The 121,896-nt window shown below is 54.0% G+C and overlaps 6 protein-coding genes across 11 annotated transcripts; all 6 read left to right on the top strand.

Moving 5' to 3' along the window:
• The first annotated feature begins 30,535 nt into the window (after positions 1–30,535).
• Positions 30,536–69,074, top strand: LOC125330062 (nitric oxide synthase 1 adaptor protein). Of its 3 annotated transcripts, none has more exons than XM_048312841.1 (10): positions 30,536–30,697; positions 40,502–40,573; positions 59,813–59,905; positions 60,284–60,357; positions 60,957–61,065; positions 61,295–61,436; positions 62,669–62,808; positions 63,367–63,534; positions 65,392–65,557; positions 66,101–69,074. In XM_048312841.1, exons 1-10 carry the CDS (start codon positions 30,593–30,595, stop codon positions 66,502–66,504), a joined length of 1,473 nt encoding a protein of 490 aa, XP_048168798.1. In that variant the 5' UTR covers positions 30,536–30,592; the 3' UTR covers positions 66,505–69,074. The 3 variants fall into 3 exon arrangements, with proteins under 3 accessions (XP_048168798.1, XP_048168797.1, XP_048168796.1); XM_048312840.1 differs by having other exon boundaries at positions 60,299–60,357; XM_048312839.1 differs by lacking the exon at positions 30,536–30,697 and adding an exon at positions 34,225–34,398.
• A 1,027-nt stretch (positions 69,075–70,101) lies between these two features.
• On the top strand, positions 70,102–73,405 carry C9H1orf226 (chromosome 9 C1orf226 homolog). The gene is given in 4 exon segments (XM_048312930.1): positions 70,102–70,106; positions 70,431–70,778; positions 70,996–71,301; positions 71,396–73,405. Coding segments are annotated over 4 exon segments (1,152 nt in total). The 3' UTR covers positions 71,889–73,405.
• Positions 73,406–73,805: 400 nt separating this feature from the next.
• On the top strand, positions 73,806–88,662 carry UHMK1 (U2AF homology motif kinase 1). The gene is made up of 8 exons (XM_048312701.1): positions 73,806–74,122; positions 75,184–75,476; positions 78,217–78,408; positions 79,176–79,270; positions 80,194–80,270; positions 83,621–83,719; positions 84,594–84,682; positions 85,150–88,662. Exons 1-8 carry the CDS (start codon positions 73,831–73,833, stop codon positions 85,294–85,296), a joined length of 1,284 nt encoding a protein of 427 aa, XP_048168658.1. The 5' UTR covers positions 73,806–73,830; the 3' UTR covers positions 85,297–88,662.
• Positions 88,663–90,486: 1,824 nt separating this feature from the next.
• On the top strand, positions 90,487–98,087 carry UAP1 (UDP-N-acetylglucosamine pyrophosphorylase 1). 2 transcript variants are annotated; one of them, XM_048313279.1, is made up of 10 exons: positions 90,487–90,788; positions 90,865–91,069; positions 91,740–91,915; positions 92,192–92,364; positions 93,501–93,694; positions 94,082–94,225; positions 94,652–94,840; positions 95,270–95,317; positions 97,226–97,292; positions 97,522–98,087. In XM_048313279.1, the coding sequence occupies exons 1-10, from the start codon at positions 90,488–90,490 to the stop codon at positions 97,612–97,614; spliced, it is 1,590 nt and encodes a 529-aa protein (XP_048169236.1). In that variant the 5' UTR covers position 90,487; the 3' UTR covers positions 97,615–98,087. The 2 variants fall into 2 exon arrangements, with proteins under 2 accessions (XP_048169236.1, XP_048169237.1); XM_048313280.1 differs by lacking the exon at positions 95,270–95,317.
• A 1,943-nt stretch (positions 98,088–100,030) lies between these two features.
• DDR2 (discoidin domain receptor tyrosine kinase 2) lies at positions 100,031–113,080 on the top strand. Of its 3 annotated transcripts, XM_048313413.1 has the most exons (17): positions 100,068–100,148; positions 103,631–103,731; positions 105,570–105,672; positions 105,793–106,024; positions 106,108–106,255; positions 106,385–106,490; positions 106,864–107,047; positions 107,119–107,362; positions 107,481–107,543; positions 107,670–107,800; positions 108,308–108,518; positions 109,003–109,226; positions 109,342–109,478; positions 109,842–110,033; positions 110,238–110,466; positions 111,001–111,150; positions 111,617–113,080. In XM_048313413.1, exons 2-17 carry the CDS (start codon positions 103,641–103,643, stop codon positions 111,752–111,754), a joined length of 2,583 nt encoding a protein of 860 aa, XP_048169370.1. In that variant the 5' UTR covers positions 100,068–100,148; positions 103,631–103,640; the 3' UTR covers positions 111,755–113,080. The 3 variants fall into 3 exon arrangements, with proteins under 3 accessions (XP_048169373.1, XP_048169370.1, XP_048169372.1); XM_048313416.1 differs by lacking the exon at positions 103,631–103,731 and having other exon boundaries at positions 100,031–100,148; XM_048313415.1 differs by lacking the exons at positions 100,068–100,148; positions 103,631–103,731 and adding an exon at positions 104,450–104,644.
• A 1,100-nt stretch (positions 113,081–114,180) lies between these two features.
• HSD17B7 (hydroxysteroid 17-beta dehydrogenase 7) lies at positions 114,181–120,201 on the top strand. The gene is made up of 9 exons (XM_048313344.1): positions 114,181–114,254; positions 114,369–114,572; positions 114,677–114,769; positions 115,646–115,760; positions 116,206–116,400; positions 117,259–117,363; positions 118,391–118,447; positions 118,721–118,819; positions 119,228–120,201. Exons 1-9 carry the CDS (start codon positions 114,220–114,222, stop codon positions 119,321–119,323), a joined length of 999 nt encoding a protein of 332 aa, XP_048169301.1. The 5' UTR covers positions 114,181–114,219; the 3' UTR covers positions 119,324–120,201.
• Positions 120,202–121,896: the final 1,695 nt, after the last annotated feature.

Below are 121,896 nucleotides of genomic sequence, written 5' to 3' on the forward strand. Positions count from 1 at the left end.
CTCTGCTGCTCACAGGGCAGATGATGGGGGGGGGTGGCTCCAGCCCCCGTTCTCCCTCCTGCTGCTGCCCACCTCACCACCGGACATTTCAGGAGTGTGGCAGCTGCAAGAGCCAGAGAGTGCCTCCCCTGTCCTACTGCTCTCACTCCCCTTGGATAACTTTCAGGGAGTCTCTGTTTTTCACAGGCCCCAGAGGCTCATGGCAGCGGGATGACATCCTGCAGGCTGCACAGCTGGGGACAGGGGATTTGGCCTGGGGACTGCCCAGTATGGAGTAAATGCTGCTCTATCCCACACTCACATGCAGGCTGGGAGTGTGCTCCCTTTTCTCTCTGCTTTCCTTCTCTGCCACTCTTGGTTTTGCCCAGCCTGGATGCAGCAAGGGGGTTGATGACCAGCAAGACAGAAGAGTGGAGGGCAGCAGTGGGCCAAGAGATGGACACCAGTGCTGAAGAGCAGCCTTGACCAGGAAAGAGGGGATGAACACTTCCCAGTGGATGAGTCTCTGAGGGGAACCACTCCATGGTTCTTTGCAAAGCCAAGGACATCCTGGGGGTTTATCACCTCTCTCCTGACCTCCTTTTGATGCCTACAAGCCAGAGCTGAGGAGCTATGTGAAAAACACCGTTCCCATGGCAGCCAGCAGCAGCTTACCCAGACCAATAAAAGCCAAGATACGATCACACTCTATTAGTTTGATAATATCATTTATAGTTGACTTAGAGCTGCATCCCATCTAATTAAAAGGGAGCCGCTTGCGAAAAGCGCAAGAGCAGAAAAAGGCAGAGAGGATCCTTGCCCTGAGCTCCGTGCCTGCGCAGATGTCTTGTTGGTGAATGGCTTTTTATTTCCCGTTTCACATTGGAGCTAATTTCATCTATCACCAGAACCAATGTGACTCATGCCCCCAGCAAGAGACAGATGCAGTAAGTGAGCACGGAGAGGGAGGGGAAAGCACTGCTCTCTAGAGTCAGTGTCATCTGGAGCTCCTCTTTTCCTTAATTATGCTCCTCTGTCTCCTGGGTTTTTCAGGGGCTCGTGTTTCTGTGAAGCCACGGAAAAGCAAGCAGCAAAACCACAGAATCCAACCCAAAGCCTCCTCCTCTTCTTCACTGCAAGCAGGCAAGCGGAGGGAAGCAGGGATGGCACAGGGCTGGCTCAGCATTCTGCTTAAAAGTGTTCAGCTGGAGGCATAGGAGAGGGCATGGATTGCTCAGAGAGACACATCTTCTTGGCAAACTACCAATTTTTGTGGAAAACAAATGCTGCATTTTCTCTTACAGCCGTAATGTCAGAATTCCCCAGAATGCCCCCAAATTAGGAGAGGAAAAGGAGTGCTTGTGTACGCAAAGAAGTAAGGGCTGACTGTGCCCTATTTTCCACCTGTGGCCTGCATTTTTGAGACAGTTCTTAGCTGCTGGAGCAGTCTGAATGCTGTGTTTGCTCCCTGAACGATGATGAACAGAGACCAGATCAGTGTGTAGGCTGCTAATTAACCACCCACTCCCCCAGGCCGTGGTTGGTCTCCTCTGCTGGAGCTGGCAAGGAGCTAAAACACTGCTGGGAGCTGCCTGGAACTCACCTTAGCTGGGAAGACAGATGAGGGTCTCCTGAATTTTACAGCAGGGCTCTGCACAGCTTTCTCAGTGTGGAGCTGTCCAGCTGCCCTACTGCAAAAGTCATCCTGGGCACAGGCTTTGCTTCTTTCACAGGCAATAGATTGCCAGAGCTGGAGAGGCACTGGAAAACATTTGGAGGAGGATGTAGGTCACGCTGATGGAGGAAATGCAGAGAGAGAAGCCCCTGGCATTTCATGGCCCTATGGAGCTGCTGCAGCCGCAGTGGCCATGGCCTTGCCTTCCTCACAAGGGGAAGGAGGGACAGCAAGATCTGGAGCCTGCTCGGGTCCCACCACCTGTCACTGGTGCTGGGGGGTATTTGTAAGACTGGGGGCATCACAAACTCCTGAGATATTTAGGTGCTCTTGAAAGATTCGCCCTCTGTCCCTGGGCAAAGGCACTGAAAGAACTTCCATCCAGAAGGATCCGGAGCTGCCGCGGCTGGCTGAGATCCCTCTCACATCCTAAAGCATCCACAGGGAATTCCTGATGCTGTGCAGCACCAGCAAGGAGCTCCTGTCCATGTTCCCACCTGCCAGCCAAGGAAAACCCCTCTGGCCAGCAGTATTCACAGCACAAGCTGCTTTCCCAGCCTGCCCCTGCAGGTTGGCAAAGGACCTGGCAGTGCTAATCACAGCTATCCAACAATTCCAAGGGAATACGAGCTGTTGCTTTCCTTCAAGATGTGTTTGCTGGAGCACTTTCCAAGGAGAAAGCTGTGCAGAATGCTGAGGGCAGAGGGGAAGCTTGCACAGGGCTCAGGGACACACAGGAGAGAGGAGACAGCAAAAGCCCTCAAAGCCCTCATCTGGTGTCCGCCGTGTGCAGGGACCCACGCAGGCCACAGTCCCTGCAGACTGGGCACAAGCTCTTCCTTGTTCACCCCCGGAGAAGGAGGATTTCCTCTGAGCAGGGCTTCCCCCAGGTGAATTATGGAGTGCAGCATCCTGCCTGTCTGTCCTTCAAGGTGATCACCAGTGTCTCACAGCATCATCGCCCAGCTGCTCCTGCTGCACCTACCCTTACAGGTGAGATTTTCTGGGCCATCAAAGCATGCAGGGCTGGCCAGGAGTCCTCATTTGGAGAGCAGAGACCTGCTTGCCTTTCAGAGCGTGATAATAGAGCTGTGAAATTTCATCTGCTTTATTCCGCAGGCAGCACACTGGTGTTCCCACAGACTGCCAAGTTGTCTGTTCTCACACCACATTAGCTGTGCTCGTTGCAGGTTCTCACCTCTCCTTGCGAGCACCAGCATCTCCCTGATGGATGCAGGATCTGCTCCTCAAAACTCAAGCTGCAAGCCCGCAGTGCTCACACAAAATGCAGTTTTTCTAGGTGCTAAATCTTCATCTTGTGGGCTTTGCATCTGCCTGAAATTCAAGTCCCAGTTGGCCTTTCCCTGTCAGAAAGATGCTACTGGCAGCCTCTGGCTTGTCCCCCACTGAGGAGCTTGGGGACCAGCCCCCAGCAGATCTGCACAGCCCTTGGCTCAGGGACACTGCCATGGGACCCTTCCCCACTACCTGGGCTGCTGTTTCTCACCCTAAACTCGTAACTTCAATGTTGCACTAAAATTCTTCTTCATTTAACATTCCATCTTACCCATGGAGGATCTCTTATTGAGACCCAGGGCCACCTTTCCATTTCATCTGAGGCCATCACCAGACCTCATCTTACAGTTTGCAAAGGCAGCCATTTATTCCCTCTGTAAAACACCGCCTTCCTTGGCTTTCAGCATGGTGCTGCCACTGTCCTTCTGGGAAGCAGAGCCACATTGCCTCCCAGGAAAGCTGTCTCTGCCCAGCTCCTGGACTGGCTGTCACTCACACCTTGGACAGGCTGCAATTGGTGGGGGGGTTGCATTCTCCAAGCCTGCTGCTTTGTCACGACACCTCTGCTGGCTCCATCCTGACACTTTCAGGGGACACACCGAGATCCTGACTCATACCAGGGGACAAACCCTGTGAGTTATTTCAGCTCTGTCCCTACCAGTTGCTTTCCCTGGAGCCTGGTGGCAGCTCTGCTGACGGGGCAGAGCCACACGTGGGATTTTGCAGCTTGTGGCTGGTCTCTGCTACTACGTCCCCCTGTCAAACACTGACACGAGGAGCACGGACAATAATTGGAGCTGATGAACTGCTTAAAGCAGAGACGCTTACTCCATGTTAACACACACCACCAGGATGCAGGAAAATTAAGCAAACTCACGAAGCAGAAGCCAAATTATCTCCAAATGGGTTTTCTTTCCAGAGGTGTCAGTCACTTTTCAAATTATTTTCCCTAGCTGGGGATGATGAGGGAAGACGTCTGGGATAACGGTGCCTTCTGCTGCCGTCACGCAGAGCGGCTGTGTGACAGCCTCTCCACCTGACAGGCCTGAAGAATCAGATCATTTCTCTGTAAAATCAGCTTTCACAGTGATGTTCCTGGGAGCCAAGGATGACAGGCTGGGAAGAGCAAGTAGCCATGGCAGGATGAACACCAGCAATGGGCACAGCAGCTTGAAAAGCATGAAGGAGCATCCTGGCCAGCGGTCCATGTGCTTTAATGGAAAATGAATTCCAGTCCATACATTTAAACAAAAAATAAATCCTGTCAAACCCTGCATGTTGGGGTTTTTTCCACATAGTTACAAGGTTGATTGATAAAAGTGAATGTGTTGGCATTACACTTAGGCACCTGTCGTGGCATCACCCATCAGCCTGATTAATGCACAAGATATGGATGTGTGCAGCGTGAAAATTGGCTCACAGAGGGATACAAAGTACCTGGGGATGGAAAACCTTCACCCAGTGCTGGTAATTCTGTGGCACCCCGCAGACAGCAGTCTTCTGTTGCATTATTTTCTTATTGAGATGATTCAAAGTGAGCAGGAATGAGTTTCTTTAAATAATAAGCAGGCAGGGCTGGGAGATGCTCTGCAAAGATCCACATTTATTTCCCCCTCGAGCTGCTGCCTGCAGCATCCGTTGCTCAGCCAGCAGGGTGCTGCAGAAGGACAGAGAGCAGGTCAGGCTGCGCTGCAGGGCAATACTCTTTGCCTGAAGTCTCCCTCCAGCCTGGAGGGCTCTGATACAGCCTCTGAAGCGCAAATCAAAGCAGCAGCATCAAAGGAGACAACAGTGGGGGAGAAAGGAGCCTTCAAAGGCCGCTGGGCACGGGGCCAAAGAGAATCTATTTTTTATCACTTCCTCCTGCCCCTTGCACTGGGCTCTCCCTGCCCAGGGCATGAAGTGAGTGAGGGCAATGTCTGCTGCCACTGGAGCCAGCAGAGCAGGAGAGTGAGAGATGTTTCCCAGGGCCAGGGAATGGGAGGAGTTAAGTCCATAAAAATGGATCCCTGAACTTCCCTGGAGAGCGAAGGCATTGGGCAGCTGGAGCGCTCCTGCCTCCTCCAGCTGTACCTTGGGGCAGAGGCTCCTGCCGTGGTGGGACGATCCCTACAGCAGATGCCCAGAGCACCACCCAGCCCTTACAAAGCAGAGGCAGCAGAGACTTTCACCAGTCACATCAGGACACTTTCCCTTGGGAATTACTCCTGACAGGCAGCTTGCTGTTCTTCCTCCTGCCACCCTGGCTGTGGTCTGCACCTGTTCTGAATTTGCTCACATTTATGGGCTGCTTCTGAGATTGGTTACCCTCTGCAATAAAATTCCTCTGAAAATCCCACTCAGGACCAAACTCAGGTGGGAGACCAAAAGCATCCAAGCCAGAAGCCAAGATGCTCTTGAGCCAACCTGTCTCAAGGAGTCTTTACCCTCATTGAAAGGGGTGTATAAAATTGTATCTGCAAAACTATTGCGGAAGAACCCAGCAGCTCTGCCTTTTCAGTATTTATTACCCTTTTTATTTGTGAATGCTCAAAAATATCAGCTTATGCTCACATTGGGGGAAAGGAAATGCATCAGGTCTGTTTAAGAGCAGAAAATAAGGAAGGAATCTTCCTGCCATATGGAAAAGCTCCTTTTATTATCTGTGTAATAATTGCACAGACTTCCAGTCTGCAGATAATTTGCAGAGGACAAGGTGCTCTCAGTAAGGATAAAAACTCATCAAAAATAAACCTCTTTTGCCGGAAAAATATTTAATTTGGATTTGGGTCAGGGTTTCAAGCTCAAGCTAAGGGCCTTTGCAAGTCGCCCCCCCACGCACACGGTCCCACCTTTCTGATGAGCACAGTGAACGAGCTGGGAATGTATCTCCAGGGTTCAAAGGAACTCACAGTTTTCAACATCAAAACGTTTCCTGACAATTTTTCAGCTGAAACACACAGGTTCTTTGTAAAAGTTTGATCTCTTGGAGTGCAATGGCATTTTGCTAAGCCCCGTGATCTCTTTCTGGATGTCCACCATGCATCCATGGGCCCACACCTGGAAACACACCTGGGGATGATAATTGGCAGTGCATTTATGGAGAAGGCAGCTTCAAGTGCTCCAGAAGATGGAGACCATGCAGTCTGGCCATGTCCACCTTGGGCCAAAGGCAGCTGGAAGCCGATCTGTGTGCCAGGACCTTGCTGGGCCAGCCTGGACAATCCCATACCCACTGTCCTGCATGTGGACAGTGCTGGAGCGTGTGGTCCTCAAAAACCCTGGGCTGGCAGAAGGTCCCTTGGGTGCAGAGCTGGTGTCCCCTATCTCAGAGAGACAAGCCAATGGAAAAATCACCCCCGGAGCCAGGAAGGAGCTGCGCTGTGTCAGCTGGAATGCAAAAGCAGCATGCAGGGTCACTTCTTCACTGCTTTGTTTCATACACAGATTTTTTTAAGGAATAAGCAGGCATTCATACAGCATCCTGGCACCAGAGCATGCAGCATCCTGGCACCAGAGCATGTACCATGGTGAGCCTGGGCAGGGAAGGGGTGATGCTGTGGGCAGGCTGTTCCCCATGTGTGCTGCTGGCCTTGCATCCTCCACTGCTCAGCTTCCACCCACCAACACCATCCCTGATTTCCCCAAGGTCCCTACCAGCCAGCGGCTGTTTCCTTCCTCTTCTGCTCCCAAATCAGCGTGAAGCGGAAAGCAGCAGGAAAGATTTCCATTTGAATGCTTTGAGGCTGATTACACTGGAAAAGCAAATGGGAATAGGGCAAACGTAATTACAGGTAGCAGTATGATCATCATCAAATCAGGCACTGAAAAAGCAGCCTCTTCCAAAAAACTTCATTTCCTCTAATCCCTGCCTTTTGCCAGGCTGGTGAGGTATTTATAGCACCTTGTTTGGTATTAAAATCCCTGCTTGGTGCAAGCAGATGCTGTCCATGGAGCAGCACCCGGATTTGGCACCTGATTGCTCACAGATTAATGGCAACCTGTCACAGGTGTCACCCCTCCAGCCCTGACAGACAGGGCTCAGCCCTTGCTGCTCTGCAGAGGGACAGCACCTCAGAGCTTCTCCCCAGAGCTGTTAGGTTGTTTATGCGTTCTCAGCCATATGACAGGGGAGGGAAATTCTGGGGAGGCAAGAAGGTTTCAGGAGAACAAGGCAAAGACTTTCTTCATCATGGCAAGGAAAAGCCCTTACATACCGAAGTTGTCAAAAAGATGGCCTGAATTATTTAGGGAGAGCTCTGTGATGCCTTCACAGAGTGCAGCAAACTGCTGTATCTACAAGGTGTGTGGGAAGCAGCTGCTCTGGCATCTGACACTGAACATCAGGAGAGGGCCCAGGCTGGAAGTGGTGTTTTTACAGCATTAATTATGGATGCTGCTCCAAGCATCCCCTGGCAGGTACCCTCTGCTTGGAGCTTTGCTGCTCTGTGAGCTACACTAACACATCAGCTTGTTCCTGGGAAAGACAAACCCCAGGAGCAGGTGGAAGGGTGCAGGGGCAGCTTGAGGAGTCCTTCAATAAGGCTGGTGGACTCAGTAGTTACATGCATTTATTTTCCAGAGGTGTCCTTTTGCAGGGATCCACCAGCACGGCCAGGTTACGGGAATGCCTCTGCTCCTGGGTTTGGGTGGGTTCAGTTCACTTGAGTATTTCAGACCTTTCCTTTCTTTTCTAAATGTATGCTAAGCCCTCAGCAGATAGGATCTCTCCTACTTCAGCATTTTCATGTCAGCTTAATTCTTGATTTTACTAGAAACTGGTGTTCTCTCAGAGTTGCCATAGTTACTGATGCATGCATTTCTGATTTCACACGCTAATGACTGTCCCAACCTCTTGTTTGTGGAATAAACTATGTAACCCTGAAAGCAACATAAAATGAAATATTAAAGCACTTATGGTTCAGAAAGCAGACATCATGAATCAGCAATTGGAATGAATTGCATTATCAAGCCTGGATTAAAATAATCCAAGCCTCTAGGCCAACCAAGAGATCAGGACAGCCCCCAAACCAGATTTTTTGGGGATGTGCCAAGTCTGAGAGGCAGTGTGGTGTTGTGGGGAGTGTCACCCCGTCCCTGCACACCAAGATTATCCAGGCAGTGGTTCCAGCTTTGCTGCTCCATGAAATGATGGAGAGATTTGGCAGCCTGGCACCAGAAAGACAGGCTCAGAAGCCGTGCCCTGGAGCAGCCTATCCTCAAGAACAACATGTGAGGTACCACCCCTACCTCCAATGCTTTTTTCCTGCCCCAAGGAAAGAGGAGAAGTAGATGTTCTGGATAGCACTGGATGGCACCCAGAGTGGCATGGGGATGGGTGAAGCAATGGCCATGCAGCAAAGGCCAGCACTGCAGCCTGGCTCTCGGGTGTCCTGGTGGCTTCTGTAGCTCTGACTCCCGCCTGGAAGGCTGATGATGCCCTCCTACCACCCCAAAGCTGCTGACTCTGCCTGTTCCCACACCACAGCCATCCCCTGGGGACTGCCAGGAGTTCTCATACACCCCTGTGCTCGCCCTGCTAGCCCCAAGCCTGATAGTGGCTCTATCCTTAGAGAGGTCACAGGGCAGCAAGGTGCCCCTGCTAAGGGCACTTTCATCACCTGAAGACACATGGGATAGGTGAGCAGCCGGTGACCGGCAAGAACTGCCTTTCCTGATGCCAGTGCTGATACAACTCATTACACACTTGACTGGTTTGAGACTAAATTATAATAAATGTGTAATAAAATATTTAAATTTCCAGCAATGGGGCAGACATGCAGCATTGCTTCCCCTGCCAACGCCAAGCCCTGCTAACACCTGCCCTTTCCCCCTGGCACTGGGGGGCCCATTGCCTTGTCCTGCAGCACACCCATGTCCCCGGCAGCTCCCAGGGATCACATTCCCCCAGGCACAGCAGCTCACGCTGGGAACCCACTGTGGTGTGTTGACCTTGGCTGGCTGGCAATTAAAATAGATTTGGATAGTCAAAATTAAAACAAACACCAATTAAAGCTGAGGCAGGCTGGGGGAGCAGCAGCAGCAGTGTCCTACCCTTGACGCTCGTGCTGGGTCTCTTTGCACGTGCCACCCAGGGAGCTGGGCCAGCACTGCCTGCTCCTTTTGCTGGACAAGCACCCACATCCCATGACAGGACAGAGCCTGGCAGCCTTGGGACGAAATCTTGAGCCAGAGACCAAATTCAAGTAACCCTTCCAAAGCCTGGCCTGTCCTCTGGCACACCCTCCCACCACTCGGGAGCACAGCCATGCTTTGCCCGGGAGCAGTTTCCAGCCACAGTCCTATGGATGCAGGGTTATTTTTAACCCGCTCTCGGCTCTGGCAGACGCCAGCTTTGGCAGGAGATCTCTGCCATGTCACAATGCCAGGCTAAGCTGGGATACATCCCTCTGGGAGGGACTGCTGGAGAGTGGGATAACCAGCAGCGAGGCTCTCTCCGGCTGGAACTGCACGTGGGCTGTGTCAGGCGGGCGCAGGGTAGGGTCCCTCTGGGAGAGCCCCAGGTCTGAGCCAGGCCATTCCTCTCGCTACCTTGGCCACTGTGGGCTGGGCAGCACACAGGGAAAGCAGCTGGAAGGTTCCCTCCAAAGCCTTCCTCACACAGTGACAGGCTGGAGGCCAAAGGGAGATGACAGACACCAGACCATGGGGACTTCGGCGCACCAGGGCAAGGGAAGTGCCCTGTCCCCCATGGATGTGGTAGTCTGGAGCACCCAGTCCTGGTATTGGGCCAAGGCAGCAGGGAAACCAGGGGTCCTTCTGCTGGGGCTGGGACCCTGGTGGGTGCAATGAGGTGCAGTGGGGAGGAGGTTCATCCCGGAGCCATTCTCTGCTGCTCCTGCAGCGAGGAGTCCCCAGGGGAATGTGAGGAGGGTTCATCTTTCCGTCAAAGAGCTCCCTGTAGCCAGGCCAGCAGCTCGTCACGCTCCACTGTGTGCTCACCTCAGGCTAGCTGCCATCAATTTCCAATCCATGCCTCCCTCTGTGGGCTGTCACACTGTGGGGGCACACAATAAACCCATGGCTAACCAGTCACTGGGGCACAAGGGCCCCCCCATTACCCCTAGGGGCTTACAACGGCCAGGTCCCTGCACCCAGGAGGTTTCCAGCTTGCTTTTCCCTGGTACTGAGTCCCTCTGACAAATAGGATTGCAATAGGTTGAGATGAAGAGGAGAGGATAGGATGGGAATCACAGACAGACAGACAGACAGACAAGCAAGCAATAGACGCACAGTGCATTGAGTGCTGTTTTCCATAGGAAGCCAGGATAAAATCACTTCTGCCTAGCTGTGATCACCCTGCTCTGTGTCCCAAATCCTGACTCCAAGGTAATTAGCCCTTCAACTGCCTTTACACCAAAGAGTGACTTAAGGAGCTCAATCTGTTTAGCTTTAAAAGAGCTAGATAAAGAAGAAGCACATCCACAGTCTTTAAGCACCTGTCCATGGAGACAATACATGATATTAAACAGGTCCTTGAAGTAGATGATGAAGACAGTACAGCACCCAGCACTGAAAACACAGCAAATTTCAAGCAGAAAATGCAATGACTGCTTTGCTTGTAGGAGGAGCTGACTGTCCAGGAGATCACCAAGACTTTAAGGGCTCAGCACCACTCATAGTCAGGTCACCCACAAATTGTTGGCATCCTCTGGATGAGCCGGGAAATGCTCTCACTCAGACTTATGCAGGTGCCCAAATGAGAAAACTTACACAAATCCTGCTAGCCCCAAATCTGCATGTGAGCACAGAAGGGCTGCCCTGAGCAGGGAATGAGGGATGGACAGACCTTGGGAGAAAACAAGGACTGCATGGAGCAGGAGGACAACCTGTGAGTGAAGACAATAGATATAAGAACCAAAACTAGAGAAGGAAGCTGAGCAGGAGTCCTTTAGAAAAGGCCCAGGAGAGAGTGTATTCTGGGCAGGGTTTCACCGTGTGCTCTGTAGTGGGTGTATTCCTTACAAACACACTGAAATAATGGCTTTCCTCATCCCTGCTGTGGGCACTGGTGTATGCTTTGAGTTGTCCCATCATTCATTGTCACTTCCAGTTCTTCAGCTTCCCTCTGAATTGCAGCTTTACCTTATCTCTGTAAACACAATAGAGGAAAGAAATTGTGAAAGGAGGAAAGCAACTAATAATGTTAATTTTTTATTTGTTAAGTTGTTGAAAAGCCAAAACTGACACAATTCCTTAGCACAGCACTTGCTCAGAAAAGACACAGAGCAAGCATGTGGAAATATGTGATGGCCACATCACCCTCACATCATGGCATGGAGCTGGCCATGTCTCACAGCTCCTGGCTCCTATCTTTGTGGAGACGCAGAGATCCACAATAGCAAAGGACCCTGAAGGAGATGTAAAGCAGCATATAGAATCATAGAAAGGCTTGGCTTGGGAGGCACCTTAAAGATCATCTAGTTCAAACTCCCCTGCCCTGGGCAGGGACACCTTCCGCTATCCCAGGTTGCTCAGAGCCCCATCCAGCCTGGCCTTGAACACTTCCAGGGATGGGCAATCCACAGCTTCCTGAGCAACCTATGCCAGGGCCTCACCACCTCCACAGGGAAGAATTCCTTCCTAACATCTGATCTGAATCTCTCCTCTCTTGGAGGTGATGCATTTTGTGAGGCAGCCCAAGATGCACCAGGTACTCAGTGCTCCTGCCAGCCACAGCTGTGGGGCTTTGCTGATCATGGGGAGTTTGCAGGTCCCTGAGCTGGTCTCACAGGGCCCTGGGGATAGTGGTGAGCACCAAAAGCATTCAGACACCTTTTCTGCTCCAGACCCTGGGAGCCTGCACTCCTGGCTACCCGCCTGGAGCAGCAACTCAGTCCAGAGATTCCTCAGTAATTCTTGGAGGTGTTTACTTTACTGTTTCATATTATGTATTTGCATACATCCAATTTACAGTTCCCATCATCGAGCTGCCTCAGTAATTGGGCAGCTGGTCTCAGAAATGCTGATTTACTGCACTGCTGATGACATAATATGTGTTTGTGCTTGCAAGAGACAGCCACAAAATCCCTCTCTCCTGAGCTGAATCCCACTATTGATTTTTTCTATTGGATTAATATTACCATGACCTGCTGTTTTAGTCAGCACATTTAATACATTGGCAAGGATGTGCCCGTGCAGCTCTTCCTCCACAAACTGCATTTCCCTCATGGGGCACGTGCATCTCCCCTGTCTTGGCTCTCTTGCAAAGCAACAATAATCCCTGACCATTGGGAACAGGAACAAGACTGCAGAGAGTGCAAACAGTGAATGTCACCTTGAAATGTTTATGGTTGGGTTGGGTTTTGCTCTGCCAACACCTGCCTGGGCTGGGAACAAATTCCTGCTGCCTCTGCAAAATTCATGGAATGGTTTGGGTTGGAAGGGACCTTATAGATCATCTTGCTGCAACCCTCCTGCCATGGGCGGGGACACCTTCCACTAGGTCAGGTTTCCCAGAGCTCCATCCAGCCTGGCCTTGAACACTTGCAGGCATGGGTCATCTCCCCCTGCCCATCACCAGATCTGGCTGGGTAGCCAAGCAAAGGGTTTTGCATCCCTGCTGAGCTCTGTGCACCCAATGTCACCAGCAGCAGAGATGCCCGAGCTGCCCGTCCCACATCAGCATGGCTGACTCAAGGAGGACGATGTGCAGGACAAATGAAAATGGCAACAAAGTGTTCCCATCGCAGAGCAAGAGCGCTCCAAGCCAGCTTCCCACACGGCCAACTGTCTCCTGTGCTTTTTACGTTTGGTTCCTGTCCAACCTGAAATAAGAGCAGTCTCTGAAGGGAGGCATTTGTCACTGCCCAAAAGGACTTGCAAGCAAGGTCAGCCTGGACTGCTGCTGCAGCGCGGCTTGATGCTGCCTTGCTCTGGAGAAGGGCATGAACGCGCTGTCCCCAAACCTCCACCCACATTCCCCCTCAGCCTCCGGATGCACTGCAACTGAATCAGCTGCAGTAGAGACTCAACACAGAGAAAAAGATCAAGAAAGCAATTTTGCTTGTAGACATCCTCATTCTTACAGCCTGACTGACTATTTTTTTCCCATAGCTGGTAATTCCTGTATTTTCTTATTTGCTACAGGAAAGCTTTCTCTCCGAGAGCAGAAATGACAGGTGCTGGTGTTAGGTTCATGCAGTGCTTCAGAGGCTTGCACAGCCCCGTGCAGCCTGGCACAGAGGAGAGCTCCTACCTGGGGGACATGGTGTCACTTTGCATCACCCACTGGCTCAGGACATCCAGCAGCACAGGGCAAGGAGCTTTGAAAATGTCTGTGCAGTCCTTATGCACTGTGACTTACGAGACCCTCTTTTTCCAACAACACAATTGATTCATACATTCCCCTTCATGCGCGTTTTTGGGTAGCAGAAAACAGGCACCAGAAGGATAAATGCAAGTGAGCAAACAATGAGGAGGATGTCACAAAAATGAAAGGCACTGGAAGAAAATACTTGCAAACAGCAAGCTGAGGCTGCCTGGAGGGGACTGGGGAGCAGATCTCCACCTCTCTGATGGGAGCAGCCTCACGCCAATGAGTCCCAATCCCCAACTCCATGCAGCAGGTGGGCTTGAGCATATTAAAATGCCAGTCTCCCCACTTTGCCCATGCTAATTTTCTCCTGTCTCTTAGTAACTGGTTGGTACAGGTTATGTTAATATGGGTTTAAATTCTCCAAAGAGCAGAAAATTAAAGGAAATTATGAATCAATTTACATTTCATCTGATTCATAAACCTACACACTCTACAAAATGAGTTGATTTGAAATAATTAAGGTTAAGAATGTCCTCATCACCTCTTCAATACTCCTACTAGATGCACTGCATCTTCTCTGTCTGCTCTTGCTCTCTTTAGCATTTCAAATTACACATCCTCCTTTGTTTTTTTCCAAGAGATTTCAAATTTACCAGGCAATTAAATAGTGATATGTAATAATAATAACAACAGCAAAACCAATAACAATGGCTCTAGGCTGTGTTTGCATCAGGAGGAGTAGAATGCCGAAGGGAGGGAGATGAATGGGGAATTCCTGCTTAGATGTAGTCCTGGCAGAGCAACCCCAGCACACGCAGTTTGTCAAGCTGTGGGAATCACGTTATTTATTAGCCCTTTCACGTGTGAAAGCAGGGCGTAGCAGCAGGACTCCTTCTCTGCAGGTAGGCTCTGCCTGCAGCTTCAAACCCTCCCCAGTCAGCAGCCTCTGACTTCAGCAAACATCTTCCCCAGAGAGGTGGTGGAGGCCCCATCCTAGAAACATTCAAGACCAGGCTGGACAGAGCTCTCAGCAACCTGCTGTAGTTGAAGATGTCTCTTCTCGTTGCAAGGGGTTTGGACTAGATGGCTTTTAAAGGTCCCTTCCAACCCAAGCCACCCTAGGATTCTATGATCTGCCTTTCCCTAGCAGACCTCCATGCTCTGCTGTAAGAATTCCTTCTGCAGAGCTGTGAGGACAGCCGCCCCAACCCTTCTGAGGATTTCTCATTAAGGTAATTTTTTTCCCAGCAGGTTTTACTGTCAGGATGATACATTTAAATCAGCTCCACCACAGCTGACTCATATGTGAATAGCCCCCAGTGAGAAGCAGAACCCACTCACCACGCAGCGATTTTAATGGGAAATAGAGAAGGGACTTTTCCATCACCTCAGACCTGCCAGGCCATCTGTATGGTGACCCAGCTGAGTCTGAGGCCCCACAGAACAAATGTGTGGCAATTTTCTTTACTTATTGGAGGTAAAAGAGGGGGAATGGCAGCTCTTGTGGGTGCATTTTTCAGCAATGGGATGACTTGGTCCAGTACATGCTTGCTTCCATTGCTGCTTTTTATTGGCAATTATAGATTTGTCAGTGATTACAGTAATTCTCCTCATTGGGAAATAAACATCAGCTACATGCAGCTCTGTGGTGGCAGCAGTATGTCACTTCAACATATAAGTCCTTTCTGTCCAGATTGTTCCAGCCATAAAGCAGTAGGAAAATGTCATGCACCTCCAATACTGCTTCCAAAGGACTCCAGGGAGCAACGATGTGTCTTTCCCCACCTGACCTCAGAAAAGCATTATGGCAGGGATTTTCAGGCAGGAAATTCCACAGTTCCCTGCTCGGAGTCAGGATGCAGCAGGCAGAAGGGTTCCCAAGAAGCAGGGCCTGTTGCCACGAGGAGGCAGTGCCTGATGCCAGCTGAAGGGCTCTGCAGGCACTGATGTGTGACGTTAAATAGAAGTGAATCGTGTCTTTCCTTGGCTTGGCTTGCTGAGCCCTTCAGTGCTTTGCAAGGGGCAGGGTGCTTGATTTGATTGGAGTGATGCAGAAGCTCATCTTTCTCCTTTGTGCATTGATCCAGCCCTGTCCACTGCGAGCCAGAGCATTTGCTCCATGGTGGATGACCCTGTGGCTGGTGGCCAGCTCTCTGCCGTCTCCAGAAGGACATGGATTTGTGTCTTCCTCCTCAGAAACAGGCCCACGGGCATGCCGGTCTGCACACACATGGCAGGACAAGGCAGCCACATCCTGGCCTTCTTCAGGAGGAACAAGGCCGGGAGATGAAGGGGACTCCTCCCTCCTCTGCTTGGTGCTGTCAAGGCTGCATGAGAAACAGAGCCAGTTTGGATCCCTGCCCCCAGGTCAGGAGAGACCTGGAGAAACCAAAGGCAACTGAAATGGTCAGGGCCAGATCCAGTGCTGGTGATAGCCCTGTCCTGAGCCAGGGGCTGGACTAGGGACCAAACAGCCAGTGTCGGTGATTCTGGGGTTCAACATGCAAAGCCTTCCCTGTAAGGGAAGGACTGTGATGTCTATGGGGAGACAAGCACGTTGCTTCTTGTCATGCTGCAGAAACAAGCTGAAGATACCGACTCCCTGTGAGCAGGAGTCTGAATTTCAGCCCTGCCAAACAGACTCAGCTACATTTGAATGGCGAGACAAATGTCCAGGGGCGACGTCAGAGCCTGGGAAATGCAGAGCAATTACAGCAACCCTGCTGACGAGGCAAGCCTGGGGCTGGGGAGAGTGGCTACGCTTTTCCAGCCTTCCAGTTCATATTGTGCCTTGGGAACTATTCCTGATATTCCTACTCTTCCTCCCTGTGGTGTGGACCGGCAGCCTGGATCCCACTTGTTGACACAGCTGTAAATCACTCGTGACAAGTTTAACAATGACTCAAGGGCAGCAAAGAATCAGCAAAGAATGGATTTTGTTCCTGCCAAAAACGAGTGCGTGGCCAGCTGCTTCCCCCCACGGCCAGCTGGGCCCGCCTCCGTGGGGCTGGGAACACGTGCCCACTGCAGCCAGAAAGGTCACTCACCCCACTTAGAGATAAAATGCCAAATCACAGCTGACATTTAACTTTGACTCCTCTTACTGAGTGCGCTGCAACAGGCACTGGAGCTGTGCCGACCGAGGCACAGGGAACCCCCGGCATTTCTGCAGGTGGGCTCTCCTCCATGGATGCTGGAGGCTGGGAGTGCTGCCATTCCCAGGAGCTAATGGCCACAGGCAGCACAGCTCCTGGTTGAACCTCCTCTGCAAGCTGCAGCCCCTTCACAGTGAGAGATCATCCCCTGGCGGGGGCTTCTAAGCAGGCATCCTGCAGAACAGCCTGTCTCGCACTTCATGCTGCCAGCAAAGCAAGGGGCTGAGGTTTCTCCTGGCAAAGGGGCTGGAAGTGGAGCCACAGCTCACTGTGCCAGTAAGTAATTCCCTTGGGGGACAGCAGGTCACTTCTCTCCTAAATAAAGCCACGGGGCACCATCATGAGACCAGCTGCACAGCCCAGTAGCCAGGATGGCACATGCCTTTCTGCTCCCTGCTCCAGTCCTCACTGGCACATCCAGAGAGCACAGTGAGCACAGTGAGAACCCCAGAGTGGGTCCTGGGGACCTACAACCAGGAAGGTCTCTGGCATCCCCCTCCAGCAGCACCAAAGCTGGCACTTGTCTACCAGGATGCCTGGATCTTATTGCCGGTGCCCTGAAGCCCCTGTCCCCACTGGCCCCAGGGCAAGGATTTTCAGGCATTGCATGAGGTTGTGGAGGGTTCCTGTCACCAACATGGTCTGCCTTGATTTGCATGTTCTGCTCTGCAGACCCCTGGGGCTTGGGTGCTCTGTGTGCTCCCAGCAGGACTGCGTCAGCTAGAGAGGCAGGCAGGGCTGGGAGAGTCTGACGGGCTGTTTGCACTGATAGCAGGAGATATGATGGGAGTGAATATCAAGCTGTCATCTCCGTCATCTTGTGGCCAAGGTAACGGTGGGAAGTGGGTTCGCCTTGTTGAATCCCTCTTCAGATGAAAAATAGCGAGCATCAAGCTGCTCTTGTTCACAGATTCCTCCTGTTCGGTTTCTAATATAATGATCCAATTTGCTCAACACAGCTGCAGTTTTTGGGCACCTTCCAGCTTCCGTGTCTGATACAGAAATCCTGCCTGCTGCACAGAAACAAGCTGTCCATCTGCGCACTGGATCCGTCCCCTTCCCCTTGCTGTGCTCCCCCAACACACCGCCCCCCGTGCCCCAGGAAGTGTCACACACAGGAATCTTCCCTGTACTTCTAAGGATTTATTTATTGCCCATGGCAAAGAGTTTGAAGAGTACAGACCAGAGAGGGGATGCCCAAACTGACATTGTGCAGTCACATCATCCTCTTTTTTACCCACAGCTCTTTCCCAAAGCACTGGGACCTCTCTCTTTTAACAGAGGTAGTTTGCTCCCTGAATTCTTTTGCTGCAGGATCAAGGTGTGTGGCAAGGAAGCAGAGCTGTCCAAATGGTGTGGCTCTGGGACCTGCTTGCCCAGGTGCAGAGGCAGCAGAGACCCCTATTTCTCATCTGGATGGGGGAAGCAAACACTCCCTGGCCTGCTCCACTTCTCTGAATCACCCTAATCCTTCAGGAGAGGAGGCTAACAGGGAAGGGGATGCCCCCATCCTCCTTACAGGGCTCTGTGCAGATAGGTCAGAACTTATTCTTCTTAATTGTAGCTTATTCTTACCCTGAGCAGCAGGGTGGGTCAGCAGAGCCCCCTCCTCATGTCACACAGCCTGTGGGTAGGATTCCTTTTCCATCCCCTGGTTCTAGCCATAGTCTGACATGGCTTCCAGGGGGAAGCCAGCATGCCTGTGTATCCAACCATCTCCCCTCTGCTCCAACAACAACCCTCCTAAACACATCCTTGCCCTGGGCAATGGCTTGCCAAGCTTTCCAGGTGCTGCAGGAGCTGTGCAGCTGTGAAAGCCACGGGAGGGTTGCCAGACCCTCACCCTGCCCACGGGGCTCAGCACCCACAGCTGGGCACTTGCTGCATCAGCTCTGGGGGCTGCTCTGACAGACAGACCCCTCTGACTGTCCCTGTCCTGCTGAGCAGCCCAGGGACAGGATTTATCCTCCCTCAGCATCCTCCCACAGAAGGACAGCAACCTCTGCATCTTGTCCCGTCTGTGCCAGGCACCAGGAGCAGAGCTCAGGGAGCTCTGACCTGTGCAAAGGGGGCATGCAGGGGGCAAAGCAAACCCTGCATCTGTGCTGCCAGGGCCAGGCAGGCACAGGGCCCTGCCACTGCCCAGGGTGGTCAATGCCATCCAAGCATCATTCCTGCTGTGCTGGTGAGAGCAGAGCCGTGCAGGAGAGTGGGGCAGGAATCGGAGCAGGCACGGGCACAGCGCAGTGCTGGGCAGGCACTGTGCCCATGCAGCTCCAAGTCAGCTTCTTGAAAATGTTGTCCTACTTATTTAATCTTTGGGAAAGATGCCTGATGGGTTTCATAAAGAGTCTGAGTGCAGTTTATGCTCTTGGGTTGCAGGAAATTAAATGCCTTTCGGTTGTCTCCAAGGGTAGTAAAGAAAGAGTTCAGGAGCCTTATTAGACTTCATTTCCATTTCTCTCCATGTTGAAGGAATACTAAATAACTAGATCTTGGTGGATTTGATGTGTTTGTCATTTGCTTATCTGCAGGACAAGCCACATTATAGAGTATTACAAGTTCAAAAAGGAAAAATAATCTTACTCATTTTCTCATTTACTTTATTTTTCACTTTTTTTCCCCATACCTACCATCTTGCAATTGTAAACAGCTTGGGCAGCTGAACTACCGCTTCTCTCCAGTTTCACTGCCCTGAATCCAGTCCCTGAGACTCTCTGTAGAAATCCAGACATGAAATGGCTCCCACAAGTTCTTCTGCTATGCTCACATTTCTCAATTATAAGTCTCCAGGAAAAGGTGCATCATATTTAATCTTCATTCTCGGCTCAGAAGAGTTTTCCTCCCATGCGTTTTGGATCTTTTTCTCCGAACAGAGCAGCCTGAGGAGGGCCAAGCACAGAGCAAGTGCAGGATGAGGCCTCCCAGTAACCAAACCTGCCTTTAAATTGGCCCTTAACTCCTCCACGGAGCTGTTGCACCCAGGAAGGCTGCGAGCCCTCTGGACTCCAGGGATCGGACACAAAGGGCATAACCGACCTCCAGTGAGGAAAGGCAGCTTTCCCTTGGGTTGCTACCTGACTCTATACCCCTGCTTGTACCATGACTTCTCAGGGCTACTGAGCAGGTAGTAGGGGTTAGTGAGAGGTGGATGGAATTCAGGCCAGGGAACAATGCTCCTGGGAAGCAGGAGGGGCTGTTTCTCATTTTCCTAAAAACAGCACCAAAAGCCACTTGCTGGCTTGCTGCGAGAAATGGAATTGATGCTATTTTGACATTTTTGTTTCCATGGGACATTTCTCTTTTATATTCTGTGTATTAAAATATATTTTAAATGATTGTTATGTCACAGGGAAATGGCATGGCTATTTTAGTAATGATCTGATTTATAGATTCATAAGCTTTAGGGCCAGAAGGGACTATTATGATCTGCAGAGCTGTGGCCAGAGTCACTTGCCTGATGATTCCCTGCTTCAAGCCCAGCGTTTCTGGCCAAGTGACAATCCATCTTCACAGAGAGAAACCCTGTCAGGACCAGAAAGCACCAAATGCTGGAGAATTCACATCACCTGCAGACCCCTGTACCTGTGTGGCATGCTTGGGTGCTTGGCAGGTCTCCCCAGCTGTCCCCAAAGCTCTACTCTGGCCAGCTCCCAGCTCACTCTTCTTTAACACAGAGCTCTGTTCATACCAGGGAAAAAAATCCTGCTTCAACTGTTTCCTTGCAAATGTCTGGAGCAATTTCAGAGGCAGGCTGGGCCGAGGCTTGGCTGTGGCGCTGGCTCAGTTGGCTGCTGCCATCGGGGCAGGAGCACACACAGGCACCCCACTCCTCTCCCTGTCCATCACCTGCCTTGTCCCTGCAGGCCAGAGTCTGTCACATCCAGGGCAGCACAGCCAGGCATCACAGACTCTGACAGAGCCCCTGAGTATTTCATTTCTTTTCCTTTCCTCTGAGCAGAAATGCCTAGAGGTGGGACCCGGGGTCTTTGCAGCAGCTGCTGCTGCAGCCCCCGGGGTGTGAGGACCAGTGAATTGCTCTGATGTGAGGTGTCCATCTGTTACCTCCAATCCTCTGTGGAGTTTTACAAGTGAAGTGGGCAAAGTCTGACTCATTCTCCACATCCTGGGGCTGCAAGGGAGCCTCCAGCCCCAGCCCCAGGTCCCTTGGACTCGCTGTGAAGCAGCTGTGGGGCGTTGTGGCACCACGAGCTGTTTCACCTGCACGCACAGCAGGGGACTAGGAATTAAGTGGACTCCAATTTTATCGTCAGGGTTCATTAGGTTAATTAATACTGTGGACGCACTCTGTTAATCAGCTTTGCAATGGGAGAGTGGTTTCAGCAGGAGATGAGGAGCTGCTCAGAAGCTGCTCTGCTTATGGTGCTAAATCCAATTTCATGCAATGGCACAGCGCAGGGAGATGATTAATGAGTTTCATGTCTCCCCATCTGTGGGGACTGTCCCCAGCTCCCCTGAAGTCAGAGGGACTGGGTCATTGCTGGCTATCAGTGTGGCAGAGCCTGGCAAAGCCCCCTTTGCTCCTTGAAACAATTTCAGGACCTGGGCATGGGAGAGGAAAAGTTTTTCAGTGCTGATGTCAGCATCCCAATGCCAGGCAGGGCCATCCCAGCTGCTCAGGTGAGCCCACCCAGGCACCTGGCCAGGGGTGCCAGGCCCCCATTCCCACGGTGGTTCCAGCCAGCAGGGAGAGGCTGATTCTGACAGCAGAGAGCAGTCCAGAGCTGCACTGAGGCAGGGCAAGGGTTTCAGGGACTGATAACAAATTTGCCATACAAATTTATTGCTGGATTCAATGATCTAATGCGATTTGGAAAGGATTTGCATTTTCATATGTCTGAGAGGAAGATTAGAGACACCACCTTCAAAAAAGCTCTCATGGGCTATTCCTTCCTCTCTCCCCAGAACACAAAAAGTGACTTTGAAATATGAAACAGCATTGACTGCAAATAAGTTGAAATAAAAGTACTTGTTATGTGACCCGAAGGATTTCTTGGAGGGGAAAGCTATCACCTGAACAAGTAGGAGGATGTGAGTAGTGCTGGCGTGAAGTCTGGGCTGCCTGCAGAGCAGTGACACAGCTGTCCCTGTGACAAGGGATGGCCCCAGGCTGCTGAGCTCAAGCAGGAGGCAGGAGGGTGATGGGAAACAAGTATATTTTGCACACAGCATGAGAAGGAGGAGAGAAGAGGTAGGCATCAGTGCATGCTACAGCTAGGCAGGTTGATTGAAGGGCCATAAAGGCGCTGGTGAAGGGCTGGCGCTGGGGATAGCAACCCTCAAAACTTCACCCCAGCAAATAAGGGGCATGTTTACTGGGATTCAGTGGTTTTAGAGTGGGCGATAGGGAGAAAATTCATCCCCATCCTCTGACTTTTGCGGGGACTCTGTGCACATCAGATAATTCTGATTTTGCTCTTTGATGAGATTATGTCTTTGGCTGGTAAAGGTAACAGCACAGATACAGTGAAATGCTTTGGCTTTGCTGGCATTTCTGTTGGGACAGCCCAGCAGCCTGATTCTAAAAGTTATCAGGAAAAGACACATTATGTGAATTAAAATCTGGCTGACAGGCTCACCTTTAGAAGGCAGCTGAGCCAGAAGCCCTCAGCTGACAGTGTTGGTGGGGCCTGGGGGGTCAGAGCTTGGCATTTCTGGCAGTAACATCACTGCTGGCAGCATTTGTTCCTTGACCAGGACAGGCTGAGTGGACAGGGCTGAGTTTGCAGCCTGTTCCAAACACAGGGGCCAGAGCACAGAGGGTTTTTGGGTGCTCCCCTTCCCCAGGCTCAGCCAACATCGCTCTCATCTTCTCCATGTACAGCCTGTGCTCCTGGGCTGGCCAGCATGGTGGCATCAGTGGGGTCCCTCCAGGACGTTCCTGTCCTCATGCCAGCGAGTCCAAGCAGCTGCAAAGAGCCTTTTTACCCCCATCATCACAGAAACTCGGGCAATGCTGCTATTTTAGAGGCACAAACACATCCGTGTGCGCTTTTCTTACGGACGGTAATTTCAGCATCTGTTCGGGCTGCACAAGCACCTTGTAGCACTGGAATCTTGTGCTCCAGTATTTGTTAGAGTGCAGGATTATTTTCCATTGATTTCAGGCTAATCACACAAAGAAAAGCAACATCTGCTGAGTGAATGGGCTCCCAAGGAGAATTAACCGCTCTCACACACAAAAGAATGGGAAAGAGTTGAACCAGCAAGATTCTCTTTAGCAAGAAGAACATTTATTTTTAGCGCCTCGTGTGGCCCAATCCCTCCCTCTCTCCTTTCTGCCAGCACCAGTTGGAGGCAGAAAAATACCGCTGGAATTGGCTTTTCTCCTTCCTCCCCATCATCCCCATGCTCACATCTTGACCCCCTCACTGACTGAGCCACTCAGGAAAAAATGCAATTTCTAGCAGGCCATCCATCTGTGGTGCACATAAACTTACCTGCCAGTAAAATGAGTGCAACAGGGACAATCTGAATCCATGCCAGGGTTCCCCATAACACACAAGTCAGCTGCACAGAGGTGGAGTGGGGAGTCCGGGTAATAAGATGGAAGCAGTAGAGAAAAGTATCCTAACAAGAGTGTGGTAATTAGGACTGGGCTGTTTGTTTCCCTTCCCATGAAGAGGCAAGCCATAAATCAGGGAGGCATCTGCCGTGCAGGATCCAAGGGCTCTCAAAGCAGTAGGAAAAAGCCATCCATCACTGTTAGCAGGAGGAGGATTCGAGTTTAAATTACAGATACTCCAACTACACATTTGCAATTGTTTGGAAACAAAGTTTTCTTTAATTTCTCCCCTGACTCTGAGAGGGGGCTGAGCCAACTACAGCAGGGTTCAGCTGATGCCTAATCAGGCCCCAAAAGGAGCAGAAAGGGAAAATTAAGTGGGGACCCCAGGGCTCTGGGGTGTAGCTGCTGCCCTCCCCCTGAGCACCTGCACCCACTCTCTCACCCTCCTTGCCTTCTTCCCTTCGCGGGCATTTTTCCACAGTATGTTTCCAAAATAACCTGGTCCTTGAAACCGAGATAAGGCAAGAGAGGGACAACCTCAAGAGCTTTCTTCCTGCTGAACACTCCCACTGGCATGTGTCCCATCCCATTGACCTCTCCGTGCTTCCGCCAGCAGCGCAGCCGCCCGCAGGGAAGCAGTTCCTGCGTGCCCAAGGAATGCAGGCTCGTTCCCCCACACCGGGCTCAGTGAAACCCCAGGCACCTGCTCACAGCCCAGGGCAAATCTTTGGCCCCCTATTTTTGGACAGATGACATTCCCTGGGTGCTATCTTCAGCTAAGGCTGTGAAAATCGTTCCCATCGGATTCCAGCTCCCAGCTCCTCTTGCAAGGCTTGGTCATCCCCTTGTGCCCACCCCGCAGCTTGCTGCCACATCCCTGTTTCCCACTCTTACCCCATTGGCATGCCCAGCACATTTCTACATCTCTTCCCATACCTCCTTCCACCCATGTGTCCACCTGTCCTGGCAACAGCAAGCACCTGAGCCCCCAGGCACCTACCTGAGCTGCTCATCCCTCCTTTCCCCAGTGTCCAGACACAATGGAATTATGTAAATTCCATACTGATGGAAGCCAGGACTATTAACTGTGCTGCTTTAATTCTCCCCTGGTATTTACAGTCATTGGGATTTGGGAGCTGATATATATTATTGTTTCATCTGAATATATCTCCAGGCAAGAAAGTTGAGCTGCAAGCACAGAAATGTTCATTGCCCAGATATGAGAGGTCCCTTAGGAGAATATATCAGAGCTACAGCGTCAGCATGTAAAATATGTGGGAGTGAGAGTGAAATACTGCCTTTGCTGGCCAGCACCTATGAACAGGCTGTGGGGAGGGCTGTGGGAGAAAGGCAGAGCTGGGGGAGGTTTCCCAGGTGGGGGCAGGGATTGGCACATGTCCCCAAGGGAGCATGTGAGCGCCAAGGTAGGGGTTTGCTGTGAACTTTGCCCCAGCAGGGCTGGGCACGGGGAGTGCTCCTGGCAATGCTGCACCCATTGGCAGGCACCTGCCTGCACTGCACAGGCAGCGCTGTGTTTTCTGCCCCTGTGGGATTTTCAGGTCCCCTTGCCCTGGGAAAGGTGTGCAACCACTCCCACCGAGCCAAAGAGATCCTCCCCCAGCCTGGTGGGCTCAACAGGGGTGTCCCAGCCCTTGCCTCATCACCCTCATAAGTCACCACATGTCAGTCCCCAGACAAATGCAGGCTTGTGGCAGAATTAATCATTCTGGCAGTTTACAAGGCAATTAAAGGAAGGGGCCATGTGTCTGATTATCCAGCAAATAAGCCTTGGAGAATTACAAACGTATCAGAGGTAGTGGCAATTAACTGCAGTGATCCACGGGAGAGAGCACCCAGAATAACGCCTCCTCCTCCGGCTGCTGTCCTGCACTCGGGAACTGAGCAATAACACATGTGAAGATCATAAACTGCATTTCCACATGAAGAATGCCAAGTATTGTATTTATTTATCAGCCAAAAGTGGCGGATTGCTACCAGAAACCTGAACAGCTAGACACTGCAATTATAATATTATTTGAGTATGGCTACATGCTTGTCACACAAATGAAGAAGATGTTCTTCTTGCTCCTTGGTTTAGAAGCTGAGAAAAACCATATTCCTTCTTGTCTCTGCTGCAACACAAAAGCCATGGCCAACATTGCATTCTCTGGACTGGGATCCTAGAGACAAGGTTAGCCTGGAGTCCCTGGTGCCTTGAGCAGAGATGGGAGGTCTTGCTGTACAAATTCCCGTACAGAGGGACAAAAACAACCTCAAGACCTTTCTTTCTGCAGTGATTCCACCTTCAGAACTGAGAATGAATTTCAGATGATGTCGCGCTCCTGGAGTGGCTACATGAGGCTCCCTGCCAGCCTATGGGACCAGCCTCTCACTACAATGAGCATCTGTTAATACAGTTATTGATTAGTTCACTGACAATTAGTACAGCTGATCAAGCTGAGAACGGCCAAGAGTGATGTTTATGCAGAGTGTGTTTCTCGTAACACCATTTAGGGGTGTTTAATGGGCCAGTGAGATAAGAGGAAGAGAAATATTGTGTATTATATGGACAGCTCCCGTACGGCTGTGAGATGTTCAGGGGATGTGGACGTTGCTCCAGCCTGCTGCTGGAGTACTCCTGCTCCATATGTGGAGCTCTTTGAGAGATTCCCAGGGATGGACTCCCGCTGCCACCAGCTCTCTGCCATGGCAACGGGCCTCTGGGTGCCCCAAACCTTCCAGGTTCTCATGGCTGCCTTGCAGGCTGTGGTGGGGCTGGCTGAGGCTGGCAGGGAGCAATGTTAATTTTAGCTGGCACCTGCTCCGCTCCAGGGAGTGTATTTATTTCAGAAGCACCATGTGTTTGTTTTTCTGAAACAAAAATGTTTCAAGATTTGGGGTTTGTGGAGAACTTCCAAAACCTTGGGATAATTTCAAATTGAAAGGAAACCATGGTGCAAAGATTCAAAATGTCTATGAAGACAAAATCTGAGTTTTCAGGTGGTTTAATTAGCAGTCTGCCTGCACCCCACTAGATATCAAAGATGCGTCTGTGTTCTTAAAAACAGCTCTGAAGCTGTTTCCAGGCCCACCTCTAAAATAAATAAATGCATACATAAGTGTGTGCCTGATGAGAATGAGCTCTGCCAGCTCATCAGAATAAAATGTCAGCAAATGCCAGCAAGTTCCTGACCTTAATTCCAACAGACTTGGCCTTCCTTCCCTTTCTGAAGTTATTTGCTTCCTTCCCAGACCTTGCTATTTAGATGTTCATCACCAGGTTTTATTGGGCAGAAAAAGCATCTGCTGGCAGTGCTGACCTGCATGCCTTGCTTGGTGCTTCTGCCACCTGGGGCTGTGCAGGTGACTGGAGGGACAAGGTGACTCCCAGCCTGAGCCCACCATGGGCACCACAGGCAGCAAGCTTGGGGATGCCCTGATGCCACACAGGTGGCTCCAGCGTGCTCTCCAACTGCAGGGCCATGACCCTAAAAGAATTTGCTGGTATAGGATTTTGTGGAAGGACATCAAAGCAATGGGGAGCACCGACCTGTGAGCTGGATCCTACCTTTCCTGTGTGGATGCCCGCCTAAGGGCCAATTTGCTTTACAAATTATTGTGCAGAGCTGCAAAGGCGGCCATCTGCTCACTTCTTCTCACGGCCATGCCCTGTGATGTTTCCCATTCCCACCTGCATGCAGCACAGTAAAAAATACTTGCATTCCTGCCCAAAAGCCCTTTTATTGTTGCTCGGGGAGGTGGAGCCTCCTGAGCACAAGCAGTGCATGGGGTATTTTCCCCAAACCCACTGTGCTGTGCTGCATAAGCAGCGTGAGCAATGGCAGTACATTAAATCCCTTGTTTTGAGAGCACAGGCAGCAAGAGAAGGGGGGGTACCAGCCTCCTGGGGCTGGGGTGCGTGCTCACCATTGCCACCTTTGAGAGCAGCTGTCTCTCCTCCCACAATGCTGTGGCTCCGGAGTTGTGGGGAAAGTTTTGGGGAAGGTTGCAGCTTCGCCATGCTGGCACCAACAGTGTTTGAGGTACAAAGTACTCTGCAAACATTACATTTTCAGTTAGATAAAGGATTGAAGGTGGTTCCTGCTACAGACTGTGGATGTCTCAGTAACATACAGGACTTTCTGGTGGGAAAAGTGGCATTTTCACTGTGGTTTTTGTCAGAGTGAGACTAGGTGGTGCAGGCTGACACTCACAGGCCAGGTTGCATTTATAACGTATTTGCACAATACGATCTCTTTTGTAGCTCTGAAACCTGCCAAGACTTTGGGAGGCTTTTTGGGCAAACTTAAACCACCCTGATACTCTTTTGAGTCCTGTGCTGTTGGGGTATGCGGCTCACCGCAGACCAATGCACAGGCATGTTCCCAAGTGGGATGACAGTGATCTCTCCCCGCTGCACCCCATGACACCCCAGCTGCTGCTGCTGCTGCTGCTGGTGGGGGGGGGGGGCTCCACAGCTGGGGATGGCCCCCCCAGCGGGCACAATGACCAATCAATGACATGATTTTCACCTTCCTATCGCATAAGCACCGCTACAACATCCTCTCGACTTCACAGGATGCCAAAGGCAGTCTGTGAACGGCAGGTAGGGCTGGTTTCCCTGGGGCTCTGGTGCAGAGCAAGGGCAGAACAACCTACACACACACACACACCCCGAAAGCTGCGGAGAGGCTGAGGAAGGTGATCGCGGACCCTCCGTCCAGTTTGGCTTTTCCGTGCCGCATTTCTCGGCCTTCCCAGGAGATGGCAGGCCAGCCTTACAAATCCACATTCCGCAGATCCCGGGAGAGGCGGGACCGGGACCGGGACCGAGCCGCCGTCCCCGCCCGCTGCCCGCGGGGCTGCTCGGAGGGGACACGGGCGAGTCCTTCGGAATGCCCCAGCGGTGGCTCAGGGTCGCAGAGCCGTGTCCCCTGCCATCCGAAGCTCGGCCCTGGTGGGGTCCCCTCGGGCTCGGGGGACACCTCAGCACCCGAGGGCGAGCCCCGGTCCCGCCACCGGGTGGGGACGGACAGGGCTGCGACAACGAGCAAACCGGTTACACAACTTCGACGGGTTATTCCAGGGCTCCTAATTATTGATTTTGAATGGGAGGAGACAGGTTCTGCACTTGTAGGACAAACACGAGTGTGAGAGTTAATTTCCCTCCCTGTCCTTCCCGGATCTCCTGTACCTTGTGGTGCTGGTGAGCTTGGCTCGACACCCTGGGATCGGCAGCCCGGAAAGGCTCTCCCAGGAAGAGGCGGTGGTTTGGCAGGGAGCTGCAAGGGCAGGGAGCTGCAAGGGCAGGGAGGCGTAAGGTCATTGATCCCAGGGGAAAAAAAAAAAAAAAAAAAGACACCGCTGATTTTTGTAACACAACAGGAAGGTGGAATCATGTGAAGTGCCACAGGTATCCTAAGCTGCCTGTGTGAATGGCTGGAGCATGCCTGATGCAGTGAGTACCCCTCAGTCACACTCGGGGCGTCAGGCAGGTGGGTTTGGGACAAACCAGTTGCAGCAGAGCTGTACTGTCCCCCACACTGCTGTTTCCCGTGCCCGTGGTGCAAAAGACCCATGAGTAACTGCAGAGGGAGGCTTGTCCCTTAGTTCAACCCCAATATTTTACAAGCTGGCTCCAGGCTGGCTCCAGGCACTGCAGCAGACAGTGAGAACAGCCACTGCACCGAGGAAGAAGCCAGATGAACAGGCTATGGACTGCCCAGGACATCTGTTAGGAACCCCAGTGCTGCCAGGCAAACCCACCGGGACTGCCTGGAAGGAGCTGGTTTGTTCCCCAGGGTCTGAAGGCTTTCCATCAAACACCCGTGCCTGCACCTGGGGGAGCACCTCCCCGAGGGTACCATTCACTGGAGAGATGCTTGCAAGCCCTCCCACATGGGATTCAGTTCCTCCCCAAATCCACGGGGCTTTGCTGGCTGTGGAAATTCTGCAGTCTGCAAGAATGTGTGTCTTCAATCAAATTTAGCACAGGAACAGGGCTCCAGAGAGGCTGTGGGATCTCTGTCCCTGGGGATACTTGCAAAATGCCTAGAAACAGCCCTGAGCTGCTGCTCTTGTCTCAAAGCTGAAACTTACCCTGCTTGCAGCAGGTGTTGGTTGACAGACTCTCAGGGGACTTCTCCAGTGCCTGTATCATTCCCACCACCTGGGACTTCCATGCTGTCAGCCAAACTTTGCTAGACATAAACAGAAACCTTCAGCAAGAACCATGGAGCAGATCCAGGCTCAAGACTGTCCCACCGCCAGCTTCGGCCTGTCCCAGGCTGAAGTGGGTTCGAGCAGGTGTTCAGTTCTCTGCACCATTCTCCCCAGAGATCTCTGCAGGTGCAGTCACAACTGCAACACACAGCACTGATCCTCTGCACTCTCCCAAAACCAGGAGTGAAAGTTTTCAAGAGCCATGGGCTTGCTGGTGTCTTGCCTTCAGTGGGAAATCATCCCACTCTCGATTCACTTGTCCCGGTGCTGACAGCTCTGTGAAATCCCACCCTGGGCCTGGCACGGGGAAACTGGCAGCACAACAGCTGTTCCCACACACCTCTCATGGGCACAACGGAGCACAGGGATTTCTCAGCTTGTCATGTAATTGTCTGTGCCCAGACTGTTAGCTGTGCCTCTGGGGATGGTGGGAAGCCCGCTCTGTTTTGAGTGGAACAGTACATTTTTCAGATGTGGCTGAAGTGCTGTGGCTGGCACTGAACTGTGTAACAAACTCAAAGGAAGTTTCACCACATTGATTCAGGCTGAAAAATCAATGGCCCTGGATCTGTTCTGCCCAGGGAAGGATCAACAGTCAGTGCTGCTCTTTGCACTGCAGTCATCTGGAACCCTGAGGGAAGAGGGCTCTGGCTGTAGGAACATGCAAGCAAAGCAAAGCAAGGGTTTTGGGAATTGTGGGTCTCCTGTGGAGAGGGGAGCCTCTGAGGCCGGTGTTGGCTCTTCAGGCATGCTGCAGGGAGATGAGCTCTACAACTGTGGATATCCAAACACAGGATGGAGCCCTACCTGAGGGTGCACTGCGCATGTGGGGGTAAGGGATGCAACAGCCTAGACTTGAGGTCAGATCTATGTGAGTGGCTCCATGAACACTTGGAAAGCAGCTCTGGGCTACTCTCAGGGGGTGGGAAGCACATCCGCAGCTTTCGGGACTTTTGTAAGGTAGGGCCGGGGGTCTGGTCGCAAGAGCTGGCCTTTCTTTAAGAGCAAGATGGAGATTCTCCACTTGCCGCTTGCTTGGTTCCCACCGTGTCCGGTGTTGGGACAAAGATTTGCGTGCAGAGTTCCTTGGCCCGGCTCCCCAGCCCGGAGAGATGCGGGTCCCGCTCCCAGCAGTGCCTTGCCCTGTGCTCCCCGGGTGGACGGCCGGCGCTGCCCACCCTCCCCCAAGCCGTTCCCGAGGCATTGTTTTCCACTTATCCCTTTTTCGGTTGGGTTTTTTTTTGAAGTTTGGCGGCGGGGCGCAAGCCCGGCCCCTCGCAGTCGGTGCCAGCGCTGCCCGCCCCGCGGTGCTGCCGGGGCCGGAGCTCGCCGGGGGAGGGGGCGCGCAGCCCCCCGGCCGCCTCCCGCCCCCCTCGCTCCGCGCGGGCGCGTCCCCGCCCCGGGGCCGGGCGGGGCGGGGGCTCGGCGGCGGCAGGGCCGGGCGCGCTGCAGGGCTGCCCGGCCGCCGCGGGGCCGCCATGCCCGCCAAGTCCAAGTACAACCTGGTGGACGACCGGCACGACCTCCGCATTCCCCTGCACAACGAGGACGCCTTCCAGCACGGCATCTGCTTCGAGGCCAAGGTGGGCGGCGGGCGCGGGGGTGCCGCGGGTTCGCCGCCCGGCGCTGCGCCCCGACGCTCCGGGATGCACAGTTTTCCAGCTCTCTTTTCGCATAGCTGTGGGGGTTTTGTGCTTTCCCCGGAGCCCTTCCCCTTGGCGTTGCCTGGTCTCCCCCAAACTCAGCTGCAGAGTTGGGCGAGGCTTCCCACCTATCCCGTAGGGATGCCCAGACCGGTGAGAAGGGTCAGGCTGGAGTGGGATCACCCTCGCGCTTCACCCCAGCATCCCTCCCTGGCCCTGCATCCCTCCAGGGCTCTGCGTGGTGTTGCTTGGGGACGCTGTCCCCAAGAGCGGGGTCTGTGTGCATCTTCCCGGGAAAGAGCGGAGGGCTCGGGCTTTGCTCTGCGGCTCCAGCGCTGTGGGTAGTGCCGGGGCGCCGCTGGGATGGGAGACGGGTGGTTGGGGTCTGCAGGGTGCCTTGAACCCTGGCGCTCCTCTAGCGTGAGCAGCCGGATGAGCTGTGTGCCATTTGCGGTGCAAGCGGTCAGGGACACGCACCCGAAATAAAAGCTTGCTATTTCTCTTTACGTTTATATCCTTGCTAGTGGATTTGGCACCAAGTGCTCTTTTCTTTTTATCTTTTCCGTTGGGACTTTTCTTTCTCTTGCTCCACGACGGCTGTGGCTTCCCGCAGGCTGGCGCTTGCCATCTCGCAGCAGACTGGGAAAAGCCAAGCTACCGAGCAAGGAACGCTGGCCAGCAGTAAATTGGGAAGGAGCTGGCCAGAAGACTTGGAAAGGGGAAACATAAAATCCTGCCCCGTTTTCTTCTCCTGGGGGACATGGTTATCATGCTGATGGAGATACTCAAGTGAGGTTGACTTAGGAGAAAAGCCTGGTGTAAAACCGTTCTGAGCGGCAGGAAGGCAGGCGTCTGTCACACATTGTTGTCTTCGGAGAACACGTGCTGTCAGGGGAATAAAATTTGGCATCTAATTGTGTGCAATGCCCTCGGGGCAAGGCTGCGGCTCATCGGAGGGTGTCAAAGTGTTATTTTCCCCCTTTTCTCGGGGCCGGGAGGGTTCCTCTGCAGAGGCCGTCACCTGCCCGATGGCAGGCACTGTGCTGCAGAGAGCAAAACAGTTGTTTATGGAGCAAACTTAAACCTGCTTTGCAACTATTTGCTGGGAAAAGCTGTTCAAGCTCAACTTTGCAGCCTTTCGCTCCTGGGTAATTGGAGCCGATTGCTGTTTTACTGCCAGCACCTGCTCACCCCTCACCTGCGGAGAGGCTGCAAAGCACCTCGCCTTCTATCCCACGTGCCTCTTCCATGCCAGGTTTGGGTGACCCGGCTTGGGGGCTGAGGAGTGGGATAGGGCGTCAGCAGCCCCTGGGTCTGCTCAGGCTTATCTCTGCTCCACGCTGCCGGTCTGGCTGCATTAACGCAGTGCTGCATATTAGCCTTTGTTAGCTCCTCTTTTTCTTATTTGGTATCCGGTGGCACGCGCTAATGCCAAGCACAATCCGTACGAAACCCAGCTTCTGAATTCGTGGGTTTCTCCAGCAGCCCTCGATGCCAGATACAGAATGCAGATGGCTGAGGCAATTACTCCATCCTTTTATTAGATTGCTGGAGATTAATTAAATGCTTACACTCCTTTACTTCCTTTTATCCCCAAGAATCCCAAGCACTTACACCCGCACGGCTCTTGTTGCAGCCAGGCACCTAGCGCGAGTCACAAAAATGCAGAACTCTGATTTAGAGCAGAACTTTGGGGAAGATTAAACCAGAAAAATGCTCGTCTGGGGTGTCAGGACTCACATGGCTGTCTCCTAAAATCCTCCTGGGATAGCTGATAGTGCGGGCAGCGGGGATCCCGATGTTACAGCTCAGCAGCTGGATCAGTGCTCTTTGCTCCAGCAGCCTGAGATTCCTGACGAGCTTGCCTGGGGCTCACTGCAGGGGGGTGATGTGGGCCTGAGTTAGTATGTGCTGATTTATTGCTTTAATTTTTAATTGTATTTTTACACTCAGACCTGCTGCTGTCTTTAAGTGGCACGTGTGGTGGGTGCAGTGCATGTTTTGGTCCATCACTAGCAGCTGGCATCCGTGCTCTTGTTCCCCTTGTCTCTCTCCTGAGGGAGTCTTGGCATCCTGGGTGACTGGGTGGCCACTGGCAGTCAGAATTTGAACCTTTGTCAAGCAGAGGGTGATGGACTTGATGTGAGGCAAGCGGTGCTGTCACTTGAGATGCGATGCCATCAGGAGCTTGTGCCTCTTGTCCCCACTGGAGCCACTTGCAGCCATATGTGCTGGCACAGGGTCACCGAGTCAGAGCAAAGTGTGCCCCAAGGATTATGTTAATCCATTTTCTGGAGATAAATCCAAGAGTTGGAAAATCCCACTCCATCTTCTTAGGAACAGTAATACATTTCACACTTTTGGATCTGTTTTCATTGGCCACTTCTCTTGGCACCAAACCCTGCTGTATCCCAGAGATGCCTTGGTCAGGCTGCAGGGGATCAGAGGAGCTGGCTCCGAGGGGAGGCAGAATGCTTGTTTTCTTCTGCGTCTTGCAGTCTGAATTGTTGAGTAAAATCAAAAGCCTGGTCTCTTGGGTTAGCTGAAACGTTTGGATGAAAGCACTGAGAGCTGCAGCATGGTGCAGGGGAGTGGACAGAAATTCCCACTGGTTTTCTGGTTAAATAAATGGGGATGTAGAGAGGAAAGACACCTCCTGCTCTCATCCACTTCCATGAAGAGAGGGATGTGAGCTTACTCCTTATCTTCCCAAAGCCTTGGTGCTGCAGGACAAAATCCAGGGGCCACCTTTTGCAACACCAGCAGTTCTGTGCATTCAGGAATTATGACTCAGGCTGTTCCAACGCCTCCAGAGAGAGCAGCAGGCAGAGGGAATGGAGTGGGGTGGTAGAGCCTGGCACTGGATTGCCAGACCCTCATCTGTGGAAGTGCAGGGGAGCTGGGTGCTGCTGGGTTTGCTCAGGGACATCATTACTGTCCGTGTCCTGGGCTGGGCTGGTGCTTCCTCCTGCCCGAGAGGTCTTGTGGTCCAGAGCAAGGTCCCACCTGCCAAATGCCCATTATTTGGAAACAGCTGTTAATCCTTCAGTCCCGTTAATCCCTTCACAGCACCTTAATGTACGTGGTTCCCAAAGAGGGGGCAGATAGGTGTGAGGACCCTCTCTGCTGCTGCTCCCCCGTGTGCAGGCAAGGGGAGAGGAAGCTGCCCAAACACACCTCAATCCTTGGTGGACCCAGTGCCTGTGGTCTGGGACTGCCATGGGCCTGGGCATCACATGCTGAAACCTGCTGTTCCTGATACCAGACCTGCTTGCAGGTAAATGTGGGACTCAAGGTTCGGGAGGGTTGCTGTTCTTCTGTGCAGCAGGTGGGGTTTTTGGGTTTGGCTGGTGGGGTTTTTTTTTCCCTTAAGTGGTCTTGGCAACCAGGCACTTTCTCTCATTTTTCTCAGTGCTTTTCTCTGCTTCTGTGCGTGGGAAACTGAAGTTGAACTGAGCATCTGCTGCTGTCTATGTTTGGAGATGGGACATGGAGGAGACTTAAGTCTGATCCATTCTGTCCCTTCCTCTGAACCTCTCCAGTCCACCTGCCTGCCACCCTCCAGAGGATGTGAGCACTGGCAGGCACTGCCAGTTGCTCCAAAGAGAAATCCTTCATCAGGAAAACAATTATGGCCTCAGGTGAACACTAAGCAGGGAGTACATGTGTGTTTCCACTCCCGTGTATATTTTTATGTACTTAGGGGCTGCAAATATAAGCGTTGGAAGTGAGTTGAATTGCAGGCAGCCCTGATCGAGGTGTTCAGTTCCCCTCCACTGCTTCAGGCACCCTTCCCAGCAAGGGCCCTTTTCCTGGAGGGCTGGGAAGCAGGAGACAGGTTGTGTGAAGCTCTGCACCAATTTGGCTGCCTGCGAGAGAGTTGGCAGCTCTGTTTGGGGGCTGTTTGTACTGGCAGCTCTGGTGTGCTCTGTTGGGGCTGCTCAGCCCAGAGCAAAGCTGCAGTGTGCCTGAGCCCGGATTGCTCGCTCCAGGCTATAAATAACCTTCCCAAGTCTACGAAGGTTCTTGTCTGAAACAGTGGCATATTTCTGCCATACTTGTTAAGTCAGTTCATAGGCTGCTTAGTGAAGCTCTTAGCAAAGAAAACTCAGTCTGGATTTGGCAAAGCCGTGTGTGCCCAGACTGGGTCCCAGACGGGCGGCGCGTGGGCTCTGCAGATGCCAGAAGGTCCCGAGGGAGCAGCAGCGGGGGTGGGATGCTCCCAGCCCTGCTTTCTGCAGTGCTCTGCTCTTGCACATCCCTGCCGAGGCCGTAGCTGGGTGTAGGTGCAGGAAGCACAGGCCCTGCGTGGGGGCAGCTGTGGGCGGTGTGCCTGGGTGGGGAACGGAAGCACGGCGAGTGGACAGTCCTGCTCCACTGGCATGGAAAAGCTTCATCCCTCCTCGGCACCTGCTGGCTCTGTGCCCTGCTGTCCCCGCTGCACAGCCACCTGCAGCAAAGGTGTTTCCCCTTTTCACGTGAGCCCTGCTTTGGCTGGTGGGAGGGGACGGTGGGTGTGGTGCTCACGGCTCTGGTGAGTGTCTTGGAGTCCCCAGAGCTCTGTGTTTTTGGCAATTGAGCCCTGCTGCAGCTCCTAAGCAGAGCAAGTGCTGCTGGGACCAGCAGACACATAAGCCTGATGTCCTTAAGGGTTATCCCTGGCCGGTGCTGCCTGGTGTGAGGGTCCCTGGTGTGTTAATGCCCAGTGTCCAGGTGCACAGCTCTGGATGGGTCTGATCCCCTGCCTCAGACCACCTGGCTGCCAGGGCTGGATGTGCTGTCCTCAGGGTGCAGAGCCCTGCTAAGGGAGGAACTGGGCAAGGCTGAGGTGCCCAGCTCAGCAGAGCACCCGTCTGCTGGACTCAGAATAGAAAGCCGGGGCCTTTTTCCGTTCAAGTCGGCTGGCATCGTGAACTTTCCATCCCTTTTGGCCTCTCAGCCTGCACCACCACAGTCTGAGTAAACTTCCCTCTTTCCATGCAGCAAGGCTGGGTGTTCCTGAGGTGCAGGGCAGAGCTGGGGCCATGCCAGCCCAGACCCTTGGCTCCCCGGGCTGAGGCCATGCATGGGCGACTGGAGAGCAGGAAGAGTGGGACAGCAAAAGTCCTGGGAATGGATTTCTCCTTGCTTTCCCTGACAGCAGCGGCCTGGGGAGAAATCCTTATCAGCCAGACTGCAGACAGACAGGGTGTTCCCCGGGTGCTGGGGAAATGAAGAGGTTTCAGACTGGTGCCTGAGCACTTTGTCCCTCACTTCGTGGCACAGCCATGTGTGGCAGGGCCAATGTCCCAGTACCAGGTGTAGCCTCACACCGTCCTGGACTCTGTAGAAATCTGGGGACCCTTGTGCCCCGTATGGGATGGCCCCCATCGGGCTGCTGGTACCTCTGGTAACCCCTCCCTAACCCGGGGGCAGGATCCCCTGTTCAGACAGTGCTCTCCTGGCCCTGAAGACAGCCTGGGGCTGGTGCCAGCATGTCCCCCCGCCCTGCTGCCTGCCTGCAGCTCCCATAGAGAAGCCGTGGCTCCTCATCTGTGGCAGGGTCTCTGGCTCGGGGTGGCTCTGGAAGCTGGAAACCGGCAGCCAGCCAGTCCAGGCTCCCCTGTAAGCTGGGGATGATTCAGCCCTGACCTTTGCACGCGGTATTGGGCTGTCAGAGCAGCAGGAAGGCGGCAGCTCCTCCCCAGGAAGGCTTTGGCTGCCCACCTCTGCCCACCACCGATCTCATCAACACCCCTTCCAAGGTGTCCCCTGGCAGTGATGCGATTGGCCTTCAGTTTTCTGAAAATATCTGCCACCTGCTGTCACAGAAAAAGCAACTTCTCAAGAAAATTCATTTCTGACAGAGCAGAAAACGAGCAGTATTAAACAGCCTCGAGGAAAAATGAGAAACTGAGTGACTTGTGCAAACAGTCCCTTGGCAAAGTGCTCCCCTTTGTTTTCTGTTCAAAAAACAAATTTATTTTTTTTCCCTGGCATTTCCCAGAACTGGGCAGATCTTTGGTAAGCCATGGGCAGAGGGTGAGTGGTGTAGGCTGTGTGCAGAGGCCCCTTCCCACTGTGCCTGGGACAGAGAGGAGAGCCTGTTTGCATGGGGAGGGGACAGCAAGCAGAGTCCCTTTGGGTGCTGAGAAGGCCGGTGGGTGATGGCCACCTGTGCCATGGCAGGGGGAGGGACTGCCCTTTCTGGGGAGCCTGGAAGGATGGATGGAAGGCTGGATCCCACACATGGGGATCAGGAGCGGCAGGGCATACGAAGGACCGAAAGCACCCTACAAAAGAGGTGCTTTGTGCTGGTATCACAGCCTTGAGCAGCTCTGGCTGTTGGCAGTGTGAGGGCTGCCTTTGTGGGACTGCCAGGGCTCCTGCTGCATGAGGGACCCCCTTGGCTGCCCATTCACCGTGCGGGTGGCCTTTCTTCTCCTAATTGGGCTGGGGAGGAGGAGGCTGCCCAGGATTGCCCTCCCCACCTTCAGAGCTCGGGTATCGGTGACCCCCTAATCCCATTTGGCTCTTGGGTGCGGGTGGGAGGCTCCAGTTCTGTCCCCCCATCCCTTGGCAGGGTGGTGAGGCCGTGGATCTGGAGGTGATTATTTGGAAAAGCCTGCATATGTACATATGTTCTCCCCCTTGGTTCGCGGGGGCTTGGGGAGGGTGAGCTCTTTCATGGGTTTATTTTCTTTGTCAGCTCTTTTGCACAGCTTTATTTTCTTCCCTTTTGTCTCGGGCACCTTCCTTTCTCCTTCCTGCCTCCCTTTCCCAGGGGGTCAGCTGGCTGGCACGGATGCTGGCCCGAGCCCTGGGAGCCAGGACAATGGCCCTTGCAGGGACTGGGACCACCGCCGTGTGCCTGGCACCTCGCTGGGGGCACGTGTGTGTTAAAAGGAAGGCAAAAATCTGTGCCTGGGAGTCCCCATGTTTGGGGGGTTGTGGGGGGGGGGGGGTCTCTGAAGCTCCTGCCCTGGGAGAGAGGGAGCTCAGCGGTGGGTTGGAGTGAGAGGGAAGTATTGCACTGTGGAGGCTCTGGCTGCTTTACTTATCCTCATCTTTACTTCACCTGCTTGTTCCCACACCTATTCCCATAATTAAAATTGGTGCTGTGAGTAGGAGGGCTGGAGGAGAGGGGAGCAGGAGCAGCCCTTGGTGTGCTCATTGCCTGCAAATCACTACTAAATAGGGATGGCTTCTCAGACCATCCCCCCATCTCGCCTGGGAAGTGGTTTAGCTGAAAGACCAACCCCCAGGTCCCCATTTTTGGGGGATACTCACCACATTGTGAGGGGTTACTCTTCTGCAGTGCACTTGTCACATGTGATTTCTGCCCTGAAGGAGAAATCTGTGGAGACTTTGTCCATCTGCTGAGTTGTGTGAAATGTGTAAAAAATACCTGCCTCCAGAGTGGAGGGAGGGGAGGGTGTTTTTGGAGCTGTGAGCGCAGTAATTGTGCGAAGTGAGCCCACACTGGGACTGGATGTGCCGTGGGCTCTGGTGTGAGCACCCACAGGCTGTGGCATACAGCAGGATGCCCTGGAGACCAGGTTTGGAGCAGAGGTGAATCCTGCAGGGTTTGTGACCTGTGCCCCCCTTGGTTTGGGTACGTGTGAACATGAGCTGGAGAGGGGCACAGATAGGACAGCATCCAGACATCCCTACTGCTGGTGCTGTTTCTCAGGAGGCCTATCCAAGGAGGTGGTGCCTGGCCCAAGGGGGTGTCTGGTTTCTTCTCCATTACATGCTTACAGGGCACCCCAGCCCTGCTGGGCTCACACATGCAGTTGTGGCCATGAGGTTGTGGTGGGCAGCCAGGAACTTGGTGTTGCTGGAATCCATGTGGCCGTGGGAGCCAGCAGTGGATGCAGCTGTGTCCTACCCAGCTGGCACTGCTTGCCCTGTCCTTGGGCATGGCTGTGTTCTGCACCTGCCTGGGCAAGGAAAGCACAGGGGAAGGAAAGTGATTACCAGGCACTGACCTCATGCAGCTGGGAATAGCTGAAAGAAGATCGGCTTCCTCTGGCTGCAAAAGTCTGTGCTTCTTGTCATGTGAGATAAGAATCCTGCTTCTCCAGGTGGTCCCTGGCGGAAAAGTGATGTGGGAAGGCTTGGTGGGGAAGTACAACAGGGATGTTTGCCTGGCAGAGCAGGATGGGGAAAGGCTTCTTCCTCAGGTCCTCATGGTGACTGCAAGTTCAAGGCTCCGGCTGCCTCTGTCCTTCTCCTCAGCTCCTGCTTTTTACTGATGGTGCCCGGAGTTTACATTAGAAACGGGGCTGTATTGATGTCCAAGATGCCTCTCTCGGATGACGTGCCCCTTTGAAGGGATGGCAGACTGTGTGTAGGGGATGTGACAGGGAGTTCACCCAGAGCTGTGCGCTCTCAGCAGGGCAGTGAGGGGCTGGGGCTGGGCAGCTGGTGCCGCGTGTGCCGCGCGTCGTGGGCTGTAATTCCCGGTTACGTAAGGCTGCCCTGCACCGCGGCAGCCTGCACGGCACGTGACGCACACGCCAGCTGTTTGGGGGTATTTTTATATCCTCTCTCTTCCCATCTCCCCTCGGCACCGATGGCCCGGTGCTGGTCACTGGACACCTGCCTCTGTGTCCCCCCAGGCAGGAGCTGCACATCTGGGGATGGCCTTGCCGAGCTGCTGGGCTTCTTGGGTTGGGGCGTGGGGCCTTAGCAAGGAGGGTTCTCAGAAATGCAGGGCTCTCTGAGTTTCAGCTCATACACAAAGCCCAGGCGTGGTCATGCATCCCCTGCACCGTGCCTTCTCTCCTTAGAGGTGGCAATCCCAGTGGAGAGGAGCTGGGAGTCCCACAGCAACGCTGGGAGAGAAATAACTCCTCTCAGCAGCCTCTGCCTGCGCGGTGACGCCTGAACATGTGTTGAGACACTTAGGCACCCATGTCAGTGCTGCTGCTGGAAACCAGTGACCTGGGCTTTCATGGTGTCAGCAGAAGTTATGGCCATATTCACGGGAACACGTAGCCCTGCTGGGTTTAGTGCCCGTGCTGTGCTGCCGAGGGTTACGTCAGCCCCTGTGTCGAGATGAAGCGTGGGAGCACAGAAGGCCAGTAAATAGGCTCAAAATGCTTTTCTTCTAACCACACGTTTTTAGTGCTCAGCATTGACTCTTCATCGCTTGTCTGTTTTCTGATCCTTCTTCAGAATCTGCCCTCTTCCATTTTATTTTTAAAAAGGTTTTTGTTCGGCGTCTCTCCGTGCTGGGTCGCAGTGGCGCTGCCTTTGGTCCCCTTTGAATAGCAAAGCGGCTCCTTTATTCTGGAGGCTAGGCCTGGAGGCTCAGCATCCCTGCAAAAACAGCCACGGTTTTGGCAGGGCTGTAATTGAATAATGCAGGGCCTGTCACAGGACAGGTTGGTCCAGCTATTTTAGGGATATTCCAATATCCAGGTCTGTAATAGATGACTCACTGCAGCCGAAGGGATATTTGTTTATACCTGTGTGCTTTGATCATGGCCTAGATGAGTGAGTCCTGCTGGCCTGCTGGCTGAAGCTATTTTATTACTAGAAAAAGGGTTTTTGACTACTTGCAATGTTGCGGTGAGGGAACAGCTTCATGATGGGAGGCGTGCAAGGATTCAGGTGCAGCAGGCAAAATGCTGCTCGTTCCCCAGAAGTGACCCTGGGTTCCCTCTGTGGATAGAGTGGATACCACTGAGGCCGTGGTGGGACCATAGGGTTTCCAGTGCTGTAGGAACTTGACTAATCTCCTTTCTTTCCCTACAGTACATCGGGAGCCTGGATGTGCCACGGCCGAACAGCCGGGTGGAGATCGTGACGGCCATGAGGCGCATCAGGGTGAGTGTGGCCAGGGTGCTCCTTCCCCTTCTGCGTCAGGGTGCCTGGAGTTCTCCTCCATCTGCCCGTGCAGCTTTGTCTTGTGTAAATCCTGTCCTCCAGTGTACTCATAACTCTGTGTTTTTCACTGTCCCTCTCTCTGCTGACATCTCCATGTCACCCGGGCACGGTGCCTGCAGGCTCTGTGTGGCATAGTCCTGTTTGCAGCATGGCTGTCCCCGCGGTACCTGGGCATCCTGTGCAGTAGCAGGGCTCTGTCAGTGCTCCCAGTGCTGCATCCCGTGCTGTGGAGGCAGGAATGGGGTGAAAGGTGGATGTGGGATGTCAGGCTGCTGGCCCCGGGTGGTAACTGTAGCATGTCCAGGATTCGGAGGATTTCCTCATTTTTCGGTCCCAATAACAAAGTAACAACAAGCTACTTGTGCAAGAGGTAGTTTAGGGTTTTACTGCTCGTGTAAGAATTTCAGCAACATGAAAATTCAGGCGCTGCCTGGATATGGCAGCAGCTTAGTGCTAAATGGCAATGTGCAAATTAAGGTGCAGAGTAACGAGCTCTGGGGCTGGCCAGCAGTGAGCTTGTTTAATGGTGAGTAGGTCAGGGGGTGTCTGTCATCTGGTAATGAAGTCATCTGGCTTCCCAAAATACTTACAGCCAGGATATGGGACACTCCTGCCGTATAATGCTTGGCCAATAGCCAGGAGAGGAGCTTTTCTTCTGCTCCCCAGCCTCTCACCAGCACAACTGGAAGGTGTTCAGAGGGGGCTGGCAGGGGAGCAACCCATGTACCCCATAACTTGCTGCCCCCAGGCTTAAAACAGCAGGAGCTTGACTGCTCTTCAACAAGGGACAGCCCTTTGGGCTGGACCTCAGTGTGCTGTCTGTGGCCTTGTGGCCGCAGGTGTGGGTAATTTGGTCTGTCCTTGGGCCACAGCAAGGAGTCTACCCTGTCCTCCCGGGATGGCTCTCCCCTGGGAATAGCACTCTTCACTGGAAGGACCCGAAGGCACTTGCAGGGACATTGGGTAATGGATAAGCTGTCTTTCTGCTGGTCTCATGGGATCCCATAAGCACCAAAGCTGCTCCTGTCACTGAGCAGCTGTACCAGAGCTCTGCTCCTCTCAGCCCTCCGTGCAGACTCTTGGTATAATCTCATTTTCTCTTTCACCAGAGGAGGAGAGGAGTATCATATCCCAAGGTAAGGAGTATCACATCCCAAGGACACAGATTTCAAGGCTCTTCTGTTTCAAACTTTGAGGGTGTAAATAGTTTGTGGGCTTTCCTCAACAGCTTTCCTATCTTCTGTCTTGTCCTCTCCGTGGAGGTTGATGTTGTAACTGGTGCACAAACTGGGAAGTCCTTTATGGCATGAGTTTTTTGTCCAGACGAGGTTTGGGACAGAACAACTGTTATGCCATTGAGAGCTCTTATAAACAGCGGTTTCCTTCACTGCCTTTCAAGACTTTTGAAAGAATGCAGCTCCAGCCCCAAAAATCACAGAGCTCCACCTCAGTATGGGAGGATTGGAACAAATCTGAGGGCTTAAGTAAACCCTGGGGGAAAAAGAAGAGCACCAGAATGTCCTTGTTGACCAATACAAATAAACTCAAGCACAGTCTAGAAAATTCATAGGTACAGCTCTGAATGGCGAGGAAAGGACACAGAGCAGGGTAAAATAATGGTTTCTCATGGTGAATGATGTATTTGAAGCGTGTGCTCAGGCTTTCCTCACCTGTGTAAGACAGAAGAGATGCAAGTCATTGAAAGGCTGTGACTTTGCAGATCAGATCTGCCAGAGAGACTTTGAATGTGTGTTTATTTGTTGGGGCTGCTGTTTGTGAGGAGGGTGCCAGGATGGTTGGTTTGATGGCTGTTTACGTGCAAAGCCCCCCCGGTTTCCTGTGCTTTGCCCTGGCTGTGTGCCTGGCAGCAGGACACAGCATTGCTGAGGGCATTTCTGGCTGGGCTGGGTGCCGGGGGCTCGTTTCAGTTTGGCTGGAGCTGAAGGAATGCATGTCCTCCTTAAAGAGCACAGCTACCCTTGTGCTTTACGGAATAAAATAATCTCATAATATTGGCATGGGGAAACCAGAGGAAGAAAAAGTTTATTTAGGCACAGAAAGCAAGCAATGAGAGATCATCAAGTGCAAGCAACAGCAGTTCTGTGTGTAGGGTGTGAAGCAGCTGCTGACCCTGAGGTTTGTGTGGTTTTTAATGCAGTCCCTGGTTTAGGGGGAAAAGTGCTCTGTCTCAGTTTGTTCCAAGTTAGTCAGTGCTGGTGAAGGAGGGGAACCCTCACCATCCCCTCTGCTGCTTCAACTCCCCTTTCTCAGTGCTGCCTTCACCATAGCTGCTTTCTGGGCTTTGCCTCTAAATGCTTAAAAAAATGATTCTGCAAAGAAGTGAGGATGCTCTCTGCCCCAGAGTGAGGATCCCAGTGGGGAGGATGCCCTGGAAGCTCCCCATGACTGCCTGTGCTGGGCTGGGAGCAGGGAGGGACTGGGACAGCAGCAGCAGCACCTCCTGTAGCGCTGCCTCCCTTCTACTCCCCCGCACTCGGGGCCTGGCAGATCCTGGCTTCCTGTTTAGATGGAGACCTGACCCTTTGGGGGCACAGAGGAGGACACTGCATAGCTGACATTGCTGGGATGCCTGCTGCAGGCAGGCTCGCTGCTGCTGCTGCCACGCTGCACTCTGCAGAGCAGAGCAATGGCCGTGGGCAGGACGGCTCCACCTGAGCCGTGTAGGCTGAGCCCAGATCTGGTCCCTTTTGTGGATCAGGGGTGAGAGGGACTTTAAACAGGGGGTTGGTGTTGCAGGCCACGGATGCCATCCACTTCCTCGGCACTGCTGAAGGATTGGTGATGCCATGGCCATCCTCGTGGCCCTGGCCAGAGGGAGTTTCTGCCCAGAAGCAGGAGAATGTAGAGAACTCCCGGGATTCTTGCAGCTTGGGGTGAGGAGGGAAGGGGAGGTGCTCAGCTGACTGTCTCTGCTTTTCCTTCCTGCATGGACTGGGCTTGCTGGGGATACAGCCCTCACTGCACTGCCCCTGGTGCAAATCCCTGGCCCTGAAATGACTCAGTGGAATGGGACATTAGCCATGCTAGAGATCCACTTGGAGGGCATTTTGTGAGCATTTGCTGCAGCTTTCCTCCGAAACCCACATCTCTCCTGCAGACCACTGATGGCCACATATGTAATAAATACAACAGACCAGGGCTTGTTTTCTGGGCAAGCAGCAGGGCTTGTGTGAGTACAGCTGGCTCCGTTCCCCTCCTCATCCCAGAACAGGGTGACCCAGTCCCTGTTGCTTCATGCTCTGAACTGCTGGAGTAGGTTGGCTTTCAAAATGCTCCTTGGCTCCTCTGGAGGCAAGCTGTAAGGAACAGAGCCGTACGTCCAGGAAGTTACCTGTGGGCACCTGAACATCAAAAAGCCCCAAATTAAGAGTGGTGTATCTTCCCAACCCTAAGGATTATGAGCTGTTGAAGATTTCAGTTGAAAGTGCCTGGGGAGGTGGCAAGATATCTTTTTCCTTCCCCTCCCTTCCCGGTGAGCTCCTGGGCCCTAAGTGACAATGACAACTGTATATTTTTTAAGTTGTCATGATGTAAATACATGCAGAGGCTTTCCTCTCTGTGCCCCTGGCATGTCTCCAGTGCAGCCAGTGCTGCCTGGCTGGGGCTTGGTGCCGTGGTTCTAGAGAATTTGGAATTGGCCCTTTTGGATTGCTGAGTGCAGCTTTAATCCAGGTTTTCTTTGGAGCCAGAAAGGATGAAATCCTATATAGGCGCTTCTTAAAAGCTGCCTCTGTGAAAGTCTTCTGCAAGGCTGTTTCTGGGAAGTGTCCAGCTGAGTTTTGCAGGCTCAAAACAGGGAGGCATTCCAAGCACTTGAAAATCTTGCTTCTCTACACCTCCTACTCTATCAGGTACATCTGATTTTGTGGGACTTCGGCTGCTTTGCATAGCTGAGCTCAGTTTTAGCAAATTGGCAAAACTGCTGAATTTCAACAAGCTTGTGTAAAGCAAGATTTTGCATCCTCTGCAGGCCACAGGTGCAGTTGGACTGGTGTGAAAATTGATGTGTGTGGCCAGTTATTTGTGTGGAGCTCCTGGTGTAACTTGGAGCTTATTTAATTAGAATATTTCTCAGATATCCCTGCTCCTGCCAATGGTGAATTTTTAAAAGCATGAGGCCATTTACAGCGATGCCTTCCTTTTTTTTTCTTCTTTTCTCTCACCGTGCATGGCTGTCCCTGCTGTAGAATGGAGCAGGATTTGGGAGCAAGCTGGCCCTGGTTGCCTGGGACAGCCCACCCCTGTCTGTCTGTGAGGACCAGCACAGTGGGAAGTGGGCTGGCCAGGAGATGCTCAGGCTTTGGCCACCTGAAGAGAGCACAGCCTGCTCCGTGCCAAGTCACGGTGCTTGGTGCAAGGTGAATTATTGACGAGCTAATGACTCGATGTGGTTATCCAAGATGAACAAGATTATGTCGTATTAGATCTGGGAGGAACTGAAAGGATGTCTGTAATAATTTCAATTGCTCTTTCAGTGCTCTGACAGTCACAGTAAAGGGGTGAAGCCTTCTGGGCAAGCTCATATTTCTCCTGGCATCACTGGTGCCACTTAATGTCATGATAAAATAATGGCTAGTCTGGTATTGCTAAGCATGAAATATGCCAGGATCTCATCCTGTGGTTAGCGTTTAATCAATAAACTGGTTAAATTAGTACCCAGATTGATTGGAGCAGCCTTTTGTCCAAGACTGCCCACAGGGGAGGGATGGTTTCCAGGAGAGCTGGCCAAAGTGTGGTGACCCTGGCTTTATTGTCTGCCTTAATATCATGGCCAGGTTGGGATGAGTGTTTTGCAGTGGAGCTGTGGGCTCCAGTGGAGTGCTTTCCAGTGGAGCAGTGAGTAACGTGAGTTATAATGCACATATAGTAAAATGAGTTTAGGGAGGTAAATGACTCCATGTGGCAGAAGACAGGCATCTGGACTGTTGAAGAGGTGTGAAGTGTGAGCCATTAATACTGGAAAGCAAAGTCTGAGCCCTGGAGGAAGGCAGTGAGGAAAGGGCTTTGGGCACTGCTTGCCAGAGAGACTTTGGGAAGGCTCTGAGAGCCCTGAGACGCGAGCAAGTACTGCCTGTGCCGGCTGTCTCCTGAGCGTGCTGGGTCACGCAGTGGCAGGAATGACTGGGCTCAGCCAGACGTCTGACCTGGTGGGTGCTGAGGAGATGAGGAACAGGCACGCTCCTTCGTCCCCTGGGAGCTGGCTTGCTAAATAAGTCATGATAAGCACATTGCCTTTCAGCTTCCAGGAATGCCTAATCTAAGAGTTCTCTGCCAAACTTGGGACAGCAGTGTGTCTCTCGTGGCCAGGCTCCAAAACATGGTGGGGTAGACAGGAAAGAGCAGGGAGTTCCCAGCTGGATGGAGAGCTTAGGGTGTGGAGCCAGTGAGGATGAAGGAAACTATAACCCAGGTGGGGGAGCGTGGTTTGGGAAAGCTCCTGAGCCAGGAGGTGCATGCCATGTGTGGTCTTCCCCATACCTCCTGTGTCCCTGAGGAGCTCAGCACTTCTGCTCTGGGCAAGTGTCCCGCGGGCAGGCGACGCTCAGGGCTCTGGCCAGAACACATCGAGTGGCGCTGGGCACGCCAGCACAGGCAGCAGTGTTCCTGGTGGGTGATGCTGGCCTGCAGCCAGCCCAGTGCCTTTGAGAGGGCTGGGAGCCAAGCAGGCACCAAGCCCAGGGCAGGACTGGAGCTGCTGGCAAAAAGCTGGGAGGCAGCAGTGCCTTCTGTCCTCTCCAGCCCCATCATACATCCTTGCCCTCCGTTTGCTTGGGTTGGACTTCCCTGGGTTGGACTCAGTTCCTTCTCTGGGAGCCTACGGTGTCTCCCTGTGATTCATCTCCCTCCCTGGCTGGGGGCTTTCCCCGTCATGCTCACACTGAGTCACTTTACTGCCTTGTCAGTGCCACTGTCTGAGCCATCAGCAAATATCTGCGGGGAGCTCAAGGGAGAGGATGGGGAGTAATGTCTGTCAGGCTCCCTGAATGTGGGGGGAGGGCAGGCCTTCTCTATCACTCCCTCCCAGCCAGGGGATGCTCTGCTGGCTCCCACCCCCTCTCTAAGTTCACGGCCAGCGTGTAAAGTCATTTCACAAATGTCCATCCTGCATGCCCTTGTGCTTCCTCCTCTTCCTCCTGCTTCCCACTTGTTCTTCCTCAGAAATGGTTCTTCCAGCATGTTTAAGGATTGCACTGGTGGGTTGCACTATCTGTGGGGCACAGCATGCTGCACAGGTGACTCTGGCTTTCCCTGCCTCCTTCCTATGAGGCTCCTATGTTGCACAGATGGTTTTGGTAGGGCAGCAGGCTCAGTCCAGTGCCAGGGCTCAGCTGCACCAGCAGCAGGGAAATGTGGTGCTGCAAACCTTGCTCTCTGCAGGAGCACAGACACGTGTGGAGTCTGTGGGACTGCAGATGCCACAGGAGCTGCTGGAGCTGCCGACGGGGCTCTCGGCTCTGGCTTTCCCTCCTGCCTAGAAAGGAGTGATTTGTTGCACACTCTGCCTCCCAGGCATGAATGGATTTAGCCTGGCTGTCAAGGCGAGGAGGTCTGCAGCTTGTTCTGGGAGATTTGGGGTTGTGTTAGCGCTAGTGATTGCTGTTTGTGAGGGTTTGAAGAGTTCCTACAGAAGCCATCATCCTTTGATAGCACTCTGATTCTTCTGCAAGGTGACAGAGCTGCCTTTGATGGCCTGAGCCTCAGACTTGCATAAACCTCTGCAGAAGGCATTGTTATTGAGGTAAAGGCTGTGCTCGCTGTCACCAGCTGTAACGCACCCAGCTCAGTGCACACCAGCCCCACCACTGTCACCAAGAGGGGACAGTCTCTTCTCCTGCTAGAAGATTGCTAGTGAAGATACCCATCAGCACTTGCCTTTGCATTTTAGAGTAAATTTCTAACTGTGCCTAAGAATAAGCTCCTGGCTGCCTGACAGGTTGTTGATAAGAAAAAATAGGTTTGAGAGAGGTGTGATGAGGTTTGGCTGATTTCAGGCTCTGTAACTCATCCTGGCACCTCTCAGCAGTATCTGGTCAGTGCAGTGGACAACTGGACCTTCTCCCTGAGTTTGTGTTTCTTCACACCCATGGCATTGCTTTTATTTGGAGATTTTCTCCCTTCTTATTTACTGCAACATGGAATTTTCACATTTTTTTTTAACAAATCAGTGCTTTCATCAGTTTTCTGCCATCATGGCAACATTTTACTCTTGGGATGGAGTGGGACCAAATGCTCCCTGGTGCTGTCTGCTGATGCTGCATGGGCCTGAGCAGGAGAGATGCAGGCAGCCTTATTCTGGGCAGCCACATCTTCCTGCCAGGCTTGAGTGTGTCCAGAGACAATACCTGACTCTTGCTCCGTGGTTAAAGGGAGAAATAACCTAGGAAAAGGAGACCAAAGAGTTAATAAAACTCACAAGCAGGGGTCAAGCAATATTTAGTATCCACTTTATGGGTGAGAAACCAAGACACAGGGAGACTGTGACTTGTCAGACTCCTTTTGAGGGAGACATCCCTGTGCAGGGAACTGGGCTGAATTAAAGTCAAACCAAACTGAAGTCAACTTTAAATGCTACTCTTATATATGATCCTTTCTGCTCTTGTGCTTCCCTGCTGGCCCTCAAAGGCCAAGGACCCTTTAATTTAATCTGTTGTGGTGTTCTCTGCTGCATCACCTCGGAAGAGAGACAAAAGTCTGGGGCTGCAGCCTTCTGAAAAAAATGCCACGTGCCCCAGTTTCTTCCCTGCTAAAATTAATTCTTGGTGGTTTTGGCTTGGTGCTGCTGGAAGATGTTCCAAGGGATGCTGTGCACGAGTAGCCGCCAGGGAGGCACAGAGTCAGAGCCGGCCTCGCCGCCTGCAGCAAGGTGAGAGGGATTTTGGTGCGCGGCTCTGTGGCTGCGAGGGCTCCGAGGATGTTACGGCGTGTTCCTGCCTTGTGCGGGAGCAGAAGAAAGGAGCACATCTGTTTAAAATGAGAGGTTGCAAAATCTATTGTGTGAGCTGGTCTGTGGAATGGGAGTTTAATTAGGGAGTGGGAGGAAAGGATGTATCTGTTGTAGGGTGGCAGAAGGAGCACTGCCCAGAACAAGGGAAAGGAGCCAGGCACTCTCCCCATCCCAGCAGAGGAGGCTGTAGCCTGAAGAGCATGCTGAAAGCCCTGGAGGTTCCCTGCCTCCTCCTGCCTGACAAGGTTGTCACCTCACAGGGAGGCTGCTGGGGCCACACAGGGCTGCTGCTTCTCCACGTGGCACTGTGGCCATGGATGTGGCTCCTGGCTGCTCCAGTATCCCTGTAGATGGTAGTTGGTGGGCAAAGTGATCTCCTTCAACTGGGATTTTTGGAAGGCATGGACTTTCCCATCTGAAGTAAAGTCTACCCAGGGCAAAGACTCTAGACAAAGAATTCTCAGAGAAGACAATGTTTCCTTCTCAGGCCAGGCTTCCCTGACTGAGGAAGAGGATCCCAGTGATTCTTAATCTGTTGCTTGGTTTTCAGCAGTGGGAGTGTAACATGATATGGAAAAATCCCCAACCAAACCCAGTTCCCCATGTCATGGGTTTGCTTATGGAAACTGCTGATTTGTTCCAGCAGAAGCTGCAAAAACCAGCCTGAAGTGTGTATCTGCCACAGGAAACTTCAGCAGAGATGGTTAAATTCCAGCTTAATTCTTTAACAGGAAACAGCCCAACCTGTGATGTTTTACAGTGCTGTTGTTGGATTGCAGTAGTGATACGCGTCAGAGAGACCATCTCTTTCTTTTTCTCTCCAAGGCCTCCGGTTTTGTTTTAGCATTTTGCTCCAATGGCATTTTCTTATTCCCTCTTAACATGATGGATGGGACTGGTCTGGACTCCTTCAAACACTCCCTGATCCTTGGGAACTTGGGGGATGTGTGTGTATCTCCAGCACAAAGAGCACATCTGTGCTGACCTTACATGCTAAGAAATCCACATTATCTAAAAGGAGCAAAATCCAGAATGATTGGCCAAAGCTGTTGGTCACTGTGACTCGGGGTGCAGCTCCCCTTGAGCTTTCTGTGAAAAAAGACCTGTCTTTCTGTGGTTTGAATGGATCCAACTTCAACTCCCAGCTAGCTGATTTTGTGCATTTGCCTAAAGTCAGAGCCTTTGATGTGAGGAAGCTCTTCCCAAGTCCCTGAGCTGTGGACAAGTGCCCACCAAGCCTGCTCTTTGGATAAGCTAAATACAGAGAGTTTGTTTTAACCTCTGGGATGTAGGAGTCTGGGGAAACTGCCTCATGTTCTTGTTCATTTTTTTCTGAACTGTTTTCTGTTTCTTCTTTGAAGTGTATGATAAAGCAGGACATGTTCTGTAGGAATGGGTTGTGTTGGTGATGATTTCAGTAGTGCTGTGGTTTGAGGTAGTGTCACCTTTCTGTTTTGCTGCACATTGCCCGGGACCACACTGTCTTCACAGTGTCCTTTGAACTGGGATGACACCTTGCAATGCCTCCAGGGTCTTTTTAGGATACATTTCTGCCTCCTGGCAGATGCAGTTTCTGTTCCTTTTTCCTGTGAGAGGCTGCTTGGCCAATGCCATATAAAATCATCCTGAAATGAGTAGATGCCAGATTCCTGTACACTTGGCCTGGATAGCAAATACTATTTTTTTTTTTTTCCAGCCCTGCATAAAAATGAGCACTGCTGTGCTTCCCTTGCTGGGGTTTCCTGGAAGCACAGTGGCTTTCTGTCATCTGTCTCTCATTGCTTCATCTCAGGCTCTGCTGCTGAGGTGGATTTCAACCCCTCTTTTCTAACTCCACCTAAAATCTTGGTACTTTTTATTACTTGGAAATTTTTTCTATAATTCTGTCTAAATCTCTCCAAAGGACATTATTCTTGTTGCCTTTAACGTGTAGAATTTAGTGAATGGGTTTTAATACCTGCATTAGTTATTGTTGAAATAGGAACTGTGAATCAAGAGTGATATGAATAATTACCTCTTTTCTCCAGTTACAACCCAGAAACATTGTTGAGCACTGCCAGCATCTAATGAGCCCCACAGGGCTGGCTTGTTTCTGATGCACCAACCATTTAATGCTGCTGCTCATTCATTCTTTATTAATTGTCTGAATTTCATAATTGCTGATTTAGTTACAGTATTACCAGCCTGCCTTCCTTGGTGTGTCACTGCTTCTCTGCCTGGCTATTCTCATTTGCCTTCTCAACTGGTCTTACTCAAGCTTTTATGCAACAGTGAGAGAGCAGCTTTGTGGTGAACAGTAAAAAAAATACCAAAATAAATCCTGTATTTCACAACTTGGGGCGTAAATATCACCATGCTGTGATTTGGCTCACTTTGCTGAGCTGACACCTTTCTGAAGTGCTGTGTGGGTATCTTCTTAGGGTGCCCCTTGCTTTGTCACCTGCCCTCAGGGTGGAATTGGAGTGATTTTGTGCTCTTCTGCCCTGCCTTCAACCCATCCATGTGGGCAGGGATTACCTCAGCTTCCTCGAGGCAGGGTCTATCTTTGAAAGGATGCATTTGGGGGAGAGAGCTAATCTTGAACACAGAAATTTTGTTTTCCTTCTCAGGTGGAGGAGGGTGCTGGGCTGGACATTGCCTGCACTGCTCAGTCCTGGGGTCCCCCGGGGCATCGGGACTTGCTGGTGCCAGAAAGGGTCAGGAGTTTATTAGGGATCACTTTGTAAAGGGGCGTGACTGAACTGCTGCAAATGGCAATGCTGCCCTTCAAGCCAAGCTTGTTCTAGCACATGGGCTCAAACCCGCTCTGGGCGGGATGAACAGAGGCCATTTCCAGGCTCTTGCAGTTCCTTACCTTCCTCAAAGGGCGGTTGCACCAAGCAGCTTGTGCTGCCTCAGCCTGCATAGGTCAAACCAATGCATGTCTAATTAAAAATACCACAAATTCCAGTCAGATGTGGGCTTTCCAAGGAATGCACTTCTGCTTATTCTAGCAACAGGTGGTAAATATTAAAACATGTACAGCTCATTTCTGGTGTTCTCCCTCCCGGACTGTGAAAAGCAGTGCGAGAGCGGTGCCTGCAGATGCACACAGAGCCCGTCCTTGTTTTCCTTAGCTGAAGGAAGCAGCTCCAAGCCCGGCTGTTATTTTTATAACCAGTTTGACCAGTATCCCACACGCACCCACGCACCGGTTCATTCGCACCCTGGCTTGGTCACCGGCGATGGCAGCATGTGAAGGCAGGGGGGAGCTTGCCACCTCCCACACGGGTCCAGTCCATGCTGTTATCACTTCCTTGGCTTTCTGAAAGGAGTTTGGAGATGTTTTCAAGGCTGGGGGATAGCGTGTTGCATGGTGTCCACTGACCTTCATGCCTGGCTGAGAAGTGCCACTTTTCCCAGCCCATGAGCACCGTACTCACTGCATGTGCCCAGTCTGGAGGAGAAATTATATGGCTGGGGTGGGATGGGATCCCCAGCTTTCTTTCATAAGCTTGGTATTAGTGAAGGCCTCGTGGAGTGAACAGTAACACTTGCACAAGGACCTTGATGGCTTTGGTGAGATGCTGGTAGAACTGAGGGGTGTAGCTGGGAAGCATGCTGCTGCTCCAGCACCTGCATCCCTCATGGCACAGTGCTGCTGCATCCCTCATGGGCACACAGCAAGCTGCTGATGTGCCTCAGGCCTCCTTTGAACCTCTGATTTAAAGGTGTTAAAAAAAAAAAACCCAACACAGAGAGGTATGAAATGCCTGAGGATTTCTTGTAAGGGAGATAAATCATCTTGCAAATGGAAGTCTTCAAAAGAGGGGGTTAGCATAAGCTGTTGCCTGTTAACTTTCTCCATTTAACCCTGTGACTGATACTGATTTAATTCTTACCAGTTCTGATTTCTCTGAGCTTCCTGTGAAACTGCTTCTGCTGCAGATGGCTCGTGAGTGTGTCCCAGTTTGCCACCTCAACTTGTGAAACTCGGAGGTAGTGAGGGGAGGTTGGAGGAAGCGGATGGAGGCAGCTCTCTGGGAGGAAATAGCAAACCGAGCAGAAGGCATTTATTGTGAAGTAGTCAATGTTATTGGAAAACATATTTTGTGTGATAGATGGGTATGCTGCAATCCTGGGATGGTTTTGAAGCAGCAACCTTAACTTTGCTCTGCTGCTCTCACAACATGGGTAATTTTAGCCTGATTCCCATTTATACCCATCGGTACTCACAACCATCACAGACGGTTACCAAAATTAAAACTGAAGTTGGATGGGAAAATAGGCACTGACCTTGTCAGTGCAAACCAAAATCATATCTATTTCAGACAAACACATGTACCTCAGAGCCACATTTCCCATATGTGCAAATGCAAACTCCAAGGAACTGTGGAAGAGTTTTAAAAAGCATCATCATTAAGCCCAAGAACAAGCATCCAGTACTTCATTATTCCTCGTCTCTTCCAAATTACTGTGCCTTTAAATTTAAGTCCAGTTCATGCTAAAACCACCAGCCATGGGGTGTAGGCAGGAGGACAGGGCAAATTTAATGCTGGTGAGTAGTTTAAACCCAAACTGTCAGGATGGCAGAGGTGTCTGGCATCTTTGGCCATGCCATGCTGGCAGTCTGCTGATGGAGCTGGTGGGAGCCTTCATCCTGGCCTCAGATATCTCCATGTTTCTGTGTCGCACAATGGGATCCATCCCTGCTGCAAGTGTGAGTGCCGCAGGCTGGTTTTGTCCTCAGTTTTGGTGGCAGGAGCGGGGAGCCCAAGCAAAATGACCACACTGAGGAGATCCCCAAATTTCCCTGCTTTTCTTGTCTTTTTGTATCCTAGTTCCTGGAGGGAGCAGGAAGGTGCTGCTGGCATCCCATGGCAAGTGTCCTGCTCATGTGTGGAGCATTGGCATGGTAATGGCCAGATTTACAGATGCACAGAGGAACTGGGGTGCAGTGGGATCCCATGGCCCCAGTGAAGGATATGGGGAGTCCTCAGCCACAGGCAGCAGCACAGCACTTCGGTAGGGTGGCTTAAAGCAGCCTTTTAAAAATGGGTTTTAGTCCATTTATTGCTGATCACATTAGTAGGCTAAGCAGGTATTTCAGTGTGCTCCCCTCCAGCAAGCCTGATTCCCCTGAGGGCATAAAGTGCAGCCCAGAGCAGTGGACTGTCAGATATTGTGAAGCCTTGTTCAGAAATGCCTTTCAGATGAAGCTGTCTGCCCTCCTGGGAGGTGCCCTGCTTTCCAGCCACTTCATCCCCTAACATCTGCTGCTGCTGCCCCAGTAGGGCCGGAGGAGACATGAAGCAGGGTAGGCTGGCAGGTGCCTTTCTGTTTTGGGGGCAGCAGCCTTCAGCAGAAGGGAGTGATGGCTGCTCCGTAGCTGGGGACCCTGCTGGCAGGAGCCTGGCTCTCTGCTGCCCTACCCTTCTGACTGTGGGGAGAGGCAGTGCTGCCTCTGCTCCCTGCCCAGCTGTCTGCTGGACACCACACAATATCATGGCTTGGATGGTTGCAGACTCTTCTGAACTGCAAGGCTGCTTCTGGCCAGGTTCTATCTGTTTGCTACTGGGCCAAAGCTGTATTTTAAATCATTCCCTTCTCTCCAGTGCTCTTTCCTTTCAGGCTCAAAGGTACACTTTTCCTCCAATTAACCAGGAAGAAAAAAGAAGGCATGGGGTGTTCTGGCTGCAGTCTGCTCCTGGTGCTTTGGCAGAACCCCGGCACTGAGCTCTCGGTGTTGGTTACCCCACAAAGGGCTAGCAGGAAGCCAGTGCTGCCTTCCTGCTCCTCCTGCTCTCCATGCCCATCCCCAGGGTGGCTTGGCACACCTGGCAGGGAAAAAAGGGCCTTTCCCTCACAGGTTCCTGTTCCCCCACAGCCCGCAGGTGGCTTCTGAGTCATTCCAGGGCACTGGGGTTGGTGCCATTTCTTTGTGTGGTTCAGTAAAGCAAAATCCTCGTGCCCTGTGTTTGCTATTCCTCCCAGTTACAGCTATTAGGATCCCAGCAAGGTTTCTCAGCCTTCCCTCGTGGGAAGCTCCTGGACATTTCTGGGGTTTGCTGCCATTCCCCATGTTTTCAGCAGTAGGAATTGTGAGGTATGTGCTTCCCCCCAGTTGTTAATTCTGGCGCTGTGGAGCCTGTGCCGATTGAACTCAATCCCGGCTGTCATTTTGTAATAAGTTAATTCTTCATCAAGAGCACTGCAGTGCTCCTCCCCCCAAGTGCTGGGAAAGCTGGCGCTGGTCTGGCACGTCTGTCATTAGCCCGGGCTGACCTGGGGTTAAAGTCTAACTCTGGAGGTATTTTATGAGCTGCTGTGGCAGCCAGCTGTGAGGAGGAGCTGCCGTGGGAGCTGCGGGGGCATCGCCACGGGCAGAGCAGCTCAGAGCTGAGGGTGCTCCCAGCAGGGTCCTGCCCAGCCACCCCTCTGCATTCAACACAGGTGGCTCTGGGGCACCCAGCTTTGCTCACAGTTTCATGTCTTTTCTGGATAAACACGTAGAAATACAGCTTGCTGGCAAAAACTACATCCTCTTCTACGCTTTTTCTTACTGCAGATTTTCATCTCCTGCCTCCCAAGCTAGCAGAGCAGCAGTGAGTTCTGTAGGAATTGCTTTTTCCTTGTTAATTGAATTCTCAGAGCACTGCTCTTTCCCCAATACAAGGTACAAGCTTGTAACCTTTTTTCCCTTTTTAAATTTTTTTTTTTTTTTTTTGAGGAGGGGGATAGAGGGTGGAAGGGGACAGGGGCAGCTCAATGCATTTAGAGCAACTTCCTTTAAAAAATATTCTCTTTATTTGTATTCTGCTGGCACAATGTGACCATAAAGCATTCCTGGTACTTTCCCTTACTTATGGACAGTGCTAGTGGGCAGACTTAAATCTGTACCTGAGGCAGTTTAGATGGGCTGGAATGAAATGAGGGCATTTTTATTCAGGTTAACATTTTTCAGATGCTTGTGAATGTGGGGGGGATGATGGATCTAGAAAGACATCATCTCTCCTCCTCAGTGTCTGATCTGCCTGACCTTGTGTGCAGCGCGTGGTTACAAGTTTCCTCACACTTCTGCTGTGCGGAAACATGCCGACAGAGATGGATACCATCTTTCTAGGGATGCTGAGTTTTCCCTGCTTTTCACACTTACCCATCTCTCTTGGATTCATACATAATTTTACTCCAAGCTGACAAGGTTACATGCGCTCTCTATTAAGCAACATATGTTACTCCGTTCTCCAGAAAGGGCAATTTTAATACTCTGCCAGTAGGAATGCGTTGCGCAATGATGCATACACCAGCTGGCTTCTTTTCCTTCCAAAGTTCTTTAAATACTGAACTCTGCACAAAAGACAGATGTTGAAAATAGACTCCCACTAACCTGAGGTCGACAGTCAGGCTCCTGTGCTCTGATGGAGTGGATGTTTCTTTTCCATTTGAAAAGATAAGTATGTTTTTTTGTGGGCAGGGTAAAATTAAAGGACAGTCTATTCACTTAGCTGGTTGGATTTTATGAGTGATCTTATATTTCTTTTGCGTTACTGAGACCACCTTTGCCTTTCTTCTTGAATAGTCGTGGGGCTTTTCAACTGATGTATCTCAGATGTCCATTTTCAGTCTTTGGTCAAAAATTTTAATGCAGCTCTTATAGCTTCAGTTGGAGACCAACTGTGGAGCTGTGCAAGTCCAGGAATGGACAATTTTGCTGTGTCCTTTCTCTGTGTATTTCTCTGAAATTAATTCTTCTCTTTCTTCTGGCATTTTCACATTGCTATAAACAAGAATTAATATAATTAACCCAAGCCTGCAGTATTATTACAGATATTTAAAGATCCAGAAACATGCCCAAGATGAGCAAAATGGGTAGAAGGCTAAGAAAGCGCTTCTGTTACGGCTTTTAATTGGTTATAAGTAGTACAGTGAAATGCTACATGATGTGAAACCAAAGGGGATCATGGGAATGCTGTGCAAATCCTCTTTCCTTTCTTGATTTCAAGCTGGATAATTATTTCTGTATCAGTTCTTTATTAAGCTGTAGGCTAGGATTCAGCTCTCCAACTGGAGCCATGGGTAGCTGAGCTTATCATGTGTGAAATGTGTTTTTTCTCCTGAAGCAGTCGCCAAATGACAATGCAGTGCCCAGCGAGTGTGGGGGTAAATTGCTGTCACCCAGCATACAGAGACACTCCTATTGCACATCTTTGGAAAATGCAGGATATATTCCCAGCAAGGATTGGGTGGCAGTGGCCCAGTGTCTCTGGAAACGTGGGTTTTCTTTTCCTGTGGGTCAGCCACTTGTTGTGGATACAGCAGCTGCGGCTGTGGCTGTGCAGACCATCTCAGCGCCCCTGCGGTAGCATTTCCAACCCTGCCATCATCACCTCTGCTCTCTTCCCAGCAGCAGGAAAAGCTAAAATCCTAATGCTTTGCAACCCTCTTAAGCTTTCTCTCTTTGTTTTGCAGCAGAAGGAGGAATGTTGACGAACATGGGCAGACACAGCAGATCTCTGTGCCTGGGCAGTTGTCATCAAGAATAACTCCAAGCCAGGGAGGTCCTGATCAGTTGTACAGAGATGTTCTTCCATGGCCCCATTAAGTAAAGGGTTTTGGTCTCATCCCTTACAGTCTCTGTGGCTCAGATCTCTCTTAGAGGAACTGCACAAAGCTGACACTCCCTTAGACCAAATTAGGCAGCCCCTCAAAATCAGCAATGGCATCTCCTAGCCTGTGGGACCCGGGATGCTTTCCCTGCACGGCCCCGGGATGTGAGAGGCAGCGCGGCTGAATTGCTGTCTTATTGAATCCTCTTCCTTGCTAATTTGTTATTAAATGACGGTTAGTGTTTCATTAGAGCCCCAGTGGGCGCCAGTTCATTAGTGTTTTATTGGCTGGAGCTGCGCTTCGGAGCATGGGAAGCGTGTCCCGGAGAGCCGCTGGGCTCCTTGGACTGATTGCTCTAATGAGCTCTGGGTGGGGTGGGACGGGCAACAGCTCTCTGAGCACATGGCTCAGGCTTGCAAAGGAGCTTGGCTCTCCAGTCAGTGTCAGGATAAAGGCCTGGATTTATGGAAGGGCTTAACAAATCTGTCTGCTCGGTCCTTCCGAGAATTTGACTTCTTTGCTTCCGTTGGTTTTTGCTGGAGTTTTGCCATGACCCATCAGCACCGGGGGGCTTTGGCTTCAGCGTGGCAGAGGCACAGCAGCTCTTCCCACAGCATTCCCCCCTGCCAGGCTCAGGGCGAGCCTGGGCAGATTCCTTTGCCTGCAGCCAGGGATTGTGGAAGCCTCCCCGAGGAGCTCTGTGTGATTCTGTCCCTGAAATGTGCCAGAGCTGGGTAGCATCTTTGCTGAAACCTCCTGGCCTGTCTGCATTGCTGTCCTGGGGCTGTTACTCACCCAAAAAACCAGGCTAAAAATAGTCTGTCTCACCGTGAGATATTTTTCACTCTTCCAAGACCACATTAGTTAGCACTTGGGGTAGCCTGGAATAGAAACCCCACAGCACCAGGAGCTCGGAAATGCAACTGGATGTGTATAATCAGTGATCGTTAGGACCAATAAATCAGGCAGCAGCACCCAAGGTGCCACGCAGTCACCCTGGATGCTGCAGAGAGCATGGAGCTCAGCCTGCAGCTCCTGGAAAATCACATGCAGAGCCTCAGAAAGGACTGGGTTAATTACTCCAAGGTGTAGTCAGGCTCACCTTTTTAGGGCCAAATCAAGACATTTCTTCAGTGTTAGGTACCAGGCACCGGTCTAGTGTTCTGACAAGACACAAAGAATGGGCTCTTGAATGCAGTTTCATCTCTGCCGGTAACGATGGGTTTGGGCCTTGGAAACCCACACTGGTGGGTTCTGTGGTGAAGGACTCTGGTGAGACCCTTCTCCATGAGGAATAAGCCATGCAAGCAGCATGTTGGGGATGTGCTGGGGGCTTTGAGGCTGACCAAAGCCATGGTGGGAGCCTGAGCTCTGCTTTCTGCACCCCATCACCATGGCTTCAGCCCTAGTGTGGATGGGCTTGCCTGCTCTGTGCTCGGGGGAGGGCAGAGCTGTGTTCCCCGCACTCTTTTCCAAGCTTTCTGAATCTCCCATCCCCTTCGGCGACTTTAAAATGGCTTTGAGGAATTGTGCTTTCAGGTCTTTTATCATTTGATCACAGGTCAGGGCCAGCAGCTTTTCCTGCCTGCTGGCTCTGGCTGCCAGAGTTAATAGATCACGCGGTGCTGGAAATGTCACAGCGGAGCTGGCGCGGGCCGGAGGCAGGGCACTGCTCCCTCTGCAGAGACACTGCTGAAATAATGAGAGGATAAATCAAATCCATCTTCTTCAGGCAGGCGAGGTGCAGGATGCAGGGCTTTTTCTGGGCACAGAGGGTCTGTCCCCATGGCTGTGCACAGCTCCTTGCAAGTGGGACCAGCACATCGGGTGCCTGATGTGGCTGCACCTGTGGCAAACCAGTTATGGGACTCCTCGAAAGTCCCACAGCAGGATCAGCCCAAATGGCTTATTTAGCTATTCCTCTGCCAGCCTTCTCCCCGCTTGTAAGACTCTAAATGCCAAAGTGGGTGGATTTGGGGGGAATCTCATTCTCTCCCCAGGCCAGACCAGAGCTTTGTGTTTAGTCACTGATCTTTGGAAATTCCTGTTGGGATTTTTTCCTGTCCAGTGACTTCTAATTGAAGTGGGTAATTGCATTATCCCATCTCCCCTGGAGAGGTTCACAGAGTCCTCAGCAATCATCTTCAGTTTTATACTGAGCCCAAAAATACCCAACTCAAAATGCCATTTCACTTTTCAGAGCTCAGCAATGGCCACAAGCCAGCGGGGCAAATGCAGCCAGGCTGCAGATCCCTGGGGGCTGGCCGGGCTGGGGGGGTGGTGGTCCCTCTGTGGGGAGGCACAGCCCTTCAGAGGGGCAGAACAAATGCATTTGAAACACAAGCTACCATTCCCAGCAGCACTCTGAACTGGGCAAAGTGCTATCCACATCCAGGGGCTGGATTGCTTCGGTGTGTGCTCCTCCAGATGCTGGGCTCGGGGACACTGCAGGGCAGAAAGACCCCTTGTCCTGTCCTAGCATGGATGCTAGGTTGATGTGGGCATGTGGGATCAGGAAAACCTGTCCCTGTCCCTCTTGCCACTTCCTATTGGAGCCTCTTCAGCCCTCCCTGGGGCTGTGCTGGCACAGGAAGGCTAATTCAGGTGTTTTCTTCCATCTCCTGCAGTATGAGTTCAAAGCCAAGAATATCAAGAAGAAGAAAGTGAATCTCATTGTGTCGGTGGATGGCGTGAAGGTCATTCTGAAGAAGAAGAAGAAGGTAGGCAGCACTGGCCACTGGAGCAGCAGTGCCTCAGCAGCAGAACCCCTCCCCTCCTGGTGCAGGGACCTGCAGCATCCTTGAATTTCTGGGAAAATCTGGTGGGCTGGGAGAGGGAGCAATGGGCTGGGGTCAACCTCATGTGAGTCATGTTCCTGCAGGGTGGCTGAGCCAGTCCTGGAGCAGTGTAGAAGGGGCCCAGGGAGTCCTGTGGGAGGTGATGCGGGATGTGACTGGTCCCCAACAGGACCTGACCCTTGGCAAAGGGTTTCAGGGGAGCAGCAGCAGAGCTGTGACAAGAGCTTCCCAAGTCTGTCCCTGGACTGTCTCTGCCCTGTCCTTGTTCTCAAGGACAGCATCTGACGTACTCATTTTCAGCTTCTTTCATTGCAGAAAAAAGAATGGGCCTGGGATGAGAACAAAATGCTCGTCATGCACGATCCCATCTACAGGTGAGGCTGCTGGGTGAGGGGACGGAGACTTGTGTGGCTCTGCCATGCCACTTACCCACACCACACCAGCACTGTGCTGGGGACTGGAGAGCTGCCACCATCCTGTGGAGGGCAGCTCATGGTGCTTTCCAAAGTCCCTGGCTCTCCTCCTCCATCTTGTTCCCAAAAGCCAATAGCAGGGGGTGTCTGTCCCAGGGAGGCCAAATTGGAGTGAGAGAGGCCCTCAGCTGTGCTGGGGAGGGGGTGGCAGGCACTGGGCAAGGCGGCCAGCTCTGTGAGCAGGCCGGGGGTGAGGTTTGCTTTTCTCCATCCCCAGAGGGCTCCTGGGCCACTGACTCTGTCCCTGGGGGCTGAGCAGAGAAATCCAATGCTGCCTTTGCAAAATGTTTGCTGCTGCTGAATCAGCAGGCAGATTTTCCCAACTGAGGTAAAACCACTGCCAAAAAAATTTCTGATGGGCTTTAGCAGGGATGTGCTGCAGTGGTTGGGCATGTGCCAGCACCCCGTGCCACGGGAAGCATTGGTTGTGGCCTTGGCCGTCTCCTGGGCATGTGGGTAATGTGTATGCTTATATCGTCCCTTCCATTCTGTCCTTGCAGGATATTCTATGTATCTCATGACTCCCAGGACCTAAAGATCTTCAGCTACATTGCCAGGGATGGGTCTAGCAATGTCTTCAGGTGCAACGTCTTCAAGTCCAAGAAGAAGGTAAAGATGTCGGGATGCAGATCTCATCCTGGTGTGCTCTCGGTGGAGCAGCTGGGGCAGGACTCCATGGCAATGCACTGGAGCTGGCAGCCGGGGCACCCTGGTGATCTGAGACCCTGTGGCAGCACAGAGACCCCTGAGAGCTGTGCCAGGCTGGGGGGTCACCGTGCAGAGGCAGCCCAGCTGAGGTTACATTCCCCCTCTCCTCTCCTGTCCTTGCCTGCCGCAGAGCCAAGCCATGCGCATCGTGCGGACGGTGGGGCAGGCGTTCGAGGTGTGCCACAAGCTGAGCCTGCAGCACACCCAGCAGAACGCGGACGGGCAGGAAGACGGAGACAGCGAGAGGAACGGAGATGACCTGGACGTCCCAGGTATTCCGCAAAGGCGGAGCTGTGGGGTGGCGTGGGGCTTCCGGAGCCTGGCAGATGGGGTTTGCTGAGGCACTGTCTTCTCGTACTGCTCCTTGCTGGCTGGCACCTCTGGGCAATGGATTTGCACAGCAATCTGGCTTGCTGTGCTTCAGGCTCAAGCTGCAGTCTTGCCCAGCAAGGAACCTTCTCTAGGTGTTAGCCATGATCCTCTCAGACATCCCCCTTGCTGGGAGCCCATTAGCAGTGCCTGGGACTCTGCTCTGTGCTTGGCTGCACACACTGCAAACATTCCCTCGCTACTTCGGCACAAGAGGCCCCAAGCCCAGATCTTGCTCTTGTCCTGAGGCACGCCTGGGTCTGGGGCCAGCTCTCTGCAGTTCCCTGAATGGACATAGCCACGTTCGTGGTCTCCCATCAAGCTGTCAGGGCTGCAGGCAGGCTGCAGACCCCGCTTCTTCACAGCCCTGTGGGTAGAGGGTGCAGGGATGCCTGGCTGGGGGGCTGCTGGTCCAGCCCCATCACCCTGAGCTCTGCAGGGTCCCGGGGAGCAGCCCCGCTCCTTGGTGCCGGTGCCTGTGCTGGAGGGGAGGCAGATGTTTTACGAGAGGTTAGTCAAACCCTTCCCTTGCCAGGTGGGACACTGGCAGGTCCTGCTGCCTGTCTGTGTGTGGACTGCCTGCCCTGCCCTGCCCTGCCATGCCATGCTGTGGGCTGGATCCCCCCCATCCCAACAGGAGCAACCTGGGCTGAGCTGCGGTTTCCTGCTTGCCTCTGTGACCAGTGCTGCTGTGATGACCTAATCACTGGGCTGCCCTGGACCGGTCATTGTTTGGTTTTCCTCTGCACAATGTCCCAGCCACGATATGCAGCTCCCTGGGGATCCCAGAGCATCTGGTTTTTGTTTTTCTTTCCCGTAATCTCTTGTTTACCTTTCTTCAGCTTTATCTGTGTTTTCTGTTCTTGATGGCCCGTTTGTCCCGCATCAGGGCTTTTGGCTGCCGTTCCCCAGGTTTGGTGTGCTGGGGCTGGGTGTGTTTTTGGCTGCAAGCCTCCTCCTGAGCAGCAGCAGGATGACACAGCCGTGTTTCTCTGTACCTGCTTTCCCCCGGGCTGGAGGGTGGGTGGCATGGGGGCGGGGGGGACCGACTGTGGCACTGTTCACAGCCGTGGGTGAACAGTAGTGAGCTGCAGGTGCAGGCAGGCCGTGCCCTGCCCTGACCCTGCTCCCACAGCCTGTCGCCTCTCCGGTGTGGAGAGAGCGGCCGCTTCGGCTGAGGAGACCGACATTGATGCCGTGGAGCTGCCACTGCCCGGAGCTGACATCCTGGACTTCAGCCGCGGCGTGACCGACCTCGATGCCGTGGGCAAGGAGGTGGGTGGCCACACCGAGCCCAGGGTCCCTGCCCTCTGCTCTCAGGGGGTGGCACGGCCCCAGCCCCGTGACTCTGGTGTGCATCCCGAGGGCTGGGGGGTCGGGAGGGATTGTGCAGCATTCCCCAGCTCCCAGATCAAAGCCATCTGCCGCTGCAGGGCTGCCCTTTGGCTCGGGGCCCAGGGCACTCCTGGAGAGCGCTGTGCCGAGGCTCAGCTATGTGCAGCCACACGGAAAGCGTTTGGGGCAGAGCTGATAGGGATTTTTTTCCACTAAAAACACAAAAATAAAAGACTTCTTGATACAGTGGAAATTCCAATGGGAAGCGTCAGCCTTTTCAGGAATTTTCTACAAAACTATTTGGGTTGTTGTTGAAACTGAAAAGGTACTTTTTGCAAAGGTTGTCAGCACCGTTAGCAAAGTATGCTTTAGCTTTTGATGCAGCTGCTTCTTTTCTGGGTATTTTGGGGGGCTGCTCTGTGCAAAAGCTCGTGTGTGCCCAGTGGCTCTCTGAGGTGAGTGCCAGGGGATCACACTTTTGACATTGGTGTTTTGCAGAGCTGCCTCCACCCTGAAGATATCCTGACAGCGTCACCCAAGATGCTGCTGCCCTCATCTGCCCAGCTGCCCGACCTGGGAACACCCCTCTCTGCCCACCACCAGATGCAGCTTCTCCAGCAGCTCCTGCAGCAGCAGCAGCAGCAGACACAAGTAGCCGTGGCGCAGGTTCTCCCCTCTATTCTTTCCCAGGGGCAGTGGCAGGGCTGGGGCACACTACTGAGCCCCTTGGTGCTGCTGGAGTATCCTGCCTGGGGGCAGTGATGAAGGCAGGCAGCTCCATGGGGAGGGGGCTCCATGAGGTGCTTAGGTCTGCTTCCCACCAGGTGTCTTGGGCCTTTGGCTGCTGTGTGCTCGCCAGTGGCCTGCCCCAGTGACTGGTGTGCCTGGGCTGTGCAGCTGGCAGCTCACTCTCCATGCAGCTATTTCTCATTTAAGCAGCCCTGGCTGCTTTATCCAACTCATTACCTGAGCTTTACTTGTTCCCTGACCCCTCACAGAACTCTCTGCAATTCATCAACTTTCTTCCTGGCCTGTGTGATGGGCTCCAGCAGCCTTTCTGTGCTGCCCCGGGGCTTTGCTCCGCTCGCATCAGTAAATCAGTATTTGTTGATCAGTTCCGGCTGAGCTGCTGCCTCCAGAGCCCACGTGCCTTTTGGGGTCACAGGTTGCCAAGTTGCTTTCCCCTCTGGAAGAAGGACCTGCATCCTCGGGGAATCTTTTATGTCTGTCCAAGTATAGTGTTGCTCACAATCCAAAAGGCTCCATGGTGCCTGCTCAGAGTGTAAAGTATTGCACCCCTTGCTCTTGGTCTGGCTTCACAGAAAGCTGTAAATTCCAGTCCTTGCCTGGCCTCCTGTCACTCCCAGGCTTGCTGTGCTTCAGCTCAGCTCTGCCCAGGGCCACTTTGCTGGCCACGTTTGGGCAGCACCTGCCTGCCAGCATACCTGGCACTGCCTCCTGGTACCCATCTGTGGGGGCAGGTGGCCCCCAGCTGGGCAGCTTTGGGGTCCCTGCAGCTGCAGCAGCAGCTCACAGTTTGTCAGGTACAGAGAGCTTCCTCTTCTTCCTCGAAGTCAGCTTCTAGTCCAAGGTAAAATAGCCTTTTGTGTTTGGTGGGGATATTTTTGTTTTCGGGTTATTTTTGTTTTGGGTTTTTTTTGTTTAGTTGTAAATCTGTGCTTTCCTGGTTCCAGTCCTTGCTGGAGAGAGGAGCAGTTATAGGAGCCATGGGTGGGTGCCAGGAAGGGGTGCTGAGCCAATGTGGCCCCCAGGTCACTGCTATCCCCTTGTGCAGTGTACATTTCCAAGGTTCTCCTTGCTTGAGTGCGGATCAGAGAGCTGCCCTGGGCAGGAGCTCCTGGCTGTCTGCCCTCAGGGGCATGGTGCTGGGGACATAGATGTTTGCATATAGGAAGGTAGTTGTGCTGAAATCAATGGTGGTCTTGCCTGTAGGCTCCCTGCAGGCATTGCTTCCCAGAGCCAGGCTGAGCAGCCAGCTTGCACCCCCAGAGCCACCACCCCTCAGCAGCACTCTGCCATCTGTGGTACTCCAGCCCCTCCTTGCGACAGGGGCTGCTGGCTGGGCCCTCTTTCTGGGAAACCTGCCCAAAAAGACAGCTTTTCCAAGGCCAGCTCTGCTGCACGGCTGCGCCCTCGTGCACCTGCAGCACCATCCAGTCGGTCGAGCGTGTCTCCTCTGCTGCATCCATCTGGCTTCCTCCTGGGCTGCCCTTCCCACGCACATCCGCAGCTCATGTGCACAACTGTCAGTTCGGTCAGTGCTGCGCGCCTTGGCCTCGAGCTTTTCCATCAGGGAGGCCAGGGGACAATGTGCTGAGCCCTGGTGTGACACGGCCCACATTCTCCCCATCACATCTGCAGTACCCACAGGGAATGGCTGCTTCATCACTTCATGGGGTAGGACACTGGTGAGCCCTGGGAGATGAGTAGGGATGGCCAGAGTCAAAGCCCTCCACCCTTGAGCGGCATCTCCCTGTGCTCACCTGCTGTCTTCTGTCCCAGGTCCACCTGCTGAAGGACCAGCTTGCAGCAGAAGCAGCGGCACGGCTGGAGGCCCAGGCTCGTGTGCACCAGCTCTTGCTCCAGAACAAGGACTTGCTGCAGCACATCTCACTCCTGGTCAAACAGGTGCAAGAGCTGGAGCTGAAGCTGGCGGGGAACACAACCAGTAAGCGCTGCCGCCCCTTCCTCTCCCCTCGCAGCTAGCCAGGGCTGTGGGGGACGTGCATGTGGGTGTTTTTCTTGGGATTTTTCATGCATTTCCAGTCATTTTGTTCAGAGGGATATTTGTGCCCTTCTGGCCTGGCTTGTGTGTGTGCAGCAGGGTGCTTGCATGCAGCATGGGAAGGGGCTTGGGGAGGGCTGTATGGACAGGTAGTCGCCTACCTCCATCAGCTATACGTCTGCTTTCCCCAGTGGCTGCATGCTCCAGGCCAGCTCCATACCTGCCCAAGAGCCCCTACTTGACCTTCCTCTCCAGCAGATGTGGCCATCAGCTCCATGCAGGAGCTGGGCTGGAAGACAGTTAACTTTTTGTCCTGCAGAACTGGCCCTTTGTTGGCCAGCAGCAGCTCCTGGCATTAGTGACACCGAATAAGCCCCTCAAAACAGTGACCCCAGACTGTCCTCCTCCGGCCAGTGTGCAGCCAGCCGTGGTGGCCAGGGGATGCCCAGGCAAGCTGGGCCTCTTAGCCGTGCCCTTCTCTTGCAGCAGGCTCCCAGGACAGTCTGCTGGAGATCACCTTCCGCTCCAACGTCCTTCCTGTCCTCTGCGACCCGACCACCCCGCAGCCCGAGGACACCCACCCGCCGCCGCTGGGCCCCAGCTCGGCTTTCCCCAGCACCATGGGCAGCCCCATAGGTAGGAACGACTGTCTGGTGAAGCTGGAGTGCTACCGCTTTCTGCCGGACTCGGGGCCGCCTGCCCCAGAGCCAGCACTGGGCAGCCTGGAGCTCATCAAGTTCCGCGAGTCGGGCATCGCCTCCGAGTACGAGTCCAACACGGACGAGAGCGAGGAGCGCGACTCCTGGTCCCAGGAGGAACCGCCGCGCCTGCTCCACGTCCAGCCCAGGCAGGACCTGGGCGACAGCCTGGAGGACGAGATCGCGGTGTAGGGGTCAGCAGGAGGTGGTGCACAGCAGCCAGGACCTGCTGGAGCTGGGAAGGACCCTGGCCGCAGCCCCATGGCCCTGGCAGGGACAGGACAGCCCGGAGGGAGGGGGGGCAGAGGAGGGAGCAGGAGGATTCCAGCACCCAGTTGGGAGTGTGTGGAGGTGAGGATGGAGCGGTGCCGAGGGCGTGTGCCAGGCGTGCTGTGCTCCAGCATGCGTGGGCTTGTGTGCTGAGCATCCCTGCTTTGCAGCAGACACTGAGGTGACAGCTCCTTGTGCTCCCCCTGGCCCCTATCTCCCTTCAAACTGTGTGTCAAAGGTCAGGCAGAGGCAAGGCACTTCCTGCTGGATTAGCCCCTTCTGGGGCTGGAGAAGCAGTAAAGCAGAGGAAGGGTTTTACTGGGAGGATGGGAGAGCAGGTCTAGGGCAGTGAGCAGGGACAAAAGGGATAGAGGGGGCAGCGCCGGGGTGGTGAGCAAGGACAGAGCAGCTGGTCTGGCTCTCTGCATGGTGGGCAGGGTGGGGGACAAGTACAGGGCCATGCTAGGTGAGGGTTGGTGACGGTGCACTGTCAGAGTGGGTCTGTGAGTGAGAAGTGAGGCATTAATGGACAGTGGGGATGAGCCTGGAAAGGAGTTTAAGGGGTGAGATGAGGTTGCACAGGCTGGCTGTGTGCAGGGAGTTGCTGGCAGGGTGATGTGGCACTTCCAGGACAGGGTTTATCCCTGCCGAGGCAGGTGGAGGGCGTGTGGGTAGATCCTGCTTCTCTCCCAGGTGGTGGAGCAGAGAGGAAGGCACAGCTCAGTGTGGAGCAGGCAGCACAAAGCTGTAGAGCATCCTCCCCCTCAGCATCTGATCCTTTGGCTCCTTGGCACAGCTGCCAGGTTTCAAAGCCTTTTTGGTGCTCTGAAGTCACATTTTCAAGCACTTCCCATCACCGCAAACTCCCTGCTTTGCTTTATAGACAAACCCTCCCAATTTCCAAGCAGTTGTTTTGCCCCAGACCAAGGCTGGCATCTTCAGGGATGAGCACACTTTCAGCCCTCAATGGGGAGTGAACTGCTGGTGTCTGCAGGGGTGCTTCATCACACCTCTGGTTTGCACCCTCTGGAAAAGTGAATCCAAGATCTCGGGATCCCCCACCAGCCCTCGAGAAGCTCATGGCTTAGAGCCTTCTGTGGGGGCCTCCAAGGGATCCAGAGCTTGTTTCTTTTCTGCAAACACTTTTATCACCTGCCTGGTGCTGAGCCTCTAGGAGGCCATGATTGAAGGGGTATGAACCAGAGTCCTGATGTCTGCCCTGCTTCATGTGAAAGCACTCGATGAGGTGGGGAATTGGCACAGTTGTCTTCTTCCCTGTCCTCCCTCCTATCCTGCTTCTGCTTTGCTTTGTTGCTTCCTTGCTGCTCTCACCTTTGTCAGCTCTGTCTCTGCTCAATCTGCCTGCAGCTAAACCCCTGGCTGACGCCAGCTCTTGCTCTCCTCCAGGACTTGGCCTGGCTGCTGAGGAAGGTCCATCACTTCTCTCTGCCCTGGTCCCTTTGGGACTGAGGGCTGCTGAGGAGTGATGTGTGGATGAGACCCTGGGGTCAGTACGAGCTGTGCTATGCACCCTCCCCCACAAGACAGGACTGGATGGGCTTGAGGAGCTAGTGGGAAGGAAAGAAGGGCATGTTTCAGTGTCCCCAGCAGTGCCCTGATGTCCAGGGGAGCTCCTGCACCAGCCACAGGGCAGGCAGAGGGGGAGAGGGTGCTCCTGTCCTCTGGCCACCACTACCTCCATATGCCCTGTCCCACAGAGCTGTAGGCACAGCTGTGTGCCAGCCCCTCTGCTGGGGACCCGACATCCCACTGCCAGCTTGCAGCAGGTGAAGGTGAAAGCAAGGGGTGGGAGGCTGCTCCAGCTAGGGAGAAGAAGTGGGCATGACAGCACGCACCAGCATGGCACTTACAGGGTAGGGATAGTTGGGCTTGGACAGGGATTTCCATGTGGGCAGACAGATTGTTCAGGAGAGGGGACAGCAGGAGCTCAGCTGTACACACAGGGCAGATGCAGGGAGAGCCTGGGAGGAGCAACAGCCGGCCAGAGGTCTCTTCCAGGCTGGGCTGCCTCAGGAAGCAGGTGGGGGGAGCCATCTCCTGAGCCACCGCTCTGGTCCATCCCTGCTGCACACACAGAGCTCAGGCCATGTCCTGTGAGCACTGGGCTGTCAGGACCAGCTGTGGCCTCGGGCTCCTGCCCCCCACTCTGCCCACAGGGGACAGTGGCAGGTGCCCCACAGGCCGAGGGGGTGCTGCCAGCATCATGCTGCACCATGGGTGTACACATGTAAATGACCCCTCCTAAGTCAGCGCTGCCTCCAAGACTCCTCTCTAGCCTCTCACTTTTGTTATGGACCTTGACAGGGGTTTTATAGCTATATTTTTTGTCCTTTCTTTTCCTACAACTGTCGTATTACTAACTGTTGACTCAATCTATCTGGGAAGCCAATCTGTCGATGTAAGTGCACTTAACCCTTGGGTGTTGTCATTAGTCAACTGGCTTTTGCTAAATAAATCTTTCTATTTCTCAAGGCTTTCTGTTGTCTCTTTCTTCTCACTGACTCTCTCTGTACTTCCTTCCCTCTCCACACTGGGTGCCAGCAGTGGCATCCTCTGGCCTTGCAGAGACCCCCTCCAACCTAAGTCTCCTCTCCTGTGAGACCCCTGCTTGTGGTGCCAGCCACAGGCTGCCCATGAGAGCAAGGTGCCCAGAATATTGCTGTGAGTAGAGGGGTTTCAGTCTTCCCCTTCAGCCACTGCACAGCACAGGTTTGTCTCAGGGTCGACCCAACAGCTTGAGGGTGCCTGGGGGCTCCTGGCACCTGCAGAGCTCCCCACGGAGATGCAGAGATGCTAATCAGCACTTCCAGGGGCCCGGGAAATTTTTGGCTGCCGGAGAAGGAAAAGTAGGGAAGAGCCTCTCTTAAAGGATGACAGAAGCGTTGGGTAGGCAAAAGGAGAGCACAGGCAGGGCTGACTGCTGCTGAAGCAGTTCATTCTGCCGCTGGCAGGAGTGATGGAGCAGTGCCCTCCCGTGGCAGCTGCCTGGCTGCTGGGACTGCATGGACACCATGGGGGCTGCAGCCTCCCGTGCCTTGAGCTCCTGCTCCCCCAGGGCTTTGGACCTGCGGTAGAACCCTTTGCAGCTGTAGCCCTCCTGGCAGCTGTGCTGGATCTGGGTCTTGACCAACCGTGGTGTGGGGAAGATGTGGCAGCACAACTGGTGGCCATGCTGGAGCACAGGCTGGCACTGGGTAACAGTGAGTTTGTCCTGGACAATGATGCTGGCTCTGCTGCTGGCCAGCCTGTCCCTCTCAGGGGTTGGGAGGAGCCAGAAGAGAGCTCTTCAAGAGGTTGTCAGGCTGCTGACACTCCCGAGAGGTGATGTCCAGGCTGGAGGAGAGGCTGCCCGGGCACTGCTGGGTGGCTCTCTTGGTGCAGATGAAGTAGCTGTAGGATGAACCCTAGGGCTGGTAGATGCTGCAGGTCGCTGTTGAGCAGGACTGTGGGACCACAGAACACAGAGGAAAGGGGGTCCCTGTAAGAGTCCAGCCCACCATGAGGTTGGAAGCAGTGCTGGGAACCCTTTCTCTCTGTCCCATGGGATGTGGAAGTGGTTGTCTCTGTCTCAGTATGTGCCCCTGGGATGCAGAGGTAGAGTTGGGCAGAGGATGCTGATGGGCAGCGAGGCCCCAGAACAGCACCAGGCTCATCCAGGAACTGGCTGGAGCCATCATACAGACCCACACTGGCATGGAGGCAGCCACAGGGGGTTTGAGCTGGCACTCCTGGGGGCAGCCCCCACAGCTTGGAGGGCTCTTGCTGGGAAGACACCCCATCTCAGTGTAGCTCAGAGATGGGGTGTGACTGCAGAGCCCTTTCCCCAGCAAGCACCCGCTGCCACCCACTACACAGACACAGCCTGGGCTGGGCTGAGGGAGCCATGGTGGGGTGGGCAGTGCAGAGCCCAGACTATGGGTGCCCCCAGAGAAGGGCCTGTGGCTTTACCAGGGTGTGGCTGACAAGGGACCCCCATGTGAGTCCCATCTCTTCAGGCAGCGTGACAGGTCTGAGCAGGGGCTTGGCAGCACAGCTCACCTGGCAATGTGGAAGGGACAGGCCTCTTCCCTTGCCATTCCCCTGGTAAATGCTCGCTTGCACACACTCTCTCTCTCTCTCTCTCTCGCTCTCGCTCTCCCTTTCCACAACCTGCTTCCCAAGTCGCTTGGTGTCAGGTAAGAAAAGCTCTTGGTGTGTTGGCAGTGCCAACGTGGAGCCCTGGGCTCACTGCTACCCTGTCTTGCCCTGTGCTGGTCCCCCATGCATGCACTGCAGCCCTGGCATGGCCTGGCTGCCCACAGCCTCTGTGGGGCTGTAGGAACATCCTCCCAGTTCCCAAGATTGTGTTCCCACTCTGCTGGTGGGCTGGCCGTGCTGGGGTCCCCCCTCCAGCCTGGCTTACATCCTGTCTGTTCCCTTTCCCCCTCCAGTGGACCAGAGCATGTTTGAGAACGCCAGCGCCAGCACGGCACCCACGCCACAGGCACAGCACATCCCTGCCACGGTGGGCACCCTGCCCCAGCCCAGCCGGCCCACTGGCAGCCAGCACCTCCGCAGCCTGGGCAAGGCCATGGGTGCAAAGGTGAACGACCTCCTGCGCCGCAAGGAGCCGGCCGGCCTGCTCGGCGTGGGAGCCATGGAAGTGAATGCCAGCGCAGGTGCTGTGCTGGGCACAGGACAGCTGGCTGCTGAGGAGGGGTGAGTGTCCCCGCAGTGTGCACCCCGGGGCCCTCGGGACAGGCTGCAGGGACCCAGCACAGGGCTGTATGCAACTGTCCCTCTGTGCTTGCAGGGCTCTGGGGCTGGATGCCTTTCCCCGGCTGGAACCCCCGCCTCCCATCACCAAGAAGCGGACGCCGCGCGCCCTGAAGACTCCCCAGGACATGCTCATCGCTCCGCAGCCAGAGGGGACCAGCACGAGGAGCGGCACAGAGGAGCCTCCCGAACCACCCACAGCCCACCCTGACCTCACAGAGGAGCAGCTGGGAATGGGGGACCCATCTCCTCCAGAATGCCCTGGGGTCCCCAGCATGACAGCCACCCTAGAGCCCAGTGGGGACCAGCCTACCAGTGCCTTACCTGTGCCTGACCTCATCCATAAGGGCAGCTGGGAGAGCCAGTGGCAAGTGGGTGAGAGGGCCACCGAGATGTCACCCACCACAGAAAAGCCCTCCCGGAGACCGGGGCTGGAGCATGAGCCACCAGGGAGCACAGGGCGGCTGGAGCCACATACCTCTGGCTGGGAGGTGGAGGGGACCCATCCTGACCTACTGTCCTTTGAGTAGCAGTGGGCAGCTGTGACAGGGGCACTGTGGGGGCTGGCTCTCCCAAACATGTCTCTCGCTGCCACTTGCCTTTTTTGGGGTGATTATTTTGGAGAGGGGGAAGCCTCGGGGTGGAAGGAGCCATTGCTGCCCAGTGTGGGCTCTGGGGAGCCATGACAACCTGCTTCTCCCCAAATTCCCAGGAGGGGCACAGCCTGTCCTGCCATGGCTTCTGCAGCCCCATCCTGAGCCTATTCACCCTGGTCAGGGCCAAGTTCCTGTCCTGCCATGGTGCCACTGCCACCCTGTCTGCAGCCAGGGGCCTTGATGAGCTGGGGACCAAAGGGGGTGTGTGGGGGTAGAAGTGCCAGCCTGCCCCTAACCCCATTAGCTCTGCTGGAGTGAGTGGCCAGTGAGTGTCCCACAAGCACCACACGCTGTTCCCTGTGTCTGCACTGGATGCCTTGGAATGGAGGATTTCACAGCTTATGCCGTGTGCTTGCCAAGATACCCCTTCCTGGGGCACCATCAGGCTCACCCAGTCCTAATGCCTCGTGCCAGGAAGGTGCCAGGGAGCCGGGACAGCAGATGAGCCCAAGACCTTCTCCAGGTGCTGACCTCGTGGCGTTATTCTGCCCAGTGCCACCTCTTTGCAGTGGAGCCCCAGATGCAGGAGACCTGGGCTCTGTCAGGGCGCAGGGCTGGACACCTGGGACTGCACAGCTGCTGGCCACTGGGCTCTGGCGAGGAGCTGAGCCCTTCCAGCTGCCGTTTGTTTCCTGGTCTCATCCCAGCCACCACAGACAAGACCAAACTGTCTGGACATGCAGCTCTCTCCATGTGGGCCAGTGTCACTGCTCCCCTTTATTTTCTGGGGCAGTGGTCTCTTTGCGAGACTGGGACGCAGGAAGCCACATGGTTCTCTGATACTGCTGTATGAGTGTTTCCCCATGCATTACAGGAGGGGTTAGCCGGCCTGGGGGCACCTGTGCCGATGCAAGGAAGCAGCTGTGAGATGGATCTTTTTGCTTAGAGCTTTTATGTACACCCTCACCACAAAAGTAGTTTTGAGAAGGAAAGCTCCAAAGCCCCGATTTGGGTTGGAGGAACCCAGGAGCTCATGGGTGGGCCTGCTCACAGCTTCTTCTGGGCCACGCAGGTGGCTGGGCTGAAGAAATGTCTTCCACCACCCAAAGCCATGCTGTCCCACTGAAGGAAGGAAGCTGAGGTGTAACACGCACAGTGGCAATGTGATCACGCTGTGCATGGCCAACCCCAACCCCAGACACCGGTGTGTGTGTGTGTGTCTGCTGCCCAGGTCTACACTGCACTGTAGGTGTTGATGGAAACCAGGGCTTGTAGCCCCTCTCTGAAGAACCGGCATCTTCCATCGCTGTGATCCCAAGGGAACCTTCCCCTTAAGGGAGGGTCCTCACTCACGGCCGGTCCAGTCCCTTTATTTATGGTGTCGGGGTGTGTGTGCGGTTTGGGACAAGAGATGCAGATTGCACAATAAATTTTTTTTTCTTTTTTACCCACTGATGTGTGGCAGTGCCTTGATGGGAGAGGACACCCTGCACCACCCTTGCACCATCCTGGTGGGGAGCCAGGAGGCGGAGGGGGCGTTTGGTGCTGTCCAGGTGGGGGTGGGGGACGTGGCTGCCCTGCTGCGCTTGGCACTGAGGGGACGGGAGCCCTGGCTGGTGGCGCCCCTGAGGGCGTGCGACCCCCGGGAGTGCTGAAGGTGCTGGAGCCCGACTGTACCGGGCAGAGGGCGCCGGACCCCGGGGTACCGAGGGGCCGGGCCCCGCTCCGCCTCACCCCTCCGCGGGCGGAGCCGCCGGCGGCACCGCCCCGTTTCCGGTGTCATGGCGGCCGGAGCGCGGCGGCGGCCGGGGCCGGGGCGCACCGCGGGGCAGCGGCGGGGCAGCGGCGGTACGGCGATGTGAGGGGGGACGGCGCCATGTCGGGGTGCGCGTGGGGCGCGGCGCCGCCGCTGCTGGAGGCGCTGGGCCGGCTGTGGGAGGTGCAGGCGCCGCTGGGCAGCGGCTCCTCGGCCTCGGTGTACCGGGTGCGCTGCTGCGGGGACCCCCGGGCCCCCCCCGGCGCCGTCAAGGAGTTCGTGCCGCCCCCGGGGCCGCGGCCCGGCCCCGCCCGCCGCCCCGGCGCCCGCCCGCCCGCCGCTGACTGCGCCGAGTACGGGTTCCGCAAGGAGCGCGCTGCGCTCGAGCAGCTCCGCGGGCACCGCAACATAGGTAACTGCACCCCCGCACCCCACCCTGCACCCCACCCTGCAGCCCGGGCACCCCGTGCTTCCCCCGACCCCTGAACACCCCTTCTCGGGGACCCTCGTAGGCACCCTAGAGCTCCCCCCAAGAGTAGTCTCCCCCTGGCCAATCTGGTGTCTCCAAACCACCCTCCCAGCCAGGGAGGGGAACTCCCAACTCCTTTGGGAATACAGGCAGCCTCGCTCCCAAACCCATCCCCAGGCCAATGTGCCCCTCGGATTGGCACCCCTGGGTGGGCAGGTTTGAGGGCCCTACCCTGGACACCCCAAAGCAGCCTCCCTGCAGTGGGTGCTCCCTGGTATCCCCTTGCGGCAGGCTCTTGAGTGCCCCACCGCTTCCCTGGGTGGGGGATCTGCAGGCGACATCCCCAGGGTGGGCAGGAGAGATGGGGAGAGCGAGTCACTGCAGGCCGGGCACCCTTGAGTCCTCCTTTGGGCAGGGTGCCAGAACCCCAGCAAGGACTGGGATAGCAGTGGGACAGTGTGTTCCTTCTGGGCTGCACCTCTTGGGTTGCCTTCATGGGTGGGAATGAGCTTGGGAAGGGAGGAAGCCTGTGTGTCAGAGGCGGTTGCTGGAAGTGCCAAAGTTCACTCGCTACTGATATTTTTTGTCGGTGTGAAATGCTTTTTAATGCCACAGTGTGCCTGGGCACCCAGACAGCAGTCAGGTTCCCGCTCTGCAAAGTTTGTCACAGGATGAGATTGACATGTCTCTAAAGAGCGGCACTGTGTCCAGTTTGCCCACTGGGATGTGCTTATCCACGTCCCAGAGATTGTCCTTCTGAGCAGGAGCACTTGGCCCTGTCACTTTAGCAGAGCCTGGGGGCTGTTGTGAGACCAGCCTGTCCTCTGAAGCCCACAGGGGTGGCATGGCTGGTTTTCCCTTGCTTCTTCCTCTCTGGTTCTCTGTCTCTCTGAACATCATCCGCTACAAAACATCTGAGCTGCTTTCCGCAGCTTTTGTGGTCTGGGGCGGTGGAAGGTGCTGGCTGTGTGCTCGTTACCAATGCCTGTCCCCGTGTCTCGTAGTGACACTGTATGGCGTGTTCACCAACCACTACTCTGCCAATGGCCCGTCCCGCTGCCTGCTGCTGGAGCTGCTGGACATCAGCGTGTCCGAGCTGCTGCTGCACTCCAGCAACCAGGGCTGCTCCATGTGGATGATCCAGCACTGCGCCCGAGATGTTCTGGAAGCCCTGGCTTTCCTGCACCACAAAGGCTACGTGCACGCGGACCTCAAGCCACGAAACATCCTGTGGAGCGCAGAGGAGGAGTGCTTTAAGCTCATTGACTTTGGACTTAGCTTCAAAGAGGGGAATCAGGTTTGGAATGCGCTGCTCTTGAGGCAGATGGCTCTGTGTTGAGTTGTGTGGCTCTTTGATGTTTTTGACGTGACCTAATCAGAGTAGGAGCTGAGCTAGTGCTGAAGGTTTACTGGGAAAAGCTAAAAATGTTGTCTGGCCCCAGAAACAGAGCTCATGTTCCCATTCTCCTTGCATGTCTCTGGTTTCTGTTGATGTCTTAGCCTTTCTGCTATAAATTCCAATGTTAATGATGCACTGAGGAAAGTGGTGTCTCAGCTTCCTGGGAAGTTTGCTAGTTTTTATGTGGTCAGATGAGTAGGAGCACCCAGAAATGTAGAATTCCCTTTTATCATCCCTTATCATGTGTAGTAGTAATGCAAGCTTTGCCATCAGCCTCCCCAGTCAAGTGTGTTATCTCTGGCAGTGTCCTTGTGCTTGTCTTTACTTTCACCCTATCTTCAGCAGCCTTCCTTCCTCAGGAAGTCTGGATGTTTCCTTCCCACGTGTATCAAAAGCCCATAGTCTGGTCCTGGGTGGGCAGTGTCTGTTCTTTACTGACACAGACAGTCTCTGCCTGTTCTGCTCTGCTTTTCCCGTTGCTGGGCTCTTGCTGCATCTTCTTGCTGTCACTTTTGTTTCAGTGATACTGAGTTGTTCGTTGGTCCTTGCCCATTTTATTCTCTTCCATGGCTTCTGATGGAAGCAGAGAGCCTCAGGAGGTTGTGCTGTTGGCTTGATAGAGCTTCCATTCATCCCTCCCTCTCTCAGTAGTGGCCTGTGAGGAGTCTCAATAAAGCTTTTCCATCAGGTAACCTTGTAGCACACTTGCCTTTAATCACTGGGTGATGAATGGTAATTTTTTCTGTGTCTTCCTACATTGTCGTGGTTTGTCCCTATTCCACGCACTTTACTTGCTTAGCAGTTTTAAATTTATATAGTTTTTTACTGGTTTACCTGGTATTGACAGTACAGCCCACTGATTGTGAATATCAGAGGGTTGTGTGGGTGACCTATCTCTGAATTCTTGGGTACAGGAGTTGTTTTTCATGTTTGGACTTCTTAACTCCTCCATGTTGTCTTCAGTTCTCCCACATTCTTGGCTGAGTTTCTGGTGGTAATCTGTTGCTGTCTATCAGCAAAATACACACTCCTGGTGTCCTGTGTCTAATGCAAATATTTTTATTTAATTCAGGTCTGTGTTTTGCTGCTTGCTGTGTGAGTTGCCTCATAATAGTTGATTGGGTTTTATTTGTTTCCATGGTTTCTTCCAATCTGCTTTCTTTGGGCTGAGTTTCCTTTGCCCTTTCTCAGAAACACACTGGTTATGTGGGTGAACCTTCTGACCTTGCTTTGAATATGCACCAGGTACAGGTGTCCCATCCCCACCCCTGCCTTGGGCTGCAGCCTACATCCATCATTTCCTTGTCTGAGTCAAAGACCATGCTACTTTTATTTATGGCAGCCCTGCCAAGCTTATCCTTACACAATTTTTCCTGCCATTACTGTTTAACAGGGAATGGTTATACACAGAGCAAGGTCTCAGCCACTTACAGCTCTGAAAATGCTTTAGGTGGTAGGAGTGAAATTCCATCTTGCTCTTTTTGCTGGTGCCATTCACCACAGTGTTTTCTCTATCTCTAAATGTTGTTTGGGGGGCTGCCAAGTTACTGCTATTGCCATGCTGGAGGTTCTGCTCCCTGCTGATAGGAGGAGGGACACGGATGAGCAGTTTGTGTATCATTTTTAAGTTCATAAACCACTTTTGAGCGCTGTTGCCCGAAGATGTCTTCTGTAAACTTTATTTTCAGTGAGAGAACCACGTAATCTTGGTCTGGATATATTCTTGTGGTAAGAATTCCTAATCCTGTGCCTTACCCAGGAGGAAGTAGGCTTGCATATTCTTCTGTCATTCCTTGAGTTGCATCAGTGTGTCTAAAATGAGCCTGCACGTGTTAAAAAGACATAGCGTGCAATTTGTCTGTGGACACTTAGAAGACTTGGCTGGACAAAGCCACAGCTGACTGACCAGGTACTGCCTGGGAGCAGCAGGCTGGACTGGAGCCTTCAGAGCAGCCCCTCCAGACAGTACTTGTGTGATTCTGTAATTCCCTATTTTCTTAGGACCAGGCAGCATGTGGGCATGTTCTCTCACTGTGCCAACCACAGCAGCTGGGCAGGTATTGATTGCTGCAGCACTTGAGGCTTCAAGGGGAGATGGAAGAGGTGCATGGGAAGTGCCTTTGATGATTTCCTTGTCTGAGCATTTTAGCTGCCTGCTTCATTCTTTTAACATTTTGTTCCAGAGAACATCAGCACTTAAATAATGGCAGCAGCTCCTGATCCTCAGTGCTCAGACAGAGCTGTTTGTGCTCTCAGGCAACCGACGTGGGAGCATATTGTGGGTGTTCAACCCTTATCCCAAAATTTCTAGTATCTTCTGCATGTAGGAGAGGTTAAAGGGCCAGTCCACAGGGACATCCAGCCCCTTCCTCCCAGCAGTGCTGTCTTTCAGAGGTCAGATGTTAGTGCTGTTTTGCTGGGAGATGTTTTTCTTCCAGACAGTCCTGTTTGTTCCTCAGCACAGCAGTATAGGGAGTTGAACTGCCTGCCTCGCACAACTGGCTGTACAATGCTTTCTGTCAATTTAGCAATAGTATTTTGGGGACCCATTTGGAAGGACGTCAGAACTGATTTAAGGGTAGAGTGGAGGACCTGAGTGTGGACAATCAACTTTTTCTGTGTGTTTGGTCTCCTGTAGGATGTGAAATATATTCAAACAGACGGGTATCGGGCTCCAGAGGCAGAACTGCAGAACTGCCTGGCGCAGGCAGGGCTCCAGAGTGAGACGGAATGTACCTCTGCTGTGGATCTGTGGAGTCTGGGAATCGTTTTACTGGAAATGTTCTCAGGAATGAAACTGAAACATACAGTCCAATCTCAGGAATGGAAGGTGAGACAGTTCTTGCTTGCACCAAATCAATCCTCCTGCTTCTTGTTCATAATCTGGATTTGTGAGGTAGCACCTGGCAACTAGGTAGTGTTTCCAGGATGTTTATCTAATCCTATTGCCTTGAGAATTAAGGTTCCAGAGTCTTAAAGACCCACCTGCCCTGTGGGACTGGCATGTCTGAATGCCGCCTGTGTTCAGGTTACTGAAATAGGAGTGTTCCAGGAGTCTCTGTTTAGAGCCTGTGTCTTGCCTGGATTTGGTAGGCAAGCTGTGCTGGCTGTAGGTGTGGCACAGGAAGAAAATCAGTGGATGATGTCTGTCAGCTAGTCCAGCAGCACAATGACAGAGAAATTATTTGCTGGGTTTAGTTTAATGTTATCTGTAATTTGGAGATCTTCTTGTAAGTGTGTATCCTGAGAAAACTAAAGGAAAGCTCTGTATTGTGAGCCTGACTGTCCTCTGTTCCATGTGAAATAACTTTTTGTGTTTCCCTTCCCAGAAAGAGTGTCCTTTCAGCATCACAATCTCCACAGTAACAGAAAATTTTTCTGCATGTGGAAATTTCCAGCTTTTGCACAGGCAAATGGGAAATATTTCATTTAATGTGAGCCTGCTAGTTTGACATGTGAGGCTTGGCATTGGGGATCTCTCACAAAACCCCAGAGCACCACAGCCTTCTGCATCCAGTCTGGAAAATGGTGGGGTATTGCAAGCTTTGCACAGTCTGGGTTTTTACCTCCCTAATGGCTGTTTCTTTTTCTTTCCAGACAAACAGTTCTGCCATTGTTGATCGCATATTTGCCAGTGAGGGGGTGGTTAATTCAGCCATTCCAGCTTATCACCTCAGAGACCTTATCAAAAGGTACTGTAGCATATTTGATAACTATTGCTTAAAGATGTGCTCTGTAAAGTCAAGCCTTGCTCTCAGCAACTTAGAGCCCACACCTCACACTTTCTTTTTCTTTTTTTTTTTTTTTCCAAATCTCCCACTGTGCTGGTAACAAGTGCAAGCATTAGCAGAGATGTCTCAGTTCCTCTGATTTTGGCACAATTTGGAGTAAGCACATAGAGAATATCAGTCATGACGTTGATCATTTGCTGTTTCAGTGCTTTGCACTTTCAGCCAAGAGATTGTATTTGGAGAAAACTGGAGACTTTGCTGCTTTTGGGGATTGTTATCATAAAAATTAAGGAGGGGGCAGAAAGTGCTGCTCTCCACTGCTGTCAAGATTGAAGGGCAACTCTTCTGAGGAGTCTGCCAAGGGGATTGTTTTCACTGTCCTGTGACCGTGCTCTGAGGCTACAGAGGGAATGAGGACACAACTTGGCAGAAATAGTATTGGGAGCCTCTGGTAAAGCCAAGGTAGGGATATTCTCAGGCAGGCTCTGGGTTATTAGCTGCTTTGAATCCCATGTGTGAAAAGATGTGGGAGCACCTTGGAGTGTGATCACTCTCATGAGACTGCATGTGTGCCTGAGATGTGGGATGAATAGCCTGTGGAGCTGGAGCATGCTATGTTCTTGTAGACTTGTAGGTGAGCAATTCCCATTACTTGGTGCTGAGAGACATTGAGAAGGAGAGCCTGCTCTACCATCTACCCAAAATGCTTTCAGGGGATCCTGGTGTGCTACAGCTGCAAATTGCAAGATATGCTTTCTGCTCTTCTCCTTGTACCATAACCACCCCAAAGACAGGGTGTTCCTCCATGCTGGCTTCCAGCCTGAGTGGAATTTGTCAGTGCAGGAATGTCACATGCATGAACATAAAGGTGTCTTCTCTTGCAGCATGCTTCATTGTGACCAAGGAAAACGAGCCTCTGCTGAGAAGGCTTTATGCAGCCCGTTCTTCAGCATTCCCTTTGGTAAGCTGTGCCTGTGGCCCCTGCTCAGGGCTCTCTCAGCATGTGCTGGAAGCAGCACAGAGGGCAATTAACTGTTGTTTCTGGGTCTGTTCTCATCGCTGCTCCTCTGTGGCACTTGCCAACTCTCCATGGCACCACAGGAGGGAGGTCAGAGTGATGCCTGTGCTCTCAGTGCTGCCTGGCCATCCAGCCCCACGGGCTGTTGCTTTTTCTTAGCTGGACTCTGATGAAATTCTGTCCCCAAGAGTGTATTGGCAGCAGCATTCATCTGAGGGCACAGAAATAACCAGGATATTTAACCTAACATTCTGACTGTTGAGGTGCTTTTGAAGAGTGCAGTGCTATATATGGTGAGTGGATGGGTTTTCTTATGCCAAGTGTTTCCCAGTTCAGAAATCACCAGGAATATGAGCACCTTGGGCAGTGGCTGGTGGTGGCATCTGCTGCTGCCTTTGCACAGGTCAGATAGGTGCAGTGTGTTTGTGTGGTGTGAGCCTGTTTCTGCAGTGATTGGTCTGCAGTGACCTGTGTGGCAGGTCATGGACAGATGTCAGTGTCGCTTTCATCTGGTGCTGTCCCTTGATTTAATAAAATAGTGATGTTTCCTCAAGACCTCCCTGTGTGGATTGCAAGCAGTCAGGAAAAGGTGGGCTGAGACTTCCCTGTTTAGCCTTGTGTCCCTCCCTGTTTTCTGTTCCAAATGCAAAATGGAAGCATTCTCCAGAGCTTGTCTGCTTTCAAGAACACCAGTGATGAGCTGTGCATCCAGCTTTTCTGCAGAATAAGTTAATGCTTCGGCTGGGCTAGTATTCTGCCTTGAATCTTAGCCCTGCTTTTCTTAAGCTCCTTGGTGTACCTTGCAGAGAAGGGTATTGAGTATTGCTTCTTGTAGATACTGATATTTCTGTATGTTAGGCAAAGGTAACAAACTTATTCCTGTTTTCAAACTTCACTTATGTGTGAGAAACTGGGACTGTTATAATCAAAGCTGCCTTCCATGGCTGAACCTTGCAGCCAGTACTGCTTTAGAGCAGACGGAATTGTATATTGGCAGTGCTTTCTGGCCTGGTTTTAAACACACAGACCTCTAATTGTACTGAGGAAGGTGCTTCTGTGGTTAGTGCTAGGAGTTTATATAACAGCTTCCATTTTTCTTAGTTCTCTTTGCTGCTTCTTTTCTTTGCCAAACTTGCACATACGCTTGTCTGCACAAAGAAGCATTTACTGCTCCTTTCCCAGCAAGTCAGAAAATGATCTGTCATTGCCTTTCACTTGGACACGGCTTTTCTGTTTAGAGCAAAGACAGCTGAGAATGGCTTTCCTTGTCATATACAGCCAAGTCTTGACTTTCCAGTTCATCAAGTTCTTTCCCGTGTTGTCAGTGTGGTTGGTGTCACCTGGCATTTGAAGAGGAGCATAGGAGCTGGGCAGAAGGTACCTCCTAGGGCAGAGGGGTATTGCAAGAAATATATTTGTCACTTGGGTACAAGAAGACCAGGTGTCTCTGAGTTCTAGAGGTTGGTTTGTCTCCCTCTCTGAGAAAAAGACATATGAAATGAAGGACAGGTTTACTTTAGTGTCTTTTCTCCCAGGTAGCAAGTGACAGGACAAGAGGAAACAGCCTCAGGTTGCACCAGAGGAGGTTTAGATCAGTTATAAGGAAAAATTTCTTCAGCAAAAGGGTTGTCAAACATTGGAACAGGCTGCCCAGGGAAGTGGTGGAGTCACTATGCCCATTAAAAGATGTGTGGATGTGGCTCCTGGGGACATTGTTAGTGGTGTGCTTGGAGTTCATGATTTAAAAGGTCTTTTCCAACCTAAACGATTCTATGATTCTGTGAATAAAAGGGGCAGCATATAAACACCATGATGACATTTAAATGTTCCTTCAGTCTTCATTCATCTGATGTGTCTTGGTTGCAAATACTCCTGTGGAAGAATAGTCTTAGAGGTTTGCTCGGAGCTGGAACATGGCTGGTTGTCTGAAGGCAGCACCTTTCTTCAAAGGGCTGCCCCTGAGAGCTGTTGGGGCATCATCTGTACTGATAAGGCCTTTCATACTCTGAGCTTTTCCTAAGGGCTCTTCCTTGACAGGAGGAGATTTACAGCATCTGTGCTTGCCTTGCATCTCTTCTTGCAGTGAGATCCACTTCTTCTGACTGTGCCTGGTGGAGATGTCAGCTCCCTCACAAGCATTATGTGCTTAGCTTGGAAAAGTATTTCCTAGGAAACAATAGTTCACTTTGCACACATGGTCAGAAGGCTCAGACTGGAGAAATGAAGCCATTTCCCTTTTCTTTCCCCTCTGACTGTCAAGTGGCAGAGCTGTGAGGTCCTGCTGTTGTGTTCAGCTGCTGTAGCTGCCAAAACAAATAAGCACATTAACACTCTCCAAGTACTGCAAGTTGGGTGCCTAGTTCTTAAATTCATTAATGGCCTGTCACTAGTGTACAGGAACATGAAATCAAGCCTTTTTCCTGGAGAAGTGGCACTGTCCCTGTGGCTTTGAGTTTCGAGAGGACTGGTTATCCTCAGGATGTGACTCTCATAGTTTGTCATTAGCCTTTCCTCCTTGACTGTTTCCCTCTCCCACAGTAGCATCTATGCTACCCTGTTCTGGGCCATCCTGGAGCTGCTTATTTTCTGGAGCCAAGTGCCCTGTGTCCAGCACCCAAAGGGTTTTATTTCTGCTCCTGTGAAGTCCTTCACAGGATCACTGCTCACCCACCTTGTGGGCATGCCTGATTCTACAGCACTGCATTGTTTAAGTAGCTTAAGTGTGGTGGTCTTCAAAACAGTAGATTGCAGTTGGATTTTGGGGGGAGGAGGGTTTATATGGTGTTCAGGGAAGAACTAAGAGATATTCTAAGGAGATCTGAGGCCTTTGCCTTAGTACAGCTGAAGAATTGGAATTAGAGAAGATGGCCAGCCTGTTTTCAGCTTGTCTGGGAGCAGGGACAGGAAAGGCAAGTTGCAGAGTACTTCTTTCATCTTCTCACATCTCCATATATATGGGGTAGTTTGTTCAACTAGCATAGTTCTTGAGCTCACATCAGTTTCTGAGACTGGGCTAAGTAGACACAATTCTAGCCTTAATTTAAAAAGCAATTTCAGATGCTGGCCTCAGAATAATTGCAGTGCACTGAACCCTTTGGAAGAGTCAGTGCACAGGTAAAGATAAGATGGAAATGGAGAATTCAGACTAAATGCAGTTAATAGTGGAGAGAAGCAAAACTGTACTGCAAAGAGCAGCAGGTGCTTGAGTATAATAATGCATATTGAGTCAACTTGCTGTTTGCTTGCTCCTTTGACATTGACTTCGTTTCTTTAATTCTGTGGGTGTCAAACAGCTCCCCATATTGAAGATTTGGTGATGCTCCCCACACCTGTGCTGAGGCTGCTAAATGTTCTAAGTGATGCTTCTCTGCAGTGTGAAGAAGAATATGAAGGTTGGTGCAATTCCCATATAGCAATGTTGCTTTACAGACTCTGTTTTGTTTGGCTCTGGGGATGTGAGACCAAGCAGGTGAGCAATTAATAGGCACAAGAACAGCAAACAAAGAGCTGCTCAGCTGAGATTTGGTAACAATTTGGGTCAACTGCACCAACAGACAATAGATTGAGATTGAGAGAGAAAGCAGAGCTTGTAGGGAATTCTTGAAGGATCCCAGATTTAAAAAGAAAAAAAAAAAGTTTATTTTCTTCTTTGGTTAGATGCCCACTGAATTCATAATGTGTTTGTGGCCCTGAGCTTTTGGATATGTACAAGACTCTGAAGCCCAGTAGCACCGATCCTTAAAAATTTGCTAATGAACTATTCCAGGATCTCAGCAGAAAACTAAAATATCTCACTGGAGTTCTTAAAGTGTGGTAGATGGCAGGCATGTTGGTGGGATTTGCATTTTTGCTTGCTGTCAAATCCACGTGAGCAGCACAGGCGAGAGAGCTCTGGGGACATGAGTTTAAAGGCCGAGTTCTGCTCACACAAAGAAGGGTTTGTGACAGCTACTTTAGTTCCCTTCCTCCAAGTGCTATAGCAGGCACTTGTAAATCCCCAGTGTTTTAGCTACTGGAACCTGCTGCTGGAGCTTCACTGCCTGCAGGTCTCTGTTCCTGAGCCTCAGTTCAGACACTTCCATCTCATTACGAGGCCATTAAGCAGTGTCAGCTTCTGCTGTGTCACCTCGTGCTTGTTTATTTTAAATTGAGAGGAAAGGAATATTTGTTGTCTGGGTGTTCTTGATGTGTTCATCTCGCCTTCACTTGTTTCTTGGCTCACCTTGGTTTGCAAAGTGAAGGACAACCAGCTCTTGCCTTTCCCAGATATCCTAGAAGACATAAGGGAGGAGTGTCAGAAATATGGACCGGTGGTTTCCTTGCTTATTCCAAAGGAGAATCCTGGTAAAGGCCAAGTAAGTGAATGGAAGGAAGAGGCTCTGTGTTCCCACATACACTCCATGTGCTACAGGACTGCTGCTCAGTGCCTGGAAATCTAGCTGATGGCAGTGCTAAAAATAGATGGCTATTTTGAAGGACAGCACAGGTTCCTTCCTGGTTATATAAGGTTACCTAACCTGAGAGGTGCCCAAACAGCTTTAGTATGGATGGAAGGAATGAAGGGGAGAACCCAATGGGTAGGAAAGGAATTGCTGAGGATATAGACCACCAGCATACTTTCTCCCACCTTACCAAATGGAGGAGCAGGAGATGAAATCCCAATTTACAGATTCAGCTCTTTCCTTTATAGCTCCAGAGCTCTCTGCTCAACCAAGGATGGAGGGGGAAAATTATTTTAGGAACGGTTGCCCCCATTGCAGGGGTGGGAAGGGCCAAGTGGCACAGTGCACTGGAAGTCCTATTTCTCCTCTCTCTCTTTCAGGTCTTTGTTGAATATGCAAATGCTGGTGATTCCAAAGCTGCCCAAAAAATGCTGACTGGAAAGATTTTTGATGGCAAGTTTGTTGTGGCTACGTTTTACCCACTGAGTGCCTATAAGAGAGGATATCTGTACCAAAACTTGCTGTAGGCAGTAGCAACAATCAGGAGAGTTGTCTTGCTCCTCTTCCTCACATGTTTTACAGTTGAATGTGCAAAAGAGCTTCCTAGCCCTGCTTCCGAGTCACCTGTGAAGGAGAGATGCAAAGGACTTGAATGGGCTTTGAAACTTTACTGCTGCTTTGTGATGTGCCGAGGAGGCCGGGATGGCTTTCAGCGTGTGCTTGTGTGTGTGTTGTGCTTGCTCATTTACAGGGGTGTGGCTCTGCCCCCTCGGGGGGGCAGGAGTGGTGACAGTGGCAGCCCAAGAGGCTGAGAGATCTTGGCAAGGGCTTTTCAGTGATTTGAAGTGAGACCAAAGTCTTGGCCTTAGCGCTGGGCTTAGCTCCAGGGAGAGGATTTCTTTGTCAAGCTTTCCGATAATGCAAGTACTCCTCTCCAGAGGGGGGAAGAAGGAAGAGGAGGAGGAAGGCTTGCCTGCTTTTTGTTGATACCTGTTATAAATAAAGAAGCAGAAACACCATCCTCTCTAAACCAGAGCAGGAGGACTTCTGAGGCTTCTCATGTAGAGCAGAGGGAGGCAGTGAGATTGGATCTGCTGAGCCTATGGGGTTGCCCTGTTGCCGTGACCTGAGCAGAGCCGTGCGTCTGATGCTGGGCTGGGGCAGTGAGGTGTGGATGATGCTGCCTGTGGGGAGCTGAGCTTGCTTGTATGCCTGGGGTGGGCCAGGACTGATGGTGGAGACCTGGTCAGAGCAGTGCCAGCCTCAGTCCCAACACAACCTGTAAGCACTTTGTAGCCTGAGTAGATGTGAAAACCCTGCCGTGTGGATTCATCTTTCTAGCACATACCCTGTGCTGGCACTGATGCTCCCTAGCTCTGATGCCAAATCATCTGTGATATGTAAGTGTCTCTTGGTGATATTTTTGGAAAGGAGTGCTACAGCACACAGTATTCTTTGTGTCACAGCAGGACTCCCCCTGGGAGTCTTATAAGAACAAATATTTGTCCGTTGTAGGTCCCACGCTTGGCTTTTCTGTGTTGCACGTTTTGGTTTTGCATTAACCCATTAAGACTTGTAGATTAGGAGCACTGACACTTTTGGTCCTTCATAGGTTACAAAAAGGGCTTGAGGCAATCTGAGATCCTGTATGGAAAGGGCTTAATCAGTCATCAGACTTGACTGGCCAGGAGAAGGTCTTTCACAGTGTCAGGGACAACAGCCACATGCCTTTGGGGAAGACACTGTGGTGAGCAGCATCACTTCCCCTCCAGAGCACGCTCTGCTCCCGTGGCTTCAGTCAGCTGCTGGCATGGCGTAGGCAGAGGCTATTTCCTGGGATTTCCAAACCTGTGCACCCAGTGGAGCCTCTCCTGCCAGGGTGGGCACTCTGCTCCTGATGGGCACAGTGTGAAACAGCCCTGTTTAGAGTCACCAGCGCATTCTGGCTTGTGGTCTTGCTACCAGTTTTAGTGAGGAAGAAAGCCCTCCTGAATTCTTTTCTTCAGCTGAAATACTTGCAAACAGCTGCCTGAACCATCCCTGACCTTCCCTGGAATAATACCTGAATTACCTTGTAATTACTAGTTTACTGTTTGCATCTTGCTGATGCTGGACTTGCTGGAATCCTGCACTTAAAAAGTTCCTCTTGATTTTTTGCCCTGTGTGCGGTGTGTCAGGAGATCCAATGTCTGTAGCATTTCATGAGTCTGAGTTCCTCTCTGTGCTGGTGTATAGTCCTGTCTACTGTGGCCCTTCCCAAACTCCCCCAGAAAGGACCAATCTCTGAATTCTTCTGTTGCCTTTGAGATGGTGGGCTTGCCAGGGGAAAAAAAAATAAAATCCCACAATGAGTTTTAAGGTGTGATTTGCTGATCAGATTTTTCTGGGAATGATGCTACTTTGGTGTACATAGCTGTCAAGCAGCCTTTGCATAGATGGGGTGTGTGATTCATTGCTTTTAATTTAACTGTCCTTTTAGTGAAGCACCTTTTAGTGTCTGGGAGGAATTGAATGATTAACTGGGTGAGGGTTTTTCCTATGTGGAGAGCAGTGTTTAAAGTATGGTTGGGTCTTGGCTGACCTCCTCAGCTGTGTGTTACTGCTGTCCCTGCAGGTTGAGCCAAGGGTCAAAGCACTTTGGTCCAGACGTGCACATGTTGAATGCCACCATGTCAGCAGCACTGAGCTGGCAGGGGCAGACCCCAGAGCTCCTGCCCTGCTGAGTGCCAGCCCAGGTGGGGCCACAGGGAGCTCCCCTGGGTGCAGGGTATGAGGTCTATCACCCACAGCAGTACTGGGACGGGGAGATGCTGGGATGCAGGTATGGAACTTAAATGTGTTTTGCGTTCTCACATGCATTTGTCTAGGACTGTGAGCTGCTCTGTCATCTTTCAAACCTGACTTTTTCAGTCAGAATTATACTTTGGATTTTCAGCTAAAGATAGAGCTGTGCCAGGATTGATCTTCAGAGAGGAACTACAGCCTGTTCCTGCAGCACGGCAGGTCTTCCACCAGAGTTTGGCTGGGGTTTTGTTCAGCTTCTTTAACAGGGGCTAAATAAATCCTCAAGATGCAAACTCCTGCTACCAGATATTTTTCTCCAGATGTTCACTGACCAGGTTTGAGCACTGAGCTGGGTAAAAACCCCAAAGCTGCTTTTCTTTATATTCCTCCTGGCAAGAGTTGAAGATGTTGATCTCTGTCCTGTCACTGGATCCACCCTTCTGCAGGCTGTGGGGTACAGGAAGGTTTAGAAGCATTGTATTGCTGTTCCTTACCCTCTTCCTTCAAAGACTTTTTCTGTCAAGATGAAGCTCACTCTGGTGTCTCAGTGACCTGGTGTCTCGGCGTAAGTTTTAGCCCTGCTAAAACCTATGAGTTCCTTAACTCTAGATTATATCTGAAGTGTGTGTGGTGATTCCATCCAAGGCGTCTGTCGTGGTGTGTCTGGGATGGGCCTGGCTTTCCTCATCTCCAGATGACTGCCTGCTTGAGGTGCAGAAGTGTTGAGGCTTGCCACTCAGATGCTCACTGGGTTTCCTGGTCTGTGCTGCTCCCTCCCAACAACCCTCAGTGTAGCACTGACCTACACAGTTCTACCCTAGTCGTAGGGTCACTGGTGTTTCAATCACTGGCCAAAGCACAAGTCAGCTCCAATCTTAGCTGTATTCCTAATTTTATTCTTACTGGTCTTCAGCCTCAAAACAACATAGCCTGAGCACCGTGTTGCACCCGGGTTCTTTCCAGAGGGTTCAGTACACTTCCTCCTACTGTGCCGGATCCTGTAACCACGTGCCTCCCTTCAGATGTCAACTGTTGTATCCCGTCATGCACCGTTGCTGAGCAGATGTGTGCTTGATACAGGTGATTAATAAATGATGCTTCAGTACAAAGTGGTTGTCCAGCATGCCCTTCTTGTGGGACACTGAAATGTCACATAGCTGAGCAAGTGCTCGGTCTGGGGGGACGGGACTGTGACCCAGCCATGGCAGCGTTGGTATTTATACTCAGCATCTGTGGCTGTAAGAACTCCTTTGCCCCTCTTCTAATTCCCAATAAAGCATTCAGTGTGCATGGAGTATGATTCTTACCCCATAGGCATCCCGATGGGGGAGAACACAGGTCCAGCCCCTCAACTCATTCCAGCAGTTATGATGGAGTCTTCCCTAGCTTTCCCCCCATTCTCAACTTACTTTCATACTATTTCTTTGTGTTAAGGTGGAGCTTGAGTGACTCTAGTCATACATGCCTTTGTTACTGATTGGTGTAAAATTCTCTCGCTTCACTTTCAAAGATACAATCAAAGAGAATACAGAGTGCCTGCCCAAGGAGGGGTGGTTGTAGCTTGGAGGTGGGGAACTGGGGGATGGAGGGGCCTGTTAATATTACTGTTAGGCTTTAACGAAGCAACTTCATCTAAGGAGAGGGATTTCACCACAGCTGTTGGCTCAGTAGCAAGGCATCTTCCCCTATCTCCTGTGCTTTACAGGGGATATGCAAAGTACCCCTGCCAAGTATCACCTGCAAACCACCATCGAGTTCCCCCTCCCTGGGAGAATTCCCAGAGCCTAGCTGTGGTGTCTCCACTCTGCTTCCCCACTCTATTCCATCCCCCTTAGCAGATGTGTGTGTATCTGGAGTCATCGTGGAATAGGTTTCCACGCATTCCATCCACGGAGCAGTAGCTGTGATTTACCCTATAATTTCCGTACTGTTACAACTCCTGTTAAGATACTAATATAACTACTCTGTTTCCTCCGGTTGAACTCCCAGTTACCTGTCCACAGCGTCCCCCGGCATTCTCCCCCAGCCCCACACGCCGGTGTGGCTGCAAACCGCGGTGGGTGCGCCGGGGTGACCTCTGCCTGGCCAGAGCCCACCATGTCCCCTCCCGGTCACTCGGGGCGCGGCTTCCTGCGGCAGCTCCGCTTGCTCACGGCCCACAGGGGCGCGTTCCTCGCTGGCACTGGCGTAAGGGTATCCGGAATGATGATATCCACAGGCAAAGCGCCTGGTGACGCAGGAACCTTCCCGGGAGATGCTGCGGGTTGCACAAGGTCCCGCGGCCGCTGTCGGGAGGGGACGCGGGGGCCGAGGCGGCGGCGGGTGAGCAGTTTTTTGGCTGCAGCCCACTCTGGCACTACCCCAGGGCAGCCGTCACGGCACCGAGCCTGGCAGAGCTCGAGAGGCGTTTGGGCTCATGGTGTGGCGCTCGGGGGTGTCCTGTGCAGGGCCGGGAGTTGGACTCGGTGATCCTGAGGGTCCCTTCCAACTCAGCATATTCTGTCATTCTGGGATACCACGCGACCCCTGATAACGGCACGAGGGGTGTCTGTCTCATCGCTGCTGACGCCACAAGGCTCCCGGGCCCGGCTGGGCTGTTCGGTGCGGGACTCCTCCTCCGCAGGGACCTCGCCTGCGCTTTTTGGGGTGGATTTGGGCTTTTTCCCCCTCCCCTCTCACGGCCCCGAGCCCGCCGGGGCCGCGCGCTGACGTGGCGAGCGTTGCCATGGCAGCCACCGGCGCGCGCGCCCCCGCCGGCGCCGCAGCGGCCGCTCCGATTGGCGGCGGCTCCGCGAGGGGGGCGGGCGGTTTCGTCCCCTCCCCCGGCGCCCATTGGGCGGGCGGCGCGCACCACGTGGCGCGGGGCGCGGCCATTGGCTGGCGGAGGGCTATAAAGCGGCGGCGGGGGGCGGTGGCCCGGCAGCGGCGGGCGGGATGGAGGCGGCCGTGGCTTTGGGGGAAGCGGCGGTGGCCGAGCTCCGGGAGCGGCTGGCGGCGGGCGGGCAGGACCATGTGCTGCGCTTCTGGCCCGAGCTGGACGGCGCGGCCCGCCGGGCGCTGGCGGCCGAGCTGTGCCACATGGACGTGGCCGAGATCAACCGCTTCTTCCGCCGCGCCCGCGGAGACGGCGGCGGGGCGGCGGCGGGGCTGGATGCGCGCATGGAGCCGGTGCCGCGGGACGTGCTGGGCAGCGCGTCTCGCGACCGCGGGCTGGTGCCGCGCTGGGAGAGCCGCGGTAGGTGCGGGGGGCGGCGGGGCTCGGCGCGGCGCGGAGCCGGCGCGGCGGGCCCCACGCGTGTCTGCTCTCCCAGGGCTGGCGGAGATCGCGGGGAGCCGCGTGGCCGCGCTGCTGCTGGCCGGCGGGCAGGGCACCCGCCTCGGCGTCCCCTACCCCAAGGGCATGTGCGACGTGGGGCTGCCCTCCCGCAAGACCCTCTTCCACCTGCAGGCCCAGCGCCTGCGGCGGCTGCAGCAGCTGGCGGAGGAGCAGCACGGCACTCCCTGCCACATCCCCTGGTGAGCCCCGGCCTCGGGGGGACAGGGCTGGTGGGGTGGTGTCGGCAGGGTCCGGCTAGCACTGCTGGGTCAAGGGCCGGTAGATTGGCATAGCCCTCTGGGTGTCAGCAGCCCGCAATCCTCTGGGTTGGTGCAGTTCCCTTTGGCAGCCCAAGGTTACCCTGGCTTGGTGCAGTTCCCCTTAGTAGCCCCTGGACTGATGCAGAGCCCCTTGGCAGCCCAAGGACCGTGGGCTGGCATAGATCCTATTGATGCCAGCGATTTTCTAGCCCCTTAGAGTGAGTGGCTCAAGGCTCAGGGTGGCACTGGCAGGTCCCACGTTGTCGGACTCAGTCCCTCGGCCCTTGGGATAGGCTTTCATGTCCCCATGTGTGACAGCAGCCATGCAAGATGGGAGATGAGGGGCTGAGATGCTTTGTTGACAAAACAAGAACTGGTCACTGCAGCTGGGTGTCCCCTGCAGGGTGTTGTATAGTTTTGGAGATACCTCTTGCAAGGAAGGGTGAAACCCTTCACTGGCTTGTCAAAGTGGTGGGACCACAGCAGGTCAGATCCTCCTAAGTGTGGAGGGGAGGAAAAGAGTGTCCTGGGTATTCCCCATATTTGGGATGAGGAGTGTGAGACCCAGCCTCTCTTTCCTGCTCATTGGATGTCTTCTACTCTGCAACAGGTACATCATGACAAGTGGCCGCACTATGGAGTCCACCAAGGAGTTCTTCCAGAAACATCGGTATTTTGGCTTGAAGAAGGAGAATGTCATCTTCTTCCAGCAGGGCATGCTGCCTGCCCTGGGATTCGATGGGAAAATCCTGCTGGAGGAGAAGGGCAAGATTGCTATGGCACCAGGTTGGTGGCCAGCAGCTGACAGGAGAGGTGGCGAGGGGTGAGACATGGTGCTGAGGACCAGATTTGGAGCTGCAGCCTGCCCAAGGCAGTCTTCAGTGTGACCTGGCCCATGGCTGACTCAGGCTGGGAGGTGTCTGTCTTGGCAGGGAGGACCAGGGTGGGGTGCAGCTGGGCTGATGATCCTCCACGTCAGCCCATGGGGAAGGAAGATGAGCATGGGTGGCTGACGGGGCAGTGGGGCATTGCTGCAGCCCCCATGGTGTGTTCCCTCTGCAGATGGCAACGGGGGCCTGTACCGGGCCCTGGGCTCACACGGCATCATGGACGACATGGAGCGGCGGGGGGTGCAGAGTGTCCATGTCTACTGCGTGGACAACATCCTGGTGAAGGTGGCTGACCCCAGGTTCATCGGGTTCTGCTTGGAGAAGGGAGCGGACTGTGGGGCCAAGGTATGGTTTTAGGAGTAGGCAGGCACTGTTTCTACAGAGCTGAGTGGGATCTGTCCTGCTCCTTGCCTGGCTTCCCTGATTTTTCACCCTTCATTTGCTGGCTTGCCACAACCAGGAGGGATAGCTAAGTAGCTGGAGCTCACTGGTGAAGTAACACATGCTGCCAAAGTCCTACCTGCCCCTTGGGTAGTCCTGCCGGCCCCTGGCATCCTGGAGGATGTAGGGCATCACTGAGCCCTGCCTGGCACTGCTCTTCTGCCTTTTACAGGAATGTGGCACCAACAGGCCCAGGGCTCAGAGGTCCCCTAGTCCCTGAGGCCAAGAGGCTGCTTGGGAGCCCTGTGTAGCTGCCTGGCTCGCACCCGGATGCTGGGCAGCTCTTCTCCGGGTGGCTGTGGGTAGCACAGGCAGACAGGATCCTGCCGGCTCTCCTCAGCCTGACATCCTGGGCACCAGACCAGGACACGATGAGTGCAGCTGACGTTGAAGCCAGCCCCATGTCTTGTGGATAGGCCATTGCACACTCAAAGCTTTACTTAAAGACTGGCTTGACATCCAAAGGTTTTGTTTGCGTTGGGCTCGGCTCTGGCAAACAGGTGAAAGGACTTACTGGCCTTGAAGCTTTCAGAGAGTAAGCTGAGAAAGGGAAGGCAATTTCTCCTCCTGGCCTGTATGAAAGAAAAAGGAAATAAACCTTAGCATGCAGAAAGGAGAAAGCCCTGTGCCCCTCCATGCCACCCCTCTGTGGTGACAGTGATGGGTAGGGATTTGCTGGGGTATCCCATGCCCAGGTGGAGGTGTGTGGGGTGCAAGGAGGAGGAGGAAGGTCAGGGGGATGGCTCTGCTGAGCCAGCAACCTTCTGGTTGTGCACAGCAAGCTGGCTAAAAATATCCATGCCTGTTGGCTTGGTGCCAGAGCCTGCCTGTGCCCTCTGGATGTGTCTGACACCCTGTCATCCAGCCCTGCCATCTCAGCCTCCTCTAGTCCCCACTGCCAGAAGCATCTGGGAGGGGGGGCTCCAGCATCACTATCCCAGCAGAGGAAAAAGCCTTGTCAGGGCCTGCTTTTTACAAGGAAGTGTGTTTGAAGTGTGGGGCTTTGGGTGCCTTTCCCTGACAGTGCTTCCCTCGGGCAGGTGGTGGAGAAGACCAACCCCACGGAGCCGGTGGGCGTGGTGTGCCGGGTGGACGGCGTGTACCAGGTGGTGGAGTACAGCGAGATCTCCCTGGCCACGGCCCAGAAACGGGGCCCGGACGGGCGGCTGCTCTTCAACGCGGGCAACATCGCCAATCACTACTTCACCACTGCCTTCCTGAAAGATGTGGTCAAGTAAGGGCCTGCTGGGGTGCCGGAACAGGAATTCTGGTGCTGAAGGGCTGGTGCTGAGCGCAGCTGGCTGTGCTTTGCTTTCTGCTGGTTGAGCTCCAGGCGTGCTGGGATGAGGCCCCCCCCCACGTCTGCCCCCTGCACAGCTGGTCTGACCCCCACCTCTGTGCACAGTCCCTTCCTTGAGATAAGGTTTCTCTGGGCCTTATCTGGATGCTGCTTCCAGTGTGCAGGCGCATGGGGCCGTCTCTCCTGGCTGCTGTGGGGATGAGCAGCCTGTGCCTTGTGGTGGCCAGGGTCAGAGCAGAGCAGCCATTCTGGTGCAGCAGTGTCTGAGCTGGGGACGTGGCTTGCTCAGGTGAGTGACATCTCTTTCTTGGCCCGTTGCAGCACTTACGAACCACAACTGCAGCACCACGTGGCTGAGAAGAAGATCCCACATGTGGATATCACTACAGGGCAGCTAATCCAACCCGAGAAGCCCAACGGGATTAAGATGGAGAAGTTTGTCTTCGACATCTTCCAGTTTTCCAAGTATGTCCTTTACTCTCTGTGGGGACCAGGCTGCTGGCTCTCCCTGGGGCAGCTCTGGGAGCCCCTGGGGTTATGCCAGGGTGTGCCCACTGGCAATGCCCCGGGATGAGGATAGGATGCCAGCTGCTGTGCTGTCCAGCAGCAGTGGACAGTTGTGCTTGGAGATGAGCAGGGACACGAGCAGCTGGAGGGATGGGTGCTGTGTGCCTCTTGCTTGGCTGAGCCCTGCTCCTTGGCCAGAAGAACATCTGCTGACCCTACAGGCTCAGCCCTCCCCTCCCTCCTGCATGGCTGTGAAAACAGCCCATGGCTGTGGGCTGGGGGAGGACCTTGGGCCCAGCTCAGCCACCCTGGCAGGGGAGAAGCCAAAGTGATGAAGCAGCCACAGTTTCCAAACCTGACCCTGCCACGCTGTGTTCCCCCCAGGAAGTTCGTGGTGTACGAGGTGCTGCGTGAGGATGAATTCTCTCCCCTGAAGAACGCGGACAGCCAGAATGGCAAGGACAACCCCACCACAGCCCGACATGCCTTGATGTCCCTTCACCACTGCTGGGTTCTCAATGCAGGGGGGCACTTCGTGGACGAAAACGGCACACGTATCCCTGCCATACCTCGGTGAGTTGCTTGTCCTGTCACTTCTGCAGCCTTTTTGGGCTGGACATCAAGCACAAGCCGCTCCCAGCACAGATAACAGTGCCACTGAAGCAACCAGCTGTGGATCCCCTTTCCTGGGTGATCTGGAGCAGAGCTGGATGTGGGCAGTGTGGTGGCAACAGGAATGGTGCTCAGTCAGCAGCAGACTTCCTTCAACACCTGTGAACTGAATCCTGCCAGCCTTCATTGCACAGACAAGGTTGCCTTTGGAGGGAGGAGGTGGCTCCATAAAGCCGGAGCACACCAGCAGATCCATGCAGCAGCCAGGCTGGCATCAAATCACCCCTCAACCACAGGACCTCCCACCACCCTCTTTAGAGATCAGCAAACCCCAGACTCATTTTGCTCTGTTTTTCCCCCCCTTGCTAACCCTTGTTTATTCCCGTGTAGCGTCACAAACGGAAGGTCAGCTGCCAGCCCAGCAGATGTCAATGACAAGTAACTATACGTGTCCCAAGTGCATGGTGGCGGGGCTGTGCTTAGGGACTAATGGGCTGCAGGCACAGCAGCGTGCCAGGCTAACGGGGCCGGGGGGCTCGGGGCCGCATGCTGGCGGTGGGGCATGTCACCGCTGGGCACGGTGGACGCCGCTTCTCATGGTGGTGGGCGCAGGGAGATCTGCTCCCTGCTGGGCTCCTTTCTGCAGGGAGAGCTGGCGGGATAATGGGATGGGGCTCATGCTGTCGGTACAGGTGCAGGATGGCAGCAGCCTGCTGCTGACTGCACGCAGCCGCCAAAGGTCACCCCGCAGGCAGGATGCTGTTGGCAAACACCCTGGCACGTCCTTTGATGACTCTCCCCTAGTCATCACAGCACAGCACGGACTGGTCCCGGCCGATCCCAGAGCTAGGGACGGCTGCCATCGCCCGATGGCCGCCAGGCGTCCAGGCAGACTGAAACAGGATTAAAAACATGAAGCAAACATCAGGCAGGCTTTGATGTAGCATGTGTGAATCTGAGCGCAGCAGCCAGCTGGGCTTTGTGTGACTCCAGCTCTTGAGTTTGGAAGATCCAGACCGTGACACCAGGGAAAGCCCCTGGCTCAGTGCGTGGAAGTTTACGGGAATACACGGGGAAGCTTTAACTCTTCCGTTAGCAGCAGCATGTTCCGTGGGCACAGGCATGCTGGGACTTAGAGCTGGTGAGTGTGAATGACTCACAGACTAAGCAATCTGGTTACCTCACCCCCCTCCCTCCCCCAAGCTGTATCTTCAGGTACTTTCTGGTGGAATACAGCTGTTTTATCTCTGTTTTTATTCCAGACTCCAGGTGTTTTCAGGCTTATGATAGGCCATCACACTAGTTACAGTGTAGGAGAAAGGATGCACCTTGTCCTACATTTACCCTTCATTACCAGTTAATGTCAATTTTTTTTTTAAACAACTATCTTGAATCTAACTCCAAGGCAAATACCAGTGTGGGTTGGGATGGGTGAGTTTTATTTACTCACACTTGGGACAGGAGGGGGCTGAGTGAGTGCGTGACAGCAGGAACGAGCTTCGAGCTGGGTGAAGGGAGTGTTGTGACAGATGGCATCCTGCCATGCCTGCCTGGCTGCTGTGGCCAGTGGCTGGGAAGGGGCACCCTGGGGTGCTGCTTCTGTGGCTCCTTGTTGGCTCCACCCCCAGACTTACATGCCAGCTGGATCCTGGGATCATCGAAGCAGATCCTATGAATGCTGGTGGCAGCAGGAGCAGGGTCAGGGACCCCTCACAGGCCCCTGCTCAGCAGTGCTGCTGCAGTGGGCAGCTCTGGTGTGGTTCTGACATTTTGCTCACCAGCTGCAGCTCACAGGCAGAACAGAGGAGCCAAGACAGTTGATCTAACAGGCAAAGGCAGGAGGAGCTGCAGGGAGTGTTTCTGAGTGAGCAGAAGGGTTTACTGTGTGTCCTCAGGTTGTGCTATAAGCAAGAGAGGGCTTAAAAAAACCCTCTTGTGTCCAGCCAAATGGGAAGGTGCTCTGTAGGTGCACCTCACCTCACCCCAGGGTGCAGGAGGAGGAGGATGAAGGGGTGACTAGTTTCCATGCAGCATCAAAAATAGCGAGGCTGGGGGCACAGGCACTGCTGTAGTTACACACATGGAAAGGCATCATGAAAGCCCCATCTAAAGCTCTTTTCCCTTTCAGTCGTTGCTGGTATCTAAGCTTTAGCTCGCACCTCTGTGGAGAGCACGCAAGGCTTGACTAACCCAGGGCAGCTCTGTGCTGGTGGGGTCTGCGTGGGCCGGCAGCCGCCGGGGTCCAGACAGCCCCCGACCTGCGCCTGGCCTCGGCAGATCTTGGGCCCCATCTGTGTCCCCAGTGGGACATCTCTAACTCTCCTGACTGTGTCTTTTTCTCTGCAGCTTGAAGGATGCAAATGACCTGCCAATCCAGTGTGAAATTTCTCCCCTTGTCTCCTACGGAGGAGAAGTGAGTACTGGCTCTGCAGAGCTTGGGGGGCCCTTGCAGATGGACTGGGCTGGCAGGGCACACATGTGAGGGGATAAGCCACAGAAGTGTGACTAATTCACTGGGGAGCTTTTTGGGGTGGTGCCCCCCAAGTTGCCAGCACAGGAGGGGAGCAGAGCCACCCCTGAGCAGCTCAGCAGAGCAGATGACGTGCGGTGTGCTCCTAATGAGGCACTTCTCATTCCTGTAGGGTCTGGAAACATACGTGAAGGACCGGGAGTTCCGCACGCCTCTGATCATCGATGAGGACGGGATCCACGAGCTGGTGAAGAACGGGATGTAGTGGCAGCATGGTGCCCAGGCAGGGCTCCCATCCTGCCAGGAACTCAGACACATGAAGGTTGATAGCTGGGACTAGTAGGGACTGGTCCTGCTCGCTCCAGCCCTGTGCAGAGGAGGATTTAACCCACTCGGTTCTTGGCACGTTGTATGCTTCTATTTATATTTTAATTTAAAAAACAAACACTATGGGTTCCCCTGCCATAAAGCACAGCTGTGGTGCTGCTCTTTGCACTCCAGGCTGTGGGCATTTATTTTTAAACATGTATATAGTAATAGTCATTGTACATGCAGAGAGAGGATTTTTATGGTACGGGGCTGGGTTTAATCTTGAATTTTTATTTTTCTTAAATCTACGGGACAATTTTTTTTTTTAATAGGGTCCTTGCCATTGCCCTTGTTCTCCCTTTTGGTCATCCTTTGTATATTGCACAACTGGAAGCACCCAATTAAACTCTGAATCCCTCCTGTTTGTCATCTGGTGGTGTTTGAGTGACAATGACTTTCCACCAAGAGGCTCATGGAGCAGAGAGCCGACTGCATCATGCCAAGTGCAAGGGTTGCTGCCTGGGGTGGCTGCCGACAGGGCCTCAGCCCCGCAGTGCTCATTTGGGGTGTTCCTGGAAGAAGCTGAGAGTTGCACCTTCCTCTTACATTTCTGCAAACAGTGGCAAGCCTTGAGCAGGTAGGAACAGGCAGGTGTGTTGCACTGCTGGCATGCTCAGGGTGAAACCAGCCTGGCACTGAGCCTTCAACCAGTGCCGTGTGCCCTCTGCTTTTCCTGGAAGGTCTCTTTGGCTCCTGCAAGAGCCCACTGCCACGGAGTGTGGTGTCCTGATTCCTTGGGCAGAGCAGCCCTGCCGCCTCCCCTCCTGTTGGGGAAGAAGGATAGAGCTTGGCCAGCTCCTCTCCTGATCCTGATGTGGTCACAGCCTCCCACTGCCCCGTGGCTGCCTGGGGACTTGCAGGACTGGGAATGGGACCCAAACCACTCCCTCTGGGGGAAGTCACCACATCTCCCCCCCAGGTGGCTGCTGGGCATCCTAGGCTCAGCCAAGTACTCGGTTCCCTGGGCACTGTGCCTGGGCCACCAGGGCTGTGCGGGGGGTCCTGACTGGCGCTGTGCCTGCCACTGGCTCACCGCAGGCTGGCTGGGCTGTGTGTGGCCGAGGCTTTTTGCTTTTTGGCTTTGCAGACCACCACCTTTGCATTAGGTCCTAGGACAGAGCGACGGGGTGCTGGCTGCTGCCGAGTTATTTGAGCACCAATTCCAGGTAGCAGGAGGGGAGTGGAGCAGAGCTGGCTGGTGTTTGTGCTGGTGTACACGTAGGGCAGGCAGCCTGTGCTTCTCCCTGCCGGCTGATCTGGGGCAGTACATGGGGCACTGCTCTGACCTGCTCCCTGCCAGCCCGGAGGAAGCTGTGCCCTGTCTCTGTCACCCTGGGCAGTCCTGGCTCAGTGGGTGCTGCAGCCCCTCTCTGGTGGCAGTGATGAGGGTCGCCAGTGTCTGCTGTGGGCGGTGGGTGGCTTCTCCTGCCTGTGATCCAGTTGGTTTGTCTGGAAACTCCAGGCTAAGAGTATGGCAAAGAGGTTGGTTCAGGAGCACAGCTACAGCCCTGGGGCTTTGGGGTGTCTAGTGGGACAGGAAAGCCTTTTAGGGAGTTGCTGGCCTGCTGCCAGAGGTGCTACTTCCCTCCCATAATGTGAGAGTGGAATAAAATACAGCCAAAACAGTCTGGAGAAAAAAAAAAATCTTTAATTGTGGTTTTCGCTGTTGCACGAAAATTATCATGAGCCCATTATTATTATTTTCTCCCTGCCGGGTTGCGTAGCCGGTGGCCACCGTGCCAAGCTAGTGCCTGGAAATGATGTCAAGCCCCCAGCTCCGCGTGGAGCGCGGGGAGCTGGAGCACTGATCCCGTGCCCTGTGCCAGGCAGGTCGGCTTCTGGCCGCTGTCCTGGCCACGCGTGCCCGTGCAGGAGTCCCAAACCCGGCGCCGGGGGCCCGGAGAGGGGTAGCCCATGTGGGACCCTCTGGGCTAGCTTTGGGGTCTTGTGGAGCGTCCCCATTGCCCGCATTTTGGGGGTGATGCACCCGGCCCCACAGTGCAGGCGGAGGGTCCTGGACACACGTGCCATGCCACAGCCACGGGGCAAGCATTGGAAAGTGAAACGTTGCTTATTGCTTTAAGTTCCCTTGCTGGCCACGGGGACTTTTTTATTTTTTCTCTTGCGCTATGAATGGGTTTTGCTGTAAATTATAGCTTTGCGCACATTCCCTCGGGCCGAGGAAAATAACCTCCGCCAAAAAGCCAGCCCGGATCGCTGACTGGCTCCCCCTCTCCGCTCCCTAATTGAAACCAAATGTGCAAGAGGTAGGATTGTGGGATTTCTGGCCGGCTCCCAGGAATCCGCAGAATGCGAGCGAGCTCCCAGAGGCATCTTGCATCAGCCCGGGGAAGTTTGCTCCTCGCCTGGCTCTCCCGGCCCGGGCGAGGGGCGAGGAGCCCACCCGCCCTTGGCCACCGCCCCGCTCTGGTGAGTCGCTCTCGGCTGCGTGGGGAGGTGTTGGACCCTCCTAGGCTTGGGGTTTTGGGGGTATGGGTCAAGCGTGCTCCGCGGCGGAGCCCCGGCAGAGGGGCTGCGGTGCGGGTCTGCCTGGGGAGGGTCTGGGCAGCAGCGGGGCAGTGTCCTCACTCGGGGAGGTTACAAGTGACCCCTTTTCGCCATCTGACCCCCCCAGTGCCAGCGTTTCCTGGTGTTCCTCCTCAGCTCCCGCCTATGTGTCTGTTGGCACAGTTGGCGGCAGTGCTGGTCAGCCAGAGAGGCCCTGCTGTCCCCAGGGTCCCCCAGCCAGGCACCAGGTCACGCTGCCGAGGGGAACACAAGGGCACTGCTCTGATGTTTGTGAGCATCGTGCCCCAGTCCTGGTGCTGGGCACCCGCTGGTGGCTTCCCAGCCTTGGGTGCGTTGGAGCGATGCTGTGGAGCCCTGCTCCGCAGCGGGGCGATGCCGTGGCACGGAGCGTGGAGCAGGGCTGGGAGCTCTCGGCTGTTGGGGAGCATTGCTGGATGCAGCACCCACGGGATGGTGTCCCCGGCCCCCAGCTGTGCTCCTGGCAGGTCTCTCCAGGGCAGCTGGAGTCATGAGGACGTGCTGGCTGCTCCTCGCACCCCAGACGGCTGCGATGCCCCAGGCTGAGCCAGCGAGCCCGTGGCTGGGGAGGTGCTTGCTGCTGCAGAAAATGGGGCTGCATCCAGCCCAGAGAAGGTCTAAAATGGCATTTTTGGAAGGGAGGAGTACTACGGGTCCCGGCATGCTGCACTGTGCTCCCACCAAGGCTGTGCCGGCGGCACGGCATGCTGGGGGCTGTAGTGCCAGCTGGGGCAGGGATCCTGAACCCCCTTATCCCAGCTCCCTTGGGCCAGGGTCACAGGGAGCCTGTCGTCACTTGAGGACATTCCCTGAGTGCGGCCTTGATCTGTCCCACCCACCTGCCATCCCAGCAGGATGGGAGCCCCAGCCCCGTGTGAGGACAGGGGCTCTGCAACAGGAGCCCTAGAAGTCCCGGGAGCCTCGTGTCCAGGACCTGGTGTGCACAGAGGGTGCAGGCTGCTGCCACCCAGCCCTCTCCCCACGGATGATGCTCTTCCAGTGCCAGCAAAGGTGACAGTGCCCAGCTGGGGACCTCACCCTGCTGGGGACCTCACCTGGCACAGGCTGAGGGCAAGAGGGACCGTGGGTCCAGGTGGGGTTTGTCTCTTAAAAAATGGGGATTCAGTTTTGTCCCCAGTTATATCCCTTGGTTATTTCAGTAGAATAAGGAAGGAGGGAAATAAAAAGGGAAAACAAAAAAAAAGTAGCAGCCAAGGGAAACTCAAACCCTGGGCGATGCCAGGGAGGAGCTCAAAAAACTCTCTGCACTAAAACTTTCCAGTGATTGAAAATTCAGCAAGCATTTTAAGGCAAAGCCTTACAAAACCATCCCTTTTGCAGGGCTGGTGGAACAAAACGGATTTCCAGCTGGGCTGCCACTACTGCCCGTGTGTTTGACCGCGTGTCCCTTAGCCCCCAGCCTTGTGGCCCGAGTCACTGTCCCCGCACACACTGTCCCCCAGCCCCACTCTCCTGAGGCACTATGAGCACTTCCCAATGGCTAAGTGGGGATGATTTCCCTGTATTAGACTAAATGTGAATGCATTCCCTACAGGAGATTACAGCATGTGGTATCCTGATGCTTAAAGAGTTTACTCAGCCTGAAAGAATAGTGGGGAAAAAACATCCCTGGATATTTTTTGGAATGCAGAAGGAAATTAAAATTTTAATGTTGGGGGGAACTGGCTATCATCAAACGCAGGAGCCTCCTGCGTATGCCTCTCGGCAATGCAGCTGAAATTCCCAGTTGCAGCTGAGTTAGTTGCAACTAGCTACAGTCTCCCAGCTGGGAATAGGGGTAAAAAAGCAACCACATATGTGCTTTTCAAAAAAAAAAAAAGGAAAAAAAAATAGAAAAAAGGGGGGAAATCATCCCAAGTGCAAGTGTTTACTTGTGCCTCCTGCAGAGCTCATGGCGTTTGGCAGAGTTCCCCAGCGATCCAGCAGGGTGCTGTGGGGTGCACAGAGCCTCTAGCAGAGTGCAGGTGGCAGTTCCTGGGGTTTTACTCTCCTCTTGGGTGTTGGTGTGGCCCCAGCAAGGCCCGGTCTCGCTCCTGCCACGCTGAACCCCAGCTTTGTCAGTGACCAGGGCCGTATCCAGCGCATCCCAGCTGGCTTTGTGGGATGTGGGCATGTGATATGTGGCAGCTGGTTTGGGTGGGTTTGGCCTTTCTCTTGGTGGTGGGGACAAGGCAGTGTGGCGATGCAGGGACACAACCAGGCATTCACCTGCAGGGTCAGTGGTGCTGGGCTGGTTCAAGATGTGCCAGCCAGGACAGACATCCCTGGTACAGTGGGCTTGACTGGGATTTACCCCAGCAGCCAGCCCCCATTTGGCCAGGAGCTGTGTTCTCTTCAACCCCCAGGTTAGTAGGTTGTTCTCTCAAAGGTTAGTGAGTTTAAACTAGATTAAAAGAGCCTTTTTTAACAGAAAGAGAACTAATTGCATCTGGTGCTGGTGTGAAGTGTCCTCTTGGCAAATAAGAGGAGCTCAGGGAGCCTGGGGCAGGGCTGGTTATGTTTAGGGGTGTCCCTGGTGCATCCCCCAGCACCGTGCTGAGCCCCATGGTGGCTACCCAGAGGTGTGTGGGCACAGTGGGAGCTGCTCTGGGGGTTCCTGGCAGCTGAGGGCTGGCTGGAGCCAAGGCAGTGGCTGTGGTGACAGCCCTGACACAAGGGCAGGCACGTCCTGGGGAGATCTCCTTGTGCCGTGGGCTGACCCCTCCGAGGAGAGGCCTCGGCAGCACCAGCCCTTTTCCTCCCCATGCTGCGGGTCGAGTCCCATTGCCAGGACCCCCAGGTCCCCTCCAGCCCCATCCCAGGCTCCCCTCGAGGCAGCGGGTGCGAGCTGGCTCCCACACCCTCTGTCCCTGGGATCCGCTCTGCCATGGGGAGCTGCCGCAGTAAATACGCTGCAAATCTCGGGTGGTTATCTGCGCTCCTCTCTGCGGAGCCAGCAGGCAGGGAAAGCGCTCTAGCACCCTGCTGTTACTGTCTTATTGTTGTGCAACTCCTTGCGTTCAAAGGCGGCCGAGGGTGGGCGGCCCAGCCAGAGCCTCTGTGCCCCGCGGTGCCCGCAGCCGGTGCTGGCCCCAGGCACAGCCCAGGGAGCTTTCCGCGGGTCCTGTGGCCATTCCACGTGGATGTGGCACACCATGGCTCCCAGGGGTGGTGGCCAGGGTCCCTGTGACCGCCACCACAGATCTGAGGCTTGGGGCTCTGTTCCTCCTGCGAGGCTGAGGTGGGGACATGAGGTCTCGTGCAGGAGAAGTGCTCCGATGCTCAGCTGGCTGCCCCAGGCGGGGCTGGTGTTTGCCCTCTCCTGAGCTGCCCCAGCGTGATGAGCCCTGGCTCTGTCTCCACAGGACTGCCGACATGTCGGCCATCCCCAGGCCGGCCCTGCTGCCACTGCTGCCCCTGCTGCTGCTGCACATCCCACAGGCTGCGAGAGCCCAGGTCAACCCCGGTAAGTGAGACAGGGACCAGGTGCATGCAGGTGCCATAATTTCATTTCCCTGGTCTCTGCTCCTGCCAGATGGCCAAGTTTGGGCTCGCATCATCTCCATCATCTCTGGGACTCTCCTGGCTCTGGCAGCAGCCTGCACCTGCCTGGTCGTTCTGCTGTCCTGCACCTCACGTGGGCACCTGCAGCGACCTGCAGAGCTCCCTCTGTGTGCCACGGGTGCTGTCCTGCCACTGGCGACTGGCAAGGCGTCGGACATGGCAAAGCACTACCCCAGAGCCCTGGGCTCTGAGTGGGGCCTTTCCCCTGGGGGCTCACTGTGGCTGGAGGCTGCCAGGTGCCAGGGTGTTGTTTTCTCTGCTGGGCTGTGCCTTCTCTGGTGGTTTTTGCAGCAAACCAAGGCTGGTTTTAGTGAAGTGGCTTGACTGGGTGCCTGGCTTCTGCTCAGAAACCACAACAGTGCACCAGCCGGCAGCAGAAGTGTGTTTAGATGGCTGTTCCTGCAGGGCTCAGCCCCATCCTGTGCTGCAGGGATGGACAGAGCCCAGGTTTTCCCAGGGTTTCCCCAGAGTTTCCCCAGGGAGTCCCTGTAACAAGTCCCTTCAAAGGCTTCTTCCATCCGTGGGAGGAGTTAGTTGGGTCTTCCCTGGAGGTTGCATGGTGCTTGCTTAGGGAGGCAATCCTGCTTCTCCTGCAGACATCTATGGCTGGCAGAATTCGATTTGCCTGGCCAGGATTGTTATCACCAAGACAAAAAACATGGGCTGGCTCCATGCTTGGCAAGAATTAAATGGGAATTCAGCGGGAGCTGTGCTCTGCAGAGCATCATGAGTGGGAGAGCAGGAGACAAGAAGAGATGCTCCCACTGTGCCAATGCTCATGATGAAGATGCGCTCATCCCTCTGCCTGATGTAGGGTATGGTCCCTGTGTGAGGTGTCCTGGGGGTGGTGGCACAATGGGATGTGGGTTCCTTGCCAGTGCAGTGCCAGGTGAGCCAGGAACCGTGGGGGTAGGAGGTGGCCCAGGCACAGTGTTGTGCCTGGTCCTTGCCACCTCGGTGCGGGTGTTTGCTCGGGGTGGTGTGTGGAGGGAGCGCGGTGGGCTGGAGCCGGCAGCCAGACGGTAAACATGGCCAAACAAGCCGCCCTTTCAGCAGTGCTCTTGGCAGCCAGGCGTGAAAAAATAACTCCTGTGAAGCAGTGAGGATGCGGTGCTGAGGGAGTCAGCTGTCACTCGGGGGTGCAGCCCGCCTGCCACCCCGGGTACTTTTCCACTCACAGCCAGGCTGGGAGCAGGGCTGGTGATGGGAGCTGAGGGATCAGCAGGGAGGATGAGTGCCTGTCTTTGTCACTTGTTCCCCCAGGCAGGGACAGGGAGCAGCAGGGCAGCACGGCACAGTTGCTGTTGGTGAGGTTTTTGGGCAAGTGGCCTCTGGACTGAGCCCTCTGGAGCTCAGCTCATGGGGACAGCAGTGCCAGCTCACAGGCTCTCCAGCACAGCCAAGATCCTTGCCAGCAAGTCTGACAAGATCCCTGGGGACAGGGCCCAGTGTGCCTGTCAGGCCTTGGAGCGCCACCTCCCCTTCTTCCCACTTAGCTTCAAGCTGGGCTGGGATCAACTCCTGGCCAGAGCCTCCATTTGACTGGGAAGATGCCTGCTTTGGCAGGACTGTCCCATCCTTGCTTCATCCTCTCTCTGTAAGCCAGAGGGATGGAGAGTGCTGCCCTGGGGCTGCAGTGCCTGAGGTTGGGTGGATGTGCCCAAGCCCAGGCCATTTCAGCTGGGCTCGGAGCCAAGGAGGGATTCCCTCCTGCTCAGCGCCGTGCCGGTCTCATTGCAGCCGTGTGTCGGTACCCCTTGGGAATGTCGGGCGGGCACATCCCTGACGAGGACATCTCAGCCTCCAGCCAGTGGTCTGATTCCACGGCCGCCAAGTATGGACGGTGAGTGTGGGCACCCTCCTGCAATAGCCACAGCAGGGGCTGGGCTGGCATGGAGGGAGAAGGGGCACACCGGACTGGCCTCGGCCACCTGCAAACATCTCCTCCACTCTGGGCTTGCAGGCTGGACTCAGAGGATGGTGATGGAGCCTGGTGCCCCAAGACCGCAGTGGAGCCAAATGACCTGAAGGAGTTCCTGCAGATTGACCTGCGCGCCCTGCACTTCATCACGCTGGTGGGCACCCAGGGGCGCCACGCCGAGGGCCATGGCAATGAGTTTGCCCCCATGTATAAAATCAACTACAGCCGGGATGGCACCCGCTGGATCTCCTGGAGGAACCGGCACGGGAAGCAGGTAAGGAGGCAGGTGAGGGCTGCATTGGATGGTAGGTGAGGAGTCTCCTCCTGCCCATCCTCACTGTGCTCCTCTCTCTCCAGGTGCTGGATGGAAACACCAACCCCTACGACATCGTCCTCAAGGACCTGGAGCCGCCCCTTATCGCTCGCTTTGTGCGCTTCATCCCTGTCACTGACCACTCCATGAGCGTCTGCCTGCGCGTGGAGCTGTACGGCTGTGTCTGGCTGGGTGGGTGGTCCTGTCCTGTCCCTGTCCCCGTGTCCCCAGTGCCCACCTGGCCATCCCAGTGGGGGCTGTCTGTCCTGCAGCACCAGGGATTGGTGGGGTGTCCATGCACTCACCCTTCCCTCCCTGCAGATGGGCTGGTGTCCTACAACGCACCAGTCGGGCAGCAGCTCATCCTTCCTGGGGGCACCGTCATCTACCTGAATGACTCGGTGTACGATGGGGCCTTCGGGTACAGGTGAGGACTGCATGCCACAGGGGCGGCAGGTGTGGGGGCTGTTTCTTCCCTGCACTGTCAGGCTGATGTGCTGATCCTCAGTAGAGCAAATGTTTGTGGTGTCCTTGAGGTGGGGGACATGGCCAGCCTGGGGAGGCTGCACATCATGAGGGGGACAGCTTGATGAGGAAAGCAGCCCCAGCCCTTCTCTTGGATTTGCTCTAGCTGCACCACATGTTCAGCACCCCACAGCCTTTTCCAGAGAGAACATCAAGAACAAAATTCCCCCCTAGGCATCCCAGAGCCTGTGAGGAGCTGCCAGGGGGTGCTAGGTGGTGGCAGGTTTGTGGGGTTGGTGAGAGTCATGGTCCTTCTGTCCTCTTGCACGTGCCAGCATGACAGAGGGCCTGGGCCAGCTGACGGACGGGGTGTCGGGGCTGGACGACTTCACGCAGACCCACGAGTACCACGTCTGGCCGGGCTACGACTACGTGGGCTGGCGCAATGAGAGCACGGCTGGCGGCTACGTGGAGATCACCTTCGAGTTCGACCGCATCAGGAACTTCACGGCCATGAAGGTCCACACCCCCCCCGCCCTGTCACCCGTCCCCGTGCCCCTCGGTGGCCGTGCTGACAGGCTGCCCCACAGGTCCACTGCAACAACATGTTCGCCAAAGGGGTGAAGATCTTCAAGGAGGTGCAGTGCTACTTCCGCGCCGACGCCAGCGAGTGGGAGCCCAGCGCCGTCTCCTCGGTGCTGGTGCTGGATGATGTGAACCCCAGCGCCCGTTTTGTCACTGTGCCCCTGCTCCACCGCATGGCCAGTGCCATCAAGTGCCAGTATTACTTCGCTGACACCTGGATGATGTTCAGTGAGATCACCTTCCAGTCAGGTAGCTGTCGCCATGAGCCCTGTGGGGACCGGGCCCTCCTGGGTGGGGGGCTCAAGGGGATAGTGGGGCTGTGGGGCACCCACAGCCCCCACCCTGATGTTCTCTTCTCCCTGGCCAGACGCAGCCATGTACAACAACTCGGTGCCCCCCGCCGAGGCACCCGTGGTCCCCACCACTTATGGTAAGGCATGGGAAGCATGTCACCCTGTGCTGGGTGGAGGCCTGTGCCCCATCCCATGGAGGAAAGGGGCAGGGGCCTCCCCACACCCCACTGTGACCAGCTCTTGCTGTCCCCTTCTCCGGCCAGACCCCACACTCAAGGTAGACGACAGCAACACGCGTATCCTGATCGGGTGCCTGGTGGCCATCATCTTCATCCTGGTGGCCATCATTGTCATCATACTGTGGCGGCAGTTCTGGCAGAAGATGCTGGAGAAGGTGGGCAAGCGTGGCATGGCTGGTGAGGTGCCCTAGGGCGGGGGCTCATTCTGGGTAGGTTCTTCTGGGAGCTCAGCATGGAGAAAACAGACTCCATGCAAGGGCTGATGCTCCCTTCTCCTTCTCAGAAAGGTTGTGCTTTGCACCCATCTCCCAGGCAAGGGGACTTAGCGGAGCAGGGTGGTGGCTTTGGGGCTTGCCTGTTTGTCCATGCCTCTGTCCTGAAGCTGATTTGGGGAAGAGGAGCCTGGGTGTGGAGGGTTCTCACCACAGCCACCACCTAACCAAGGTCACTCACAGAAGTGATGAAGCCAAACCCTTCTCCATAGAGGCAGACAAGAGAAGGGGGGAACATGAGGACAAACCCAGGCAGGTGTTGCAGCCCCACAGAAAAGGCACTAGAGAGGAGGTTTGGGCACATCCCTGGTACCATGGAACACAAGAGACCCCATCCTACCCATGCTGTGGGGAACCCCACCTCTCTCTTCCCTTGCCCCACTGTCACAGGCATCAAGGAGGATGCTGGATGATGAAATGACCGTCAGCCTCTCCCTGCCCAGCGAATCCAGCATGTTCAACCACAACCGCTCCTCCTCCTCCAGCGAGCAGGAGTCCAGCTCCACCTACGACCGCATCTTCCCCCTGGGACCCGACTACCAGGAGCCCTCCCGCCTGATCCGCAAGCTGCCTGAGTTCACCTCGGGGGAGGAGGACACAGGTGAGAGCCAGGACACCCTGCATGCTCAGAGCCATCTACCGTGCCCGAGCCTGCAGCAGCCCTCTCTCCCCAGCCCCAGCTTTTGGCCACTCTCAAATACTTTGTCACAGAGGGGAGAGGTCGCACAAGCCCCTGTGCACCCCACACAAAGGTCACACAAAGCCTGTGACTGAGAGCCATCACTAACATCCACTGCCAGACTAAGCTGTGTCCCTCTATCACCCTTGGGATGCTCTGGCACCTCTTCCTCAATGATCTGGAGGTCATGCATTGATCTCTGCTCATCTGGTGCTCAGGGCTTGATGGGTGTGTTTGCCATTGATGGGGAAGGAGTGGAGCAGCCTGTGATGCCTGCAGGAATGCAGCCCTGTGGGGCGGTGCAGGGGCTCTGGAGAGGACAGGGACGGAGTGTGAGCAGCCACCAGGAAGCAGAGGTGCAAGGCAGGACACCCACGGCAGGGCTGCCCCCGCTGTGTTGTCCCAGGCTGCAGTGGCCCCGTGAAGCCGTTCCAGGCCAGCGTCCCCGAGGGCGTCCCGCACTACGCCGAGGCCGACATTGTGAACCTGCAGGGTGTGACAGGCGGCAACACCTACTCAGTGCCAGCCCTCACCATGGACCTGCTCTCTGGCAAGGATGTGGCCGTCGAGGAGTTCCCCAGGAAGCTGCTGACCTTCAAGGAGAAGCTGGGGGAAGGCCAGTTTGGGGAGGTGAGCAGGAATTGGGCCTGCCCCGAGCAGGGCTCAGGCAAAGCTCCTCCCAGTTCGCAGAGGCTGTGGAAGACTGTCAGTGAGCAGAGGTAATGGCTGCCCCTTGCTCCCCCAGGTTCACCTCTGTGAAGTGGAGGGGATGGAGAAGTTCACAGGGAAGGACTTTGCCCTGGAGGGCTTGGATGGCAGCTCTGACCACCCCGTGCTGGTGGCTGTGAAGATGCTGCGGGCGGACGCCAACAAGAATGCCAGGTAGGGGCTGAGGGGTGCACACACCCCAGCACTGCCCCCCATGCAGAGCCTCACCAGCAGAGCTGGGATGCTTGGAAAGCATCCCCTGTCTCCATCAGCTGTATGCTCAGTGCAGCTGCAAGGACCACACCTCTGAGCTCTCTGGGGATTTTGGGCTGTCACATGTCAGGATCCTTGGTCCTAACCAGCTCCCCAGTGCCTGTCTACCTGCTGAGCCTACCCTGCAGCCCACGTTCCCCAGTTCCAGGGGAGGGGTCCCCCAGGAGGCTTGGGCAGGTGGGTGGCACTCTTGGCCAGTCTGTGCACACCGTCATGCCCCTCTGGGTCTGTCTATCCGATCCGTGTGGTTTCTGTTCCGGAAAGGAATGATTTTCTGAAGGAAATCAAGATCATGTCGCGGCTGAAGGACCCCAACATCATCCGGCTGTTGGCAGTGTGCATCACGGATGACCCCCTGTGCATGATCACCGAGTACATGGAGAATGGGGACCTCAACCAGTTCCTGTCCCGCCAGCAGGCAGGCGGCCCCCCCGCTGGCCACGCACCCACTGTCAGGTAGGGCTGCCCAGGATAACAGGGGCAGGCAGCACTGCTTGCTCCCAGGACACCTCATCTGGGTGCAGCTTCCTTCCTGGGCTTGCTCCTGGGACTCCCGTGCACCCTCCTTCCTTCCTGCCTTCCTGCCTTCCTGGCTCCCTCCCTCCCTTCCCTCCCTTTCCTTCCTTCCCAGCACTCATCCCTCCCTTGTGCCCCTGACAGTGACCTGCGGTTCATGGCCACCCAGATTGCCTCGGGCATGAAGTACCTCTCGTCCCTCAACTTCGTGCACCGGGACCTGGCCACGCGCAACTGCCTGGTGGGGAAGCACTACACCATCAAGATAGCCGACTTTGGGATGAGCAGGAACCTCTACAGCGGGGACTACTACCGCATCCAGGGCCGGGCGGTGCTCCCCATCCGCTGGATGTCCTGGGAGAGCATCCTGCTGGTACATGGGGGCTGGGGTCCTCTGACAGGCACTGACACGGCTCTGGGGATGCTCTGTGCCTTGTTTCCTGGGGCTGGGGGGTGCAGAAGGGATGAGGAGGTCTCTGCTCTCTGCAGCCCAGATTTGCGGTGAAGCATGGGGAGAGCGGGAGTGGTAGCAGCTTTTTAAGGCAGGCTGGGGGGGACTATGGTGATTTTTGATGTGCCAGTGCAGGACATCCTTTAAGTGGGATGCTTGGCATTTTATCCTGGCCACGGTCAGACCTGGAAGAGGGAGCAGTGTCAGTTTTTACCTTTGCAGGGAGCTGGGTCCTTGGCAAGCCCCAGCTCTCAGAGCAGTCACTGCCAGCCAGACCTGGAGCTCACCAGGCCCTGGCCCCAGGCAGAAAGCAGGTCTATGGGGCCAAGCACCCCTCTGGGCACAGATCTGGATGCTGAAGCATCCAGGAAAAGGTTTTGATCCCTGAGCATCTACAACTTCTGGAGCAGGATGGGGTAAAGCCCATGCCTGACCTGCTCTGCTCCCTCTGGCCAGGGCAAGTTCACAACAGCCAGTGATGTGTGGGCATTCGGTGTGACGCTGTGGGAGACCTTCACACTCTGCCGGGAGCAGCCCTACTCCCAGATGTCCGATGAGCAGGTCATCGAAAACACCGGCGAGTTCTTCCGGGACCAGGGCCGGCAGGTGGGGATGGGATGGGATGGGATGGGATGGGATGGGATGGGATGGGATGGGATGGGATGGGATGGGATGGGAGGGGCAGCGGTGCACCTGGGACATCAGGGACCTGGGGAAAGACTTTAAGGTGGCCGGATAGGGAGCTTGGCTGTGAGGCAGTTATGGGACAGGAGCTCCTCTGGGAAAGAATCCTGGTGAAGGGCCCATCATGGCAAACCCTGCACTTTACACAGCCCAAGGCACTGCTTGCTCACTGACCCCACTTGAGTGTTTAGGGTCTGGGGGACAGAAGCAAGTGTCCCCAACCACCTCGCTGTGCCATCTGGGGGTCACCTTGCCCCTGGGCACACAGCAGTGCAGTGCCTCACCCTGGGGCATGGAGAGATGGGGCACCCTGCGAAATGGGGCTCTCCGGGAGCTGGTTTCTGTGGCAGTAACTTTCCCTTTGCCATTTTTGCCTTTTGTTTTGCAGACCTACCTTCCCCAGCCTGCGCTGTGCCCTGACTCAGTCTATAAGCTAATGCTCAGCTGCTGGAGACGGGACACTAAAGACCGTCCCTCCTTCCAGGACATCCATCGCCTTCTCCAGGAGTCAGCCAGTGAAGAATGACCCTTGGCTCCTGTCCATCCTGGTCCCCATCCTTCCCTGTCCCCAGAGGAGCCCCGTATGCAAACTGAAGCCACTTCACTCGGTCTTAGCCATAAACCCCAAGCAGCTGCTCTTGTTCTCATTGTACAGTGAAGCCTCAGAGGAGACCCCCAAGGACAGCAAAGAGCCACGGATGGGGCAGCTCAGACCTCCCGCTTCCTTGCAGACCTGAGCCCGGGAGCAGCACGGGCTGGGATGAGGGTTATTTATTGACGCAGCGCGTTCTTGGTGACAAGGACCGGGACAGAGCGGCTTCTCTTCCCTGGATGGAGGGCAGGAACTGCAGGTGGCCTTTCTCCGTGAGGAAGCTCAGCCCACGTGCAAGGCAGGCGCCTGGGGAAGGGATGTGTGCAGGTGTGTGCCCGCTGGAGCAGGGACAGAGCGGCAGCCACCACCTGCTCAAGGAGGAGCTGGGAGCTGCCACTGCGTCTCACTGGGCTGTGCAATTACAGGGTGAAAACATAGACTCCACGGACATTTGGGGCTTTGGACGTGCCACGTGGGGAGGCAGGAACTGCCCTCCCTGCTGGTCATCCCCAGCTGCACAGGGAGAAGACTGAGGGCATTCCCAGCACCTCACCCAGCTGCTGGAGTGGGCAGCCAGGGAGGAGCGGGCATCCGGTGCCGAGGGACATTCCCTCACTGACCACGGCCACTCCAGTGCAGCTCAACTGCCCATGAAATGCATTTTGGATGCCCCGTGGGTGATGCAGAGCAGCTGGCAGCAGGATGCTAGCACCTTTCACTTCCATGGGGAAATCTCCAGGTCCTCCTCCCCCAGGATTAACCCACGTCTTCATCTGCCAAGAGAGGAATGCATGTAGCAGAGTTTCATTGGCAGCTGCCTGATGCCCATGCCTGCAACAGCCCACGGGCATGGAGCAGGGCACTCCAGCTCTCCCTGGCTCTCAGTCTGGGATCACAGTCTAGCTGAAGCACCTGAGCTGGACTCTGCCACCCTGAGCACCCCACAGCATTCTGGCACCAGTCTGTCTTCCCAGATCTGGCAGCATTATGAGCAAACTGGGCAGGTGTCAAAGCCATGTGCCATCAGGACCCCTGGCAGGTTACCAACCATGCCCCAAAATCAGACCCCCTGCAGATGGACAGGAGGAACTTTGGACTTTGAGGGTACACAGACCCCTCCACACTTCTGTACGCATTAGTTCAGCACCATCAGTCGCGCGTGGCACAGTTCCCAGTACCCCCTTGCTAAGGCATGTATATATTCAGTAGATGCACCTATATGTAGGGGCAAACCCGCTGAAGAGACACTTGGTACGAGAATCTGGTTCCATGGTTTCCTTGTGGCACTTCTGAAGGCAGCTCAGCTCGCTGCGGGGCCCTGGAGCTGCACCGTGTGCTTGGGATGTGATGTGGGAACACAGGTAACAGCCTAAGAGTTAGAGCAAGGATGATCCAGAGACCAGCTGCCTGACCCACACTAGCTGTCCATCCCAGGGGGTGGGAGGGAGGCTCTCTTGCAGGCTCAGCATCCACATCAGGACATGTCCACCAGCAGGACCGGGGCAGGACAGAGGCTCTGGGAGAGGGGAGGGCTGTGCCCTGCAGAGAGACTGGCTGGTCTCCCGTGTGGTCCTGCTGGCCGCGACAGAGGATGTCTCATCCCTCCTGAGTGTGTCGAAGACGAGGACAGGCTTTGTTCCTGTAATGGAATTGGTATCCCTCGGGTGCCCTCTCCGTGCTCAGGGTGAGCTGTGGCCCATCCCAGCCCCGCCTCAGCAAGCCGGGAGCACTGCGGCACGCAGGGGCACATCTGCAGCTCCCAGGGCCCGGGCACCCTGCACGGTCTGCACGGCCCCGCAATGTTCAACCACACACTGAGCTGTCTGGGGGCAGCTGTGGGGGCTGGTGTGCCCATCCCCTGCTCCCGCTGGGACCCTGCAGAAGCACGGCTCTACCTGAGGTGTCCCGGAGCGCCCTGCGCGCCCAGACCTCCCTGCCACGGCGGCGCCGGGAAACGGGGCCCTGGTGGGCATTTCCTCTGGGCTGCAAAACGTTCCTGTGGGGCAAGGGCTGAGGGGCTGAGCGGAGCGGCAGTGAGGGACACAACGGGCTCCTCTTGGCCGGGAAGGGGAAAAGGAAAAGGGAAAAGGAAAAGGAAAAGGAAAGCAAGGCAAGGCAGCAGGGAGACCCGAGCGGAGTGGGCGGGGCTGCGCGGAGTGGGCGTGGCCACGGCGCTGTGGGCGCGGCCGTTGGGCCGGGGCGTGTCCCGCACGCGCGGGAGGCGTGGCCTGGGGCGCGTGCCGGTGTAGCCCCGCCCCCCGCGCTCGGCTCACCATCACGCCACCGGCGGTGCGGGCCCCGCCCCCCTGCTGCGCTCCCATTGGCTGCCGGGCGGGGCGGGGCGGGGCCCGGGCGCGCGCAGCCCTTATAGCGCGGGGGGCGGCGGGCGCGGGGCAGTCATGGAGCGGGTGGTGCTGGTGACCGGTGCCAGCGGGTGAGCGCCGGGACCGGCCGGCCGGACCGCCGGACACCGGGGGCCGGGAGGCTGGGAGGCTGGGAGGGGCGGGCTGGCCTGGGCAGGGCTCTCTCTGACACCGTCCCTTTGCAGCGGCGTGGGGCTCGCGCTGTGCCAGCGGCTGCTGGAGGAGGATGGCCGCATCCACCTCTGCATCGCCTGCCGCAACGTGCAGAAGAGCGAAGCCACGCGGGATCTCATCCTGGCCACCCACCCCGCCGCCCAGGTCTCCACCGTGGAAGTGGACCTGGGCAGCCTGGCCTCCATCCTTCGGGCCGCCCGTGAGCTCCGCTGCAGGTATGGGATCTCCGCCCCATCAGACACCCCCCTGCCCGCGCTCCGCCCCGCTGGACGCCCCTGTCCCCCCTCCAGCCCCGACTCCTCTGCTCTTCTCCACACAGGTTTCAGCGCCTGGATTTTGTCTACCTCAACGCTGGGATCATGCCCAACCCGCACGTGAACTTCAAGGCTCTCTGGCATGGTCTCCTCACCGGGTAGGAGATGTTGCCGGGGGTTCCAGCTCCCCTTTTGTGGGAAGCTCGGGGTGCTGGCATCGTCAAGACGTGCCCTTGGGTCCGGTGCTGAAGAGCCTATCTCTCTTCCTGGTGTGACATAGAGCACGTCCTTGTGGGATGCATGGTCTTTTGTGGGGTGGGTTTGGCGACTGAGTGCCGTGCTGGGATGGTCCAAGGCACCCAGTGCCTCTTCTGATCCCAGGTGAGGCCTGCTGTGTGCAAGGGGAGGGCAAGAGGCCACCCAAAGCCTGCAGCCCCGGCACTGCGTGAGAAATGCTGCTGTGTTGAAGTTTAGTCATACTGGGTCTCCTTACTGTTGTTCTCATGCCAGTGTAGGTTTTTGTAGTTTTTAATAGCTGTGGATCACAGTATCTTGTGAAGCTGATGGTGTTGGTATAAACATCAGCTTTTTGGATCAGCAACACAGGGAGGCTGAGCTGGGGAGCACAGTGACTTGTGTCAAGTCTAATAGAACTGTTGGGGTGTTGAGCACTGATGCCAGACTGGTTTCCTTGCCTGCATTAGGTATGGCCAGAGGGCTTAGTTCCATGCTGGAGCTTAAGTTATCTGAGCGTGAAATGAAGGAAAGAGATGTTTTTAACGGTACTTTACTATGGGAGAGTGAAGGAAGGGACAAGTCTTCTCTGGTCCAGTCAGTATTGAGACACTTGCAAATAAAAGACCTGGGATACTCTGTAAACTTTTCCCATCTTTTTTTTCACGGTTTGATGTTTTCCTTGAAGGTGAATCTGTGTGGAGCCTGTGAGGTGGGGGGTGTTTCCAAAGGGCTGAAGTGGGGGAGTGGTAGATTTCTCCTGGCAGTGTCTTTCACTAACTCCTGTCCTTGGCTTCTAGGAAGGTGCTTCACATGCTGACCACTGCAGAAGGCATCATGACCCAGACGGACAGGCTGAATGGAGATGGACTTCAGGAGGTGTTTGCTACCAACCTCTTTGGACACTTTATCCTGGTGAGGCTTCGTATGGAGATTGAACCCTTTGATGTTTGATGTGGGTAGGGATGGGTCTGGGCAGTACAGATGAATCAGTTCTCACAGGTTTAGATGCTACAGCCTGACAGATAAAGGCCTTGACATTCGTTTAAATAGCAATAAATGGTGACTTTCGTTGCAAGAGTTGATTTAATTTTGAGGTTACTCTAGTGAACCAGCAGCAGATCGAGGTAAATCATATGTAGTTCTCCATCCAGGACAAATACTAAGGCTTGGTTGTATTAAATTCTGAGGTGCTCAGCTGAGCTGTCCAAGAGAATGACAGCTGCTTGTACAAGTGTCTGCTTTTGGCTAGTCTAGGAAAAGCTGGCCAAGACAGCTGAGAGAAGCCTGTAAATACTGTCAAGTTATGCCCTAAGACTGGGAAATTGATGTGTTAAATAAGTTAACAACTCTTTTTCAGGTTCGTCAGCTTCAGTCTCTGCTCTGCGGTAACGAGAAGCCCTCACGACTCATCTGGACCTCCTCCAGCAATGCCAGGGAGTCTGCCTTCAGCCTCTCTGACTATCAGCATGCCAAGGGGCAGGAATCATACAGTTCCTCTAAATATGCTACTGACCTGACAAGTGTGGTTCTGAACAGGAAATTTAATACTCAGGTGATGATGGGGTTTGTGTTTCTGAAGAAACCTAACGAGCTGCTACTGTTTGTAATTATCATTACACTGTTGTTACCTAGTTGCATTCATTCACTCATAGCAATCTGCTGCGTTCCTTAGTGCACAGGTAAGAGCTGAACGTGGCTGAGGTTGAACTGGTGGTGTAGGGGGTGGAGAATCTGCCGGAGAGATTGCCAGATTCTGGAGTTCTTGCCAGAAAAACTTCCCAAAGCAGGAAATTTTAGGCACGGTCCCTACTTTGCAAGTTCTGTCTCTTTAGACCAAAGAATTGGTGTTAAAAGAGCAAAGATCTGCTTTTTACACTCCCAGTGCTGCCTGCAAGCACTGGAGGTGCAGGCTCTGCTGATGGCTCTGTGCTGCTGCTCAGGTTTGTCACACTGAGGTGCCCTTCCTCTCCTGGGGATTGATGGATTTTGTTGGCAGCTGCAGCCCTGGTCCAGCAGTAGCGGTTGTGCTGTTCTCAAACACTTAAGAGAAAATGGTTTAGTCCTAAAAGGCTGAGCTCTTATCTCCAAAGAAGAGGTAGCCTTTGGTCTGAGAGGGCTGTAATTTGTGGGGTATCTGCTGTGGGTGCTGAGCTGCATGGAGATTGCACCAGGAGGCTGCGCTTTCTATCCTGTGAGTTTATAATGGGCATGGATTTAACGCAAATGTTTCCAATTTGAACCTCTTAAAAATCACTACATCTAATTGCTCTCTGCCCTGGTACTTAGTGGAGTATTACTGTCTGATGTCTATACACACCCTCTCTTGCTGAGGAGTAGTGGGAGGGAAGGCGTGTGACCCATTCTCTTAACTGTGGTGTAATTGCACACTGACTTGGTTTTCTCTCTGCAGGGTCTGTATTCCAGTGTTGTTTGTCCGGGGCTTGTTATGTCCAACATGACCTACAGAATTCTGCCTGTTTTTCTGTGGAAGCTCCTCATGCCCATCATGTGGTTGGTAAGTGGATGTCCTGCCTGGTTCTGGGCTGTGACACACTTCACTGCAAGTGATGTACAAGCACACTTCTGGCTGCTTGCTGCCTGTGCTGATACAGAGTTCTTCCTTCTGTTGGGCTGGGCAGGCTGGACCCTCTGCAAACGTTCCCTTTCTCATCCTGGGGCCCTGATTTCCAAGCTGAGTTTGGAGGTTGGACACTGTGCACAGGGGCAGGGTTCAGCCCTTCAGGCACAGCAGTGTTTGTCAAGGCTCCCCTTGGAAGGTTTGCCAGTTCTGCTTGGGCTTGTGAAACATCACTATTTTGCTGGCAGCAGAGCTCAGGACTTGGCCCCAGCTTGGCCCCTGTGCTTTGAAATGCTGTTCATTTCTAGAACAGCTTGTTTTTCAGTCTTGTTCTTTCTATTCCTCTAGAAGGCAGTGTTGCATTTTTCTTTCCAACCCTATGGAAAGCAAAGCCTCCTGCTCTCTATTGCCTCTCCCCCTGCTTCCCCAAAAGTTTCCTTGTCTTTCTTCCTCCGGCCTTCAGCTTTCAGGTTCACTGCAGTTCTGTCCCTGAAGGCTGCATGCTCTGAGCCTTGATGCTCTTGCTGCAAGAGTGGCCTCTCATCTTTAGCTGCCCCAGTTGCAGCAGCTGATCCTGATGGATCACATTTCTCCCGGCAGCAGAGAGGCAATGCCTTCTCAGTTGTCCTCAAAGCTGGCAGTCCTGCAGATCCCCTCTGCCTCCTGCCATTCCTGCACTTGAGACCATTCCAGAAGAGGCACCTGCAAGGTGTGTGTGGCCTGTTGGCTCCTGCCTTGGGGTGAGCTCTGTGTGGGAGCGGGGAGTGACACTTGCTGGGGGGCTCCAGAGAGCAGTTTGTGGTGATAAAGGGATGCTTTACTCAGTGTGCAGTGTTACCTATTGCCCACTTTGAGAAGCATTTGTACCTCTGGTAGATTATCTGGAGTGTTTGGGCTGCTCAGGGCTTGCCAACAAACCTTGGGCCACAATACAGGTTCTGTCATGTCCTTCTTTTCCCCTCAGATCCGATTTTTTGCCAAAACTTATACTCTGACACCTTATAATGGAGCAGAAGCTCACGTAAGTAGTTCACAACCTGATTTTAATATTCCTTCCTTCTGGGTAGCTCTTCTGGGGTCTTGTGGCTTGAGCAAAGAGCCTCTCAGCAAGGCTGGTGGGTGAGTGCTGTATTTGACCCCCAAATACCATACAGCAGTGAGTGTGGGGCACCAGCTGTCCCCAGGGCTGATCTGCCATGTGGTGCTCTATGACCTTCATCCAGTACCCACAAAATAAATGATTTTGGGGAAAGATCTCGGTCAGAGGAGAACATCTTTGTGCTGCTCTTCCCAGGTGTGGCTGTTCAAACAGAAGCCGGAATACCTGGATTCTCTCGCCAAGTACCACAGCTGCACTTCTGGACTGGGGAAATGCTACGTGGAGCCTCGAAAGGTAAATGGAGAGGGAGCTTCCTGCTGCAGGGGACTTGGCTGGGGGTCTGCCATCTGCTTTGCATGGGAGGGTTGGTGCCGAGGGTGTCCTGTGGAAGCAAGGTGCTTGCTGAATGCTGAGCAGCAGGGAGGGACATGGGGTTATCTGCAGTGTTTCCTAGAGTAACTCCTGGCTTAGGCTGGAGTCTGGAAGATAATGGAAATGATGATTAGAACAGGTTAAGTGTGTAATGATGCTTCCCCAAAATATGTTCTGGTTTATGCCCTGCTGACAGATGTCTTTAGCTGGCTCTTTGTGAAGGTGGAAGGTCTGGAAATGCACCCTGCTTATCCCCAGAGCTGTCCTCAGTGTCTGCACTGGCTGCCACCATGGTGATGGTCTCACAGTGTTGTTCTCCTTGTCTTCCAGATGGATGTGGATGAAGACACTGCTGAGAAGTTTTACCAGAAGCTGTTGGAACTGGAGGAGCAGACTCTAGAGAAATACCGTGATCTCTTAGATTAAGTAAAGCCAGTCTCAGGGGGGTGAGAGTGTTGTATCAGTAACACAGGATTTCTTCATTCTGGTGCTACTTGTGTTGCCAGCTGTTCTGCAGGCACACGGCTTCACACACAATCTTCCTTCTTGTCAGGAGGTGAACAGTTCCTGAAAATGGAAGTGTGAAAACTGAGGAGAAATACTTAGACCTTTTACTATGGGATTTTTCTTTTGGCATAAAACTGGAGACCTTGAGCAGGCAGAGTCTGTCTTAACACAGTTGCAAAGCAGTGTCTTGCAAAAGCATGACTGAACTGTGCCCGGTTCAGGAACAGCTTCAAAACCTGTGGTTTCAATCTGGCTCAGTGCAGTAAAGGCAGCAGTCTGGGGCGCTGCCCTGCATCTTGGCTCTGCTGGTGTTTGTAGGTGGCTCAAACACACCATCTGTGGCTGATCCTGACGTACTTGAAGGCTCACCTTCAGCAGAGCTGCTCTTAAACTTGTTCACCAAACCTGGGGCTGGCTGTGCAGACCTGCTCAACAAGATTGAACCTTACTGGCAGGTGGGGTCTGCACAGCAGCTGAAACCAAGCTCCTGAAGAGCTGGCATGAGAAGCACACACCTGCCTCAACTGTGAGAACAGATGCCTTGCTGTCCCCTGGGTATGGGCACTTAAGGGTTTTAACCATGACTGGCTGGAAAGGATGATGTTAACCTGGACTCAGGGCCAGTCTGCTCTGTTTGGAGCAAGAGTGAGAGGTTACCATGTTGTTTTATCTATTTAACTCTTTTTATATCAAACTATTGTACCAACCATTCTTCCTGTTGTTCATCTGGGGACCCTCACCAAGTACCTGCCACCAAGTAACTTCAAGTGCTGTAACGAATAAATGTCTGAAACTGACTTGTCCTTGATGCAGTGGTGTTTTTACTCCAGTGTCTGTCTACTTTTGACTTGGAGGGCTGGAAGGAAGTTTGATTTGTCGCCTTGTGCTATAAACCTGTATGTACCTGGGAAGTGTGGAGTCTCCTCTCTGCCTCAGGAGAGCTGTTACCCACCTTTCTGGCTTACTTCTTTAGTTAAGGAAAGATGTGAGTGATTTCTGAAGACTTCAGTGTGGTTTTGTGTGCTGAGCCCCTGTAGGAAGTCTATTTCCCAGCCTTGGGCTCTTGGGAGATGTCTCTGGTGCTTGCTCACCCTGCTGTGCCATATAATTACCGGTTTAGTGCTCCCTAGTAAGGGAGCCCGGGCACTTCCCTGGGGCTGGCAGGGATCAGGTGATATTAGAGGGAGGCTGTGCTGTATACCCAGGCTGGTGCCTCCTGCCAGGGTGCCCAGAAGGAGGAGTGGCTCAAGTCTGGGTAGGAAACCTGCACAGAGCTGGCAGCCAGGAGAATCCAGGCTTTTCATGGAGTTGGCGTGCCAGGATACCGATTTAAAGAATCTTGCTTTTATTTTCTAAATTCTTCCCACCCTCCACTGGTTTTGAACAGAGCAGAGGGATACTGCCAGTGGGGTGGTACCAGCAGTAGAGGTGTGTCAGTCTTGAGTTTGGACTGAGGAGACCCTGCCAGTTCATCCTTGTGTGAAGACCTGGGCCCCCAGCACTAGTGTGGATAGGAATGTACTTGGTTTTGGCCTGACATTAGAACAGAATGAGGAGCTGGCCAGTGTGGGGTGGTGCTTCTCTCAGCTGTGGCTGTAGCTGTTCAGAGATGTGAAGCAGATTGGGCTGTGCCTGCGTGGATGTTTATTTAAATGCAATAAAGCTGGTCCCAGCACCAGATCTGGATTCTCTGGCTTTTTTCAGCTGTGTCCTAAAACACCCTGGCACCAAACCCCTCTATTTCCAGTGGAGTGCCTTCCCTTCTCCACAGGGAAGGAGGCAGTGGCTGGTTGTTCTCTTCAGCTTGGGGCACTTGATCCCCACAGCAGCCTGCAGCAGTGCTTGGCTCCTTGTTCTGGAGAGTGATGAAGCACATTGTCTTGTTTGGTTCTGGATGAGCAGCTTGAGCTTTGCTGTGCTCCTGCCCTGGGATGTAGTAGGTGACACTCACTGCCTCCACCTACCCCAAATCCAGAGGCACTCAGTCATTCCTTATCCCAGCCTCATTCTCTCTCTGGGCTGAGATAAATGAAATAGCAAGGGTTACTTGGAACAGAGTCTGACACAATGCTTCTGAGCTGAGTGCCACTTAGTGGGAAATAGGCCAAGCTGATCACCTGTAGTGCCCTGTGCCAGCTGTGTGCTGGCACTGCAGCTGTGCCAGGCTTAGGATTTGAATGCCGTGAGGTCTGGAGATCCTAGAAGGCATAGCTTTGAATAATCTAGCATAGTTAAGAAAAATAAATGTTTTCTGGTATATGAGTTTGGTGGTTCTGTTGGGGTTTTTTTCTCAAAGCTTGGAAAAAAGGGGAAAGTTTCTAGGATGGGCAGAGGTTGATGACCAGAGGTAGGACCTTTTAGTTTTTATCTCAGGTGTGCCTGTAGGATGAAGCTGGACATTTATCAGGAAAAGTGGGGATGGGATGGGACAAGTGCTTTCTGCCTATGGGGCATGCAGTGTCTGATAAGGGGAGAGGATGTGGTGTCAATAA

This window comes from Corvus hawaiiensis, chromosome 9, assembly GCF_020740725.1.
Source record: "Corvus hawaiiensis isolate bCorHaw1 chromosome 9, bCorHaw1.pri.cur, whole genome shotgun sequence".
In the NCBI taxonomy this organism is placed as follows: domain Eukaryota; kingdom Metazoa; phylum Chordata; class Aves; order Passeriformes; family Corvidae; genus Corvus; species Corvus hawaiiensis.

What these genes read in the sequence shown, in the direction of transcription:
- UAP1 (XM_048313279.1), top strand. Translation starts at nt 90,488, where the DNA reads ATGGAGGCGGCCGTGGCTTTGGGGGAAGCGGCGGTGGCCGAGCTCCGG. An exon ending in TTCCTGAAAGATGTGGTCAA is followed by an intron (nt 93,695 to 94,081) that starts GTAAGGGCCTGC and finishes GGCCCGTTGCAG; the next exon opens with CACTTACGAACCACAACTGC. An exon ending in CGTATCCCTGCCATACCTCG is followed by an intron (nt 94,841 to 95,269) that starts GTGAGTTGCTTG and finishes ATTCCCGTGTAG; the next exon opens with CGTCACAAACGGAAGGTCAG.
- UHMK1 (XM_048312701.1), top strand. Translation starts at nt 73,831, where the DNA reads ATGTCGGGGTGCGCGTGGGGCGCGGCGCCGCCGCTGCTGGAGGCGCTG. An exon ending in TCCAATCTCAGGAATGGAAG is followed by an intron (nt 78,409 to 79,175) that starts GTGAGACAGTTC and finishes TTTTCTTTCCAG; the next exon opens with ACAAACAGTTCTGCCATTGT. An exon ending in GTTCTTCAGCATTCCCTTTG is followed by an intron (nt 80,271 to 83,620) that starts GTAAGCTGTGCC and finishes GGTGTCAAACAG; the next exon opens with CTCCCCATATTGAAGATTTG.
- HSD17B7 (XM_048313344.1), top strand. Translation starts at nt 114,220, where the DNA reads ATGGAGCGGGTGGTGCTGGTGACCGGTGCCAGCGG. An exon ending in TGGCATGGTCTCCTCACCGG is followed by an intron (nt 114,770 to 115,645) that starts GTAGGAGATGTT and finishes CTTGGCTTCTAG; the next exon opens with GAAGGTGCTTCACATGCTGA. An exon ending in ACAGGAAATTTAATACTCAG is followed by an intron (nt 116,401 to 117,258) that starts GTGATGATGGGG and finishes TTCTCTCTGCAG; the next exon opens with GGTCTGTATTCCAGTGTTGT.
- DDR2 (XM_048313413.1), top strand. Translation starts at nt 103,641, where the DNA reads ATGTCGGCCATCCCCAGGCCGGCCCTGCTGCCACTGCTGCCCCTGCTG. An exon ending in GTACGGCTGTGTCTGGCTGG is followed by an intron (nt 106,256 to 106,384) that starts GTGGGTGGTCCT and finishes CCCTCCCTGCAG; the next exon opens with ATGGGCTGGTGTCCTACAAC. An exon ending in CGTGGTCCCCACCACTTATG is followed by an intron (nt 107,544 to 107,669) that starts GTAAGGCATGGG and finishes TTCTCCGGCCAG; the next exon opens with ACCCCACACTCAAGGTAGAC.
- LOC125330062 (XM_048312839.1), top strand. Translation starts at nt 34,240, where the DNA reads ATGGGACATGGAGGAGACTTAAGTCTGATCCATTCTGTCCCTTCCTCT. An exon ending in GAAAACAATTATGGCCTCAG is followed by an intron (nt 34,399 to 40,501) that starts GTGAACACTAAG and finishes CTTTCCCTACAG; the next exon opens with TACATCGGGAGCCTGGATGT. An exon ending in TCTTCAAGTCCAAGAAGAAG is followed by an intron (nt 61,066 to 61,294) that starts GTAAAGATGTCG and finishes TGCCTGCCGCAG; the next exon opens with AGCCAAGCCATGCGCATCGT.